Raw genomic sequence first — 118,823 nt, forward strand, 5'->3', positions numbered from 1 at the left:
AAATTTTGAAGATTATTGTTTATCAGGCTAAACAAACACGTTGTTAGATTCACGTTCAACAATTATAATATTTGAATATAGAAATATAAGATGAAACCAATGATATTAATAGGTATCAAAATTTTGGGAAATATTTTTTTCTTGCCAAATTTGAAGAGTACTGTCCAACATGTGTCTCATATTTATCTAAATTATGTACTTGACGAAATGGAGAGAAGGGATAATGAAGGAAGCATAATCACTTAGACTCTCGAACGTCCTCTGATATAAAACCAATGTAGAAAATTTTGTGGTCAAGATATCCGTCACATCTTTGCTCTTCTGTTGAGGACTGAAGAAGCTTTATCAGCAGCTATTTGAAGGATACATTTATACAACTTCATCATGTGGCAGAACAAAGATGCAGTCCCTGTTCTTGATCTCTGACAACGCGGCCATGTTATCACCATTGATGGAACTTTCCTAGACTGGATCAATCAATTAAGACGAATTGTCAGCCATAAAGAAGAAACTTGGTTATTACTTGAATGTAAATTTGCTAGTGATCTTTTGTATGATTGCCATTCACTTTTTAAAAATTATGTGTGACATATATCACAAAAGGTATCCTCTCTATCCACTGCATTAAAGTTCGTTTTCTTGGTCGGCCATTTTGTAAACTTAAAGAGGATGGATATAGGAAGGTGCTTTGCAACTAATGAGGCATTTGATGCTTTTAGAAGAAAACGATGTTACTTCAAAACACAGCTGTTATTGTTTATTTAAATTAGTATATGGCAGATAAGATGTTGAGAAAACTAGAAACAACTTCCTTGTGTGCAGATTCCTATTACATGTGAGCCAAAGTTTTTTCCGCCTGAATGGGCGGGTTTTGCTGTATTATAACAAGAAAATGAAATGTGTCTAAGTTTGGACCCATTCTGATTAAGTTTGGACCCATTCTGATAGTGACGAGTCATGATTTTTATTAAAGGGTTCAAATTATAAAAAAATAAACACTCGAGAAGTCGAAGATTATTCTATATCTTCATAAAACATAATTTTAATTATATATATATATATATATATATAAACAATGTAATTTTTCGTCGAACACGATTCAAATGAACCCCGAGCCCTTAATAACTCCGCCCCTGGTCCCTTGGGTCCAGGGTTGGCTGGCTGCAATAAGCTATGGGATCTGCTTTCTCATTGATTCCAATATATGAACTGACAAATTTGAGGGTACTTCTGCTAATTCAATAATTCCCAAAATTCAACTGATGTTGGGATTAACCTAATCATAATCATTACTTATGCACATGTCAATTTTTCTCTTCCAACAAACAATTTGTTGAATATAAATACACCAGTGCCAAAGTGTTACCTTCAAATTGAGGAAGAACATGGAAAACCCAATTCCACCATCTAATAAAAAATTGCACGGTAAAATCGCCATCATCACTGGAGGAGCAAGCGGAATCGGCGAAGCCACAGCACATCTCTTTGCTCAACATGGAGCTCAGGTAGTAATTGCTGACATCCAAGAAGAAAAGGGTCGATCAGTTGCAGAATCCATCGGGTCCACTCACTGCACTTTCATCAAATGTGACGTCACAGATGAGCAGCAGGTCCAATCCTTGGTAAAATCAACGGTGGAGATTCACGGTCGGGTCGATATCATGTTCAGCAACGCCGGAATTGCCAGCACCGACGGGCACGAACAAGATATTCTAGGGTTCAATCTAAATGTTTTCGACAACCTATTCGCAATCAACGTTCGTGGTTCTGTAGCTTGCGTGAAGCACGCGGCGAAGGCCATGGTGGAGGGTGGGGTAAAAGGAAAAATAATATGCACTGCGAGCACGGTGGCCACGATGGGGGTAACCAGGCAAATTGATTACGCAATGTCGAAACACGCAGTACTAGGATTGGTGAGGTCTGCAAGTAAAGGACTGGGTAAGTATGGTATACGAGTGAACTGTGTTTCTCCAGCAGCAGTGGCAACACCATTGTTAGAGAAATCGATGAAGATGGGTGTAGAGGAGCTAGAGAAAATGTTTGAATCCTTCAATTGCTTGAAAATTGGAGCTCTAAGGGCTTCTCATGTAGCTGATGCTGCCTTGTTTTTAGCGTCAGATGACTCTCAGTTTATCACCGGCCATAATTTGGTCGTCGATGGAGGTTTTCATCCTCCTATCTGATTGTTCTTCGGGCTTCGGCTTGGGCTCTATTGGGGAGTTTCATATCCAGTTAGCTTCGGGCTTAGGTTTGGTTTTCTTTCCAGTGAATTATGGGCTTTGATTTCCTCATGTATCTTTGTTGAATCATGGGCTTGGGTTTGAAAATTTGTTTATATTCCAAAATAAGGCCTCAGCTCATTTATTTAGATCTGCATCATTAAGCTCGTTTATTTTTGTAAACTTTACTTAAATTCCATAGTGAAAAAGCTCAATTACAATGTATCCCTCATTTTTCTTAAATTACCATATTTTCCCTTTTTTTTTCAAATTTCTGATACATTACTCACCTTCCTGATGCATCAGTTTTTGGATGTAAAATAATTAATACTTGTGAGTTATTTATAGATAGTAACGTAATTTAAGTTATGATTGATTGTTTCAATCAACTAGAGTGCTAAATAAGGTAAAGAATCCTTTTAAGAACAAAACAGTTATGAAGATCAAGGAAAATTCTAAAAACAGAGCATCAGTGCGGAAAAAAATTCAATCCAAATTTCAATTTTCATCAAGCGATTCAAGATAAATATCGCGATACTACTGATTACATGTTCTTTACAAGATTAATCATTCAAATTTCCCAAAACATCTGAAAACAAGAGGGGCAGAAAAAAATACACTTTTTTCTAAAAATAATCTGCGAGTCGTGCAAGGATCACATATGGTATAATTTAAAATGCCTAACAATTTCAATGCTCTATGAGAAGTTATGGTATCAATATCATCAGACCATTTTTGTGATTGTAGGTAATGTCTTCAGAAGTGACGGGGAAGGTCGTCGCACAGTGTGATTGAGCAAAATCATGAATGTTAAAATAGTCAATGCTTCAGCCTGATGAGCAGTTCCAAGAGAAACTGGGACAGTTTTTTACAGTTTTAGAGGTTGTATTTGATACATATTTCAATTAATCATAATAGTATTTGAATATCAATAATTGATACATGGATGGTTGGTAATTATTTTTATTGTAAGTTACTTGGCAGTGATGTAAATTCAAGTTCGACAAATGAGGATAGCTGCTACATAATCATTCGACATATTCGACATATAAAGGGTTGATACATTGAAGATTATTTTATTTTTTTCAACTGAATTGTGGCCGATACATAACATGTATTGATATAGGTTGTATATGTATCAGAATCATTAAATATAGATATATGGGATGCTGATACATAGACAATATGTATCAGAATAATCAAATATTGATACATGATAATCTGATATATAATCAAGATGTATCAGAAGAACTAAATCTTGATACATGAGATTCTGATACATAAACAATATGTATCAGAATAATTAAAGCTTGATTTATGAGATGCTGATACATAAACATGATGTATCAGAATCATTACATTTTGATACATGAGAATTTAATACATAAACAAGATGTATCAGACACACTAAAGGTTGATGCGTGAGGTGTTGATACATAGACAAGATGTATCAGAAATATTAAATATTGATACATGATAAATTGATAATCTGATATATAATCAAGATGAATCAGATTCATTAAAGTTGATAAATGAGATTCTGATACATAAACAAGATGTATCAGAATCACTAAATCTTGATACATGAGATCACTAAATCTTGATACATGAGATGCTGATACATATACAATATCAGAAGAATTCAAGTTTGATAAATTAGAACTGATACATTAACAGTATGTATCAGAAACAGTCAAGTTTGATAAATTAGAATATGATACATTAACAGTATGTATCAAAAGCAGTCAAGTTTTATACATTAGAATATGGTACGTTAACAGTATGTATCAGAAGCAGTCAAGTTTTATACATTAGAATATGATACATTAATAGTATGTATCAGAATCAAGAAGCAGTCAAGTTTGATACATGATAATATGATATATAAACTTTCATCTTATATTAGAGTTTCATACATGAGAAAAACTTAAAAGTCTGGTAATTGTACATTCTTCTAATATAAAATTTTGAAAAAAAACTACTCGATGTCTATCGGTTCTCCTTGACTAGGAGATATAAAATCTCTCTTAGGTTTTTTAGGATCATCGTTATCGCTAACATAACCATCATTGGCCTTCCGGCAACCTTAATTCCACAATAGTGTGGCATATCTTGAACGGAAGAATTCGGCATGTAGTCCATTATTTGGAATAGAAATTCCATCCTAAATAATTTTATACCTTTTTCACCTATTGATGATTCAAAATCATCAAGAAAATTAGCCCTATATGTCGTGCCGAATCTCAATGGGTGGTACGAGATCTTCTTGATGACGTATTTCATTTTCTGCATTGACATGAAAAATGGTTAAATACAACTTAAACTTTATACATAAATACGATGATCATATGCATTTAAATATTTGATACATGAGATTCTGATACATACAGAAGATGTATCAGAATCATTAAAACTTGATACAATAGAAATTGACACTTAAACACGATGTATCAGAAGTAGTAAATCTCCAAAAAATGACATTTAAAAAAACACTATGTATCAGAAGAGTTAGCGCTTGATACATGATTAGTTGATACATAAACAATATGTATCAGAATCAAAAAACCTTCATAAAACCTTCATTAAAAAAAACCTTAATTGAACCCATACCTTTAGGAGATTAGGGCGTGGTGTATCCCCTTCAATCTTGTAGTCTAGTTCTTTGGGTGCATGTTTAACTGGAGCTTTCGACTTCAATTTCTCACATAGCTTATCCATCACTGTTGGATCGTTACGATGTTTGGATCTAACCTTGTCGTAACATTCCCAAGATGAATCATAACCAGGTGAAACAAGAATTTCTTGATTTTTATTCGACTGTTTGAGACCATGAACAGATTCCATACGTATCATTGAAGATATGAGTTACAAAAATAGAAAGATTTACAGAAGAAAGCAAATGATATCAATTTTAGAATATTTTTCAAAGATTTACAGAAGAAATCAAACGATACAAATTTTAGGAGAAATCAGATTGAATGAGGATGAACTGAGATTCCATATAAGGAAAAATTAAAATATACCTTAGTTAGAACCTTGAAATTGAGTAACAGATGTACTCATAAATTCAAAATCTCAAAAACTGATGAAGAGGAGCGAATTAAGGCGAGGATTTAGGGAGGAAGAGTGATGTATCAGTGAAGGAGAGAGAGTTAAAGGAAAAAGAGGGATTTTGGATTTTTTTTTGGTATAATAGGGAATACAAGTAAATATGGTATTAGAATATGTGTAAAAGGGTAATTTTTCCTTTATTTTTAGGAAAACTACAATTTTTAAGCAAACTATTTATCACTACATATCCATCCCTAAGTAATTCTTTTATTTACCTCTTTGGCCAAATTAACTACCCCTATACCCTCTTTAATTATTTTTAAATTCGCGTGTTAACGTTAGTGTCCACTCTATATGATACCGATAGGGTATCATATACTGATGGAGTATCAAAGAGAATTAAGCTCAGTTCTATATGATACTGATATAATATCAATATACCGAAGAAGTATCAAAAAGAATATATTTACTAATTAGTTTAATAAATAAGATTGTGATTTTAATAATTTTTTCTTAATTGTTTTATTTTATTTCTTAAAAAAGAGCTCAATCCTACATGATACCGATAAGGGATCAATATATTGTTATGATATCATTGACGATTTTAAAAGTGTCTCATTAAAGATTTTCAATATCATTATAATATACGAATATACTTTGGTAGTATCATTCATGTAATATCGAATGACTTAGGAAAATCTTTATGATACCATCACAGTATATATATATATACTATGATGGTATCATTCAACATTTGTATGAAAACAATCCTTAATGATTATGTGAAATGATCCTTAATGATACCATGCCAGTATATGATAGTTTTCATAGAGATGTAGTTAAAGGATTGAGGTAGACATCAATGATATCATGACAGTATATAGATATACTGTGGTGGTATCATTAAGGACTGAAGCAGTCTCAATGATATCATGTCAATATACTGATATTGCGACGGTATCTTGCTCTCGAATCTCATGCCTTGAAGGTATGAATTGTAAAGGGATATTTTGTAATTATTTTGCTTTTATGGGGCATTAGCTTAGTTTTTCCTTTATTTTTTTGTCTGAATCTAATCATTCATATGTAACCACTAAATGTGTTTATTTTTTGAGAAAATAACACAAATCCTAATAATTTAGGTCATAATTGCGTTTGGACACAATTTTATTCGCTAAATATATGTATCTGACAGGCTCAGATATATGTATATATGCGAGTCAAATTAAGTGTAATTTGTTTCAGATACACTGTATTCAAGCATGATTCGCATGTATCTGGGATACACTTATTCTCTCACCTCTCTCTTTACGTATTTGTATTTTAGAATAAATCTGAGTTTCACAAATTTTATGTGTCTGCGTCCATTATCAATTTCACATGTCTTTATTTAATTCGTCATTTGACACGTCATCGGCAAGTGTGTTACACACACCTTATAGATGTGACTGATTGTCAAAAAAGTGTTAAAATGACTCAGCGAGACATGGTATAAGGTGTCTAAAATGATAAAGCCTAATTAAGGTGTATAAGGAAAGATTGTGCCGACTTTAGATGGCCAGCAATGGATTCAGCTTTTAAAGTATAAAGAGATTTAGTAGATATGATAAGTTTGTTTAATTAGCCAGTTTTCATTTTTTTTTTATCTATGTCAGAAGTTACAACCACTTAACAGATCTAAATAGATTCACATGATATCAAGATCTGCAACAAAATCTAAATATCACAAAGATATCTATTCAGAAATTATAAAGACGATTCCATCTGTTCACTACTACCTGTCATCACCCACTACTATCGATCATTATTATCGTCATCCACTATTATCAATGATCAGTTCTCACTGCTCAACACCACCATCCTCACCCTTGCGTCAATTCTAAGTGCTCCATTATAATTTATGAGTATAACTCCTGAGACGATTATACATTAACTAATTTGTAATGTTCTACTAGTCTATAAACAATGATGCTCGAAGCAGCTATCAGTACACTCGTCCCCAACACTAACGTAATAATAGAATATATATTTATTACAATAAAAATAGCTTTTAACAATTTTTACTAACATTAATTAATTGTCATTAGATCTAATATCTTTATAAGATTTAACAGTATTTATAAAGAGTATTAAAATATAATTATCACTTATAATTGCATCTAAAAATTATAACCAACATCAATTAAGTTATTGTGGTTAATTATTTACCACTAAAAATTATTTTTAATGTAATATGCCGGTGTTATTATATAAGTATTGTGAAAAGGAAACAACAAAAGGCAAGTTTTTGCGAGTGTTTTAAGCACTATTAGTTAATTGTCAAATATGATCGTAAAGTAAAAATTCATGAAGCTAATCGACCTTTGCTACTAAAATTCTCCAAAATATTATCATGAAATCATCAGTTTTAAATATTTTATTAAGACAGTGGCAATTAAAAATCATATTTTGCATAACGGTGCATGTCCAAACACAGAAACGTTGGCATTTTTGGCAGTGGCGATATGTCCAAGTAATCGATGTATGATAAACTGATTTTTTTTCTTCCTTTTTTCCTTTAGTTATAAGAATAATAAAAAATCAGATTGATGCTTACCGGTGTTTTCGTAAATGCATTTCTGATGGTTTGACTCAAATATATTGGTAAAACATCAATTTATATTAGTTACATGTAATTAATAATATTATGTGGATTTAACATGTTAATTGTCTACTCTAACGGTATTTTTATCTTTTGATATTCAAATATTATTAATACATTGTTCATATTCTTTATTTTATCATGTACATAAAAAAAAACTGTCGAAATTATGCCAATATTGATAATGAAAAGTTAATACACAATATTAAAAACTAGTAATGCAAATATTAGTAATAAAATATTTGGATTGGGTTAGGTATATATTCATTGGCAATATAATTCACTTAGGAACGAGTTGTTTAGAGGATAAGGGGTAATAATCTCGAGATTAAATGTAAGATTATTTTTATCCTTTGTTTGGTTAGAGAGATTAGTTGGTCGCTAAATTATTTAACCCGTGGAATACATGTCAATTTGCTCCTTTGATGCCCACAAACAACCATCTAAAGTAGGATATTTTATCTGTCTCATTTTAATTGCTGCTTTTATTTTAAATAATTGTCACTTAAAAATTCAATACTAAAGTTTGCAATTATTCTCAAAAACATCTAATAAATAGCAATAAATTTGTAAATTACACGTTATAGACTATAGTTATTTATTACTTTTCCTTTTTCTTAATAGAGATGTAAAAAATTAATAAAAAACAGGTATATTGGAACGAAGGAATATAAATTAGGGAAACACTTACTGGAAAATGACAATTATATATCTAGCCATAGTAAATTAAATGAAATGTAAAACATTCAGTGACAAGTTGAATAATTAATGAAACATTCCTGGAGGATGGACCCAAAAAGACAGCGGCTTTTGTGATAAGAGCATGCCCACCCATAACCCTTTGCATACACCATGAATTGAAAATGAATGATATGTTTGTTACCTCTGCTTATCTTTTTCCCAAACTCCAAGGTCATGTTACTCCCAAAATGCTTTTAAACAGAATGGAGTAACAACAAATTAGAAATAATTTTTATGGTCACTGATAATTTTAAATCATCACTATTTTTAATGTGTCTGTGTATCCTTTAATATCTCATACCTAATTTTATATATTTTATTTAAATTAGACATCTGTTAAAAATAGCCAATCTATCTACCTAGCATACTCTCCATTCCCCATGACTCCATATCTAATATGTTGTTCTCGTTATTCTTGTTAATTTTAATGTAAAAATATACTCTCCGTTTCATATTAGTTTTCTATTTTTTTCTTTATATACTTGATTGAAATCATAAGTAAAATAGTTAGTTTAATTAATTTATCATGAAGACATATTTTTAAAGAATTTCCAAACTTATTTACACATACTTTCAAAATAAAATTAATTATAAAGATAAAATTTTAAAAAATCTAATTAATCCTAAAAATTTATAAAAAAATAATTAATTCTATCTTAATTTATAAATTAATAAATAAATTGAAAACTATTTATAAATTATGAACCAGTAGTATTGAACGGAGGGAGTAATAATACTTTTTAGATTTTTTATATGTAAAAACTAAGATGTCCTTATGAAAATAATACAATAAGGTACAATTCAATTGACCCCTAAAACCACACTATTGGATGGTCTGATAAAATATATTTTTTTGGTTTAAAGAAGAATGGGTACCTTTTTAATCGGTTTCAAAATGAATGATTCTTTATTTTTTTGATAATTTTTTAAATGCTAGCTTTTTATGAGACGTGTTTAATATACAATAATAAAAAATATTATGTTATATTTGTTAGAATTTAAATTTAAGATCACAAAATTAATTTTTTTTATAAATATTATATCAAGTCAAATTAGATTATTATTTTTAAAAAGGAAGGGAGTAATAATTGGACAAAATTGACTAGTTGGGGGTTCATGTGCCCCTTCAATATATTGAAGAGTCCCGTCCTAGGCGCTCATCCCAATTCCAACTTCCACCTAAAGGGGTATCTTTGTTCTAAGTTGAACCGCCCTAATTCACCCAAACCCAAAAAAATAACAAACCTAGAATTGTTCATTTTCATTTTGCCTCGCTGATGTTTGTTCATACATCACTGCTCTATTTAGCGTAAAAAAAAATGAATTCGCAGCTTCATCTCCGTGCTAGTCATCTCCCTAATCATTGCATTTTGTTGCCACCAACGTCCTCGCACACATTTTCTGTATTGAATTCTTGGGGAGAAAACAGAGTGGTCTTAGGCCTTGGGAGATCTTTCTTGGGTTTGAACGAAAGAATATTAGGAAGCAGAAGAAAGACATTGATTAACAAAAGAAAGAAGGATTGTTGGGTTATAAGAGCATCGGCAGGAGGTGCAGCAGTATGGGATGGTTGGATGCCAGAAAAGTCCTCGAAAACTCCTTCATTAAGTGAGATTTTTTGGCCTTCAGCAGGTGGGGTTCAGTAATAATACTCGCCTAGTTTTGATCTGTGGTGAAGATTAATTCATTTATTTACTGTATGTTTGTTTATATAGGGGCATTTGCGGCAATGGCAATGCTAGGAAAGATAGACCAAATATTGGCAGCGAAAGGGATATCTATGACTATAGCTCCACTAGGAGCTGTTAGTGCTGTCCTATTTGCCACCCCTTCTTCTCCCGGTGCTAGGGTACGCTTTCTATTTCTCATTATTCGTTTTTTCTCTCAAATATATGTGCTAATTTAACTATTTTATATTTTATATTTAAAAAATAATATTAATATTCTCATTTTAGTATAATTTAAATCGAAAATCACCACACACGAGTATATTCTTTTGTTGAAAGTATAAAGCACCTTTTTAGCTGCTTAAAACTTTAAGCCCTAAAATTTTTAAAGTCAATTAAAAATAAAAAAATTAGGATTTCTAATTTTATGTTTCTAAGTGCTTAAAATTATCTTTTTTAATCATGAAAATTACTTTTATATCCCTTATATTTTAACTAAATTTTCAAATTACTTTTTTTATTCTTTTAACCCTAAAATTCACATCATTTTTCTCGTTTAAGCACTTTTATCCAAACACTCAACTGTTTATTTATAAAAATAACTTTGAGCACTTCAAAATTCTAAAAGCACTTCATACATAAAAGTTATTTTTTTAAGCCATTCAAACAGACTCTATATTTTGCGTAAGTGCTGTGCTTTTTTTTTTTTGGGGGGGGGGGGGGCGGTGGGGCGTAGGGGGGTGAATGGGAAAGGTAGTGGTTGTTTTAGTGGACAGTTATAGCCGCATCGTCTTATGTTATCTGCTCATATACATGAGATAAATATGGTCATATATTAATTTATAGGAGTATCCAATTGTCACGCGTAGCTTAAAAAGTTTATGTTTTCCAATCTTAATAGTGTTTTTGATGAAATTTTGAATATTAAAGATTAATAGTTATTTGTAGGTTTTGTTGGAGCAAGAAATGAGACGTTAAGAGTTAAGAATATGATCTAAAGGTCCATTAAATGAGAGGAAAACAATGAGGTTTTAGAAGTTCAATTCCTAGCATAAACAGAAAATATTATGATTTTTTATGTGATTAAGATAAGATTACCCTATAATTTTCATGAAGAAAGGTAACAAGTACCAAATAAAATAATTGATAATTGATTTGGACATCTCAATCTTACAAAAATTTAAAATAATTGTATGGTCACTTCCGCTAAAGTAAGTGATGGAAGTCATTTTAACTCTTTTGATAGTAGTACTAATTTCCTTGAAATTCATTTTTTGGCATCCGAAAATGATCACTTCCATCAAATCTATGTATCAAGTACATCCAACTGTAATTTACAAATAATCAAGTCTAATCACATGTATTATCAATTAATTAAGTCAACACCCAAATTTAACATTGTAAGCCATTGTAAGCATAATTAAAACTAAACAATTTCCTTTTTCAATTAGTGCTTTTTTTTTCTACTCAATATTATATAAAAGTCAACACCCAAAACAAACATTATAAACCATTGTTTCCATAGTTACAACTAGTATTTTAAAAGACGGCGGCGTGAGGCAAGACGTTTTATTTAATATAGGGGTGTAAGCTCTATGGATCCTTAAATTTATAATTTATAACATAATGTAATAAAATTATAACACAAAATTATAAAAAATACATTAATAGTTTGAAATAATTACAAACATGATTAAGGAAACTTATAAAAAATAACACTTCTAACATGACTATACAAGTATAAATAATGTAATATTTTAACTTTCTAATAATAAAAGAGTTATTATTTCTAAAAATATTTTTTATCATACTATCCAATTTACCCTCCTAAAAGAAAACAATCAATAAAATTTACTAGTATTATAATAAAAACATCACTCCATCGTGAATAAAAATAAAATTGGTTTAAAATAGCTAAATAAAATATGATAATTTAGAGATATATGATAAAATCATGAAGACCAATGATAAGTGAAAAAGTAAAATTTCGCTACGTAATTTTAAAAGAATTGTTACGTAAAGATGTGATACTACTTATTCTTTGAGTTACTCTCAATCTTCTTATCTTTATAGATTAAAAATTATTAAGTATCATTCATTTATTCAAGAATTATGAGGGTCAACAATGTTAACTAAAGATTTTAACACATAATTTGTGTAGGATCTGTTAGGCGAGCCTCGAGTGTTGGCGTGCTTAAGGCCTACAGTCGGGCGCTTAGGGCGTAAATCTTACAGAACTAAGTCTCACACTTGAGTCTCAGAGTGTTTTGTTAGAGCCCCGCCCCGGGGGCTCATCCCAACAGAGTCTTTTAAAACACTACAACTAAACAATTTCAGATTTCAACTATGTCATAGAAGAATTTTAATAGCTCAATTATTGTCTTATCTTTCACATTATTGACGAAAATTTGTTTCTTCATTTTATAATTCCCTCTCCATTTCTCTTTTGCCTATCCCCATTTTTTTTTCAAAAAGAACTGTACACTTGCTTATGAGGGAAAAGAATCAAGTTTGAATAAACAAACGAGAATTCTTGTGGGAAATAATTATGGATGGCAAAATCAAATCCAACTCGCCTAATTCGTTTAAGTTTGAGCTGGTTATTGATCTGTCTATTTACTAATCCAGTCTATTTTAGTTCAATTCATTTTAGTCCATTAAAAATTGGACTGATATGTAGTCTAAATTGACTAATAAGAAAATCTTGTCAAAATATTTTTAAATAGACATAATAAAAAATTATAAAATAACAAATAAAACAATTAAAACTGAGTAAAAATTGAACAAGTTGGATTTTAAATGCATAATAACCCATCAAATTTATTAATTCAACTCATTTTGATCTGCTAAAATTTAGCTCAACCCATTCATTTGAAACATGAGAAAACAACCACTTGAACATGAGCAATCTTCGGATTCATAAAAGTGAATATTGTTTCTATCTTGTCATCGTCTTCCAAAAATAGAAAGTGTTGCAAGATACGTTGCAAAACAGTAAAAAAGTCCTTAATTTGGTTACTATCAAATAGTGTGTACCTTTTTAATTTATTTGTTTTCTTCCAAGTGTTGATTGGTTCTCCATTTAAAAAAAGCCTTGGTTCCGTCTGTCTAGGATCCTTCACTGCCTTTGTCGTGGCTAATAATTTTTCTGTTTGGTTGTGATATGACAAAAAGAACAACTGCTTTTTGGTCTGCTGCTTCTATTTTTAAATTTGTAACATGTAAATTAATTGGATCCTTGTCTCTCTACCTATTGAATGTCGTAATTGTGCTTATCAAGATTCCCTTGAGGAACATTTGGTTGGCCTATAGGAAGAATTAGTCATTGTATAATATTTACCATTATTCAACATTCTTTTATACATTGTTTGGTGTTGCTTCGAATTTTCCTCATAAATTAATACCTTCATAAGTTGGTAACATATATAATACTTGAATAAATTTTATGCATTTATATGTGTTATTTTATGCGGATAAAAAGTGAAATAAAAATATGTAGATTATAGTAATACATGAAGTAAAGCGATTGATATGACTGATCCTAATGTATTGACAACCCTTTCTTTTGAAAAAATAAACACTCATTTTAACAAGGGCTTCTTCAACGAAGGTTTTAGCCATTGGTGACCATATTTTCGTAACAGTACCATTGGGCAGTGGTTCCTTTGGATGCTAGTCCAAATATATAAACTTATGCATTGATTATGTATATTTGTACTTAAATATACAGAACCTATACATTTGCTGGCTATTTGTAAACTATATCATCAATGTATTTATCTCTTTAAACTATCCATTGTACAGAGATAATACTCGTATAACAACATTGATACAATACACATTATTAATCCATGAATTACAATCCCTCCATTATTAATTCTTACATTGCAATCTTGCACTATTAATCTGCATAACTTCTTTCTAACCAAAAGAATACTTAATGTGCCTTAACAATCGCGTCAAGAAAAAGATTAATTCTTTACCGTATTACTGCTGGAAGAATGAGATGATTAGTAGAAAGGGAACATTTTACACATTACCATAATTACTGTACAAAGAGCATACAAGATAATTTTGAAAATATTAAGGAAAATATAAAGAGTTAGGGGGAGGTCATTAGATACGGAGTACCTTGTATGTTATGAGTAATCATGGTAATACAATAACAATAACAATATACCCAGTGTAATTCTAGTCGGGGAGTATGTTGTACCCCATAATATTCTCCAAATAAGACAATGGCAATCAACCCGCCAATATAAACTTAAGATTTGAGTTTCAATAAGCAAGTTCATAACTAAACAAATGAATCCAGTTTTAAGTCGTCCAAAAAGAGAAATAGTAATCGTCAAGTGGCTTTTCTGTTACAAAACAAAATTGAGTGAATTTTTGAGATAAAATCTATCAGTTGAATGACAGTCTGAGAAATTAACTTTCAAATTTTGTGAGGTGAATGTGCAGAAGTACAATATGTTTATGGCACAAATTGGTTGTGCAGCCATTGGGGTTTTGGCATTCACAATATTGGGCCCAGGTTGGCTAGCTCGAAGCACCGCCCTTTCAGCTGCCATGGCTTTCATGATTTATACCCGTTCTGTTCATCCTCCTGGTAAATTAGTTTGCAAATTATCTCCTTTTTTTTTAATCTTATGCTGATGTATGGAGTAACTCCGTAGATTCGAAGTTGATGTGCTAAATTTGTGTAATGTGTGGTAGCTGCAAGTTTGCCGTTGTTGTTTATTGATGGAGCTAAGTTGCATCAGCTCAACTATTGGTATGCTCTGTTCCCTGGAGCTGCTGGATGCATTCTTCTCTGCTTAATAGTAAGTTTTGCTTCCACTCTGCACCCTGTTAAGTACTCATCGTTTTATTTGTTTGGAATTATTTTACTTTAGAAATGAATTTAAGAAAGAAAGAAAGAGTACGTTTGAAATTTATAGTCTTAAATATGTCACAACATTTGATTGCTATTTGAAACTTGTGGTTAGACATTTGTGTGCGATAGACACTTATGATTAAAAATATATATATAAACGTGTGATTCTTTTTGGAACGAACAAATAAAGAAATAATGTCAAACAAAGTTGAGTGGAGGGAGTACTTGTATTAAACAATTTTCACTTGATGAACTAACTTTTCGTTCGAGTTAAATTTACTTTTCTTAACATTGTATCGAAAGCAGAATCACCCAAACTCTTGGTTTACCCAATATTGGGCCAGTATGCTAATTTTGTTTATGCACCGATGTTTGAACAATCCTTACTTATATAAGTAAAATTTTGGATTGAGTTAGTTTCAAGGTCGATGAGCATTGTATCGAAATCTTCTTCTTTTTAAATTGTTTCTTCAGTATTTAGCTAGCTAGTGTTTTAAGATGAACTTGGGTACTAGACTACTAGTTTGGTTAGTTCAATTTTTGTTTCTTGTATCAGACTCTTTATTAACGCTCTCGTTTTCCAATCATTACAGCAAGAGATTGTGTGTTACCTAAAAGAGAATGTCAAATTCTGATGTACAAAGTCAAGCGGATGATTTCGGTTTATATTTGTGAATAAGATCATATGATTCTCATTCAACCAAGAAATTGTATTTGTGAATAACATATCATTCTGGAAATTGTCAGCATGATATTATTTTACCATGTATTAAATGCCATCAGGAAATATCACTAATTTGTGATCATCATAAGCTATATATTATTCTTATATTAAAGGAAAAATGCATAAAGTCACCCTTAAAGTTAAACGCTAGTCATTAAACTTTTTAGGACACTTAAACTTCAGCAACATTCCACAAAGTTTAAAAGTCTTTTTAGAAATCAGAGACTAATTTAGAGACGACTTTCTGTATTATCCCTAAATTTAAATTATTGATAGTATAAAAAACAACAACTATTTTTCAGCTAGATATTGAATAAAAGTAATCCTCCTTCCAGTATACCGTAAAACGTAAGTGATTTATAAGGTTTTGACACATATATGTTAAAAACTATTTAATATCATTATTTAAAAACATTATTTGACTAAATAAAATTACTACTCACAGGAAAACGTAAAGAAGTATTTCAAAGAAATTTTTTGAATTTATTTGGATCAATTAGACTAGGAGAAGTCTAGAACAGAAAAAATATTACCTTCTTGATTTTGACTCTTAAAAATTTACTTATTTTGAACCAAATTTAGAAGACTATTAAGTCTCTAATTGAGAACATGATGGGGTGTATAATACGATGTTGAAAGAAAGTTACAACATGGATTATCACAGTCACGGAGCTAGAATAAACTATATATATATATACTAATTAAATATATGGGCTTTGCACGTGTGTATTGCTTTAATTAAGGACCCGGACCCGCTATTCAATGTGGAACTCAACTTTCAAAGCGGGATCCGATCCAGACTCTCGACTCTCGACCCAAGGCCCAACTTCCAAATCGGACATGACTCCGACTCTCGATTCAAAACTCAATTTTGGAATCAGGACTCGACCTCAACACCTGACACTAACGACGGATTTAAGACCTGACCTCTAGATCCGATTTTCGAACAGGGATCCAATCCTGACACCTAATTTGAGATCCAACTTTCAAAATAGAATTCGAGCCCGTCACCTGACGGGGACCCGACTATCTGATGTGGAACCCAACTTTCGAAGTGGGGCCTGATCCAAACTCTCGACTTCGACTCTCGACTCTCGATCCGATATTTTCCGACGTTTGATATGCCGACTACTTTTGCTATTGAAAAAACGACAAAATTCTAGTAGTGCTTTAAATCCTGGAGGACAAAAGCATTTTCCCTCCTGGTTATCCAATCTTATATAATTAGGATTGATGTAATTCTTTATTATTTTTGGATACCTTAATAAATAAAATCTTCTATCAAATATTTAGGAATTGGCCAATTATTTTAGGATTTGTATTATAGTTCATATTTAATATCATTAAATAATGACGTAAAAAAATACTGAAAAGACGATTTTGTCTAAAGAACAATATTTTAATGAAGGACAAAAGGTTCAATCAACATTTTCTAAGGACATTCATTCTTGTTGAAAGTCGGGTTCATATTTGATTCGGGACCCAACTTTCGAATCAGGACCCGACCACGAGATTTAACTTTCAAATCGGGATTTGATCACGACACTCGACTTCGACGATCGATTAAGGACCTACTCTGATACTTGTCCTGGGACCTAACCTTGACTATTGATCTGAAATTCGACTCCAACACCCGACACGAAATCCCACCCTGACACCGAGGACACCTAATTCGAGATCCAATTCTGACACCTCGAAATCTTACCTCATTTTTTATTCAGGATCCGACATTCAAATTGAGATTTGACCCCGATCCAATCCGGAATTCAAGAGTTTGGTCTCTAATCATCTTGAATTTAGGAAAAAAAAGATTTATGACGAAAGGTTGTATCTCATTGAATTGTTGATCGAATATTGCCTTTATTGAAAAATTCTATAATAGATAAAGTTAGCATTTACTATTTTTCTAAAATTGTCGTTTATTATTTTCTTTAAATGATTGTTATTTAATTATTATGCAAATATGTAGGACTTTGAAATTAATTAAAGTTATAACTAATAAATATTTACTTAATAAGGATATAAAAGTCGTTCAATATTTAACGGATATTTTGATCAATCAATATTAAAAAATGTGTAGAAATTTCATACTCATACAACAACAACAACCCAGTTTTCCTACAATATGGAGAAATTTCATACTCATAGTTTACTTGAAATATATTTAATATTAAGTACCCTAATATTAATAGGATAATATGTATCCTGCAATAAACTTAGTTCTAATAGAAATATGTTTTATTTAGTCCTAATATAAAACTGTGTTTATACCTATTAATAATTTTTTACATAAAAAAATTTTAAGTTAAAAAGGCACATAAATAAATTAACTTTTACTGAATATATTGATCAATCAACATATATATTATATTTAGTTATATATAAATATTATAGTTTTTCATAAGTTGGGAACTTGAGATGAACCCAAATAGCCAATCAACACTACGTGGCTCTTACCCCGTAACAAACTTATCCATAATAAATTACTCCGTACTGCAATATGCACGTTGCTCTCTTCGTCGATAGACAGTAACTTTTGAAGCAATGGTTGATACCGAATACACAAAAGATGTTATTTTTCCTTCGAGGCCTGTTTGGAAAGCCATAATGTAATTAAATTTAATGTAATTAGATGTAATTATATTCTTTAGTATATTTAGTAGATTAAATAATTATACTTTTCAATTTTTAAGGAAGGGTAAAAAATTAGTGTAATTACATCATATAATTACATGAAATTTTTTAAATTTTTTTTTTATTTATATTTATATTTTTCATTTTAATTTATTTTTTAAAAATATTTTTATTATTCTAATATTTTTTTAAAATATATTTTTATTTTTTTACTATTTATATTTCATTTCCTTGTCATTATCAACCTTACTTTTTCACGTGATTTCATGCAATTTTTTATGTTATTTATTTATTTATTATTCTATTTTTTTTATTTGCATAATCTAATTTTAAAAAAATTATATTCATGTAAGTTGTGTTAAAATTTGATATAAGAGTATTATGTTAAATTTTTTATTTAGAATTTATGTCATATTTTCAATTTCATTTGTTTTACTTTTGAGCCAAAGATCTTCCGAAAACAACTTCTATATTCTATCCCCAGACCCCACTTGTGGATTTCACTGGGTATATTATTGTTGTTGTTGCTGTTGACTTGACATTTCATATTGTAAACCATTAATTTTTTAGTTAAACTTGATAAATTATTTTTTTGTCAAATATTTAAATAGTTTTATGACATTATATAATATAAACATTTTTTTCAAACATAAATTTCATGATGTTCATTAAAATCTTATACTTTTAGTTTTTTTGATAAATTAATTAAAATATACAAATTTAAAAAATATAAATAAATTATTTTTTATAATATTAGTTAAGAACATATGTTTATTAATTGATATTTTAATTTAACATTATTTATAAAGGTCCTTATTTGTCTAATATAAATTTTAAATTTAAATGATTAGCTTTAATTTTTAAAATTTAGTATAACCTTATAATTGCACTTGTGCAACCAAATAGTACACTTGTAATTATACTGTAATTACATTCTGATAATCAAACAGGTTATTGTAATTACTAGGATGTATAATTATTAGATTGGTAATTACTATTCTAGTAATTACATCATTTCCAATTACTAGATGACTTTTCAAACAGACCCTTAGGGTTGATCTTGCCAAAGTGGGAGCCGCCGCGGTGTGGAGCTAAAATTTTGATTTAAAATATGAAAGAGTAAATGTACTAAAAAATAAAAATTTGATCAAAATTTACTCTCTCTCCTCTTTCTCTATATAATTTTATTCATATATATGGTATAATTTTTCCCCGATCATAAATCCAAATCCACTTACTTCTAAGTAGTTCCGCCATTGGTGGCCGGGAGCAGCCAGGTGAGAAGAGGTGTTGCAACAAAATAAATAAATAAAAAGTTCAAATTTGCTTTTAGGCCTTTATAGACTAGTGTATCAAATGCATGTGAATCAAGAGTCATTACTTATAATAAAATTTCAAGTTTTTATTATATAACTAAGAAAGAGAACTCAAATCAACATTTATAATTTAAGTTGAAAACTTTGCGTCTTTATGCCTGACCTTAAGCTTAAAGCTAAGTGGTTTAATTAGTGGTTTGCCTTTTTATTTCAATAACATATTTTTTACTATAATTTATGCGCACACAAGTAATAAAGTAAGGAATCGTTTGGTTGCTAGTTAAGAATATGCAAATATTAATAATGTAAAAATTAATTATATAAAATTTAATTATTCATATATTAATTTTTTTTTATTATTATACATAAAATAATAGATAATTAAATTGATTCATAATTTATAATGGGGAGGTTTCAAAAGTCTCTAAAACATTAACGTTAAAAGCAATTCTAGTTTCTAAGTGGGAGTTTAATATTGGGGAAGTTTAGAATTCTATATAAAAAATTAAAATATTCACATAAATAGTTTTGACAGAAATGATTTTCTAGATTTTTATTTTAAAAAAGTTAATTGTTTTAAGAGATTTTTGTTTTTACTAGATTTTAAAATAGTAGATTTTACCTAAATCCAGAGTGAAAAATGTTTGGGGGAGGAAGCATCACAACTAAAGTTTGATATGATAATAAATAATGAAAATAAATTGGACACGATAATTTTACGTGGAAACCCCTCAAACAGATAGAAGGAAAAAACCACGGGGTAGAAGGATCTTACTATGATAATATGAGAGTACACTATTCTCAAATACAAGGAGAAAACAACAATTAACACTTCTCTCTTGTAAAAGGAACTACTAAAGAGGACACTCAAGACTATAATATTTATCTTGGTGTATAACCCTCTTTGTATTTTTACTCTCACTTTTTCTGAATGAATCAAATGAGGACAAGAGGCTCAACAATTGCTACTGGTTGCCTGTTACTTTTCTTGCATTTCCTTCTTTTATTTTTCTGCCTACTTTTTTCTTTTTTTTGACTTCTGCTGCCTAACTTTTCCTTTTAACTTTTGACTTTTCTTTGCAAAAAAGCTCAATTACAACTTATCCCTATTTTTTCTTAAATTATTCAATTTTCCTGATTTTTTCCAGATTTATGATACATCAGTAGTATGTCTGATACATCACGTTTTGATACATAATAATTAATGATGTTGATTTTTTTATGGAAAGATAACGTAAATCAAGTTAAGTTTCCTTCTTTCAGTCAATTACTTAGCTAAATAAGAGAATTAACCCATACAAAGCGTAGCAATTATGAGGGACTTGAAAAATTCAAAAACAAGAGCATAGGATCGTACCGAACTTTAATTCAAAATTCAAAATTCAAAATTCATCAAGCAATTCAAGATGAATATCTCGATTCTACTGAGACATTCTGGAGTTTGGCAATCCGAGGTAAGATATGAACGATACAAAATTGATGGAATCGTAGTGGGTGACAAGATTGATTTAGGATTATTTGGTACAAGGTACTACAGGTGTTTTGTTGTAGATGTATCAGAAGCAGTAAAATTTGATACATGAGAATCTGATACATAAACTTTCATCTTATATTTGAATTTGATACATTGATAACTGATACATGACCATTCGACAGATTTATAGTTGATACATTGAAAATTATTGTATTAGCTTCCAACATATTTATGGTTGATACATAACATCTCGTATTGATATAATCTGTAGATGTATCAGAAGCAGTAAAGTTTGATACATGAGAATATGATATATAAACTTTCATCATATATTTGAATTTGATACATTGATAACTGATACATGACCATTCGACAAATTTATGGTTGATACATTGAAGATTGTTGTATTAGTTTCCAACTAATTTATGGTTGATACATAACATCTCGTATTGATATAAGCTGTAGATGTATCAGAAGCAGTAAAATTTGATACATGAGAATCTGATACATAAACTTTCATCTTATATTTGAGTTTGATACATTGATAACTGATACATGACCATTCGACAGATTTATGGTTGATACATTAGCATTGTTACAATGCACCACATATTAGAAATGTTATGTATCATAAACAAAAATTTATATTCAACAACATCTGCTAAATTGCCTAAATAACTGTATAGCTTCTTCACTATTGATGATTTGAAATCATCAATAAAATTAGCCGTATATGCAGTGTTGAATCTCAAAGAGTGGGAAGAGATCTTTTTGATGACGTACTTCAGTCCCTACATTGACAGGAAAAATGATTAAATACAACTTGAACTTGATACATCGTACATCTGATATGATACATTAGAATAGATGATACAAAAATGACCTTATGAATCAGATGCATGGCTAATCATTATACATATAGAGCTTATGTATATTGATATGAGACACTTTGTTTTGCCTTTAGGTTTTAAAAATAATAGAAAAAGCAGAAATTAATGTATCTTTAAACAATGCAAAAGTCAGAAACGCCTTATGTATCTTGATTAGTACTTGATGTATCAGAAAATTATGAAAAAACGTTAGACCTTATGTATCAGAACAACAATAACAAAACCATATCAGAAGCTTAAGTATCAAAATAGGAAATTTAAGAAAGGTACATTGAAATGTATCAGAAAAATCGAGATTTAAAAAAAATAATAGAACACAGCTTAGATGAACCCAAACCTTTGGAAGATTAGAGCATGTTGTAACCTCTTCAATCTTTTTGTCTGCTTCTTTGGGTGCTTGTTGAACTGGAGATTTCGACTTCAATTTCGAACGTAACTTATCCATAACTACTGGATCGTTACGATGTTTGAATCTCGTGGTAACCTTCCCAAAATGAATCAGAACCCGGTGAAACAAGAATTTCTTGATTTTTATTCAAACGTGTGAAACCAACACTAAAAGATGGAGCGGATTATATATGTATCAATGAACAATAAGAGTAAAAACAACAAAAAATTACAGAAGAAATCAATGAAAATCGAAGGAGGTGAGATTGAAGTGAGATTCCAGATAAGGAGAAACTTGAATATACCTTACTTAGAAACTTGAAATTGAGTAATACTTGGACTGAAATTCAAAAAAAAAAGAAAACTGTCGAAGCTCAAGCTTGAAATTAGGAGTGAATTTAGGATAGTTGAGAGAAGCTAAATGTAATGTATCTATAAGATGAAGAGAGAGTTTAAAAAAAGGAATTTTTGAAATTTGTACAAATGATGGAGAATATTAATTAATATGATAATATAGCATGTGTAAATAGCTAATTTTTCCATTAAAATATCATTATTTTCTATTCCTACAATAAAAGGACATGAATCTCTTCTTCAATATTTTCTAAAGGGAAATTTCAACATCAAAAGTAAAAAGAAGAAATTTTGGGGCGTGGGGCCAGTGGACTTTTAGACCGTACATCTATAAGCATAATCTTTTAGATTAGTGCCAATTGCCACATAAAAGGCATAAATACAAATTAGAGTGGGACCCACAATAAGTATATATATTGGAGTCTCTTTGCCTGGTGGGGTTGTCATGATAGTTGATTGATGCAGTGGTTTAGTGCTAAGCACGGTTTTAATTACGACCATTTTGACAACAACGTCGCCGTTTTATATATATATTTTTAGAGTATAGTGTAACTAGTAGTCAATTAGTGCGACTAATGTAAATTTAGTCATAAAAAAAGAATATTTTTGATTAAGTAAAGTTTCATTTACAAAATTTAAGTCGAAGTATCTAATTTAGAATGAAGAGATTTCATTTGCTCCGATAACACCTGTTGGTGGTGACAAGGACATCGATGCCTTGTTCTTACACGCGTTATCTTTGAAATCAACAACTTTATATTTTTCTTCCTGGGGTGCAAAAATAGAAAGGGCCTTGTGGATATTAATTTTTAAAGTACTTTTGACTATTTTATTTTGGAAAAAGGTTTTCGAAAAAGATTTATTTATTTTAAATAAACAACTTTCTCAAAAACACAACTTCTCTTTTCTACTTAAGTTTTTGCAAGAACTGAAAAAAATAATAGTCTTATTATTGAAAAAGTTTGCTAGTTCAAAAGGAACCTTAAAAGTAAAGGATTTCTTTTTTCTTGGTGGTGTTGAGTTTAATATGAGTTCCTGCCTCAGCTTAGAGAAGCAAAATAGAAATAAGATTTTAATTAATAAAAGCTTCTTCCTTTTTGCCCAACCACCTACGGTAAGTGCTTATTAGCCACTAATTTATTTAATTCATAAGTGATAATCAGTTTACGTGGTTTGACTTTGGTGATATCCTACTCATGTAACATATATTTAAGTATAAACGTCATACTTTCAAAATATTAAAATCTACAAAGTAATTTAATTCTCCTTCATGACTTGGTAGTATATTTGTCATAGTTGGTTAGCTTATCATTCTTTTAAAAGTGCTTGTAATTTTTTTAGAGTGAGCATCATCAATTTTTATTTCAAATTCTGTCAAACAAGTATAGTATTTTTCTTTCTTGGGAATCGGTTTACAATTAATGATATTGAAGACGTACAAGTTTAATTATTAGTTGGCTAAATAGAGCCATAGATGAATCCACGATTTAAAGTTTATTGATTTCTATATAATGATCTCAAGTTAATATTAAGTTCAAGTGCACTTGTGAGATTCGATCCTGATGTGTAATATATTTTTAGATGTCGCATTAAAAAATGTTTCTTTGTATTGTTTGCTGGTGAAATAGTTTATGTCTTTTCGATCAGGTATAGGGCGATTCTGAACCTCCAAAACGTCTTTTTGTATTGTTTACCCTTATTTCGAATCTGTCCAAAGAAGAATAAGTCTAATTTTGTTGAATAAATAAGGTTAAAGGTAGGTATATTAATGTGCTAACATCAAAAGATAATGACCCTTAGAGACTTCAAGAATTGAATTAATTAAAGACCCTACAATTACTGTTTGACAAGTTCTCCTTTGATTAGTCCTCTCTTACGAGTAATACCCACCCACTGTTGTTGCTTCTTGTTTCATTGCACTTATTCCTCCTGACATTACCATTATGGGCGACTGATATATGATTCGATATTTTTAAAATTTAATTTCAGGAATTCAAAAATTAATAATTAAAAGCAGATTTCATAAACCACAAAGGCAAATTTAGACATTTCACAAACTACTAAGGCAAATCGGGACCTTTTCCTTGTGACCAAGTGAAATACAAGCCAAAATTATCGACAAGAATATGAACGAGCTAAACTTCTAACAAAGGGAAAAGTTAAGGACATTTTCTTAAAGTATAAGAGCGCGAATTTGGACATTTGCCTTGTGTAATTGGTCACGGTGTAATTGAGTTGTGATCACTCCAGATTTTTGCCAAAACAGTGACTCCAATAGCATAAATTACAGTAAAAAACATGATCTCCTAGTTGACAAAGAAAAGTTAAATTTCACAACATAAAGCACAAGCTACAGCCTACACAACAACAGGTTTGCAAAGCGCAATAGCCATAGTTCCCAACTGTTTTGTTACCAGAACCTATAAACTCATTTGGGTTCTGGACCCATACACAGGAATTTATTTATTACAGAAATGTGCTTCTATACAATGTCTCTCCAAATATATGACACATTACCAGACACAATAAAATAGTCTTCCGCATTGCTACTAAATACAACCATTTATCAACTTAATAAGTCCAGAAACCAAAACCTTGGTCTTCAACTGGAAATGCAAAGTAGCTCAAATTTGAAGATGTCGCGAGATAATCATCATCCGCGCCTTTGCTTAGCAGGTTGGCAGTAGAAAGCATAGTCTTGCTGAAGTTTTCATCATCATCCTGAGATAAATGTGACTGCTCAGTTTCAAATACACGAGCAGAATCACTAGTGTAGTGTGGGCTCTCTGAGTCGAAGACATCGCTCTTGACAGAGCTTAAATCTTCCTGCGGGTGTTTAACAACCCGAGCCGGTACATTCAACATTTCTACCTTTGAAATTGGATCAACCACGGTTTCTTTCGCCATTGCATCGGAGTGTTTCTCTATATTGCATAAAGCCAATTGCCCATTTCCTTTATCTTTGATAAGCAGCTTATCGGTGAGCTGGAAAACCTGAATAAGGATTGAACCATCAACATAAGCACAGTGTACGAGCTAACGAAAATGAATCAACATTTTAATTACCCCTATGATTGCAAATATAATAAAGGTCCTTACTTCAGTTCTAAGATCTTCTTTTTCCTTGAGAAGATTATTGTAATTTGATTTCAGAGTATCATATCTATTCCTCAATTCATCATAATCTTTCTCGAGCTGCTTAGTCTTCCATCGTGCACGACGATTCTGAAACCAAATTGCAATTTGGCGAGGCTGTAGACCAAGTTCTTTAGCAAGCTGAACTTTTCTTTCAGGTTCAAGTTTATTCTCTTCCCCAAAACTCTTCTCAAGAAACTGGACTTGGTTGTCTGTTAGTCGCCTCTTCTTCTCCGCTTGATGAAAATACTCCCCTAATTCATCAGCTTCAATGTCATCCTGATCGAATGAGTCAAAGAATGATCTCTTCCCTCCATTAACACCGCGAAAACTAACCATAGAACTTGATCCTGATAGATAAAAATACCCACAGAACAAATTACTACCAAGGAGTATCAGTTGCTCGTCAATCTTTTCTTTCTAATACAATTTGCTATACAAATTCAATTTCATATCTTGATATGCTAACATGATCAATCACCAAAAATGAAGGTTATCCCGACAGTATTGAAAGGGAAATATCACAAATTCATACAAATAATAAGATTTCCACTTATACCAATATTAACCAAATAAAAAAATTCATTCAGAAAAAAAAGTCAACGCTAGAAGAAAAGAGATATAAATACCCAAGAAAGAAGAAGAACAGGCAGGGGCAAAAAGAGAACCAAGATGCTCTTTTGTCGCAGTAGTAGAAGAAAACATATCCCTCTGTTTCTGAGTAATAACGCCATCGAAATTAGAAGCACCACCGTAGAGAATCCCTGGAGCCATCATAGCTTCGAATTCTACAGATTTTTTTATATATTATAAAGCAGAGATCTTTTCAAGGCACACCCATAAGTTCTTGATAAATACCCCCTTTTAAATCTTGTATTATAACTATATACTATGGGGAGAGATAGAAGAGATCTAGAGCTTGTGGCGAAAGAAGCTTGTGATTATGATTTCAGTGATGTGGGAAGTGTGAGAGCACCTACTGCCGATCACCATAAACATCATCACCCTTGCTTACAAAAATTCAACACAAGGATATGAGTATAAGAACACAAAAGAGGGATGATGGTCAATATCAAGAACCCAAAACAGAAGATTTTGTTTGCGTTTTTGTTTTGATTTTTTGGGGAGAATAGAGCAGAGCAAGAGAGGTGTTGGAGCAGAGAAGCGATGTGACTAAAGTGTGTGATTTGTTTCTCTTGGCAAGAGACTACTTATAACCAAAGATAAATTTAGCTAGTGAATAAAATTAATTAAGGACCCATTTATACATGTTATATGAAATTAAGGTATGAAATTCGATTTATATGAAGTTAAAATTTTGTTTGAATGTATAATTTAAATTTTGTAAGAAATATTTTAATAAAATTATTAAATTTTTTCTAATTTTTATATTATTTTATTAAATGAGCAAACTATAATTCATGAATAAGATATTAGAATGTACTAAAGCACTACATTGATAAATAACATATCTCCATATTAGTGAATAATAGCAATAACTAGTTATTTTTTAATCTCTTCATACCAACCATGAATCTTTCTTGCAAAATTTTAAAAGATGATTTTTTTTACAAAATATAAACTTACCATATATTATATCATACGTTTATCTATTTTAAGTTATCATACATTATATCATAGATTAGCACTTTCTCAATTTCAAAGCTAATACCATGTATCTGTGCCAGTATATCTATGTATAGATACATTTTTAGAAAAATTAAAAAAAATATAAGTACACATATATTTTTCCTGAAAGCTATCCATTCATCTACCGTAAATATATACACACATATATAAAATATAGATACAGAGTCATGTGTACCTCTTCAAAACACATAGGCAGGGGAAGTTTATCATTGCAAATTATCTAAAAATATATGTTCCTATTCAGGGGAAGTTTTCTTTTTAGTTTATTTTCATTTATTCGAATTCCGGGAAAAGGTGTGGGGGGAGAAACTGATAAATATAAACATAGAGATATATCAATTTGGATTCTGGATCGTGGTGCACAACTATTTTACTCTTAACATAATTCGATCTCAGGATATAACTTTTTTTTTGTTTGTTAAGAGTGCCACCCTAAATAAATTTTATAATGGACCATTCAAATTTAATCAAAATTCTAATATGAAATTCGAACACAAAAAAAAAAAGGGGAGATACATTCATAGAGATGAAAACAATGTCCCAATCAGTCGGTGGGGTGACGTATATTGTTACTCTTTCTCTTTGCCTTTTGGAACTTTTTGTATTTTCAAATAAACAAAAATAAAAGCTCTTCGAAATCATTTTAAAATTTGAAAGGGCAGGTTACATGAACATAACTGTTACTCAATTGACTTCTATTCACTAGACACGTTACGATTGAACGTTATACAAAATGAGATGTTGGTACGACAATGGCGTTGTAACCGTAGCATTTCAGTCCCACTCACTCTCTCCACAACTTCGGGATTTGGAAGCATTTTTTAGTTATAACTTGGGTTTAATACATCAAAACCATCATTCCTTGAATTTATCATATAATGGATACTTGAGACGTGCACAAAATATCTAATAAAAATATTTTATCAGGTATTTAAGTGTTCAATTGAATAGAGCAAAATAAAAATATTTTATCAGGTATTTAAGTGTTCAATTGAATAGAGCAAAAGTTTGAATGTCTGAATAAAATTAATTAGCAAATTTGAGGGGTTATTGATATATTGAGCCTAATGTCACGGACTTAGACTTAGATTAAGACCTCCGTACGACACTTGACAATTTACTCATGAATCTTTTACGATCTTGTAAGCTCAAGTAAGCCTTTAAGACTAGATCGCTAAGAAAATGCTAGATTGTAAGAAAGACAAAAGAGTTTTTATGAAGAAGACTTTTGTATTGCTTGGAAGAATACTTGATTGCTACAAATGAATGTCTCCTCTATTTATACTACCCCTAAGGGGCTCAAGTGTAAATAGAAATTGCTATACAAGTCCCTCCATATTTACAAAGAAGTCCTTCTCTAGAATTCTCTGCACACTCTAGAGAATTCCAAGTCTTTCAAGACTTCTCTACAAGCTTCTCTAAGGATCTAGAGTCTTCCACTAACCTCTCCAAGACTCTAGATTCTTCTACCTTCTTCAAGATCAAGTAGCGGGCCATAACACTCTCCCCCACCTGATGTGGCGACGACCGCGATGCACTGCTGCTGTAAGAACTCCCGGATTTTGTCTTTGAACTGCCACAGGTCTTCATATCTCTCTCAGGTGGCCTCCTTCGGAGATTGTCCCTTCCAATGGACTAAGAACATAGCAGTGGCTTGTTGTCCCTGTTTTCGCTTGGCTTGGTAGTCCATAATGGCCTCGATGTCTCGATCATGGGAGGCGGTGATTGTGAGTGGCGCTCGACTTGATTCTCCTCGGCTAGGATCATCCTTGTCCTCATGGTACGACTTGAGGATACTGGCATGGAAGGCAGGATGAACCTTAAGATGCGATGGTAGCTCCAACCTGTAAGAGATCTTGCCAACCTTGGCAACGATCCTGAACGGGCCCTCGTACTTTCGCACCAAGTTTTGATGCATGCCTCGCAATGCCTTGAATTGCCTGGGGTTGAACTTGACCAAGACCATGTCTCCAACTTGGTAATCCATGGGACGACGCTTGCGGTTGGAAAACTTCTTCATCTTCTTCGCTGCCTTGTCCAAATAAAACTTCGTAATGTCGAGCTGCTCCTCAAAGCCCTTGGCCATGTGATAAGCCCCCAAACTCTTGCCCTCGAACGTGGCCGGTAGTGAATGTAGAGTTTGTGGCTGTTGGCCTGTGGCTAGCTCGAATGGTGTCCGCCCTGTGGCCTCACTCCGCTGTAGGTTGTATGAGAATTGGGCTACGTCCAATAGTCTCTCCCAATCTTTTTGATGGGAGCTCACAAAGTGCCTCAAGTAGCACTCCAGTAAGGCATTGACTCGCTCCGTCTGACCGTCTGTTTGCGGGTGGAAACTAGTGGAGAAATGCAATTTCGTGCCAAGAATCTCGAACAATTCTCTCCAAAAGTTCCCGGTGAAGCGTGGGTCTCTGTCACTGATGATGTGCCTTGGCAATCCCCAATACTTAACCACGTTCTTAAAGAATAGCCTGGCAGCCTCCTTAACAGTGCAACCTGCCGTGGCGGGCATGAAGCTGGCATACTTGGAGAACCTGTCCACCATGACCATAATTATCCCATATCCGTCGGACTTCGGCAAGTATATGATGAAGTCCATGGTCACGCTCTCTCATAGATGCTCCGCTACGGGCAGGGGCTCCAAGAGTCCTCCTGGTTGATGCTGCTCTACTTTGTCTTGCTGGCACACAAGACAAGTCTGCACATAGCATTTAATATCATCCCGCATATGTGGCCAGTAGTAAATCTCCTCAATCAATGCCCTCGTGCAATGCTGCCCTAGATGTTTGGCCCATAATATGTCGTGACTTTCCTTCATGATTCGTCGCCTGATAGCTCCGAATTTTGGCACATAGATCTTTCGCCCGGTGGTAAGCAGGAGTCCATTTTCAACCCAGAAGTGCCTTGTCTTGCCTTGAGCGACTAACTCCATAAGCCTCTTTGCCTCTGGATCATACTGCAGACCATCCTTGATTGCATCGCGGATGTCATAATGTGTTGTAGTGATGGCCGCTAGTTCGAACTTCCTGCTAAGGGCATCGGCCACAATATTGCCTTTGCCCGACTTGTACTCCAGCTCGTAGTTAAACTCGGCCAAGAAGTCTTGCCACCTAGCTTGCTTCGGGGTGAGTTTTTTTTGTGACTGGAAATAGCTAGTGGACACGTTGTTGGTCTTGACTAAGAACTTGGATCCAAGTAAGTAGTGTCTCCACGTGCGTAGGCAATGGACGATGGCTGTCATCTCCTTCTCCTACACGGTGTACCGCCGTTTTATCTCGTTCAGCTTGCGGCTTTAGAAGGCGATAGGGTGCCTCTTTTGCATCAATACTCCTCCAATGGCATAGTCGGAGGCATTCGTATGCACTTCGAATGTCTTGGAGAAGTCAGGCAATGCTAGGACCGGCTTCTCTATTACGGCATCCTTGAGGTCTTCAAAGGCCTCCTTACACTCCTCGCTCCAAACCCACGACTTATTCTTCTTCAATAGCTCAGTAAGTGGGTCGGCTTTGGCGGAGTAAGCGCTTATGAACCTGCGGTAATAGTTAGCAAGTCCAAGAAAAAATCTAAGTTCGGTTACCTTTGTAGGCGCCTCCCACTCTTTAATGGACTAAACTTTGGCCTCGTCCATACGTAGCTCTCCCTGGCTGATAACATATCCCAAGAAGTGCACTTCATGTTGGGCGAACTCGCACTTCTCCCCCTTGATGAAAAGCTCATTCTCGTGCAAGACTTGGAATACTTTCATTAGATGTTCCACGTGCTCCTCCAAGGTGTTGCTATAGATGACTATGTCATCTAAGTAGACTACCACAAACTGATCTAGGTAGGGGTGGAAGATCTTATTCATTAGTATGCAAAAGGTTGAGGGTGCATTGGTTAGGCCGAAAGGCATCACCAACCACTCGTAAGCTCCGTACCTCGTCACACATGTTGTCTTTGGTTCATCTCCCTCCGCTATGCGTACCTGGTAGTAGCCTTTCCTTAGATCTACCTTGGTGAAGTACTTGGCCTGTCCAAGTCTATCAAACAAGTCGGCAATGAGTGGGATGGGATACTTGTTCTTCACATTCACCTTATTGAGCGCTCGATAGTCTATGCATAGGCGCAATGAGCCATCCTTCTTCTTTTGAAATAACACCGGCGTGCCATAAGGTGCCTTGGATGGGAGGATATGATCAGCCTCGAGGAGCTTCTTCAACTGCTTCCTCAGCTCCTCTAACTCGGGTAGAGCCATGCGGTATGGAGGGTATGCGGGCGGCCTCGCTCTTGGCTCCAACTCGATCTTGTGGTCTACCTCACGCCTCGGAGGTAGGTGTCTTGGCAACTCTTCGGGCATCACATCTTTGTTTTCTTCAAGCACCTCCTCTATGCAAGGTGGCAATGTCTCCTTAGCACCATTGCTTTCATCCAAGCTCGCAATGGTGGCTACGAACATCGGTTCCCCCTTCTTTAGGCCCTTCACAAGCTGCATGGCCGACAGATGGGCTTGTCCTTCCTTCCTCGGCATCTTGACTAGGGGTACCATACAGGGTCCCTCTCGCTCCATCACCAAGAGTTGTTGGAGGTAGGGATCGATCATCGTGTGGTACCGTTAGAAGAATTCCTGCCCAAGTATAATATCAAAGATATCTAAGAGGGAGATAGTGAAGCTTGTCTTACCTTGCCACTTGCCCAACGTGATATCCACTCCATGAGTGACTCCGCACACGGGAGTCAATGGGGCATTGACCGTCTTTAGGCGGGTGTTGCTTGGCCCATAACTTAGCCCCAACCTTGCTGCCACCGTCTTGGTCATGATATTGGCTTCTGCTCCGGAATCCACCATAGCATGTGCGGGTCATCCGTTGATGGATATGTCAATATACTGGGCGGAGTTATCCCTTGTCTTCTCAGCTTGCTTCGCGATGGCTCCACATAGCTCGATCATGCCTAGCTGAGTCATGTCTGAACCCTGACCTTGGTCCTATTCCTTGTCCTTTCGCTCTCGCAGTATGGCACCAAGGTTCTTCATCTCTGTACACCTAACATACCCGTGAGGACCTCCACATATGTAGCAGCTGCTGCCCTTCGTGGTCTGCTCCTTTCTCTTGGCGTAGCCCTGTCGCCCGAACCTCCTACCTTGTACTTGTTGGAATCATGGCTTCTGGGTGGAGGATGTTGCTCTTTGACTATGCCACGATCTCCTCCATCTTTGGCATGACAACTCCTTATTTCTTTTCCCTTTCCCCTATCATGCCTGTCATGCTTAAAGTCCGTCAGGGCTTCAGCTTGGGTGATGGCCTCATCGATGGTGCTGACTTGACGGTGCTTCAACTCTGCAGCCCATCCATGAAGTAGAAGAGCATAACTTCATCTGTAAGGTTGGGGATTTGAAGCGTAAGGGTAGTGAACTCTTTCACAAAGGACCATATGCTACCCGTATGCTTCAGCTCCCGGAACTTGTGTTTGGCCTCATAGATGACATTATTGGGGAAGAAGGCCTTCTTGAACTCATCCCGAAACTACTCCCAGGTGTTGATGGTGCATAGACCCTTCTTGATCTCAGACTCCTTGCCTTTCCACCACAACATGTCTATCTCCGAGAGGTATAGCATGGCCGTATTGATCCTCGTCTTGTCGCTCTTCACTTTGTTACACTTGAAGTAATTCTCTAAGTGCCAAAGAAAGTTCTCCACCTCTTGTGCATCACGAGCGCCTTTGAACATTGGTGGCTTGGGAGCCTCAATCTTGGCCTCCCGGTCCGCACTAGACGTCATGCATCTCCCAGCATCTATGTCTCCTTTGAGTGCTGCCATCTCGGCCTTCATGGTCTCCATCATGCTTAGCGCGTCCATGAGCTGATACTCCAAGGAAGTGATCACCTCCTTCACCTCGTACTCGGCAGCCTTGCGCACCTCCAACTCCTTTTGGATGTTGTCGTTCTCCTCAAGGGTGAACTCCTCTAGAGACTTGAACTTGCTGTTGACCTTCTTCAAGCGCTTGCCTAATATCTCCATAGCTTGCCGGGCAGCATCCACCCTTGCAATCCACTCCATGCCGGGCGTGACGTCCACAGGCTCCTCACCTCGCTCATCGTCACTCACCACAATGGCTGAGGGTGAGTAGGATGTTAGGGCCTCGCTTGGTGTAGGCTCAAGCGGCACCTCCTCATTTCTCTTAGAGTTTTTCCTTCCCTTGCGGTGCTTCCTTCCAACATCTTGCTTGACGTTGGTGGTGGTAGTGGCGTTGATGTCTCCCTCACTTGTCATATCCCTTAGTAGAACCTCGCTCTGATACCACGTTGTCACAGACTTAGACTTAGACTAAGACCTTCGTGCGACACTTGATAACTTACTCATGAATCCTTCACGATCTTGTAAGCTCAAGTAAGCCTTTAAAACTAGATCGCTAAGGGAATGCTAGATTGTAAGAAAGACAAAAGAGTTTTTATGAAGAAGGTTTTTGTATTGCTTGGAAGAATACTTGATTGCTTAATGGTTTGCTACAAATGAATGCCCCCTCTATTTATACTACTCCTAAGGGGTTCAAGTATAAATAGAAATTGCTATACAAGTCCCTCCATATTTACAAAGAAGTCCCTCTTTAGAATTCTCTACACACTCTAGAGAATTCCAAGTCTTTCAAGACTTCTCTACAAGCTTCTATAAGGATCTAGAGTCTTCCACTAACCTCTCCAAGACTCTAGATTCTTCTACTTTCTTCAAAATCAAGTGGCGGGCCATAACACTAAGGTCTTATAGTGTCAAATTTCAACACTCACATGCGTAATAAGATTAAGTTTATTTGGACAAAAATAAAAAAGAAATATTAGACATATAAAATATTACCTGTGTTGTTTCTATAGAGTTGTCACATTAACAAATATAGTTATTTTCAAATACTTGTTAGTATAAAACTCAAGAAAAAGTTAGACTTTGTTACTAATTTTGCTCTCAACTTCAACATCGTGAGCATATATAAGGAAAAGATTAATGTGGTAAAAGGTCAAAAGGTAGAAAAAATATATTTATGAACATTTTTTTCATAGATAAGGAGCCCGTTTGGATGAGCTTAAAAAAGTAACTTTTATGTATGAAATACTTTTAGAACTTTGAAGTGCTGAAAGTTATTTTTATAAATAAACAGTTGAGTGTTTGGATAAAAGTGCTTATGTCGAAGAAATGAGGAAAATAATGTGAATTTTAGGGTTAAAAGAATAAAAGGGGTAGTTTGGAAATTTAGTTAAAATATAAGGAATATAAAAGTAATTTTCATGGTCAAAGAAAATGGCTTTAAGCACTTAGAAAAAAAATATTAGAAATCCTAATCTTTCAATTTTGGCTGACTTTAAGAACTTTATGACTTAAAGTTAGCATTAGACAAACACCACAATAAGCTAAAAATGGCTTATAAGTTGGTTTGACCAACTTATAAGCCCATCCAAACGGGCTCAAGGAGTATTTATGAGTCTTCTTTCATAATAAATATGAATCAGTTATTTTAGGGTCTTATTATTGATAATTTTTTTAAAGGGCGTATAGAAAAGTTAACATGATAAATAAATAGGAACATAGGAAGTGCTTTCTATAATTCTTAAAATTTTGATTTCCCTAACGTGTCTCTTCAATTAAAAAAACTTAACAATCAGCTGCAGTTTAGCTAATTTTTATTTGACAAGTTTGTATAATTAAATTCCTTGAAACCCCTTGTTGATGTATTGCTAATATATACTCCTTTAGTACTAATATATTATTGTCCATACTTCAAGTTATGTGATAGTTTTTAATTTTAAAAATTTATAAAATAATTTTTAAATTTGAAATATTAAATTAATTTAACCTCACATATTATAATTTCTCTCTCGGAGAGTACTAGTTTGAGTTGAACTAATCCCTTGACATAAGCCATCTAATTGTAAAATATGTTAGTTTCTTTTTCTCACTTTTCACTGAGCTTGCACGATAACATTAACCAACTTTTTAGATTATTGTGGTGGGATTGATAAAAAAATTTCATTCTTATTTAGAATTCTTAGATTCAAGTTTTGTATATGAAGAAAATAAGAAAATGAAGACAGATTTTTTGAATTTTTTCTTACAATTTGTGCAAGACAGAGGTACACCAATACTGATTTTAGAGCAAGAAAGAACAACAACAATAACTACAACAACAATCTGTATTGCACAAATTGTAAGAAATCTGGGCACTCAATTGCAAAATGCTACAGAATAATAGGTTATCCACCTGATTTTAAGTTCACCAAGGGGCCAAAATCATAACCAAACAACAAAGGGAACTCTATGGCTAATGCAGTGACAACAGGTGGATGCTCAGGTTACGCAACAAATGGAAAACAAGCAAATGAATTTGTTGCTCAAGAGAACTATGGTGGTTTGGGAGAAGAGTTTCAGAATGCACAGATTGGAGATGTGCCATTTGCAGGAAGTGAGGTTTCAGCTAACATGGTGCACTGTTTTTCTGGTAACACTTTCAGTGATCCAAGACTATATCAAACCCATGCTAGCTCTAGCTACTGGATATTAGATTCATGAGCTTCTGCTCATATGTCTTTTGACCATGCTTTCTTTACTACTCTTACACTTTTGTCTTCTCCTATTTATGTCAAGCTCCTAAATTCTTTCAGGGTAAGGGTGACACATGGAGGAACTGTCACTCTCCCTCATAATTTGCTACTAAAGAATGTTTTGCTTGTCCCTTCTTTTAAAATCAACTTGATATCAATTCATCAATTCTGCAAACAATTCTGTTGCACACTAAATTTTTCTTCCATTCGTTGTGTTATGCAGGGCCATTCAATGAGGACCCCTCTGGTTATTGGTGAAGCAAAGGATGGGATCTATATCATGACCACCACTTCAGGTCTACAAAGTCTTGTCAAGTCTAGTTCTAAATCTGATGTTTTACTCTCCAGTTGTAGTTCTTTTCCTAGCTCTTTTTCTATTCCAGTAAACAATAGGGATGATGTAAAATTGTGGCACATTAGATTGGGCCACATGCCTTTTGATTCAATGAAAAACATCAGTTCCTCTTCTTCCTTTTCTCATTTTGATCACAAATGTGATATATGCCTTATTGCTAGACAAACTAAACTGCCATTCCCTTCTAGTTGCATCAAAACTAAAGCAATTTTTGAGTTAATCCATGTGGACACTTGGGGACCCTATAAATCATCTACCTATAATGGATACAAGTATTTTCTTACTATTGTAGATGATTTTAGTAGAGCAACTTGGACTTACCTCTTGACTACTAAAAGCAATGCTTTTCCTACACTAAAGAACTACCTAGCTTACACTGAAAGACAATTTGGGGCTAAGATAAAAATGATAAGGTCAGATAATGCTCTTGAGTTAGGCAGTGGAGTGATTCTTTCAGAATATTTTCTCTTAAGAGGAATCATCCTCCAAACTTCTTGCACTTCCTCTCCACAACAGAATGGAGTTGTGGAAAGGAAACACAGACACCTTTTGGAGACTTCTAGAGCTTTGTTACACCAATCTAAAGTGCCTATTTGCTACTGGGGTGATTGTTTATTGACTACAACTTTTCTAATAAATAGGTTTTCCTCATCTGTGCTCAAAGGAAAAACACCTTTTGAATTGATTTTTGGAACTTGTCCTTCATACAAGTTTTTGAGAAGTTTTGGATGTTTGTGTTTTGTTTCAACCCCTTCACATAACAGACCCAAATTTGCTCCTAGGGCAGTCCCTTGTATATTTCTTGGATATCCTATAGTGAAGAAAGGGTATAAAGTCATGGAAATGAATTCTAAGAAAATCATCGTTTCAAGGAATGTAGTTTTTCATGAAACTACATTTCATTTTCACACTCAAACTCCTTCTCCTCGTATTTTCACTACAACAACAGCTGGTTCAGGACCATCTATTTCTTTTTCTCCTACACTATCTCCATTGGTTTCTAACCCTGATGAATCTGATTCCTTAGGGTCCATTCCTAGTGATTCTAGCTCACTTCCTTCATCTAGCTCATCTATTGATGTTCCTCCACCTTCCCCAAGTCTATCTTCCTCATATAATAGTCTTTAAATTCATGAAGTGGATCCCATTTCTATTGCACCTGAAAGAAGATCATAGAGGGTTCCTAAAAAGCCTGTGTATCTAGATGAGTATGTTTGCAACTCAGTTTATCTCACTGATCTTTCCACTTCATGTTTTACTGATCCCATTGATCCTCCTATTTTCTCTTTTGCTGCTTTATCTATCTCTAATCAGCAGGTCTTGAATACAATTTCAAGTATAAGTGAACCAAAGAATTATTCCCAGGCAACTATGGATCCTGGTTGGTTAAAAGCTATGCACATTGAATTTGAGGCATTAAATTCCAACAACACTTGGGAAATTGTGAGTCTACCTTTAAATAAGAAAGTTTTACCCTGTAAATGGGTTTACAAAGTAAAGCACAAAGCAGATGGGTCTATAGAGAGATTAAAGGCAAGATTGGTGGTAAGATGAGACATCCAAAGAGAAGGCATCGACTTCAATGAAACGTATTCTCCTGTTGTCAAAATGACAACAATAAGATGCTTACTTGCAGTAGCAGTCAAGAAAGGTTGGAATATATCTCAACTAGATGTCAATAATGCCTTCTTGCATGGTGAATTGCAAGAAGAGGTGTATATAAAATTTCCTCCAGGTATGGAATCTTCTAATCCTAACTTAGTTTGCAAACTAAACAAATCTTTGTATGGATTGAGACAAGCCTCAAGATAATGGTATGCAAAATTAGGGGCTGCTCTTAATTTCAAAGGGTATGTTTCATCTCTGAATGATTACTCTTTATTCTACAAGCATTCAGGTCACTCAGTTTCTTTAGTTGCAGTCTATGTCGACGATATAATTATTACTGGGAATGATTCTACAGAGTTGTCTAACCTCAAGCAATTTTTGGACACTGAATTTAAGATAAAAGACCTAGGAAGCTTACATTATTTCCTTGGATTAGAGGTGGTACGAGAAGACCATGGTCTGATAGTGAATCAGAGAAAATTCACTCTTGAACTTCTGTCTGAGTACAACTGTGATGACTTAGCTGAAGTACCTTCTCCACTTGATCCTTCGCAAAAACTCTCTGCTGATGAAGGGACACCACTCACAGATCCTTTTTCCTATCAAAGATTGATCGGAAAACTCAACTATTTACCTCACACTCGTCCAGATTTAGCCTTTGCGGTTCAGCATTTGTCACAGTATATGCAGTCCCCAAGGTTACCTCATTACGATGCTGTAATTCGTGTTCTTCGATATCTTCGAAAATCTCCAGGTCAAGGATTGTTCTTCAGTAGCAATCCTTCTTTTTCCATTCTTGCTTTCTGTGACGCCGATTGGGCCTCGTGTTTGGATACGAGAAGATATGTCAGCGGGTATTTTATAAGCATGGGTGGCTCTCTGATTTCTTGGAAATCCAAGAAACAAATTTCAGTATCACTTTCATCTGCGGAAGCAGAATATAGATCAATGCGACGAGTTGTTGCTGAAGTCACATGGTTGAATCGTCTTCTTCGAGATCTATCAGCTCCGCCTAAGCTACCAATACTGGTACATTCTGATAGTCAATCGGCACTCCACATTGCTAGAAACCCTGTATTTCATGAACGCACAAAGCACGTCGAACTTGACTGCTACTTTGTGCGTCAACAGTTCACCGCAGGTCTTATTTCTCTAAATTTCGTTCCATCTGCATCTCAAGTTGTAGATATCTTCACAAAGCCTTTATCAGGACCAGCTCACAATACCATTCTTCGCAAGTTGGGGGTTAATTCTCTCCCCTCCAACTTGAGGGGGGATGTTGGAATAAAAAGAAGAGAAGAAAAGAAGAGAAGACAAAGATAAGCAAACTAGTATGGGTTTATTGTTAATATAACTAGTATGGTTTTTTTATTGTTATTTAACTTTTATGGGTTTTATTGTTATTTAAACTAGTATGGGCTTTTATTGTTGTTTATCTTTTATATTTGTATATATAGACATGAAGGTTGTAGAGAGGAGATCATCAAAAGAAAAACAGATTGTTGTTGTAGTTATTGTTGTTGTTCTTTCTTGCTCTAAAATCAGTATTGTTATACCTCTGACCTGAGAAATTTTGATGTGTTGCAAGAAATGAAGATGTGTCACCTGGAAAGTTAGGATTAACATATGCCTCTCTTTGTTTCTCATCTTGAATGAGGAGAGAGTACGCATGATTCACATTTGGGAGAGGTGACATCATGAGTATGTTGCTTCTTACTGCTGCATAAACATCATTAAGTCCCATTAGAAATTGGATCAATCTTTCGTCCTGCTTGAATTTGACTACTTTCTTCTTTCCTCCACAGGTGCAGTTGCAAGAACATATTTCTCCGCTGGAGAGAGCATCTAGCTCATCCCAAATCCTCTTGATTCTTATGAAATATCCTGCTACATCAGCTGTTCCTTGCATCAGATCTGTGAGGCCTTTTTGAAGGTGATAGAGTTGAGCTCCATTGGACTGACCAAACTTGTCATGAAGGTCAGTCCAGAGATCTTTAGTGGATTTAGAGTATATCACACTCCCTGCAATTTCTTTTGGAAGAGAGTGAAGCAACTAAGAAATCACCATGTTATTGCACCTAGTCCAAAACTTGAACTCAGGTGTATCAGCAGATGGTATTTCGGCAGAACCATCAATAAAACTCATCTTGTTCTTAGCTGATAGAGAAATAATGATGGACCTTCTCCACGCAGCAAAACCAGTTCCATCGAAAACGAAATTCACAAGATTCATTCCTGGAGAATCTGAGGGATGAAGATAATATTGACTGCTAGAATCCATTACTGCAGATGAACAAGAAGAAGAGTTTCCCTCAGATGATTGTGATGTGTTTTCCATTTGGATTGAAAGAACAAAAATAAAGAAAAGATTTGGATCCTACTGCTGCTCTGATACCATGAAGAAAATAAGGAAATGAAGACAGATTTTTTGAACTTTTTCTTTTGATGATCTCCCCTCTACAACCTTCATGTCTATATATACAAATATAAAAGATAAACAACAATAAAAGCCCATACTAGTTTAAATAACAATAAAACTCATAAAAGATAAATAACAATAGAAAAACTCATACTAGTTATATTAACAATAAACCCATACTAGTTTGCTTATCTTTGTCTTCTCTTCTTTTCTTCTCTTCTTTTTATTCCAACAATATATGAATTTATTTATTTTTATCAAAAAGTGTTTCCATCTTAAATAGATTTTATACAGTATAAATTCAAATTAATTGAGACTTTAATAAAAATATCAAAAAACAAACAAACAATCTTTAGACCCTTTTTTTTTAATCTGCGCGTATTGGACAGGTACTAATCTTTTGACTTAAGCCATATAGTAGTAAATGTTGAAATCACAGGTGATAGAAACTATTAAAAAAAGGTTGATGAAACATCTGGCATGTTCATAGCATGGGAAGTCAAGAGTTGACTTTTGTGAGTAGGTATCCTCCATCTTATCGTGCTTATCTAGTCGGCCCAGATAAATGAAAAACAAGAAAAGAGAGAAAATGTGGAGGAGGGGGGGCTTTGTCAAAGTGTTTGAAGATACATATTCAGTGTAATCTCACATATAAAATTGGAGAAAATAATAAAAGAAAGTAATGTGTGTATGCAAAAATTATCAATATCTTTGTGATATTTACGTAAATCAATAAAGTTAAGGTTTTAGTAGTAAAAATACATAGTTTACAATAATATATAAATATAAAAAATACATATTTATATTTATTGATTTGGTGTAGAAACTCGACATGAATAAGTTTTTCTTGAAAAAGGAGAGAAAGTATATATGCTACTACGATGAATTACTAAATTCTATATTTTTATTTACCACTTAATTGTGATGAGTTAACATAATTAATTGTAAATGCTAAGCGCAAGTGTGTGTTTTCCATTGTTTGGACAACTAAAAAATTTATTCATGAGCAGATAAACATTTTTTTTCAGTGTTTGATGGAAAACGAAATCTAATTCCTCACTTCTATAATAAAATGTACTTATTTCCCCTTTTTAAGAATGTAACTAAAAGTGAGTATGGGATTTAAGTTGTTGGCTCTCACAAATGAAAACATGTTATTCTATAAGACACTATATGAAAGTTACGTTGTTCTCTAAGTGATTCCGTATTTAGGGGAATTCGAACTCGAGACCTTTAGTTAAGATCTTAAGAATGAATAAGTCCTTATAACTCCATCGTTAACCTTTGCAAGTAATAGTGACTTAATTAATCTGTTGAGGAAAAATATATGTAGGGAATAAAAGATAATTTACCTGAATAAGAAAGGAACAAAAGACACACACATATATATATATATGTATGTATATATATATGTATGTATGTATAAAAGGAAGATAGAAAGATATGGTAGAACATAAAATAATGATTCTGGAATTAGTATCTGATACATCTTCATTATAATCTTCTTTTAAGGTTACATATATTATGAAGATATGATCGAGAAAGTGAAAGATTCAGCACGGGAGCTGAATATGATCTATTTTTTCACCTTTACTTTATTTTTAATATAAACAAATAACCAAATCAAAAAATAATAATGATTTATCAATAATGGATTATGATTTAGCATATTTACAAATTGATTATTGATAACATTCAAAATCAAACCAAACCACCAGCTGATATGTGCCCCTCTACATGTACATATACACACAATATAAGATTTGGATCAAATTTAATTAATTGTCAAGACAAGATTTTCAAAAAGAATATAAATAAAAAATAACACAAGAAAAAGTTAAGAGTATCGAATTCAACGTCATGTAAAAGAAAGTGGATGTCCCTTTCAGGTCCCTTTCTTCTTTTACTTTTCCTTTTTCTCTTCTTTCTTCTACTTTTTTTTCTTTTCTTTTCTCCACGTGTTGTCCCCTTCCTCAATTATTATCTTCTGCCTATAAATAAAGTAGTGCAGAGTGAAAAGAAATATAAGAAATTCTCTCAATCCTCTCAATTCTCTCATTCTCTTACAATCTTTTTTTCTTAATAAATTGCTAAGTTAATTTATTTTATAACACGTTATCAACACACGCCTCCATCGCTTTGAGCTATATTGTTAAGAAGGTAATAAAAAGGGTAAGAATTTTATTTTCTTAAAATGTCTAATATTTCTAAATTTGAATCTGTTGCTCTTGACATATCTGGAAAAGGCTACTCATCATGGACACTAGATGTCGAAATACATCTAGAATCGATGGGTCTGGCAGACACTATCAAAGATGACAATACGGCATCTAGTCAAGACCGTGCCAAAGCCATAATATTTCTCCGTCATCATCTTGACGGGGGATTAAAATTACAGTACCTTACATTAAAGGATCCCCTTAAATTATGGAAGAATCTTAAAGAAAGATATAACCACCTGAAGTTGGTCATCCTTTCACAGACACGTCATAATTAGCTAAATCTGAGATTAATGGATTTCAAAAATATAACTGAATATAATTATGTTTTGTTTAGAATTATAGCTCAGTTAAATTTATGCGGAGAAGAAACCACTCAGTAAGATAAACTTGAAAAAACATACTCCATATTTCCAACCGCAAATATGCTCTTGTAGCAGCAATATCGCAAAAAGAGTTTTTAAGAAATATTCTAAATTACTTTCTCACCGTCTGTTTGCTGAACGTCACAATGAACTATTAATGAAAAATCATGATAGTCGCCCTGTTGATTCTTTGCCACTTTCTGAAGTGAATCAAACAAATTACAACCAACGAGAAAGAGGTCATGACCCCAGTCGTGGTCGTAGTCATGGTGGAAGAAGAAATTATTATCATGATGCTCGGCTGACACCGAGAAATGATCAGTAGTACAAAAAGAAGAGTGAAAAGCCAGAAGTTTTACCAAAGAAAAATTCAGAAAGTATATATCATAGATGTGGAGGTATGAGGCACTGGTCACGCACATGTCGGTCATCAAAATGTTTGGTTCATCTATATCAGGCATTCTTGAAGAGGGCAGAAAATAATCTAGAGACAAACTTTATCTCTAAAGATAATATTGAGCCTATGCATCTGGATGTAGCCGATTTCTTTAATTTTTTAGAAGAAAATATGAATATTGATAAGCCTAATAATATTTAAATAATTTTATTTTTTATTTGTGTGTACTAAATGATATTTCTAGTTCATGTAAAATAAATAAAAGTTGTATAATGAGCCATTTATTAATTATAATATTTACTTTATTTCTTTTTGAAGAAAAATATGGATATGCCTCAAATTTTATTTGGATCAATGATCAATCACGAGGATATTTGTGTAATTGATAGTGGAACAACTCATGCCATTTTTAAAGGCGAGAAATATTTTTTCAACTTGCTTAGAAGAAAAGCAAATGTTACTACAATTTCTAGTAATTCAAAAATGATTGAAGGCTACAGAAGAGCTACTATATTTCTACCTAAGGGGACAAAAAATTATTATAGAAAATGCACTATCCTCTTCTAAATTCTCAAGAAACTTGTTAAGTTTTAAAGATATCCGCAGAAATGGATATCATGTTGAGACACTATATGAAATGAATACTGAATATCTTGGTATAACCAAAAGTGTATCAGACGAGAAATATATTTTGAAAAAATTATCAACTTTGTCGTCTGGCCTATATTATGCAAAAATTAGTGCAATTGAAGCACATATGATCATAAACGAGAAGTTTACTAATCTAAATACATTTTTGCTATGGCATGATCGAATAGGTCATCCTGGATTAATAATGATGAGACGAATCCTTGAAAATTCAACTGGACATCCGATAAAGAACTCGAAGATTCTTACGAATGATGAATTTTCATGTGCTACTTGTTATCAAAACAAATTAATTGCCAGAATATCGACCCTCAACTTTGGCATCGAATCTCCTGGCTTTTTTAGAGCGTATAAATGGAGATATATGTGGACCTATTCATCTACCTAGTGGATTGTTTAGATATTTTATGGTTCTAATAGATGCATCGTCTAGTTGATCTCATGTGTGTCTGTTATCATCTCGCAACCTGGCATTTGCAAAGATGTTAGCACAAATAATAAAATTAAGGATGCAATTCCCAGATTATCCAATTAAGGTTATTCGCCTTGATAATGCTGGAGAATTTATATTCCAAGCTTTTGATAATTATTGCTTATCAATTGAGATAAAAATTAAACATCTTGTTGCTCATGTTCATACTCAAAATAGCCTTGTAGAGTCATTTATTCAGCGCCTACAATTGATAACAGACCTCTACTAATGAAAACAAAATTTTTAATTACTGTTTGGGTCATGCTATCTTACATGCAACAATACGTATACGTCTCAGACCGACACATTATAATAAATATTCTACGTCACAATTAGTATTTGGTCAAGAGCCAAATATAGCCTATCTAGGAATTTTTGGTTGTGCAGTATATGTGCCTGTAGCACTACCACAACGTACAAAAATAGCCCCTCAACGAAAGTTGGGCATATATGTTGGGTTTGGGTCACCCTTCATAATTCGCTATTTTGAACCATTGACAGGAGACTTATTTACTGCTCAATTTATAAATTGTCAGTTTGATAAAAATATTTTTCCTCCATTAGGGGGAGAGAAAAAAGACCCCGCAAGAGAAATTGCGTGGAAGATTTTATTACTATCTCATTTTTATTCACGTACTCGCACGTGTGAGGAAATTGCGTGGAAAATTTCATCACTATCTTATTTTAATCCACGTACCTTCACATGTGAGTAGGAGGTTCAGAAGATCATACACTTACAGAACATAGCAAATCAAATGTCAGATGCATTTACTGATCTGAAACGGATAACTAAGTCACATATCACTGCAGTGAATGTGCCTATCTGAATTGATGTCTCAAAAGTAGGGGTGCTTATCGGGCGGATCAGACGGATTATTATGCTTAACGGTTTGACTTAACGGTTATCAGCTTTTAAAAGTACTAATCCACTAGCCAACCTATAAGATATCGGTTGGTTCGGTATCGGATTAGCAATTATCGGACGGTTATCGGGCGGTGTATCGGTGGTATGGTAACATGTAAAGGAAAGACAAACAACAAAAAGTAGTCAAATGAAAATGACATACACAAGGGTTGACAACAAATTCTTAAACAGTGAATGAAATCAATTCAAATAAATTAAGGAAAATTAACTGTGAATCAAGTGGAGCAGCAATACAAATCCAACGTTGTTAAAAAAAACATCACATATATTCATATATCTTAAATGCAGAAACAAAAGCTAATATAAATAGATCACCAACACGTGATTTTTAGAAGATAAAATGATAGAAAATAATATCATGAAATAATGGAGGACAAGATCAGTGAGAAACCAATAATAAAAGAATAAAGACAATTTAACAATGCATAACTTATTTGAGGATTAAAAAAAATTAGTAAACTAGTCACTGAAAATAGACTTGGACAAAAATAATAAAATTAAACTATATCAAATATAATTCAGAATATCTAGATAAACACAAATCTTAGAAATGGGCTTGGCCTGTTTAATTAAATGGGCTTGGCCTATTATGACTTATTTTAGATTTATAAATTATAATTATCATTCATATTTTATATGTTTAGGGATAAAAATATAGTAAAATATAATAAATTTTTAATGGGTTAACGGTTTACCCAATAACAAAATTGAGTAATCCGTTCCCCACACCGATAAGCCGTTAATTATAAAATTTAAATTCATTCTCTACCCGTTAATCCGATAACTCAATACCAATAAGCCAATAAGCCAATTTTGTGGTTGGGTTATCGGTAGCGGACGGTTTTGAACAGCCCTACTCAAAAGGACCATTTACTAGTATCATAGCTTCTGAATCTCAAACACGTCTGAAGCGCGGTAAACCATTGGGTTCAAAGGATAAAAATCCTAGAAAGAGAAGAGTAAGAAAAAACAAAAATGATACTACAAAAGAAATTCTTGAAAAAGGTCAAAATTTGAGTAATCCTGATATTTCTAAAGAAATCAGTGAACCCGAGACTCAATGAATGAAGAACTTTCAATAAGTTCTATCGGTGATGAGATAAATTTAGATTGATCGAAAATTATGATGGATAATATTTTTGCATACAATGTTGCAATTAACCTCATATAAGATAGTGAAAGTCTTGAGTCTAATTCCGTTGAAGAATGTCGACGTAGATATGATTGGTTAAAATGGTAAAAGTCAATTTAATCAGAATTAGACTCACTTACTAAACGTGAGATTTTTGGGCCTGTAATCCAAATCCCTGCAGGTGTAAAATCAATTGGCTATAAATGGATTTTTGTTTGAAAACGAAATGAGAGAAATGAAATTGTAAGATACAAGGCACGCCTTGTTGCACAAAGATTCTCTCAAAGACCCGGGGTCAATTATGAAGGAACATATTCACTTGCTATGGATGAAATAACATTTCGATACCTCATCAGTTTAACTGTATATAAAAATCTTGAAATACATCTAATGGATGTAGTTATAGCTTACCTTTATGGTTCACTTGATAATGAAATTTACATGAAAATTCCAGAAGAATTAAAATTGCCTGAAACATGTACTGAGTCTCGGGAGATGTACTCAATGAAACTGCAAAGATCATTATTATATGGTCTGAAATAATTAGGGCGTATGTGGTATAATCGCCTTAGTGAGTTTTTGATAAATGAAGGTTATATAAATTATGTTATTTGTCTATGTGTTTTTATTAAGAAAATGGAATCAGAGTTTGTTACACTCGTCGTTTATGTTGATGACATAAATCTCATTAAAACTTCGAAGAGGTCCAAAAGACGATTGAATATCTAAAGAAAGAATTTGAGATGAAAGATCTTGCAAAGATAAAATTTTGTCTAGGTCTGCAAATTGAATATTTAGCACACGGGGTCTTTGTCTACCAATCTGCCTATACTGAAAAAATATTAAAACAATTTTACATGGACAAAGCATATTCATTAAGTACTCCAATGATTGTTCGATCACTTAAACTGGAAAAAGATCCATTTTGACCTATAGAAGAGGATGAAAAACTTCTTCGTCTTGAAGTATCATATCTCAGTGCTATTGGTGCACTTATGTACCTTGCTAACGCAACCATGCCTGATATAACATTCTATATTAATTTGCTAGCAAGGTATAATTCATCTCTAACGCGAAGGCATTAGAACAGTATCAAACATAATTTGCGATACCTCAAAGGTATCATTGATATGGGTTTGTTTTATACTAACAAAGGTTGTGTAGACCTTATTGGTTATGCAGATGCAAGTTATTTATTAGACCCACATAAAACTTGATCCCAAACAGGCTATCTATTTACACACGGAGGAACTGCTATATCATGACGATCTATAAAACAGTCTATTGTTGCTACTTCTTTAAATCATGCTAAAATAATAAAAATTTATGAATCAAGTAGAGAATGTGTGTGGTTGAGATCGATGATACAACTCATCAAAGAAAGATGTGGCCTAGAAAGTGATGTGAAAGTACCCATAATTATATTCGAAATGTGGCTTCATAAAAGGAGATAGAACGAAATATATTTCACCAAAATTAATCTTCACACATGATCTCTAGAAGAATGGTGATATTGATGTACAACAAGTTCGTTCAAGTGATAATCTTGCAGATTTATTCACAAATGCATCACCAACATCAACCTTTGAGAAATTAAGGTATAAGGTTGGAATGCGTCGTCTCCAAAATATCAAATGAAGTTTTCATCAGGGGGAGTAAAATACGTGCTGTACTCTTTTTTTCTTAACCATGGTTTTGTCCCACTGGGTTTTTCTGTTAAGATTTTTAATGAGACAACAATCAAGACGTATTACCAAATTTGTATACTAATTTTCTTTTATTAGACTTTTTTCCACTGAGTTTTTTCTAGTAAGGTTTTAATGAGGCACGACATCTATGAGGGTTCAAAATAACTATATATATTTGTTCTTTCACTGGAATTTTTATTTATGGACATCTAAGGGGGAGTGTTGTAAAAGAAAATGGATGTTCCTTTCTTCTTTTACTTTTCCTTTTTCTCTTCTTTCCTTTTCTTCATGCGTTATCCCCTCCCTCAATTATTATCTTCTGTCTATAAATAAAACAGCACAGAATTAAAAGAAACACAAGAAATTCTCTCAATTCTTTCATTCTCTTACTATCTCTTTTTCTTAATAAATTGCTAAGTTAATATATTTTATAACAGTCTAATAATTATAGACATTAAAAATTATCAGTGCTATATATAATATTTTGCATGAGCTGGAGCTTGAACACTTCTACATCCATTCCCCCCACCCACCCCCAAATCTAGAAATCAATATTTATACATTTGAAAAAGATGGCTACAACTTAACAATTCAGCCTTCATAATAAATTAGCCATTTTGCTGATCGATTTTTTATTTTTTAAAACCACATCTAGTGTTTGAAAATTCATTGAAAAATAAAATTTTTATGCAAAAACACTATGATATTATCATGAATTTTCAACTTAAGCAAGTGAAAATATTGTCATGAATTTTGAACTCCGTCCAGGATATTGTGGAGCTTCACTTTTAAAAATTTGAAATCCATAATATAAATTGCTATCTTTAATGACTTTATGATTGTTTTATTAATTACAAATTCAAAAATGATTATTATCAAGTTTTTTACCTTGTAAAATCCTTGCCGGATTGATTTCGAAGGCTACATAATATGATTAAAATGGAATGGATATAATATTTGAATCTTTTCACAAATAGCCGGCTATGTTCACCATTTGCTTTTTTCTATCAAGCTAAGTAGACATTAACAATGATACATTACTGATTATATATGATTGTTCATATATTATACATGAATTAATGTATATATTATATATTTATCAATTAATTTGTTTAAATAATTGAATAATGGCTATTTAAGGCAATTCTTGACATGACGATTTCTATGATGGGAAAAGAATATTTATACCCAAAAAAGGGAAAGTACTTACCCTTAAATGTCTATTCCTTTCATACCCCTTTTTTATTCTAACGTCAACGCCCATCCCTATATGATATCAATAGGGTATCAGTATACCGATAGAATATCACAAAGAATTAAGTTCAGTCCTATATGATATCGATATGACATAAATATACCAACAGAGTATCATAAAGAATATATTTTCTACTAATTTAGAGTTTAATAAATAAAATTGTGACTTTAATAATTTTCTATTAATTGTTTCATTTTCATTTCTTAAAAAAAAACTCAATTCTATATGATACTGATAGGGTATCAATATACCGACAGAGTATCACAGATAATCAAACTCAGTCCTATATTATATGATACCGATATGATATCAATCTACCGATGAAATATCACAGAGGACTAATTCATAACAGTGATGTTGACATTATGCACGAAATAAGAAAGGAAAAAATGGGGTAAGAAGGTAAATAGTTTGGGTCGTAGGTCCATTAAGGATAAATAGGTTGAGTTGAATCTAATTTGGGTAAATAATTAATTTCACAATTGAATCTATTTTGTGTAGTGTTCCTTTTCTATGATTCGAACTTTTAAGCCCAACTCAAAATTTGTCCAAGAGAACCCAGGCCTGTTAAAAGACTCTCTTCTATGATAGGCTCATTATTTTGATTAAAACCCCAATCCAAATTGTTTCAAAGACCTCATAGGATGGATTCATCTACCAAACCAAAAGAAGATGATCAAAACACGAGTTAGTTAATATGTACTCCACTACTCTGTAGTGCTATGACAATCAGTTAGTTTGTGGTTGAGACCACTCAAGTTTGTTGGTACCACTCACTGTCGGTAAGATTAATTAGCACTTTGCGTCTCATAAAGGTCAAAAGGACCTTTAAACTATCAAATGAGTGTGTCCTGTAGATATTTTTAGTAAGTTATCTACCATACAGATTCCTTAATTTGGTGTCTCTTCAACTTCAATAAACAGTATGCTCATATAATGAAAATACCTGATTTGAACACATTCCTACCAACATTCTCAAGAAAGTGCAAAGTGTTTTTTCTTTGTTTCCCTGACGGTATTCGATACCCCCATAGAAGCCTTAACAAATTTGATGAATTTGCAGGGTGTAACACACATAAAAAGGAAGAAGCACTTCCCAACAAGACTTTACTACGTCCAAAGCTTGAACTCGATATCTCTATCAAGTGTGGGGGAATCCTATCCATTCCAACATAATCCTTAAGTAGAGTAAAACAGTCATGACATCTAAATGAGAACTTATACTTTCTCTGTCATTAATTATAGGGATGACATTCAAGCTCTGCTCCCCCTAGAACTTTGATGTTCTTCAGAATGAGACTGTTCCCTAATCATTTCTATACCAGAAAAAAAAAACTTTCAAGAAAATTCTCCTAAATATGTCAGTAAGAGACCAAAAAGAAAAAGAGACTTTTAAGCAGCCAAAAAGACACAACTATTCCACTCTGGTGAACTCCTTCATACTCCATCTTGCAAATGGGACCACCCTTATCAGACTGGCTCTTCTAATTGTGAACTTTTCATTCCTCAAATGATGAATTAGATAAAGAAAGCTTAGGAACTTTGACTCAATAAAAATTATGCCCTTGTTTGTTTTCCAGGAAATGAGCTTCCTTTTTAACTAATCTGAGTTAAACCAAAAGAGACAGAATAATGGAGCTTATAGAAAGCTCAGCAAATAGTCATACAACAAGGGTAAGAATAAACAAGCTGCACCTACATGTGTGGTATAATGGTCAATAAGGTGATTGAGAGCCATGAGGTCTCAAGTTCAAATCCGAGTGGAGACAAAAACACTAGGTGATTATTCCCATTTGTCCTAGTCTTGGTAAACAAAGTTACCACGGTTATCAAAAAAAAAAGTTTAAGAATAAACAGGTTGATTGATACCAATTCATTCGCATGTTAGTAATAGTCACCTAGCTCTAAAGCAAAACAATAGTGACCTAGCTGCACCTCTCAGGCCAGTAAGGAAAAAAGAATGATCACAATAAATTCATGTTGAGCATATCAATTGCAACAGATTGTTCCTCGAAACATTTAGCAGTGTTTTGGAACTAATTTTGCTGTAATTTTTGTTAGTAAATAGTAAATCATTTGCTGACATTTACACCAAGCTCCTAATATTTCAGATTGTGATGTAGTTATATAGTGATTTAATTTTGTTTTAGAAAATGTATCTGACATCTTCCAGATAAGGCATTCAAATGGTCGACTTAGGTTTCAGGATAGCACCATTACAATTCCCTCTTTCAGAAGGAAAAGGGCACATGTGCTGACACCAAGCAACCAATCAGGTAAGCCCTTTCCTCTCCACATCCTTTTCATAACAAACGTTTCCTGTCTCTGTAATAAAAGAGTACAATTGGATTCACTTCACATCACACTCCAATTCACCGGCTTTCTATATACAGGACAAATACAGTAACACTAAGACAAAAATGATTGGCACGCGACAATAGTGTTAAAAACTATGTGACTACTGGCTTTTCGTCTTGAAAATTCCCAAGATAACGAAGTAAGCAATCAAATAATCAGAAAAAAGTTAAGCCATGCAATAACATGAAGTTGAAACAAAGAAAAAAACATGCACTTCTGCTCAGTTAGTAGAGAAAAACATGCAACAGGAACAGAGTCAAAAGTCCGTGAACCACAGAAAGGAACGAGGAGGAAATTTTAGACAAAATACACCAATTCCTTGACTAGATCTCCCTGCCACAGCGAGAGCTTTCAGCATTGATCACAACATACTCGGGTAAGGTCCCAATATAGGAATAACATTAGCCATCAAACATATTTATTAATCTAACTATTTTATGGACTTAATTAAGATTAGTTGCAGCATGATCAGTTTACATAGACTGGGACTATGGATAAAAATCCAGATTCCAGACACTTAAAAGATGCTTTGTCAACTTGGCATTACCAGACATGCCTTAAATGAAGGCTTTTCAACTCCTTTATTTGAGCATAAGAAGGACGTTGAACATCAGAAGTCAACCAAACTAAAGAGATGGTGGATGAGCATAGGCATAAAGTATTGAAGTCTTGTAAGATACAGCACTAACGGACTTCGGATAATGATGAACTTGCGCACATGTTTTTAGGAGATTATTACCAGAAAGCAGAAAATGAAAAAAAGAAAAGACCAAGTAATAAAGGAGGAATTCTAAAAAACAAGAGAGAAAACACAGTTGCGAAACTACACAGTAATGTCACAAATTCCGACCTTTCTAGAAGTTTCAATATTCCATAAATGATTAATAGTGCCTTGTAAATTTGTAATCCACGTCATGAAACCAGAACCTAATCATAATACTTCAGTTTGATGGACAAAAAATAACACGATCTCCATCAATCATTACCTGTTTACTATCAAACTTCTGCTGTGGTAATGCAAAAAACATTCAGATGTACTTAAGTTACAAAGTTCTTACGGGTCTGATTTAGGAAAGAGCACTAGTGCGCTCAAAGAACCCAACACTAGGTTTTGGAAAAGCAGATGCAATAGTGATACAGTCATACCTGCATCTAAAGATGCTCTTTGTGCACATTTTAGGAGGCTGCTTACAGGTTACTGCTCAAATTTGTGACACTAAGACACTGCAATAGGAAAACTAAAGCTGGAACCTAAGCTAAACACTTCTAATAACTGCTTTGTGACATAACTAAATATAGGAAGAAACAGGTACCATGGAATTAGTCGAGGGTGCGCGCAAGCTGGTCCGGACACCACTATTATTGAAAAAAATAGCAATAAATAAAAACATCATCAAAATGACCTGACAAATTACATATCTTCAGATTTTTGGAACTTCCACTATCACATATGGAAATGTCTCAGGCATATCTGGCACTGTTTCCTGCCCCATTCCCTCCTTGGTCTAAAAAGTAAAAAAAGAACCATCCTGAAAGCGGATAAGAATATATCATTCGAGAATCAGGAAAAAAATTCAAAGGAGTCATGATGATCTTGGTATTTCATCATTGCTTGCAACATATATGCAAATCAATGATTGATTTTATTCTAATGTCCAATCATATTAAACAAAATATCCTAGAAAATTTAGAAATTATTGGATCAATAAAGTACAGATAATTTATCTAATCTTGCCGTGTTGACTCCTATGAGATACGCAAATAAAGCTGCTAAAACATAAACTTCAAAATGAGAAATGGATTATCATGTCTTTTTTCCGAAAAAAACAAAAAACTTAAATCACATGGTACAAGATTTGGAGAAGGTTAATTTGGTGTGAGGACTAAAGAATGTCACATGCAAGAATTTCAAAAGTTCCATTTTGCAGGGAACTTAGGAAAAAAAAAATACAAAAATCTCATGATTGATCTTAAAGCATACATCTATAATTTTTAAGGGAACCATAAAATTAAAATCTCTCTGCCTCTGCGTAATTGAAAAGGCTAGTCGCTTCAGCTTGATAACACTCAATGAGTAAAACTGAAAAACATATAGTATTATTTTTACTCTGGACAAGCTAATACGGTTACATTTTCTTAATTTTCTGTCATCTACTTAAAAGTGCTTGCTTACACAGCAGAGTTTGACAGGACATTAGATGGAAGCAAATGCTAACTAGCTATGACCTTAAGGACTTTCAGCCACTCAATTTGGAGAATTTTGGAGTATGCTTCCCATAAATAATGAGGGTCCACATGGGAAACTTGCAGACATGAGTTCCACTAGATGATAAGCTAAAATTAACAGGTTAACTCAAGTACCAAAAGAAGCAACTAGAGAGTTGAAAACCCTCCTAAGACACAGCCAAGGACATCAATCACGTGAAGTAGAAACCGACTTATCTATATAGACAAGTTACTCTAATGAACAACCTCATTTCACAGAGAGCATCAAGACAAAGATAAAGCAATTTGTGATAGAAGGAAGAAATTTAACAGACACACCACATACAGAAAAAAAAAAAGTCGGCAGTAAAAGAACTAAAATGAACCAAGCAACTAAATTCAATATACAGTAACTTATTCCATGTCAACTATGTAACCAATACCATTCTGAAAATAGTAAAGAACAAACACTCACCACTTTTTTTTTTCTCCCCTCATTCCACATTAATTGTCTCCTCCCTAACCTTTAACATACTCCACCTCATAGACCCCATCCCCACTTTCCTACACTCCACCCTCACTGTCAGTTTTTGTCTAGATTATTCAAAATATTTTGGACAATATTTCTGCTTACCAAATACTAGAAAATAAGTAAGAAACCCACTTATTTTCTAAGAAAACATTTTCCTTTCTACCAAACACACCTTTAGTGCAGGGTCAAAATCAGAGATCCAGATTTTTCCACACAATTTGAACATCCTCGTCCTTCCAGTATTTAAAGGTGACACTGGTGTAGCTTCCTTGTTAGACTGGACAACTTTTAACTTGGGACTTCTACTTCAAGATTTCGAAAACATTACACACACACACACACAGATGGTGCACATTCAAGCTCTCATATCCTTTTTTTTAATGTTCCCTCCAGCAAATCTTTACTTAATTTATGTGCACTATACTGCAGGATCATGAGCAGGGTTTCACCATGTGGGAAGGCTATGTGGACTGGAGAAACAGAGTAGCCATTAAAGGATGTCATGGCGGAGCTGCTGCGGCCTCCTTTGTATTGGGTCTGTAAACCACATCTCTCTTCATAAATGCTACAGCTGAAAGTCATGAATTAATAACTATAATCTGCCTAAACTTAGTTATTAAAAGTAAAATATAGCTTGTAACAACTATCAATCTGATTGTTTTCAATTGTGGATGTAGTGGTGGAGATTTTGGAGAACTTAGCATACCTGGCAAATGTGAGCAATCTAGTCCTTTATCTATCGAAGTTCATGAATTTTTCTCCATCTGCTTCAGCCAACATAGTCACAAACTTTATGGGAACTTCTTTCCTCCTTGCTCTACTTGGCGGATTCTCATCTGATTTCTTCTCCACCTATTACATCTATATCATTAGTGCAACAATTGAATTTCTGGTAAGATATCTGTCTCTTTGACATTATCTTTTGTTAGATAACATGCATTAACCAGATAACATTAGTTTCACATCTTTGAGCTCAATTTTGCCCCCAGTTTTGTAGAGTCTGCCATATCAAAAGACACAAGTAGATAGAGTAGAACGTCAATCTGGACCTTAATAACAATCACAGGAAATTGGACAAAAGGAATAGAATATCAATTGCAGGTGTGCGTCATTAACCATTACAGCACTATGAGAAAGCAGTCAGCTCCTCTAGGCCGTATATGAGAAAACATAATCCGATGGAATTTCCAAGCAGTCCATAAGATATTGTTATAAGGATCTCGGAGGTATTCTGTGGAAGAAACAACGATGCCACACTACAATAGTTGTCCTGGATATGCTAAGAATATTAGCAAACATACACTAAAAATTAGCAAGCATAAAACTCACTCTATAACTTTATCTACCCCACATCACATATATTTCTATCCACACCATTTATTAACTTATGGGGTCAGCAGTATAATAGAAATAAAAATTAATTATTAAAAGAACAAATGATGTACACCAAATTCCACATGTTTTGAAGTTTTCTATCCAATAAGAGATCAGGAATGCAAAAAAGGGTCCCCGGCGCAATCACCTGATTGATGACCGATGGCACAGAAATCCGTATAGCTCATTTTCAGGTTAATTTTAAATGAAAAAGACATACCAATATTAAAATGTTACTTCAGCTTTCATGGAGAAACAATGGAAAGCTCAGTATATAGCAAATACTGTATCAAAAAAGTAACTGAAGACAGGTATTGACCACAGTCCCTTCATCCGACTTCACCAGGTAAAATTATCAAGTCTTTCATTTAGAACCATTCAAGGCTTTTTTCCTTTCGTGGAAAAAGATGAACTATGTGCATGGACTTACTAGTTTTTCAGGAAACACTTTAAGGATCTCAAAAGGAAGTGCCTAAACTTCTTAACACGATGATGAACACTCTGCTTCTTTAGCACTTGGTTAGCCTGGAAAAAATAAATGTGACACATAGCCTTTGAAATATTATAGCATGAGACATATAGTAAGCAGGATGGTATGTCTCATGAACTGTTACTGATCAAAAATACTGGAACAGGGACTATTGATGCTGACATTGCAAGCATGCATACCTTCCCTGAGGCAGCCCATCTGTGCATCAGTAAACAGAAACGCCCCATGCAAAGATGTAGATGATGGCCACATAGCAATGTTATTTTCTGGCCTCTACCTGGTGGCCTTGGGTGTTGGGGGGATAAAAGGTTCACTTCCTTCACATGGAGCGGAGCAATTCGATGAGAATTCGCCACAAGGAAGGAAGCAAAGATCTACCTTTTTCAATTATTACATCTTCTGCCTTGCTTGTGGAGCATTGATTGCAGTGACATTAGTAGTGTGGGTGGAAGATAATAAAGGCTGGCAGTGGGGCTTTGGCATCTCAACTGTAGCTATATTGAGCTCAATTGCCATTTTCCTCCTCGGATCTGGGACTTACAGGATCAAAGTTCCCACAGGAAGCCCAATTACAACCATTTTTAAGGTATGGTTCTATTATATGTAGGCATCCTGTACATACATACTAAATTAAGGTAGAGTAATTCACATTGAATTGTTTGAACAGGTTCTTGTGGCAGCATTTTCCAACTCTCTCTTCCCTAAGAATTCTATTGGGAATGTGTTAGATGCGAGGGAAGCCCCCCAAAACACAACTGAGATTAGTGAGGAAGAAGGACATGGAGAACGAGACAAAGAAATTCAAACTGAAATGAAGAATCTCAAATTCATTGGTAAAGCAACAGTGGAAAACACAACCTACCCATCACTGCACTGCACAGTTAAACAAGTACAAGACGTGAAAATAGTCATCCAGGTCGTGCCAATATTTATGTCAACCGTTATGCTGAACTGTTGCCTGGCTCAGCTTTCCACATTTTCTGTACAACAAGCAGCCACCATGAACACATATATTGGTGATCTAAAAGTTCCACCAGCTTCTCTTCCAATATTTCCAGTCATATTCACCATGATACTGGCACCGGTATATAGCCATATCATAATCCCCTTTGCCAGGGCAGTGACTAAGAGTGAAATGGGCATTAGTCATCTACAACGGATCGGAACCGGGCTATTCTTATCAGTTGTAGCCATGGCTGTTGCGGCTCTGGTGGAGATGAAGCGGAAGAAAGTCGCCGAACAATCTGGATTAATGAATTCGACTGAACCGCTGCCTATCACATTTCTTTGGGTAGCATTGCAATATCTGTTCCTGGGATCAGCTGATCTCTTCAGCTTAGCTGGACTAATGGAATTCTTCTTCACAGAGGCCCCCTTAAGCATGAGGTCATTGGCAACAGCACTCTCTTGGGCATCACTAGCCATGGGTTATTACCTCAGCTCGGTGATCGTATCAATAGTAAACCATATAACTGGTAGATTTCAGGAAACACCATGGCTCTACGGGAGTAATTTGAATCATTATCACCTTGAAAGGTTTTATTGGCTAATGTGCATATTAAGTGGACTAAATTTCTTACATTATCTTCTATGGGCCACTCGCTACAAATACAGATCAACAAAGCCTGATGATGAGAGAGACCAAAATGATAACACACCATCAGAAGCCTAATTCTAGCTGCTCATATATGTGATGTTTAAATTCTAAAAACAAAGAGGCAAGAGGCAGGGATCTGAGCAGCTAGCATACATTGTTTGCCATCTACCTAAATTATCAATATTTTAAGTTTCTAAAAGCCGGAGCACTTGTTACCATTAGGTGTTTTGGTAGCTTTCTAAATGCCAATTACTTTGTATTACTAATAGAAAATTCTATTACCCTATATTTTCTATTTGCTCCATGACATCTAGCACATATACTTTTCTTCATACACAAGGTAGTTATCAATTTATCATATAATAGCATCTGAACTAGTAAGCTACTGATGTAAAAGTCATTTGATAGAGACTTGTCATTTGTCAATATCATGCATTCAATTAAGCTACTAAGCTAAGAACAAACACTGAGAACTTAAAAAAATTTGGCACGATCAGAGAATTGAGAACTAGAACGAGAGGCTATTTGCATATAATCTAACCAAATTAAATGTTAACAAGTGTAATAGAAAATCTCCATCTTTTCCGTCCTTGTCTACTGCTTGGTTACCTGGCGGTCCTTGCGCTGCACCACTTTCGAGGCCGTGAATAGATGCTGCTGCATATAGAACCCATTCCTCGTGTTCGGAGAATTTTGACGGCGAGAATTACAGAGAAATTGAACATACTGCATGGAATTAGCTATTCGGAACACTAAAATTTGCACTAAATGCTATAATGCATCATTAATTCATCATATTTGAAGTCAAATTCATGAAAGATGCGAACGTTGCGCCATGGTCCATATCCATATGTAATCGTAGGGGATAAATCGGAGATGGACAAAGAGATTTATTATATAAATAGACTTTTGTTTGGATCAGTAACAACCAGGGGATGTAGCTCAGATGGTAGAGCGCTCGCTTAGCATGCGAGAGGTACGGGGATCGATACCCCGCATCTCCAACCATTTTTCCCCTTTTCCCTCTTTTCTTCACTGACTTGTGCGTTAACAACTCCTTTTCACTTGTTTGTTTTTGTGAATTGTGCCTTGACTTTGCATGTACTTCTGTTTTTTTTTCTTCAGTAGCATGCATAATATGATCATAGATAAAGTCTAGTACATAGTTTAGTCGTTCTCGGATACAAAATCCAACGAGATCAGCACATAAACATGAAGAAATAAATGCAGGGGCAATAACATCTACTCTTTTTGTCTTGGTTAGAAATGGAAATTATACATGTAGATTATGTATATGTACAAGAAGAAGTACCACACTATCACTAACAGTATCTGTAGCCATAGGTTCATTACAAAACAAATACTAACAGAGGTATCAAACCTGCAAAGAGTTGATTAGAGTTGCTCTTAACTGTCCGATTAAAAGAAATTCCTATTTTTATCTGCTTCCAAAGTTGATGAGACAAACATAAGACAAATTGTCCAAAAACATGTTGTACTGCATCCTATTGATCCTAGACCATCCTTGGCTAACAAGTCTATCACTTGATGTTGCTCACTATAATTATGTTTTTCCGTCATTTTTGTAGTAGTTCTAAAGTCACTAAAAAAAATTGAATAAGCTACAATTATCATTTTGAAGCATATTAATGACCTTTATTGATTCAACCGGTAGCTTTTTCATGTGTAAACTTTTTTATATTTTGAATACCTTTATGAAAATTCTAGGTCTGTCATTGACAATAAACGTACTGAAATAACTTTTCCGAATCTATTTTTCCCATTGTTGCAATCTACATGTTGACATTTTGTATGTAGCTTGTGCTTGGTTTTCCACTTCTCCTCATAAAATGAATTCGTGAGCATAACATTAGGAATTGTTGAGTGTAGCAACTAAAAAACACAAAAACAATAATAATTACACTTTAGATCCAAAATAAATTGAGATTGACCATATAAATCTCGCTGTGACAACTACAAAGCTATCCCCTTTATTTGATATATTTCAGGTGAGGTTGGATAAAACCGATGGTCAATCAGCCTCCTGCAACCCATCCAAAACCACTGACCCGACAAACAACCCGACTGCAGTCAACCCGAATGCTCCAGCCAAAACGGCCTGGGCCGCCACAAGACCCACAGAATCATCGGGTATCAACACAATTGTTAAAATAGCAGCCACTAGAATGGGAAGAGCTGCCGATGCCAAAGCAGCAGGCGAGAAACTAGCCGACTTCTCTAGCAAACTGAGCAGCCTAAGTTCTTCTGCCTTTGAAAATAGCCCTAATTTTTCTATGGATGAGAGTGTAAATCCTAGTTCTTCAGCCTTTGATAGAAGGCCAGCTTTCTCCACCGTGCTCAAAACTTTTCGTTTCTCCAATTTTTTGAACACATCCACTTCCACTTGTTCGCTTCCCTCGTAGAATAGTCCTGCTCCGAACCATTGTTTTTTCCAATTGTCATCAAACTTGTTCACCTGCATTAGTGATTCTTATTAATAGTTAGTAGTATTATGGTATTCTGTAACTCAGCTTATAACAATAACATAGGCAATGTAGTCTCGCATGGTCTGGACAGGGTAAGATGTGACCTTACCCCTAATTAACTTTGAGAGGGTAGACAAATTGTTTCCGAAAATCCCTTCAAATGTAACTCAACTTATGTGAGTGTGAAATACGGACCCAACTCCGTTAAAAAGAGAATTTATGTTGCTAGGGATAGACACTTTTTTTTGTTTTTTCAATGAGTGAAGATGGAATTTAACTAAGCTCTTCCATTAATCACCACACCAAGAAGGTGTATAATTATACACATAGGTGGATTCAGGATTTAGTGTCTCGTTTGTCAAGTATGGGCAATGGGAAATTTAAAAAGTTTGATAGAGCAGTTAGAGTTTGAAGAGAGAGAAAAAAGAAAAAGAAAAAGAAAAAGAAAGAGAAAAAGTATGAGGATAAAACTCTTGTTTATGTTTAGTTAAATAATTTTTTTTTAAAAAAGAGTGTACAGCAAATACAGATTATCCCTTCAACTGAGGGAGTCTATCAAGAGCCTGTTTGGATTGGCTTTAAGTTGGTCAAAACCAATTTAAAGTCCCTTTTTAGTTTTTGGACGTGTTTGTCTAATGTTGACTTTAAGTCATAAAGTTCTTAAAGTCAGTCAAAAATGAAAAGTTAGGATTCCTAACTTTTTTTTCCAAAGTGCTTAAAGTCATTTTCTTTGACCATGGAAATTACTTTTATATCCCTTATATTTTAACTAAATTCTCAAACTACTTTTTTTTATTCTTTTAACCCTAAAATTCAAATCATAAGCACTTTTATCCAAACACTCAACTGCTTATTTATAAAAATAACTTTCAGCACTTCATACATAAAAGTTATTTTTTTAAGTCTATCCAAACAGGCTCTAAGTACTCAAAATAATTGACATCATTACCAAAATTCAAAAGTCAAATTTAGAGCAAAAGTTTAATTTCAACACAGATTTAAGTTTAAAGCTAAAGATAGTTCTGCCTCTGTCTTCTACTACTCTATCGATTTGCAGTTGCCAAAGAGAAATATTCAACTCAAAAAATTAAAAATAACAAATCATACCAAGAATAAAGCTAAATCTTAGCATAAGATGTTTACACCAAATCAATATAATTTTTTAAAAATAGTATTAATTAATCATAATTAGGTGATAAAAGAACATTCAGAATCATCGATTTGGTGTAAATAGAAATTGTGAAATAGATTGATGTACAATAATATTGATTGCAAGGAAAGAGTTTGATACCTTCTTTTTAGGAGCCATGGCAAATATTCTCGGGGCGGAATTGGAGGGAAATAAGCGGCGGCGAAATCGTGGCTTGGAACTAAATCCATGCTCCAAGTTTGTCAGGTAAGCAGCAGTTGTTGTAGCCGCCATTGATTACAAGAGTTTCACCTTCTCTCAATAACTTCACATAATGTTTTCACAACTCTTTCTTCTCCGCATAAATCTATGGCTCCAAATTATTCCACCAATCAAAATCCAGCTTATCCTATCTGGACCGGGAAACTTCATATGACGTGGCCTTGCAAAATATTTAATTTCCAAATATACCCTCAATTTTGCTCATATTTTCCTCGTGTTATGCTATGTAGTCACGTGACATAATACATAAATTTGTCATTTAATTTGATCCCAACTTGACATTAAACATCTATAAAATTGAATAATTAATCACACATGTCCTCTGTGATACTCAAGCTGATTTGTATTATGTCACGTATGATGCATGCGTCTAATTATTTAATTTTATATAAATTATAGTATCTATTTGCACACAATCAAAATTGAAGGACACAGAGGTCAAATTAAAGGTTCTTTTTACATTAGTTCAATTAACTCATGGACTTGGATTTTCAGTTTTTTCCTAGTTTGTGTCACGTTTGAATTAAACTACATTAAACTTGTTTTAGTAGGATAAGGACACTTAGTAATCAATAAGTTCTACAATTGCACTATAAGTGCTCCTTAATTTTCCCATTTTCTCTAAGATCATGATGAAGATGTCAATCTCAATCTTTGTTGCTCTGCTTCTGCCTTCCCTGATTTTTCATCACCTGATTCTTCAGTGTTCATCACCTGATTCTTCAGTGTTTAGTGTTGTTGATTATGGTGCACTTGGCGATGGCTCGACTGATGCAACAAATGTAATTTATAAACAATCCATGAATAGATAATGAATTACATAATGTTAGATATTAGGTGGTATTAATATACTATATAAGCAGCTTGTTTTATCTTTTTCTTTTGTTTCTTTGTAGGCTTTCATCAAAACCTGGGAAGCAACATGTAATTCATCGTCTTCTTCTCCGACAATGTACGTTCCTACTGGCAATACGTTCTTGCTTCATCCTATAAAATTGGAGGGCCCTTGCATATCATCAGGCATCACTATTGAGGTACTTCATTAACTGCCAGTAGTTATTCATCACATTGTATTATCCTATTGCGATATGAAGTCATGATTTCAATTCCGCTTTTGGACATGTGTTTTAGTATCATGATTTCAAAAAAAAAAAAATATAAAATTTCATATATAGGGTTATATTTTTTTTTTAAAGAAAAGACTCATGCTCGGCATAAATAGGTTATTTGTATCATGTGAGAAGATTATATTAAATGTAGTAGTTAGTTATTACTATTATTGATTAGTCAATCTTTATAAGCGCCTTAAAATATTTTAATATCTTGTTTAAGAACTATGGTTTGCTCATTTGGTAAAATTATGCATAATAATTCGAAAAAAATGATAGTTTACATAACTTGTGGGATTGTCATATTTATGAGACAAAATACAACTTAAGAAATTCAAATTACACGTCGAAAAAAAACTTCAACTTCTTATCAATTTGATTTTAAATCATGATTTCATATTGTAATTTGTATAATCAAATCAGTGTTTGGACATGTGATTTAAAATCATGATTTCGTATCCCATATTCTCTAACAAGCATGATTTGAGATTTCAAATCATGATTTCAATTTTTTTAATGTAAATATTTGATCCATAAGTTTATATCTTAAAAAAAGAAGAAAAGATTCATCATTTTAGATTTTGCAAAAAAAGTAAAAAATTGCTTGACGTGAAGAGATGTGAAAGGATTATATTTAAGAATACCTAGTTGCTACTATTGTTGAATAGTGAATTTTATAAAATTGTGTGTATTTAGAAGTTTGTAATCGTAAATATTTATTTATAAAAGAAACATAGAGATATGTGTTTTATCAGTGCGGTGTCTCATGATATTTCGATATTTTGTTTATGAACTATGATTTATTCATTTGGTAAGATTGTATTGGAATTGAGAAAATTTTGATAGCTTTCATAACTTCTGGAATTTTCATGTTTATGAGAAAAAAATACAAAATTGCATGTCCAAACAAATCTGATTTCAAATCATGATTCTAGGGGGATAGAATTAAAAGAGACTTTTGAGTTATCTATTTGAGGGTTTAGGACACAAGTTTTAAAAATTGGGTAAAAGGGACTCTAGTATAATTAGGTATTAATGGGTTATGCTAATTTTAAAAAATATATTTTTATACACCCCAAAGTTTTGCTTTTACAAACAGGCCAACATATACGAGGGTTGTTTAGCCAAAAGGGCAATAAACAATTTCCAGAAAATCTGCTCGAGCAGCAGCAGCAGCCTTTCCACATTCATCTTCGTTTTCTTCCATATCTTTTTTTTCAATCTCAACACATTTCAGTCCTCCAAACGTCGATGTTTAAACATTTGTCTAAACAACTAACAAATGTTTTCATATCTCGATCTCCAAAATAATTAGCAAATATTTTTATATTTCTCCAAACAACTAGCTGATATTTAAAATATTCTCATTGTTTTAACTAAAGAATCATAAAAAATACTTAAACAACTTAGGGTTGTTTAAATATCTTTTGGTTGTTTGAACTAATCAACTTTTGATTGTTTAAACAATTTTGGTTGCTTGAACTAAACAACTTAGGGTTGTTTAAACATCTCTTGGTTGCTTGAATAACACCTGTCTATATAAACAACATATCCTCTCTTCTCTTCTCTTTTCATCAATTATTTTTTATAATTTTCACAATCAAATCGGAGTGAAAGAATTGGGGAAAAGAAAAGAGAAGAGAAGAGAGGAGAGGAGAACACAGAAAATCGAATAAAGGAGAAAGAATTGGGGAAAAGAAAAGAGAAGAGGAGAGGAGAATAGAGAAAGAGAAGAAATGCATTTAGAAAATGGAGAAAATAGATGGAATTTTGGATTTTGTTAAAAGTTTTTTATCTTTTAATTTTTTACCCTAAGTTTACAAATATTTTAAATCAACCCCATCTCTTCATAATTAATCCTAATTAAATGTTTATAACAAAAAAAATTAAAAAAAATAGAAATTCCCTATCCTTCATTCCACTCTCAAATAACCATTTTAGCTCATTTTCCATGATTCTAGATCATCGACCCTAAGTACCTCCTACCTTAATTTACTGATTTTGAAGATAAATGGAAATATAGTTGCACCAAGAAAACCTTCGAGATGGAGGTGTTTGGACAATCGTTGTGATAAGTGGATCCATCTTAAACATGTTAACGGCCTTACAGTACGTGGGAATGGAACAATTAATGGTCGCGGACACAAATGGTGGAATGTTAATGTAAGTCAATTTAGTAAATTTTTGCTTTTTATATTAGGTTTATACAATAAAATCTTTTAAAAGTATTTGTGTTCTCGATTTCTAACATTTTTATTACCTCTATTTCCAGGACCGCCTGAGACCAACTGTAAGTTTTGGATGCTCTGGAAACCTTTCATAGACATTTTTTTGTTGTTGTTTGTAAAAATGACTTATAAAAGCATGTATTTGGCATTTAATTATAACAGGATTCTTTTGTAGGCTTTCAAAATTTCACATTCCAAAAACATTAGTCTAACGGGACTGAACTTGAAGGACAGTCCTCGCGTGCACGTTCATTTTGAGAAATCGAAATCTGCCACAGTGACAAACATAACCATAGATGCCCCAGGAGAAAGTCCTAATACTGACGGTATTCATGTTTCAGGCAGCAGAGATGTTTTTATTGATCATTGTCGAATTGGAACTGGTAATTTTGGACATTTATATATTCATTCGTAGTAATGCTGATTTTTGTGAAGATCGTGCTAAATTTTCTTGAAAATGCAGGGGATGATTGTATCTCAATTGTTGATGGATGTTCCCATCTGAACATCAGCAACATAATATGCGGACCAGGGCATGGTATAAGGTTAGTTTTATCTCCTCTTGAATTTAATTTCTGTGTTTGAAGATGCAATAGTAATTGAACATAAACCGGATTTGAATGCAGTATTGGAAGTCTAGGCAAGCATGGATGTAATGACAACGTTGAACACATTGTTGTCAGTGATGTCTTGTTCATCAATTCTACAAATGGTGCTCGGATAAAGACGTGGCAGGTAAGTGTTACTCTATTAATTGAAAGAAGTTAATCATGCATGTGTAAATTGAGCTAAAAAGATCGAGCAGTTTATATTATTTTATAATTTTTTGTTTTTATTTGATCAGGGAGGCAAAGGACATGCTAGGAACATAATTTTCCAGAGAATATGGACGCAAAATTCCTATAACCCTATTATTGTCGATCAATTCTACTGTGATAATGAACAATGTACAGAACATGTAGGTAACTTTTATTTACAATGTTCTTCTTCTGGTGATGAAATTGACTTCTTACGCATTTACTTTAATGGTTGTTGCAGGATTCAGCAGTAGAGGTTAGTAATATTACTTTTAGACATATACATGGAACCTCCCAAGGGGAATTTGCCGTGAAGCTGGATTGCAGCGCGTCAGTTCCCTGTACGGATATAGTATTGGAGGATATAGACATCCGCTCAGGTTACAAAGATCAGGCTAGAGCATATACTAGTAATGTACAAGGAATCGTTATGGGTAGAAACATTCCTCAAACTCACCTTTGAGAATCAAGGGCATAAATTGGCGGACGATTAACTTCAAGTTTTCCACTACAATTGATTTACGAGTAAATTCATCATGTAGCGTTTGTTCATGAATCGCGGTTCCTAATATTAACTGTAGTGCTACTAATTAAATTTTGAATGATTCACATTTCCCAATGGACTAATTGCTACTTAGTGTGGAAAGTTTTTGATAGAAAATACAAAGTAGGATAAGTTAGTAATAACTGTTTCCATAATCTGATTGTAATTGTTTGAATTATCTACCTTGAACCTTTTCGATCCGGATGGATAATTCAAGACTTCCTCAATCCGATGAGAATGAGGCAGGTCCCAATGATGATTCTCAAAGAGTCAAACAAGTCTTTGATTTGATTAGCATTTGATTGATTTGACAATTGATTGTAGTCTTTATCACGTGTATGGTCAAATAGTCTTTACTTTTAGTGTATTTCATGAATACACCAGCTTCCTTATGGTAAATGGATGTTCTTGATTTGGGAATTCCTTAAATTGTCCAATAGCCAAAATTGTAAACAGATTCAGGGTACGGGGTGTATGTTGGACATACACATCAGCTCACACTTGTTATTTGTTCCTTGATAAAAAATTGGCAATTTAAACAGCTAGGTTGATACCAATCACGACATCGGTAGGCTTGAACTTTGTCCATAGCCTTTTGTAGGCCATTATATCAAGCCAAAATCTTGTCTGATTTAGTTGTCCAAGAGAGGTATATAATCTAAGGGAAAAGGTCATATTTGCCCTTATGTTATTGAAAAAGGTTAGCAATAATCTTTTGTTATACTAACGGTTACGTATTTGCCTTTTATGTTACTATATTTTTGGTCTGCTCTTTGATGTTATAAAAGTAGCTCAAATTTGCCTGTTCGTCGCACTATAAAATGGCCAAAGATCACCTTATTAAACATATTCATGATTCATACCAGATAATTGATAATATATTAATCTCCACTCGTATTAGTCATAATTAATTTGACATAAAGCACCAGGGTGGATCCGTTGACCATTTTTTATATTTTCTTGTCTGACAAAACTAATATGCACTTGGCATTTACTTGTACATAGTTTCTTTCGATTTTGTCCATGACTTTGTTATTTGATTGCGATGCCATTTGAAAGAAATTTACCAACATGGGTTGTGGTGCAGTGATGGATTGTTTCACTCTTAATTAGAGATTTCGATTCGAGTTTTGAGTATGGAGAAAATCTTGTTGGGAGCATTACCCTAGAATGAACCCTGCAGTACACCATCCGAATTTAATCCAGGCTCCAATGCGAACTCCGGCCATCGGGTGGGAAATCAAAATAAAATTGGAAGAAATTTAACATTGTTGTCATCACATCCTAAGCTTGTGGTCTCCAATTGGCAGATACCATTGAATAAATCAAACATATTCCAATCCAATATTTACTTTATCCTACATTGAAATTATACAACTAAATATCCTAATCATAATGGTGTCAACTGTTGTATAATTGTTGAGTTGGTTACATAAAATACTAAACATCAGTTGGTTTTATGTTTAGGAAAGGTCGTTGGATTCACCTAGCACTGATATTATTATTGATATCAAGTTCGGTTTCAAAGTTTAAATTCTTTAGTTTCAATCTTTAAGGTTTTCAATTATCATTTAATGAATCGTATTTTTAAATATGACTTCAGATTTAATATTTGTTACAAGTTTAGTGATTTTTTACACATAGCATTTATTGGGTTTAATTGATAGGTTAAATGGGAAATGGAGGGAAAAAAAGTGGAGGAAAAAATGAGTTGTTCCCTCCTGCTTTATAAATTAGCATTTATCCCACATAGGTGGTGGAAAAAAAAAATCTCCTACTTAAAAATAGAAGCACTCCTTCCCCTCGGGCCGTCGTCGTCGCTCGGCTCGAATTCGGATTCGGTCAAATGATTTGATTGATAATCTTTTTGGACCAAATTTCCTTTAATTTTTTAAATTAATTATTATTATTTAATTAATTAATTAATTAAAAAAACTTGACCCGTGACCCGACCCGTTTCTTTCTTTTCCGAATTAATTTAAAACATTTCCTACCTTCTTTTATTCCAACGAATTTTTTCTGAAAGATTGCAATTGCGTGAAAATTATGGTGACGTTCACGAAGAACTTCGTACTTGTAATATAATTGTCAAAACAATTAATATCTAGATTCTGTTTACACATAAATTTCATTTTCATTTTATGGGGAAAAAAAACTTTAAAAGATGTGGTACCATACACGAAACATCGTGGAAACAGTTGAAGTCTTCGTGTTCATCTAATGTCAATGCCATTTTATGTATCAATCAGTTGCCCATTAATATGTAGACCAATAGAATAATAGTTTTGATGACCACTTTATTATTTTGCATAATTGTAGAAGAAGAAAAACAAAGTCTTTATCAGCGAAATCTTTATTTTCTAATAATATAATAGACACTATCACCCATAAGGGCGAGTGAATGGTCTAATAGATGATGATAGCATTTCATAAAGGAAGTCAATGACCGATTTTCTCTATTAATGTCTTTTTTAATTGAGTTCCTCGTGTAAAATGCCTAATGATTTGCATTTTGTGTGTATTTTACGAGTTATTATATATATGAGAAAATTTGTTTAATGTGCATTTTAAAGATAATAATTTTAAATTTTTTGGGGATTTCAAAAACAAACAAAATAATAATAGACACTTTTTTTGCTATTTAAAAATTGCGAAAACAAATGAACAAAATTATCCCATTTTTAATATTTAAGGAAAAAAAATTGATCATTTTAACCTATTTTAGAGCAATTATATTAGTAGGGGTGTTCACGGTTTGGATAAAAATGAATTCAAACTGAAAAACCAAACTAAATCGATTATATTTGAGTTTTGTAAAAAAAAACGAAGAAATAACTGAATTGAACCGACATATTATATACATATATTTTATAATTATACATACATAATATATTATTTTTCATGAACAATTTTAAATATCTTATATATGTTTTCATCAAAATTTCATTATAATTTATTTATGAGAGTAAAAACATTCAAGAAAAAGAACATTTATCTTATTGGTTTTATGTAAGTGTCTATGATAGTTCTTGATGGAACTAGGAATGTTATTGTCTGTCTCTCCTTTGTCTAGGTTAAAGTAGTGAATTTTGAAGCTTTATTCATAGGAAATTCATTGCCGAGATGAGAATGTTGAGATGGATGTATGGGCATACCAGGATCGACAGGATTAGAAATGAGGCTATTCGGGACAAGGTGGGAGTGACCTCGGTGGAAGACAAGATGAGGGAAGTGCGACTGAGATGGTTTGGGCATGTGAAGAGGAAAGACACAGATGCCCCAGTGCGGAGGTGTGAGAGGTTGGCCATGGATGGTTTCAAAAGAGGTAGGGGTAGACCGAAAAAGTATTGGGGAGAGGTGATTAGACAGGACATGGCGCAGTTACAGCTAACCGAGGACATGACCTTAGATAGGAGGGTGTGGAGGGCTCATATTAGGGTAGAAGACTAATACAAAGTCTTGTTATTCTACCTTATTAGTAGGCGCATTAGCGCACTATAAATTTTTCGTGCTATGATTTCTGTTATTAGTTATTACTCTACGTACTTTCAGTATTCCTTTCTATCTGTGTCACTTACGTTATTTGCTTTTCGCATATTGCTTTGTATTTTCTGTCGTATCTGACTTCTTTTTATGCTTTTATTGGGCCGATGATCTCTCGGAAACAGCCATCCTACCTTGGTAGGAGTCAGGTCTGCGTACACTTTACCCTTCCCAGACCCACGTTGTGGGATTCCACTGGGTTGTTGTTGTTGTTGTTGTATTCACAGAAAATTCAGTGATCAAAAAGTTCTATAATTTCAACTGTTTTAACTATTTCTCTTTTGAATTAAATATTGTCAAATGAATCGTTTCTTTATTTTTGTGTTTTGTTAATAACCGAATTATCGAACCAAATCGAACAGAAAACAATAACAACCAAAGCGATAAATATATATTATATTTAATTTGATTTTAATAATTTAAACTCAATCAATTTAATTTAATTTTAATTTTGACCGATAACCAAACCAAATTGACCCTGAACATCCCTACATATCAGTAAAGAGGGAGGGCTACTTTAACTGATGACATGATCTTTTTCAAATAACTTAAGGTATTTTAGGTCGTTTACTATTTGATTACAATAATTTATCATGGTAATTTGTATACCCATCAATAAGTAAATGTACACCCATCAATAACATAAGCGTACTCTTGATAAATTATAGAGGATTATCACAAAAAAAAGTTTTTTTATGCCTAATTAAACTTTTTTTTAATAAAATGAGAATACAAATATATGAAAGATACAAAATTGATTATCCCAAATTTCAAACGTTTTAACAATTATCCATAATTTTCATTGCCTCAATAAGATTAGTAAAGTTAAGGCATGCGTTGCTTGCTTGTAGTTTCCCTTTTACATTTCACTTTATTATTTATATACATAAATAAAAGAAAATAATCCTAAACACCTTCTCCAGTGGATTTGCTTTAAAAAATAAATTAATCTTGGCTTAATCCTTTGGAATTGAAGTACTTATCTAAAAACCCTTTCTTACCCAAAAAAAGAAACAACTCAATTTCCACGCATTTTCTAGCCTCGTTGGGATCTTCTTTCGCGTATATATATATAGAGGCTAAAACCCCAGGCTGAGTTGTGAATTCGTATTATTCTGCGGTTCTTTATTTTGCTTCATAAGTCGTAAGTCTCTTCTCCCACCCATTACCCCCACTCAGTTCCTCTGCATGAATATATATATAAAAAAAAATACAATTTTTTATTTGTATGCGTATTGCGTAGTTGATGTAGTTTAGCTTGTCCATTTATTTCCATGGCTTTCTTGATTTGGTGGTATTTCTGAAGTTTTTTCTGTTGTTATCCCCTTTTCTTTTCTCTACCGTTTTTGTGTGTCATTTTGTGAGAAAAACTGCATGAAGAAAAGGGTATTCAACTTCTGTACTGTTGTGGATTTTATGAGTTCCTTGTGCTTCGTGGTTTGAAAGTGACGGTTCTTGGGTTTTGATGAGGTTAAGTAGGTTAAAATTTTACTTCTTCTTTTTGAGAAATAAGGGGAAAATGAAACTTCAGTGTCGATTGGTGGGATGTGGCTTTCAATTTTGCTGGCATATCAATGATAAAATTAATGTTTTGGCATTTTGTTTTGGGTTTATCAAGAGTTTATCACGGTTCTTGTTCTAAACTTCTCAAAACAAAACCTTTCACCTCCTCTGCCACATATCATACAATAATAACATACCCCGAATATTCTCACAAGTGGGGTCTGTTGAAGGTGGGTGTAAGCAGACCTTAACTATACCTTCGTGGGTAGAAATCTTGTTTCCAATAGAGCTTTGTACCCGTAAAAAGAGTCTGTTCTTCTCAAAAGGTTGCCCTCCTTATTAACCTGTTATCTTAGGGAGGACAAAACCAGGGAAAACCTGAATCATAACCTCTAAATTACTCATTTTTTATTCTGAACTTATTGATCTTGTGGTATTCAAGTGGAATCTGTAAACTGGTTTGTATTTTGTCTTATTTTTTGTGTTTGACAAATTTCTGGAAGGTTAAACTTTTCTACTGGAATCTGAAATTTCCCTAAATTGCTGGTTAGTGCTATAGAGACAAGTATACTTGATCCAATTGATTTTGATGTCATTTGAGCAGGTTAAGGGAGTCAATATGTGGAACATCTTCTTGATTAAATAATCTTAATATCTGTTGTTTATGCTGTCCTTCCAGAATATGGGCAATTTGTGCTGTTGTGTTCAAGTTGATCAATCCACTGTTGCGATTAAGGAGCAGTTTGGCAAGTATCAGGATGTGCTTGAGCCAGGGTGCCACTGTGTACCTTGGATCCTCGGAAGCCAGTTGGCTGGTCATCTCTCCCTCAGGGTGCAGCAACTAGATGTGCGCTGTGAAACCAAGACAAAGGTCTACTATTTTCCCCATCTCTGAATTTGTTTGGCTTGAAATATATGAGGTGGCATCATATAAAAATATATCAAAGTTAATCACGGAGTACTATTTAATTGTAGCATAAACTTAATTAGTAGGTGTAAGTTTGTCCAATTTTATGTGTTATGCTAATACTTTGATTGCTATAATATTCAGGATAATGTATTTGTCAACGTTGTCGCATCAATTCAGTATCGTGCGCTTGCAGACAAAGCAAATGAAGCTTTCTACAAGCTTAGTAACACTAAGGGTCAGATTCAGGCATATGTTTTTGATGGTTGGTAACTAAACTTTCACTTTATTTAGATCTGACTATTTATTTTCTGCATTAATATTTGCTCATTTGATACAATTTAATAAGATACGAAAGATTTTGACTTGTCTGTTCTTTATTTCGTCAGTCATAAGAGCTAGTGTTCCGAAACTCAACCTTGATGATGTCTTTGAGCAAAAAAATGAAATTGCTAAGGCTGTTGAGGAGGAACTTGAGAAAGTAAGTGGATTCTTGATGATTTTTCATTGGAATCGTTGATCTGAATCAATAAGTTGATACATATAGATGCTTTCTTGCTCTTTTACAGGCTATGTCAGCTTATGGATATGAAATTGTTCAGACACTTATAGTTGATATAGTACCAGATGAGCATGTGAAGAGAGCTATGAACGAAATCAATGCTGGTATAAATAAATTCCTTGCTCCGATTAAGCCATCTTACACACTTACTGTTTCTCAACTGTTCTAATAGAGAGGAATATGCATTCCGGTTGAAGGATTTTCGATTTACTATTATAAAGATCTTTTTATGGATAAAGATATTTAAACATGGATGCAAAACGTTGCATTTTTAGGAATTGTAATTACATCTATTTCTTCCAAGCACCTTGAAGACCAGTCCCCTTTTTCTTTTCTGCTTAATATTTTGGTGTATAGACAGATTCTCAAAGGCTTAAGGGTGGCAATTCGTGAATTTTTAGATTTCCAAATTGAAAATTTTGATACTCTTGTTCAGTCTTCCTTACTATTGTCATGTCCTATCTTAAACTCTACAGCTGCTCGGATGAGGTTGGCTGCTAATGAGAAGGCAGAAGCCGAGAAGATTTTGCAAATTAAGAGGGCTGAAGGAGAGGCTGAGTCTAAGTATCTCTCAGGATTAGGTATTGCGCGACAACGTCAAGCAATTGTGGATGGTCTGAGAGACAGTGTGCTAGGATTTTCAGTCAATGTGCCTGGAACTACGGCAAAGGATGTTATGGACATGGTCCTCGTGACCCAGTACTTTGACACCATGAAAGAAATTGGTGCTTCCAGCAAATCATCTGCTGTCTTCATCCCCCACGGGCCTGGTGCTGTAAAAGATGTGGCACAGCAGATTCGTGATGGACTTCTTCAGGCTTCTGTTGGGCATTAAATATTTATTGCTCATGGAATGTTAATTGGTTTCATATCAAAGCAAGCTTTTGTCAGTGTTTTGTCTTTAATTTCTTGTGAATATGGAAATATGTGGTGAGTTGACTTTGTTAGAGATTTGTGAATCTTGATACTACCTATGTTTATACTCGGTTTGGTAAGGTTTTGAATATTCAAAGTAAAGAATTTTCAAGTTCCATAAGATTGTTCTACAGCATCATGTATTTTTGCGACTACCATGTCCCAATACACTTGGACAGAAGTATCCCATTTTTTATCTGCTCTGCTTGGGACAATTTTGGTTTCCCAAGTCATGGTACTTGAGTGGTGATATTTACATGGAGTAGTACTGGATACTTATACTTTGACCAACATTTGTAGGTGTTTTGCTTATCCGGCATTTTGATTGAAATATACAGGTGTGAATTGTGATGTATAAATTTGCGATATTGGGGAGGTCTTAGAATGGATGAATGCTCGAAAACAGATTGATGATTGTGAAGAAACTCGGGAGAGTCAATTTGTCTTCTATATATATTATGAAGTCTCTATAAAACTATAAATATTTGATTGTGACACCAATTATTATTGTAATATTAACTTAAAGTCATTGTATGAAGTATGAACCCATAAACTTGGATCCGCCTTTGGTCTTCAGAGTAATTCTAGGATGATATGGACTTAGCTTTGCATAAATAGTCATAGGAAATACTCGAGGATAATACGCCTTTGTGAGAGACTACTATATTGTTGTGACTCAGTGCTTAAAAGCGAGAGTAAACCCCAATTTAGCAGTATTCGCCGCATCCATGGCATTCAACTCTGTTGCAATAGTCAGAGAAAGTGCTGGGAAAATATTGTTTTGGACAAGAGCACCCAAACTTCCATCACTTTTAACTCGAGCTTTAATCAGCATGAAAGGAAACAGGCAATGTTGAGCTCCCAGTGTTAGAGTCGTCTGTTTGCTGATGAATCTATGTGTTAACTCGGCTGCAACCCCAGTGTTTGTTAAGGGTAGAATTGGCCGGTAACAGTGAGCTCTCAAAGTGTCAGCTTTATCGCTCCTGCAAATTTTACTTGCATTAGAACATTGAACAATCTTAACTTTGCAAGAGAAAAATGTGGTTCTTAAAAGAAGAAATATCGAATCGTCCTGGAGAAGATTTACAAGGTGAGTGAAGCAGTGAGAATGTCAGCATTGAAGCTCAAACCAGCATTGTATTCTGCCAGTGTCTTCGTTGCTGTATCGAAAGAGATATCAGTTCCAATGCTGGAAAATCCAATTCCCGTGACACCAGATAGACTTAACAGTGGGCTTTTTGTCAAACTGATGCCTGCTGCAACTCCAAAATAATTATTCATGTACTGCACTTCCACCTGTTTGTCAATACATATATAATCATAAGAAAGGAAAAGTAGACTTCTCATAAAGAAAGAAAAGAAAATGTTACCTTATTAGACGTTTGATCTGGTATGCACAACTTGACAAGTGTATCTAATCCAGGTGCAATGCCACTAACTACAATGATCACAAAATGATTATATAGTAATTTTCAGAAAGTACTAAGCGGGATATGAGGAGGTAACCAATAATTACCTTGACACTTGAAGTATAAGCTCCAATCAAGCCGATTGTCGAGATAGTGAATTGGCGATTGTCTGATATAATCTCCATACAGAAGATCTAATGCAAACAAGTAACATTATTAGATCCTCAATAAAATTCATAAATATTCGAATTAAAATATTTTCCAGCACTGAAGCGCGACAGAAACAAAAGTACAAGGACATCTTTTTTAATTTTCACTAGCAAATGTTTGGATGTGCATGCCATGAAGAATTAGCAGCAGAAATAAATGACAGCAAGTACCTGTTGCATTTTTGCCAATATCAGAATAAATTCCTGGCTGCTTGTTCATCTTCTTTTATTTTATTTTTCGCCCCAAGATTGCGGTCCTGATCAGTTAGTTCATCCTTCCTTTTTAAAATTATGTTTGAAGTTGATATCTGCAAGCAAGGTAATAACAAGACAAATACGAAGCTTCCTTATGAATTGAGATTTCACGTCTTAGGAAGCTTCCCCTCGGAATATAGTACAAGAGAGATTAACAGATCCATTAATAGGCACCTAGAATCACTTGCTTGATAATGTTGCATTGTTTTACAGTAACATTTTTCCCTTTTTGCGAACTGATGTCTTGCTAGATGACTCAACTTTCTACCTTTAATCCCTCATGTATAATATTTAATCATCATTCGAAATGTAGATTTAGGATAATTTGTTCTTCTTATAAGCCAAACAGAGAGCTGCAAGTTACAAAGTTCCGGAACCTACTGGAGACCTGATGGAAACTACACAGGTGGAAACTGGAATCGTGTTTGAAATAACAAAGTCGACTGTGTTGCACTATAACAATGAAGAACAAAAATGTGAAAGTAATTCAATAATGGGCATGCGGTATGTATACGGTTTGTGTTCTCATGTGCTTAAAATGATTTACAATTCTTCATTTTCCTATCATTTGTTCATTCATTGTCTGATCCTCTTTACAATCTTGTTATCTGAAAAAATGTGGCAGAAACTTTAGTTTTCTGCTTTAGGCAGGGTTCTATTGACACTAAGTGGAATTTACATACAAAATTACAAAAACAGAGAAGCATCACTTGGATTTTTTCTTTTTTTTCGTCAAGTGGCTTGATAAGGGATCGAATGGGAGACGAGCAGCAGTTGCATTGGCTTCAATTTTCCCAGCTTCATTAAGCAATTCTAAAATAACCTCTCTCTGGTCTTCCAAATCCTGCATCTTGGCATCAATTTTCTCCACTTTAAGTCTCAGTTTTTCTAAGTCCTTTTCATCCTTGGGATTCTTCTCTTTTTTATCTTTCTTCTTGTTATCCTTTTCATCCTTGTCCTTTTCCTTCTCATCTTTGTCTTTCTTTTTCTTCTTCTTATCTTTACCTTCTTTCTCATCATCATCGTCTTTATCATCTTCATCCGAATGCTTATCTTCTTTCTCCTTCTTCTCATAAATTTCCTCATTTTTAGTTTTGGTTGAACCGTCATGTTTTCCTGTATCATCCGTCTCTGGCATTTGTTACCTTGCTAGTTTAATTTACCACTCTGAGTGTTATTTGATGATGGATTAACAGAGATAAAATATTTTCAATAATGGTCAATTTGTGTTGAAAATAAATAGGACACCAAGATTTGAGAGGCTCCATCCATAGACCTATTATTTCTCTGTCATGAACACCAAAGTAGTAGGAGCATATTGAATGGCGTAGGCATTTTCGGAATTGGCTCATCATATAACCAACAAATCATGCTACATTTAATCCGAGCGCCCGGTAGGCATAACAATGTAGGCTTTAACTCTGAATTCGGGATAATATTAAGTGACACACTTTTCTTTTAGTATGTCTAAAATAGAATATCACTTTTATAATATTAGAAACAATAAAAAAAGAGCAGCTCGGTGCACTAACGCTCCCGCTATGCGCAGGGTCCGTTATGAGATGATTTATAACTATACAAATATCTAAGATTTGTTTTAGACTATAAATTTTAAGAGATTTTTTTTCTAAAATTTTATATTAAGTCAAACTCTATTACATAAATTAAAATATGAAAAGATTAATAACTAACATATTTTAGAGTAATACTACTAATTTAGAAATCAAATTTAAAGTTAATTGTTCATTGGATAAAAGATTACTAAGACAAAACGATTTTGTATTGGATAGACGGGAAAATCTTTTTGGTTTCAAATCACAAAGGATACCACAAGACTTTCTGTTGTTTTTTTTCAACCAGAAACCGTCAGAGAAATAAAATAATCAGTTTTTATAAGATTTTGTAACTAAAAGAATTTCTCATTCTTTCACTTTTTTTTTTCTAACAAAGGCCACCTAAAATGAGTGTAGCAGAAAGCTGGAAGACTTATTTATCCGGTATTACTTCATTCTTTCCATATCCCTCGTCTTTGTTCTCAGTTACTCATCAAATGACACTTAGTTCATATCTTTAAGTTCGATAATTGACAAGGTTCAAAAAAAGGGTGGGCCATTGATAAAGAATCGATGGAAAATCACAATGTTAGCAAATGACGGACCTCCACTTTTCTTTTCATTAATGAAATCCGCTAGTTATTATTTTTACGAACTCAAATAAAAGGACAAAAAAATTGGATTTAGAAGGCTTGTTTGAAAGAAAAAAAGACACTGACATAAAGCAGTAACAACATACAACTGTAAACTCATAAATAGAATCTAAAGAGGTAAGATGTATGCAAATTTGATCCCTATATTATAAAATAGAAAGATAATTTTCGATAGACCCTCAACTCACGAAAAAAAGCAAAACAAAGCATTAGTGACAAATAACTATATGCATGCAAATGTGTGTATGTAATATATACGCGTATAGTATCTCCTTTGTATCAATTAGAAGTTGAGTGAGAGAACGTTTGTCAAAGTTGAAACAGAATTGAGTCTAAAGCTTGGAATGCAGTGAAAGAAAGATCATTTTATCTTTCATTTTTATATTTGTGGAATAGAAATCAATGTCAATACTTTTCACGACAAAATTACATCAAAAAATAATCTTGTCCTATCAAAAATCTTGGCCCTTTAATCTCGCACTCCATTAGTCTTCTTGCCCCATGGCTCCTCTCCTTTTTATACTTATTCCAACAGTTAAAAGTCAATCATCCCAACTTGCCCCCTTTTCTTTCACCCTACACTTTTCACTTCTTCCCATGTTGTAATGAAAACCCCAACCTTTTCAAGCATTGTGAAAAAAGGAGATTTTCACACACTAGCTCCCTTTTTTTTTTCTTCACAATTTTTGGCGCCAAAAAAGAATTGTTGACTCAATTCTTTATTTAATCAGTGGAGTGTAGTGACTGTGTACTACATCAAACGGTCAGATAAACTTGGAAGTCTCCTAAAGAAATTCAAAGTAGCTGCTGGCATTGGGTCCCTGAACATGGGATGACGCAGGAAGTAGAATCCAAGGGCCACTGCTACCATTTTTGGTGGCACTGCATATAACACTATTGTTATAATTAGGCACACGATTATGAACAATTTCGTCGCTCTTGGGTCCCTCCAGCTTACCAACGCTTGGACCCTTTCTCCCTGGGTTGCAAAATCACCTAAAACTGTTTGGACCCGAGCTGCTAATATTCTCAATCTGTCATACCGCATCCGAATTATTTCGGGTGGTTTTGAACTTGGTATTGTGTCAAATTCCTCGTCCAATTCGTCCGGGTCTACTGTTTCTGATTGGGAGATTCGGGTGTCCATACCCGCCGGTATTTTAGGCCTGAACCGATAATACCATACACCGATCAAGAACACGTATAGAAACCCGGTGGGGACGATTAAATCTGGATACCAAACAAGCACCAAGTACAGAACATGGACTAGTATGGTTGTTACTGGATTTCTCCACCTTCTAATGTCGTCCAACCATTTTGCTAACCCAACAGCCCAAGCTAACACAGCTACTATCCGAAACCAATTGGCCTTACTCTTCCTCATGCTCCATGTGTGAGAATCTGCATCCAACATGTACCGAACTACCTCTGGACCCAAAGGTGGCTCGGATCGAGCTAACCATGCAGCAACCATTTTGATAGCTGCCCCTCTCAATGCCTCTTGTTGAGCCACTCCAAGTGGGCGTAGATAATGCATCTTAGGCAACACTGGCTGCCCATAAACAGCACATGTTTCTGGTAACATTGATGGGCAAACAAATCGAATTGCAACTTCAATTTCACCCATTTTCTTCAACCCAGATCGCAACAGAACCAATAACGGATAGGAATTTGTGTACACTTTGTTGTTCTCCAATGTAGAGACTCGTATACGTACTTTGCCTATACGGTAATCAGGCTTATCATCACCACCATCAGCAAACATACGCCAATTGTCGAATACTCCAATTGTAAGCACTGTACAAGGATCGTATACTTGCCACGTGTACTGTTCATTCCAACGCGGGTCAAAGGAATCGGTTATAGTTCGAGTCCGAACCCATTTCTTACCGTATTTGGCAACACAGTAAGCATCCGTGGATCCTTTTCCCGGACCCTTGGATTTCAAGGGTAACAACCCGCGAGCTCCAAGAATACCCAGCTCCAAAATACCAACAGCCGGCTTCCATAGCTGCTTAGCCGTGGGCCTGAAATCACTACAAACGTGCGCTGCTTCATCAAGCACGTGATATCCTCCTTCTAAGCACATCCTCAAGTGTAGCCTCCCGCAGTAGGCTCCGCCTGGCCCACCTTCTAAGCCGAACCACTTGGCTGGGACGAGCCGTTCATCGAGCCGTTGCTCAATCGAGCTCACGGGAATTAGTATGTGCCCAAGAAGCACTGGATCCTTCGTCGTACGGTCTTCTACAAGCAAGATGAGGCTATCTTCAAGTGGCTCGCCGGCGACGAAGATTAAATCTTCGCTCCAGTGGAAAACTGAACTGTGATGATTCATGGACCCTCGTCGAGTTCTGACGGATTGAAACCCTAGCTGAGCTTTGACTCTTACCTCCGGCGCCGTCAACGGCGGTAGATTTGGAGCTATGTGAAGGTCCTGAGCTTCAATCACTGTGACTCTTAGATACCATAGCTTGGGAGATTGATAGACTTTTGAGCGAGTGTGGGCTACGTACGGTGCGTCTGAGCTGCACGATTCAGGAAATGCATCGTCTGCTTGAGTTCCAATCCAGACGGAGAGTTGAATGTCGCCGGAAACCTTGTGTTGGTCATCGGCTCCACCTTCGAGATGATACCACTGAGGAGCAAGAGGACTATCCGGTGGATCTCTGACTGGCACATCGGAGAGATCGAAACAGACTCCGCCAAGGAAATGATCCGACGCGCTATCCCAAACTGAAATTTCAAGCGTTGAATTGGTAGTCTCTTGCTTGTTGTAGCCTAAGGCGAAGACCTGTCGCCACTCTGGATTCGACAACTGTTCGCCAGGACGGATAATGGCTGGTTTCGATCGGAGAAAATGGTTTGATGTACGGATCTTCACGAATGGGCTTTCGCTCGGCGCAAGGCCTCTAGCTTTCACAATTCTAACAAATAGGTATTGCATTGGTTCAACCAGGTCGAACGCCGAGGTTCTTTCCGACTCTCCGCCGACTTTCCCGGATATCACCCTTGGTGAGTAGTCTCCGTTTGGCCGTCTCATAACTCTCACTCTTTCTCCAGCTCTCCCTGCCTGCATCCTCTTCACTTCCTGTGGTGGGTACTCAGGTGGTGGAACAGGTACACTCATCATCGGTGGACCACTCATCATTGGTGGACCCTCCTCATGCCTGTGACTACACTGCTGCTTCTGTTCCGGCGGCATATTCATCGGCGGAGGAGATTCCTCGATCGTGACAATGGGCGGAGATTGTTCCTGCGCTTCCATGGCAACCTCCGTGGTCATAGGAACTTCAAGCATCCTCTGGCGGGGGTCTTCCATGACAACGAAAACAGGGGTCTTCTTCACTTCTTCCTGCGGGGGCTGCTGCTGCTGCTGCTGCTGTTGTTGCTCCGGCTGCGGTGGTGGCGGCTCCTCCTCCTGCACCATTTCATCATAGTAATAAATCTTCAAACCCAGCTCGCCTCTAATCCAACTAAAAACACTCTTTTTCTCCAAAGGGAAGTATATCAAACCCTCTTCGCCTCTCCTCGCAAACTGGCTTCCATACAACTTCACTCTCCCTAAGAAATGATTCTTCCTCGCATTCCCATTACTCAGCTTCTTATCGTTGAAAACTTCAATATCTAACTCCTCAAACTCCATCGTTCTGGGATCCGAAATGATGAATTCCAGACCCTCGTTCCATTCTGGGTTAAGATTTCTATACACAGTCGAAGTCCGCTTCTTCTGGCCGTCAAAATCCACAACAACATATGGACTGGAACTCCCTTGCCCATCTTTTGGTAGTAGATTCCTTGCGTCAAGAATTTCCACCACAAGTTTACGGACAAGTTGTGGTGGTTTTAACTGCGGTTCTTGCTGTTGGGGTTGCTGCTCCGGCGGTGGCCCAGATGACATATTCATGGTTTCATAGTGTAGAAATAGCCATTAATGACGGTGAAGTAAGTGTGAAGATGGACCGCGAGAGTGAAAGAAACGGAAGAGATTTGCTTGTTTTTTTCTGGAAATTTTTCTGCTTCTTGTGTCAGTTATTTGCCTTTTGTTTTGGTTTTTTTCTTCAATTTTTGGTCTCTTTCTGTTTGTGTGATGGTAAAATAGTAATTTCGTAGAATGTTTATGGAGGTGTACGACAGTGACAGCAAATGCCCGTAGTTGATGCGATCTTGACGGTTGAAAAATAGGAATAAGGATTATATTCCAATCTCTCTCGTGAAGTTTCCTTTAATTTTTATTTTTTTTACTTTTCGGTTTCTCTCCTTTATTGTTGTTAATTAAAATTAATAAACTTACGTTTATTCTATTTTAAAAAATAAGAGAACAATCCAATAATTATATATTTTAATAATACCAAAAAGTAATATGGAGTATTAAGTTATTCTGATCTACTGAACTAATTAAGCTTAGGTTTTAAGAAAATTGAGATTAGCTTTATGCTTTGTGGAGAGCTAAGGTAAGGCATACATGGAGTTTGTCTCAAGTTATCCTCCCTTGTATTATTTATAACCAATAACTAATGACAGTAATTCAAATGAGGCCTTACGGACAACCTCTATTGAAATGCTAACTATTTTTACAAATTGTTGTTATAATTAGAGGTGGAGCCAAGTAGGATCGAATTACACTGTTTATACATGATTAAAAAAAATTGAATTTTTTTTAATAAAATTCTAATTTCCCCACTAGTTATAATTAGATCTTCATGTCCTTTATGAGATTGATTTGATATCATTATTACTCCTTAATAGAATCTATAGAACTCATTTTATACTTTCATATAATTTGTGTACTCGGATAAGTATTTTACTTCGTAAATAAGCCATCATCGGAATGTAATGCAACTCATGACATATATATATATATATATATGATTAAAAGAAGAAAAAAAAGTCATACCTAGTGATGGTACAATCAGATGAGCATCATTTGAAATATTTATATACAAGTAATCTGACATTAACGGATAAAAAAAATGAGTAAGGGTCGTATCATATCTCTTCCAATATCTTCTTGTTACTATCAATGTAGTGTTTGTCATAGCTCTCTTGTTAAAAAGTGTTGGGCTTAGTAGCAACTAATTAGCTCGTTTTTCTTTACCAAAGTATGTCATTGTAACAGGTAAAATTTATTCTCATTAGATATTTCAACTTTTGTAGTTCCCTTTTAGGGCATTTATTCTTTTGTAGTGGGTATCTTAAAAAAAATCTATCTAGAGACAACTATTTGAGTTAATTGTAATTTCTGAAACTCGAAAATGGTGATTTTTTCTTTCTATTTAAATGTTGAACTTAATTAGTATAGCGCATGATTTCAACCCGTATAAATGTGTCATTTAATTTAGTTTCAGTTGACATTTATGCTTTTCAATTTTAGATGTGCACAAGTAAACACTTAAATTTGTATAAAATTAAACAAGCAGATACATATGTCCTACATAGCATAATACAAGTCGAACGCCACGTAGAATGCATATGTTTTCTTGTTCAACTTTATATAAGTTTAAGTATTCTCTTACACACAATTTAAATTAAAAAAACATAAAAATCATGTGAGGCAAAATTAAAAAATCACATTTATATATTATGCCAACACATATTTTTATCGACCTTTGCCAATCGAGCTAGCCCGAAGACATGGTTTCTCCCAATGTAAGTGTGGAAGGCTTGACCATGACTAAACCGTTGAGTGATGCAATCAATAAGGAAAAAAATGTCCACTGCCCAACAATTGGTTGGGCCCTTCCTTTTTTGTCAAAAAATTGAAACAAAGGTTTGTGAAAAAGAATCTACTTTTTCTCTCTTCTGGGCCCCTTTTTTCTTCACCATCCATTGTCAATAAATGTAGCTGTCAAATAGATTGTCTCCATTCTCAAATTCTTCTACTATTAATTTTTTTGTAGTGTTTTAAAGGCTTGAGTGTGTTGTACTAATAATCTTTTTTCGACAAGTTTTTATTTTTAGATTAAATGATTGAGAAGACAAAACAATATTGTTATTCTGAGTTGATTATTCATCATTTTCATCAACAATCATATCATTACTTTTATATTCAATGCATATTTCACTACAACTTTAATTTTCACGCAAAAAATTATGTAATACGATACAAACAACTATTATTTTCACCTGCATGTCTCGGTCATAGTTGTTCATTACTTGTTGTAGTATTCTGAATCTACTTTTCACGCACCAAATGTTTCTATAGATAAGTTTTATTTAATGATATTGGTTGACTGACCATATTAATGGAGTAAGTTGGTAGATAAATATTTAATTAGAATTAATAAATGATTGATGTTTTTATAAAATATAAAAGTTTCAGATAATTTTTAAATTTTTAAAACTTCTAAGTTTTCAAGTTCTATTTTTTTTCTAGAACTTGGAATTTTTATCAAATATACTTTGTCAAGTAATGACTGATTATATGGACAAACACTAATTCTTAGAAATTTTGCAAGTTTTTCCCAAAAATTAGTTAGAATCAAACGCTTACTTAGACTGCATATGAACAGGCAGAACATTGCGACTTGTGTCTAAGTAAACGTCTGGGAAGTTGGGTCTTACGCCCCATATATGCTTTGGTACGTTTTTTTACTGCGCCTCGCCTCGAAATAAGTCCAGAAAATGCCTTTTATAAGAATGGGTCATAGCAATGAGCCATATTAACAGGAACGTTGCTCTATGTTGTCCTTCAGCCTACTTTATAGCTAAGAAAAGTTTATTTTTAGTTTCACTTATTATATCCTCAAACTTGAATTCCATTCCACTTTATGACCAATGTTTCCACTATACACTTTGTTGTATTAACAAATAACAATTACACCTATAATAGATGGGTTTAGCTCGATTAAAGTTTAGAAAAGTGCTGTGATTTCACCATAATGTTGGAAATAACCAACAAAACTTCCAGAATTAGTGCTCTTAAATTGAAAAGTATAATATAAGAACATGCTTATGGGGATTACACAAATAACATTACGTTCACATTATACAAAAATGGGGATTCTGTCCACTTATAGCTTTGTTGATTCTTCAACCTACTGCTCTGGCACATGAGCCGAAGAAGCTTCAGTTGTGCAAGCTAAAACAGCCAAAAATATTATTAACATGTATAATATTATCCGTTTTGAATTAAGTCCGCATGATTTTCCACAGAAAACCTCACACTATTAAAAGTATCATACACATCATATTTCTTCTTAGCTACCAATTTGAGATGTTGTTTACATAGCCAACAGCTTTTTCTTCTGAGGAATAGGGATAAAGTGATAAGTATAAACAATATTGTGCCTTTTCTGTATTGGTGGATAGATTTCATGAGGAATCAGGTCCCTTTAAGATAAAATTCAACTTTGAACTGATGCTTATTCGAGTGTATCTTTCTCTTGTTACAATCAGAATCACATAAGCGGGAGTTACCTCCAATTGAATTGGATATTTGTTGCTTTGTCCTATAAAGTTGTTATGCCAATATTTCTGCTTACTTTTGTAAAGTGCACTACATTTTCGAAATGCAATTTTCTTATAACGAAATGATGGTTTTGAACAACAAACTTATTTTGTAGGTTCACTTGATGTTCATTGCACGTTGAATATGTTATGTACATAAGTAATTGAATTATTGGTCACATGATAATGGTTGAAATACTTGTCATGAAGCTTAATCGATTTTACTTGACTGATATTTCTGAGAAACGAAAACCCCGAAAGAAAATGCTAGCAATGCTGTAATTACAATTGTTTTGTTCTTCCTCAGAATTTCTTTTCCTGCTGCCACTAGATAAACCTCGTGCCATTTCTTCGCCATTTTTGCATCGTGAAATTCTTCGTCCTCACTCAATCCCTCTTTATCATTTTCTTTTTGCTCTGTATCATGACCTTTCGAACTTTCTATTTCCTCTTGTTGATTCTCTTCATGACCAGAGCTAGCAATTGCTGCCTCGTCGCGTTCATTGTTTTCTGGTAATTCTTTTGGTATGATCACATACAGAATCCCATCATCAAGCCTCGCACTGGTATCCTCAATTTTCGACTTTTCAGGTGCTTTCGTTGATTTTTGAAAGCGAATAAATTTATATTCGCCTACCTTCCTTTCTCCACTTACCGTTATATTGCCAAATTTATCAACTTGAAGCTTCACCTCCTCCCTTTTGAACCCTTCTAACAAATTAAAAGAGCAAGGTTAAAAAAAGAAACTAACCTCATATATAATTGATAAGTTCAATATCTGCAGATAATGGTAACGATTGAGTGAATTATTTATGCTCAAACACATTACAGTGAATGGAAAATTTGAAATTTACAATCGAAATGATAACTAAAAAAGCATATTTTTTATGAAAGCAAAAACCAGTAAACAATGAAGTATGAATACCAGGGAGATCAATAAGAAGATAATGGTTTTCCATATCCTCTATCCAGCCGAAGGAAGGTTCAATATCTTCGTATACCGAATTGGCTGAACTTGTCCAATTAGCCCCTCCTCTGTTATCCCCATAATGTGCCATTAATTAGAATTATTGGATGAACTTATTATGTAATAATTTTATTGATGAGTTCTGTTGCAATTGAAATCGTATATATATATATAATTGGCAGAAATAAGAAAATCCACGAGAAAACTTAGCCCGAATGGTGCTATATTGTTTATTTTATTATGAGCATATTCATATAGCATTTCTTGCAAGATCTTGCAAATTTTTATTCTGTTCTTTACCCTGTAACTCTGTTTACAGGCAAAGCCCATATTTCTTCTTGAGAAAGGCAATGTTTTTATTCTGTGCTTTGCTTCAATTCAAATGGTCAAAAAGAGAGAATTCAAAGTTGTCGTTTGTTGCTATTAATTCTATTCACATTTAGATATTACATGGAGATTTATAGGCCAGTAACAGAAACAGAAGAATTTGTCTCTAACTTGATTAAGGTAGATACTAGATATTCTTATGCGCTGCCACATCCCCATTCTTCTTTTTCGTCTCTGTAAAACTGCCTCAGCTTCCTCAAGTTTAGCTCTAGTTTCCTGCATTTGATTAAAGACATGTAAAGCTTCACGTAAGTAAGTTGTAAAAGTCGGGCAAAAAGTTTTTATACCTTAAACATGATTGAAATATAACAGGAGAAACTAGAGAGAGAGGCTAAAGATGGCCCTCTTCTCCAAAGGTCACTTAGGTAAGGTCTTACGTGGATATGATTTCTGCTATACCCACAACTGGAAAAAAACAACAGAGAGAAAAAAAGAAGTGAAGAAGATGGAATTCAAAGGTTATGTGAATATGATTGATACAAATTACATGCTCAGTGCATTTGAAAAGCTTTTCAGTTTAAATAGGTAATATGTGATAAGACAATGAGATTACATGCCATTTCAATGCAAGAGAATTTAGATTCACTATTATTTGTTAAACATAAATACAACTTTAACTTAGAGGTGAATGGTTTCTCTGATAGACATTGAAGTTTATTTTGTACAAAATTTAGTTTCAGGAAAGGAACTTTTGTTTTAGTCAATGATTTCAGTTAACATATGCACAAGGAAGTTCCAACAAGATGACCAATTCTTTCTCATGGTGAAACATAAATTAGAAAGAACAGATGAAACGTAACTTATTCTCATGACGATTCAGTTCCAACAAAATGAAATGTTCGCCATATGACCAATTCTTTCTTCTCCTATAGTTGGAACTAATTTTGGAATAATTGGACTTTACAAAGAAACTGAGAGCAGAATGCCACTATCGTCACAAGCAGACTCTTGGTTTCAGCTGATGCATCGAAGTCAAACAAATAGGCATGGATATGGGTATTTTCATGCCTCTAACAAAATACCAGATACCAAAAAAAGAATTCATAGCGGATACTAGCAAATCTGATACTCATCATGCTGATGTCAATGTAACATCCGTCATGAAGGTTAAATCTCCAGTGTCAGGTTTTATATACTTAATAAGCCTAGATTCAATGTGTGTGTGCATTAATGTTCCGACCCCTCCAAAAACATGTCCTCCCAGGATATAAGGTCCATTTAGTTGAGATAAGAATAGCATCTCCTCTATTGCGTATCATACAACTTTTACAGCACATTTGTAGGTAACAACCCAAAAGTCCCTAGTTCATATCAGACTTTTTGAACAGTATAGAAAAATTGAAGTCTACAGTATTTTGGGATCTACGAGGAGGTTTTATGGGTTGTAAATGGAAGTACGACTTGTAGAAGCCATCCATAAATGGACTTCAGAAATCAGAAATTTAGGTCTGAGATTTACGAGCCAGGTTTACGGCTCGTAAAATCTTTTACGGGTTGTAGGTAGAGGTTCAGAAAGTTGGAATTTGACCTTGAATATGACAAACAGTGATTACGGATCATAGAATGGGTCCGTAAATCAAAGTCCTGAAACTTCATAACTCAGACATGTCCCTGAGTTCTATGAAGCCTATCTATGAGTCGTTGTTTGAACTACACTTTGTAGAAAGGGCCTCGTAGACCAATCCTCAGGGGCTATGTATTTCAGCATAATTTTCTATGAACATGCAGGACAGGCCGTAAAATGGACTACGGGTCCTAGTTTGGGTTCATAGTTCGAAACTCCCTTCTACAGATAGAAGTCTACGTTCCGTAGATGGAACCACGGACCGTAGATGACATCTATAGATGCCCTTCGACAGATTTTGATCAGGGGTGTTCGACTCTTTTTCCATTCTTTTAATCCTTATACTACATCATTTTGGACTATTCTAAGTGAAATTAATTTATTCCTATTAGCCTAAACTTCTCATTCACTTGTAACCTCTCAAATCTTCTCTCTCAAATCTTCTCTCAAGCAAGAGCGAGAGTTCCAAGCTTCAAGTCTTCATTTCAAGATTCAAGCTAGGAATTATAATCCATGTATGTGAGATTTCATCAATGGGTATCCCTTCACCCATTGAGTCCCAAGAAAAAAACCCCAATTCTTTACTTTATGAGTCCTCCAAACCTGGGATTTCTAGAATTTTCATGGATTTTTGATGAAATTTCAGTTTTCCTTCATTAGTCTTCAATTGCATGATTTTAATTACAATTCCATATTTTCAATGGTAATTTCATGAATTCATAGCTTACAAGTATTTTCATGATTTAGAATGATGTTATTTTAAATGCATGTCTAAGGTTGTCAGATTTATCATGATCTAGATGCTTTCAAATAAAGTATCTTTCAGTATATTATTAGTTATCGTGATTTATGAGCTACTCAGTAGTTTGTCAGATTATCAGTATGATTCAGGATTGTGAGATTATTATTGTTTCTAATTTAATTGCATGTTGAGTTATACTTAGCACCAAGTGGATTTAGGGATGAAGGATTCCAGTCAGCATTTGTGAACCTTTAGTAGCAATCTCTAAGTCCCAAAACTACGTGCCACCATAGAAGTTTTATTAGCTTAGTGGATCCGCATTAGCTTAGCTTATGTCATTTACCTTGGCAAGTATTGGACACCCTTTTTTCGATGTGCGGGAAGTACACTGAACTCTCTGTCGTAGCTCACATGATTTATGTCGATTTTAGTATCTCCTACAGTCAGTCTTTTCAGTATTGCATGATCAAGTATTCAGATATTTCAGTCAGTTTATTCAATTTTCATGTTATTCACTTGATCATTGCATCAACATATTTTACAGATTCAATATATTCAGATTTCATGTTTATTATGTATATTCCTCATATTCGGCACATTCAAAGCATTAACCATACTTTCTACCTATATCGTTTGATAATATAGGTTCAGACGCTCAGTATTGTGCCTGCGATTAGTATAGATCCAGTATGCATTGCATCAGTCTTCGGTGAGTCCCCATTTTTCGAGAATGACCTTTATCTTAGATTTCAATATCTTATTTTTAGTTTTAGACATTTGGAGTTAGCTAGGGGTTGCGACTTATATTTTAGTAGAGGCTTTTCAAATAGTCATTTTAGACTCAACTATGTGTTGCTCAGATAATATCTATTTGATGCTAGACTCTTATTTAATTATTTCCCTTATCTTTCACATTTTAGTTATCCTCTTGATTTTTTGTATCTTAGTGTCATGCCATGCCACGAGGTCAGCTTGGGGTCACTTGTGGCTCTAAGTACTATATCGCGACTAGGGGTAGTTTAAGACCGTAACATCGTAACAACAATCATTATGGTAAAGATACAATTTTAAAAGATTTTTACAATATAGACTTCACAAATTGATACGACACAATTACTTAAATCACTATTTCAAGCAAGAAGTTGATGGCAAATATAGTAACCAAATAGAGGAAAACATAGTGTACTGAACAAAGAAAAGAAAAGGGTTCGTTAAGATGCATTATATCTTATACAAATTCACTAAACTAGAAAAAATATCTTAAAATTTGTATACATATTCCATATCAAGTTTGATAGGAAACACATTTTTGCATGTATTACAGCTTATCTTTCATTCCTGTGACCTCGAAATTTCTGTTAAACACAATTGTTATGGCCTTTGATGCCATTGAAAGTAAATTTTTCAGCTTTCGAGCTCTATGTGGGGTTTTTGCTGAGAATTTTATATGAGAGTAGATGAGAAAACGCCTACAAGGTCCCTACATATATATAATATATATAGAGAGGAACTAGAGCACCTTATGGTAAATAAAATTCAACAAATTCATCAACTCAAATGAAAAAACACATGGCATCTCACAAAATTTTCTTGTCCCTTTACGCAAGTCTCGAGAAGAGTCGTATAACGTTGTCCTGCTTCGCTTGAATTCTGATGTTAGGGTAGAGCTACATCAAAGAAACAATGAGAATTCTACATTTCCATGACAATGGATGTGTCTGTTTCTCGGTATAAGTCATGCTATGTGAGTTGCAGAAAATTGAGAGAGAAGGAAAGAAATTGAATTGAAAATTATAAAAACAAATACAATGACAGTTAAGAGACGGGATAATAAACTTGAAACTTTTTATGAATTTTTATTTCTCGTATATATAATTATATCATACCTAATACATAAGTACTTAAAGATCACTAAACTTTATTGTTATAATGCATTTCTTTATCAATATACAAGAAAATTCAAAATTTTCATATAAAATAAACTTGAAAATGGTATTTAATTTTATACAATATATAATTTTTTAATTATTATAAATAATAGGCTTCATTTTTCGGATTTAGTTTGAGTTGTTTAAATGAGTAGAACAAATCAGGTTAAGTTTGTATATCTCATTAATTAATACATATACTAACCTGTTGGTTGTGATTTTCGTCGTATATTTAATATTTGTACTCCTTTTATTTTTCTTTCTGCCCTTCTTGTTTTTATGTACCATTATAAGTATAATTTTTTCTAAATCAATTGTTTTAATTTATTTATCCACGAAAGAAATGAGTTAATTTTAAAAAGATATTTTCCATCTAAAAAGTTTATAAGATTGGATTTCGATTTATTTTTTTTACATGAATTTGCTTTAGGCCATTAATTGTATCGAGCCCCATGTCCTTTCGTGGCAGAACTAGTACGGTATGCACATTTCTTATTCTGGTTCTTTCTTTTAGTAATAATTTTTGTTTAATTTCTTATTTTTTTTCCATTAAATTTCACAAGTGGGATTGAAAAGGGTGAATAATGGAGCGTACATAAATTTTATTTCTACCTTGTACGTAGAAATAGAAAAACAGTTTAAATTTTATGCATCGTCACTGTATACCTGTTTTACACTATCAGGTAAATTAGAAGGTTACCACCATGACTTATACAACTAAAATTTAGGAAGATAATATTAACAAGTAGAATCCTGCTTGTACTCTAATCAAATTAGTTTCTTTCCTTTTTTGACGTCAATCAGATTCTAGAATTCTCCATCTTTTCCTCTCAACAAAAATCAATGTTTCCACCATTGTCGATCTTAGGAAGCTCCTTCTAGTTTAAGAGTTTGCAATCGCACATGATTTTATTTTCACTATAACCACTCTACAAACAAAGTTCAATTTAATTACCTTCGTATTTTAATTATTAAAAAAATAAAATCCAAAGTTGCAAACATCACATAAAAATGTGACAAAGTCATAAAAGCAGTTATGTGTTTCAATCACATTAAGAAGACAACCAAAGCAAGATAACATGGGAGCAGAGAGGGAGTTACAATGGAAGTTTCAAGGAGATAATGAGCAAAAGCAAAATTATTTAATTTTAGAAAAAGGAAAATATAACCTTAAAATCTGGAGAAAAATAATTTTAAAAAAATCTGTAACCTGCAATAGCAAGTCAATTTTATTAATTTTATCTGATGGTGCAAAATATTTTATACACTGATAGTGCACAAAACTTAAACTCATATATTAATACACGAAAATAACAAAATTTGTTGAAGAACTTACAAAAGCCAATGTACCATCCTCACACTCATTATCCCTCAGTCCAACTACCAACTCGGTATATAAGAGGAGAAAGGGAGCAAATGGCTAACTCTATACACTTTATAGGTACTATTTGTATTGGAGACATCTTATTTATTGCTGAGGCTGAAAATGCTCTAACATGGCCTCCCCTCAATGCATTTGAGAGAGCCTGAAAATCGCGTCAGGCTGCTCACAAATGATCCTGGCTTGGAGTTGATCATATCGGGACCTTTCAAAAATGCATGTTTTGGATCTCCTGATTCTACGAAGAATGCCCCGTTCATCATAAGATCTCCCTGTGATTTCCACACCCAATTCTTCCACACGCTCTCGGGTGCATAATCCCTTTTGGTCACCTACTCATACAGGGAAAAAAATGGGAATACGTCAGTCTTCTATTAGACTTGTTGGTGAGAAAAAATTAATGATTTTTCGTGTTTACCTCTTTGGCATTAGGATTTGGAGGAGCGATGAAACGATTGCCCTGGCTAAGGATGGTGGGATGCATGCTTCCTCCAATGGCATACATTAGCCAATGTGTGTAATCATTATTGACAGCATGAACAAATCCCCATCTTACTCTTGGCATCCTCTGTATCAATCCGTGCCCAAAGTGATTGAATGCAAGTGTTATTTGCATAACAGAGTCCCCTGAGGCGGTATCACTGGCACCAAACAACATGACCTACAAAATTTAAGGAAAAAAAATCAAACATTTGTCTTTTATTCTCATTAGAAAAACAAAATCAAGTAGGAGGGCTTGGAATTTGGATATGATTTACATCATTATGTTTGGTGAAATGGCAATTGGAAATGGTAATGGCAGTGGAACCCTCAACAACATCAATGAGACCATCCTGACAATTGGACATGGAAATGTGATCGATCCAAACATTTGTTGATCCAAAGATTGAAATGCCATCACCATCACTTTGTGATCGATAACCATAATGACTGACAGAGTCTCTAATTAAGCCACCACTACCAGCCTTAGTATCATGAATGTGAAGGTTACTAATAATCACATTGTGTATGAACTGTAACATAAGGCCACCACCATGAGCAATGTGTACTTGCCTTCCTCGGGCGTCAATGGTCTTGTTGCTAGTCATGATAAGCTCCTCGTTAAGCCTAATTTCCATGTTCTTAGCAAATATAATCCAAAGTGGCTCCGGCTGGATGACAGCGTGGCGCAATGTGCCCGGCTTAGGATTAACTAAGTCGTTGTCCGAATTATCCATTACTACATAGATTTTTCCACCTTTGCCTCCCGTCGTCTTGCGGCCAAAGCCAAGGACGCAATCTGTTAGTTTCATGCGGTTCCGAGCCCAGTTTGGATCACACCTCCAGCACTGGTCGACAGGATTAGTAGCCATGCATTTTCCGCTGTACCTGTGCAAGTCTCTTCTTCTACTATTGCTGCCTCGTATGGCCCTTCAAATTCAGCACATTCAAAATTTAGAGTAAAAGTCAATTTAAAATGTACATAATTTATCATATATAATAATATAAAAATACTGGAGTCTTCCTATTGGAATGGTGATATGTTCAACGTTAAGTTTATGTACATTTTTTATTATTCAAAAAACTGGAGTTTTTTTATTCTATTAAATGTCGCATTCAACTTGTGAGCTTAATTTTCTAACCGACTCCAAATAGAAAAGTGAAAAGGGTGATAAAGACATGGAGAAATTTCGTAAATAGCCACTATAATAAACTTAATTAGGTTCTTTAGCTATAGTTTAAGTTGCATTATTTGTATAATTCACGGATATGTTTGTATAATTGAGCTATTTTTGTATAAACTTGAAATAACGAATTTATACAACACAAACATCTGAACCTTAAACACTTATACAAATTATATTAGACAAAAGTTATACAAATTATACAAACGTGCGAATTATACAAACTCAAATAGTAATTAACGCTAAATGTTAGTGGCCGATTGTAAATTAGTTAAGCTATAACTATGTTAACTAATTAACTAGTATATATTTGTTTATTCGCGTAATTTTTCCTAAAGAAATAAACTTTGCGCTTAATTTTTCCGCTATGCCCCAATTTGGGTGGAATGTCCTAGACCATATAAGGGGACAAATTGCTATCCATCCTCCGATCATGTGGGACTAGTAATACCTTTGCACGCCTATACCTGACAACTAGAGCAGAGGCCCAACATTGGGTGAAACAAGAATTGGGTGAGACTACGTACTCAAATATCTGTGTAAACGCAATAGATCTCGAACCTAATTTAATAGTTTCCAAAAGTGTATGTAGCCTTATCAACAAGTACAAATGGAAATAGGCTAAAAAGACAATTATAAGGCATCTAGAGAGCCTGTTTAACTAGGACTCTTAGGTTAGGGATCTCAGTGGCGGACTCAGGATTTTAAATAAGGGGGTTCAAAATCTAAATAAGTAGACACACGAGCTAGTCGAAGGGGGTTCGACATCTACTTTATATACATAATAAAACTATTTTAATCATGTATAAATAGTATAATTTTCCGTCGAAGGAGGTTCAGATGAACCCCCTCGACATAAGGTGGGTCCGCCCTTAGCCCAATACTTAATAAAGGGAGGCAATCAAGGCGAACTTCTTCTACGTTGAATTCACGTAAATAATCATACTAGAAATTGTCCAATGAAGAGTTCCTAGTTAAACGACACTTTTACATGGAATGAATTCTGAAAAATACTATGGCATGGGAAAAATAAAATAAAACAAAGAAATGAGAGAGAACTTAATTACTTGTCAACTTGGTAGTTAAGATGGTCAGCAACAATCTTAGGATTAGGATGATAGGCCTGACGAGCGGCCTTCTTTGCTTGCTCGGCTCGCTTCTTCCACACCTCATCAAACTCCTTAATATGTGCCTCAATGCTAACAACTAGAACAACCAAAACAAAGAATAAAAACAAATTACTCTTTGCGAATCCCATTTTTGATAGTCATGCGTAGAAATTGTGTTTCCCTTGATATATTTTAAGTAAAAAGGTGGATGATTTTTCATAAAAATGGATAGAGTATATCCTCCATAGTTGTGAGGCAAGAGCAGAGGAAGTAAATAAACAAGTTGTGAGGAAAAAATGAACCACTTTCACTCTAGCGGTTATCAATTGGTCTATCTATTATAATTTATAAAATAATATTACATCGCTCTCTAAATTTGTGACACTAATTTTTTTCTAACATGCGGAAGAAAGGATATTAGTACTATCTTTTCTCACCCTTTTCACAGGCTAAAATTGTGCCTACTTGCATTATATCTTTAATAATTTAAAATATAATCAGATCAAATATAATTAATTTTTTAAAATTTAATACCGAATTAAAAGAAATATTGGCTTTTCATGTGACTCAAGATGATTTGGTTCGATGCATTTTGTCAGTGTTGGTTATGTGTGTCTTTTCTCTTTTAACATTTTTCTTACATAATTTCCATTAAATCTAATAGTCAGAGTTTGTTAAATATTTAATGGAGACTCAGTTTTTTGGTAAACATAAAGGACCAAAACCGTTCAAAAATATATTTAAGGAACTATCTTAAACCTTCTCAAACATAAGGATCAGTTTAGTAATTTTAATCAAATCCACCCCTCAAAAACCCAAACCCGTCTTCTTCCTCCGCGATTAGAAACGTTTGCCCTAGTCTTGTTTTATTCTCCCCTCTGTTCAAGTTCATCAGTGTTACGCAAAATGGAGGGAAAAAAGACGAAAGATTCTGAATCTATCAATTCAAATCGGAGGGGTAACAGTAGCCAGAAGAGGGAAAGGGGCTTGCAGATTGAAGGATACTCCCTTGAAGGGATATCAATAGCAGGTCATGAGACGTGCATAATAGTTCCCACGCTTAACTTAGCCTTTGACATTGGCAAGTGTCCTCAGCGTGCCATCTCCCAGCAGTTCCTTTTCATCTCTCATGGCCACATGGACCACATAGGAGGACTACCTATGTATGTTGCGACTCGTTCCCTTTACAGAATGAAACCTCCCACTGTTATTGTACCAAAAGTAATCAAAGAAAGTGTAGAGAAGCTTTTTGAAGCTCACCGAGCTATGGATCACTCAGAATTGAACCATACTTTGATTGGTTTGGATGTGGGTAAAAATCTACTTGTATTGATTATATATACCTCTCCTAATTAGTTATTAAAAATTCTGAGTTAGCTCTTATTTCACAATTTTATTGAATTTGTTTTTGCATACACAGGAGAAGAATTCTACTTGAGGAAGGATCTTAAAGTTAGAGCATTTAAGACTTATCATGTCATACCTAGCCAGGTTGAGTACTTTCCTTAATGCTCTGGGTTTCATTTGCATATTTTCCCTGTCCATGCTTCCTTTTTGCCGGTATTAAGTGGATTTGAAGCAAAAAAATGCGGTTTGTGCTTTCTACGAGAAGAAGCAGCTGCTACAGTAGGATGTTATGACCTTTGCATTTTGATCTCTACATATATTACTGATGTCTTTTTGAGGTTTTAATCACCTGGTTTTTATGATGCAGGGTTATATAGTATATTCAGTGAAGCAGAAGCTTAAGCAAGAATATGTTGGCCTTACAGGAGAAGAGATTAAGAAGTTAAAGTTATCAGGTGTGGAGGTCTGTCATGATATCATAGTCGAATATAAATTTATCCGATTGCATTTTTTTCTTAAGGCTGGTTTGAATTCCAACCCAAGGGGTCTTGGATTTTGAAAGCCATTTTTGGTGGATTTCAACTTCTTGTGGTTTGAGAAGTTTTTACCTTTTATTTTCTTGATAACAGGTTGTCTAGTCAGCTTGTGCACACCTTGACTATTCCACCTACCTACTACCTTCCACTAGCACAAATACCTTTTTAGCTCTGCCCACCAAAGCTTAATTAGATGGGGAGAAATCACCTAGTGTTGTCTTTGCCGGAAGTTGAACCTTGCTCTCCTAGGTTTTTACTCACTTAGTTGGTGCTAGGCCTTGGGTGCAACTTTTTGTGGTTTGAGAAGTTGTACACTTGTTTCCATTATTTTCTCGAAAACCTAGATCAGTCGTTGCTTCAAAAGTACTTTATTGTGTTTGCTAATGCTCTACGTAAACATCCATCAAAATGTGACACTTCATGGCACTAAGGTTTTGTAGCCTGGGTGACGCTATTATTTTGTTGCTTGGTCATAACTTTTCTTTTAAAGTAATATGGAACTAGAGTTTCGTAGAGAGAAGAGATGACAGGTTCGAGCGAACATAAATGAAAAATGGGAAATTGACTATGCGGTTCACTTCTAAAATATCTGAGCTCTTTATATGGTGTTGATACAAATAGCGACTCAATAACCCGGTACAAGAGCCCAATACATTTTCCAACACCCTAAGTAATTAAGTTACATTGTGGATAGCAGAATGATTAAAACTAATTGTACAGTTATTAAACTAAATGGTATGAGTCATCCAATCCTACTCCCACTCCCACTCCCCTAGTCGGGGGGATCTGAATTCTGAAGTAACGCCCAACTTGGACAAAATGGATTAATTGTGAGGACCGGGTAGGGCCTTTGTAAAAATATCTGCAAGATGAAGCAAGGAAGGCACATAATGAAGTCAAATAAGCCCATTCAAGGTCCAGTCACAGACAAAACTTAATCCACCCTATATGCTTTCTATGCTCGTCAAATATCAGGGTCTCGACAATGTGAATGAAAGCCTCTCTATCGCAATATACAATCTCTTTACATCCTTTTCCCTTTTATATTTTAGCTGAATGTGTCTGCCCCTTCTCCATGAGGTAGTGGTAAGGTCTGCGTACATCCTACTCTCCCCAGACCCCACTTGTGGGATTCCACTGGGTATGTTGTTGTTGTTGTTGTGTCTGCCTCTTCTCCATCTTTTCACCATTCTGTACATCTTGGTTCTGGTAAGCTTCATGGTGTTGGAGAGTTCCGTTGCTGGGAAAAACAGCCAAAGAATCTTTATACTATAAAAATAACTATTGTCTTACTTTCTTCCTTCTTTGTTTGTTACTTTTCTCTTTTCTGTACCAATGGGATGCCCATGTATTTTTTAAAAACTTTGGACCAATTTGAGGATTTAATCCTCTTTTGTCTTTTTTATGGCTTTCACTGTTTGTATGCTTTTACATTGAGCAATTCCTTTCTGCCAAAGGTGCACCCTGCACCTGTGCAGCATTTTTTGGTATATAATCTTGCACAAGAATGCATCTGCAACAAACTTCCTGCGTATCTTATGTATCAGTATGACAAAGATTAGCTTCGGTTTTTGACAGATCACATACACTACAACTGCACCTGAAATTGCATTTACAGGAGATACAATGTCAGACTTTATTAAGGATCCCAAAAATGTTGATGTTTTGAGGGCAAAAATCCTCATAATGGAGGTAAATTCCCTGTCTTTAACACCTGCTAAAAATGTACCTCATCTGAAACAGGACACTCAATTTCTGTGATTCAATGTCGCTATTTTTTTTTCCCTTGAAAGAATATTTTCAGAATGAGGTTTATGTGTGGTTTTTCTACTTCCAGTCTATATCTAATATATACTATCTGGACTTCTAATGACTCCAGTATCTTTCTTAAATTTTAGCAAACACTTCAGGGAGGATGACATAAGGCCTTGAGGTCCACTATTTGATTTTTAACATTCTTACTGCATATCTTGTTATCTTCAACTTATGACACTTTCCTGAGTTAATTTTTAGTAGGTCTCCTACACATTTTCTGTATAATCCAACTATATCAAGAGCATGAATTCATCAACTTATGGAGTTAACAAAGTTGCTGACTTGTATGTATCACTTATCCTTATGACGACAACACAATTGGATTAACTAATTAGCCTATTCATCTTTTACTAATAACTTACTCTTGGATTAGTATCATTACTTGTGCTCAGTCTTATGCAAATAGCATCATAGCTGGTACAATACAATTAGCAGTGGGAAGATCTTTTGTTAATTTGCCTTTCCAACATTACTGGTTCCAGAGATAAGTTCTTCTTTGTGATTATTCTCCAGAGCACTTACGTGGAGGACAAAATGACAGGTGATAATGCAAGAGAATATGGACATACTCATCTGTCTGAGGTGGTTCTTTCTGCATCAATTCCTGATATCCCTGTTTATTAACCCCAAGATTTTACTGGAAGATAGAAAACTAAAATCCTGAATGCGTTATAAAATTATTTAGGAGTCTGATGTACTATTCTTTATGCTTTGATGACATCCTACCAGATTATCAATTTCGCAGACATGTTTCAGAATAAAGCAATCCTTTTAATCCACTTTTCGGCCCGCTATCAGTTGGATGTAAGTCTGGTTCTCTCTCTCTCTCTTTCTCTCTCTCTTGACGCACACACCAAACCCTGACCAAATCTAAACCAAGTATCCTAGATTCAGAACTTCTTCCTAGATTCAGAACTTCTAGAAACTACTCTTGTTGAGTTTCTTATAAAGTCCAGCAATATTTCCTCGTTCACGGGATGGCATACTCTCAAGTTTTTACTCTCTGTACTTTTATATTTGTTTGTGGAAAAATGGTAACTAGGATAGAAATGGAATTCAACTGTGTTTAATTTCTTATGCCTGTCTTCACTATGTTGGTAGTAAGTAGTAACTATCCACTTGTGGTCTTTTTTCATTCTCTCAAAAACCAATTAATAGCCCATTTAGTAATTTTTATCATTTGGTTTTACAACATTAGTACTTCCGATCAATGTTTTGGAACCCTTGAAAGTGTGTTAGGAAAGTGGGGATTCCTACCATTTCGTGTTCCTAAGGTTTATCAATTAATCGATCTTTCCCCTAGTAGAGAAAGGACCTGATTCTAGGACTAACTTGGTTCATTGCTTTTGTACCGTTCTAACAAAAAATTTCACTATCAGGTTATTCAGGAGGCTATTTCTGCAATACCTCCGCCTTTGGCAGGCAGAGTTTTTGCGCTTACAGAAGGCTTTTGATGCAAGGCCAAATCTACGTATGAGCTTCTTCGGACATTTCCATTTTCTCTCCCCTATGATTTGGCTTATTTCACTAATGATGAAGGAAAAGTGTTGCCATGGAAGCTAGCTAATTGTAGTTAAAATTAAGCCAGATCCAGTTCAATCTGATTTACAATGGTCCTTCGGGGACATCTGATAGATTTTTGGGGAAATCTGATTTGTATTTAATCTTTATTTGGAATAATCTGTTTTGTATTTAACCAAAATAGCAATGAATCTGATGACTCAGTTGGAAACTATAATCTTGATGGCTAAGCCTCAACACCTCATCTATTTTATATTTTTGAAAGAGAAAGAAGAATGGTGTATAATTAATATTACATCCTTAATGTATTAATTTTCTTTTTCCATCCAAGTATAGGTGCAAATAAAGTGCACCTGGCAAAAGATCTTTCACCTCCAAGAACTTGGCAAACTGGGCGGAGCTAGGGACTTTTAATGGAGTTGGGGGTATTGGGATATTTTTTATGAGTTGGAGCAAACTCTGAGTGCAAATGTCAAAAGACATAAGGAGATTTATTATTTGGAAGTCACATAAAAATTAATGTTTTGTAACATGCCAAAAAAAGATAAATGATAGTAGTTGGCAATTTTATTGCAGATAAGAGGACATGTAAACGCATTCACATATCTAAGAATAGTATGGACATATTAATCCGTCGATGACATTTGAATAAATCATGACACACAGGGGGAAAAAATTAGAATAGAGAAAAGTTATTAAAATATATTTATGGACAAGATAATATATATTGCTATGATGCTGGCGCTACTATTTTCTTATGAAATATTAATTATCTAAATCATAATTAGAATCTTAGTTTAATCAATTAAATCTTAATTATTAATTTTCATGTATGCCTTCACTCGATTTCCTCGGTGACTCTGCAATTCATGGATCATGAAAAACTCATTCTTTCCACTTGGAATAATGAAATAACCCAAATTAAATAGTACTAAGAAAGTTGTAAAATACGTGTGAATATGAGAATTGCTGAACATATTCCAACATCTCAACCGACAAAATTGAAGTACAATTCAAAATTAAAATACACTTCCAAATCATTTTTACTAAAAGTACGTTTGATTAAAAAGTATGTGTTGGGTTTTAAAGGTGTGAATGGAAAATGAAAGGTTGTGACTTTTTGAAAGGTTGTGACTTTTCCAAAAAGTTGTGATTTTTTAAAAAGAGTTGCGACTTTTCTGAATGGTTGTGTCTTTTGAGAAGGGTTGTGTCTGTTCCGATAAGCCACAATAAGCACATGGTCATACTATACTTTGTTATTTATAAATAGAGGATTTTTCTCTCATTTTTAAACATCAAATTTCTCCTTGTTCTGCATATATATTTTCTTTCAAACAAAGTTGAGTCTTTGTGTGATTTTGTTGCTGGCTTTTGAGTTCGCTGAAATTATTGAAGTTTGAGGTATCGCTACTTCTTTAATAGTTTATCCGTTTTATCTTGGGAGGAAATAATCTATAACCTCGGGTACAGTGAGGGGATTAAATTTCTTAGGATACATAGTGAATTCTGTGGACTCGGATACCGTTTTTTATTTTCATCTTTATTGTTTCTGATTTGCTAACCTTAATATAGGAAGAGTAACAAACTTAAGGAATTTAATTGTTTTTTTCTATATCTGAGATTTTTGGATTGGAGCACGACAGATCTTAGAAGTCATTGCCATGATATCTATATAATTCTGATATGTCTAAGTAACTACATTATTAAGAAATCTTAGACTTGATACTACAAAGTAGTATTTTTTTTCTTACCATAACCTTGGTCAAATTAAAGATGATTAAGTTAAATAATGTGTTATTGTCTTAATAATTTTCACAAACTATTTTCAAAGGTTTATTATTTGTTGTGATAAAATTGGATAGAGAAAAACTTTTGTGTGTATTACATCCAATATTGGATGCATCTTTCAAGGATCTTAATCCAAAAATGTAGATAGCAAGATATTTTTTTTTCAGAAAAGAAAAAGAAAAAAAAATTAATATTCAATTTGAAGAATATAAATTTTTTTATCGAATATTAAATTTTTTCCATACAAAAAACATTATTTGGTCTGACTACGTGGAAGCTCTATAAAATTAACCATTCATAGATTTAAATTCAGTCCAACAAACTTGGTAATGAAGGAAAGTTTTTTGAAAAGAAAATCATATCCTTATGATTTTCTAATTTTGTTTTGGAGACTAAAACTTGTGTAATTTTCTACTCTGTATGAAATTCGATTGTGTCTGATGTTTGAAAACTAATATCTTTTGATTTTCTACTACTTTGGTTTGAAGAATATAAAAAAACTTCACCGAATAAATCAGACTGTGCATTTGGTTGGAAGAATATAAAAATTTCACCAATTTATTAAACACTGTGTTTGAATGAATATTCTGACTTGAAGAGTATAAAAACTTTGTAGAGAATATAAAGGGTAAATGATTTGAAGAATGTAAAAACCTCATCATTAACTAGAAACAGTGTTATATTTTTTATTTTTAGAGATTAAAACCTCTTGGTTTTGTACTCTGTCTGAATTTGAAATTGATTTGAAGTCATAAAAACTTCATTAGCATTCAAAGTTCATTCAGTTTACGATTTGAAGAATATAAAAACTTCATTGTTAAGTAGAAACAAATCGTACAAAGATGCAATCTTTAGTATAGTATTTTCAATATTAAGTGGTCTGTCTAATTGTGACAAAGAAAAAAAAATATGCTAGTGACATAAAATTAATGATTTTGTGCCTGCAATAGATGCCTCTGTGAATTAAACTTTGACAATATGCAAAGATTGTCAGAGAAAATAGAAGCACTATAATTTTTTTTTGTAGAATATTATCTTTAAAATAGGTTTGTGCTGTCAATATGTATTTTGATAGTATACATTTGAAAGTATGAGAAAACAAATATGTGGAAAATTATTTTCAAATACTTGAAAAAAAAAATTGAGATCATATTTAAAATATGAGAGTTCTTTGCTTGTGATAAAGACAAAATTAGCCTTGGTGTCTAATTTAAATGTGGAAGCACAAAATATGAAATTGAATGACATTCTTGTATTATGTTACACCCACAAAATTCTTGGAGCATATATTTTGATCGTTGAGTTTCTCTTTTACTAGTATATGATATGATATGACTACAATGAAACTATCAAATTATATATGTATATATATTCAAAAGAGTTGTGTTCTCTTATAAAAAAGTGTCACTTAAAATGTTGTGATCTTTCATGAAAATACATGTCAATTAAAATACATTCGGTTCATATGCTCTTATTGAATTCGATGACTCTATGTTCATGGATAATTCTGCAACCATTAAAATTGAAGGTTATGGAAAGATCCTCTTGTAAAGAACAACTATTAAGGTATTGACTTTAAACAATGGTTGTATTTGACAAAGTTGTAATAAATAAGAACAAAATATTTGTAGAAAAAGATTAATCTCACAGAGGATTTCAAACTCAATATTTCTGGTCATTCTTACTTGCTTGAGTCAAATTGTTTATGACATGAACGTTTGTGAAATGTCAATTACAAAACCTTGTGAGAACTAATCAACTTAGAAGTTTTACTTAATTTTGTGTGCAATAAATCAAAATGTCAATTTTATGTTGAATCTAAGTATACTAAGCATCCTTGTAAATCTATTGAAAGGAATGATTCATTAGAATTGATTCACAATGAAATTTGTGATATGAAATCAACTTATGTCTATTTGTTGAGTGGTAATGATGAAGCAATAGAAGTATTTAGCTAATACAAAACTGAAGTTGAAAATCAGTTAGGTAAAAAGATAAAAAGGATAAGAAGTGATAGAGGTGGAGAGTATGAATCTCCCTTTGCAGAAATATGTTTGGGAAATGGAATCATCTATCAAACTACGGCCCCTTACTCACCTCAATCAAATGGAATTGCAGGAAAAAAAATCGAACTTTAAAGAAAATGATGAATGCCTTACTTATAAGTTCAAGTTTACCACAAAACTTATAGGGGGTAGCCATCCTTACAGCAAATCGAATACTCAATAGAGTTTCTCACAGCAAAACACACTCTATTTCATATGAGAAATGAAAAGGAAGAAAATCAAACTTGAAATATATCAAAGTGTAGGGATGTTTAGCCAAAATCCAAGTTCCTAAACCTAAGAGGGTTACAATAGTACCTAAGACCGTGGGCTGTGTTTTCATTGGATATGTTACAAATAGTAAAGCATATCGATTTTTGGTTCATAAGTCCGAACATTCGGATATTCATGACAATACGATAATAGAATCAGATAATACTGAATTTTTTGAACATATCTATCCATATAAAACTAGATTTGAAGTATCTAGTGAAGGGTCTAAACGACCTCGAGAAGAACCAAAGGAGAATTTACCTAATAAAGAGAATCTAAGGCGCAGTAAACGTCAAAGGACGTCTATTTCATTTGGATATGATTTTATAACATTTCTTCTTGAACATGAGCCTCAAACATTCAAAGAGGTTATGTCCGCTGCGGACTCATTTTTTTGAAAAGAGGTTGTCGATAGTGAGATTGATTTAATATTGATCAACCATACTTGAGAATTGGTTGATCTTTTTCCAGGAAATAAACATTTGGGTTCAAAATAGATTTTCAAAAGAAAAATGAAAGCTAATGGAACTATTGACAAATATAAGACAAGACTTGTTGTCAAAGGATTGAGATAGAAAGAGGGCCTTGATTGTTTTGATACGTCCTCTCCTATAACTAGGATTACATCCATTCGGATGTTAATTGCACTAGTTACAGTATATGACCTTGAAATCCATCAAATGGATGTAAAAACAGCTTTTTTAAATGGAGAATTGGAGGAAGAAATTTATATGAAACAACCTAAGGACTTTGTGGTTCCTGCTAAATAAAATAAAGTTTGCAAACTTGTTAAGTCACTTTATGGACTAAAACAAGCACCTAAACAATGACATGTGAAGTTTGACCAAACTATGTTGACAAATGAATTTAAGATTAATGAGTGTGATAAATGTGTTTACATTAAACACACTCCAAACAAAGTTGTTATTTTTTGCTTATATGTGGATGATATGCTAATAATGAGTAACGACATTGCTAACATAAATAATACTAAGCGTATACTTTCTAGTAAATTTGATATGAAAGTTGTAGGAGTTGCCGATTTGATATCGGAAATTAAAATTCACAAAACTCCGTTAGGTGTAGCACTGTCTCAAACTCATTATATCCAAAAAGTACTTGAAAAATACAAGTACTTGAACTTCAAAAGTGCAAAAACACCAATTGATGTGAACCTTGATCTTGCTAAAAATAAAGGTGAAAGTCAAGCTCAGTTGAATTATGCAAGAGTGTTGGGAAGTTTGATGTACATTATGAATTGTAAACAGCCAGACATAACTTGTGCTATAAGTAAATTGAGTCGATACACGAGTAATCCCAATCAAAATCATTGGATGGCAATGAAACGAGTTTTGGGGTATTTAAAACATACTCAAAAAATTTCTTCACATTACAATAAATATTCAGCAGTTGTTGAAGGATATAGTGATGCAAATTGAATTACTGGGTCAACTGAAACTAAGTCCATAAGTGAATACATTTTCACCATTGGTGGAGGAGCGGTATCTTGGAAATCTTCCAAACAAACATGTATAGCTCGCTCTACAATGGAGTCTGAGTTTATAGCCTTAGACAAGGTCGGTGAAGAAGCAGAATGACTCCGAAATTTCTTAGAAGATATTTTATTTTGGCCCAACCCAATGGCTCCTATATGCATATATTGTGATAGTCAAGCTGCAATAAGAAAGTTGGGAATGTTATGTATAATTATAAGTCTCGTCATATAAGACGAAGACATAATACCGTTAGGAAACTACTCTCTAATGGAATTATCACAATTGACTATGTAAATTCAAAGGATAACGTGTCCGATCCACTTATAAAAGGTTTAACTAGAGAGGGAGTTGAGCGATTATCAAAGGGAATGGGACTATGGCCGAGGATAAATCATCGTAGCGGTAACTCTACCTACAAGACTGGAGATCCCAATATCTAGGTTCAAGAAGATCAAACAAAGTCATTGATGACGGTTCAACATTGTCAAAATAATTTTTATGATCCATTCTTATGATGCGACAATGTTCAGTAATAAGGATAAGGTATTAAGACCTTTTAATGATATCTAAATTTGATACAGGGCATATCAAATGGTGTTTCTATGGGATAACACATTTAGATATCACCTATGTAAGTGTGAAGTGTAAGCCGCTTCAAGGAGAATCCTGTAAGGCCAGTTCTTTACGCACTTATGAACCAAGAAGTGTTCATGACTGAAATGAATAAAACAATGAGAACCAAAAAAAGTTAAAGGGTTGATTGTGTGACTTATGTTGTCTAGGTATACACCAAAGCTCGACTGTTCAAAGATATTAAATCTATCGATTGATCGAGTATATCCGATATATGTTCACTACGAAAAGTTTAAAGGGAAACCTACTTATCTAGATGCAATTAATTCTTACTTACAAATCACACAATTTTTATGCATATGTTTTAACAATCGTCATTTCCCTATTCATGTGGGGGATTGTTGGGTTTTAAAGGTGTGAATGGAAAATGAAAGGTTGTGACTTTTCGAAAGGTTGTGATTTTTCCAAAAAGTTGTGACTTTTTAAAAAAGAGTTGCGACTTTTCTGAATGGTTGTGTCTTTTGAGAAGGGTTGTGTCTGTTCCGATAAGCCACAATAAGCACATGGTCATACTACCCTTTGTTATCTATAAATAGAGGATTTTCATCTTATTTTTAAACATCAAATTTTTCCTTGTTCTGCATATATATTTTCTTTCAAACAAAGTTGAGTCTTTGTGTGATTTTGTTGCTGGCTTTTGAGTTCGCTGAAATTATTGAAGTTTGAGGTATCGCTACTTCTTTAATAGTTTATCCATTTTATCTTGAGAGAAAATAATCTATAACCTCGGGTACAGTGAGGGGATTAAATTTCTTAAGGATACATAGTGAATTCTGTGGACTCGGATACTCTTTTTTTATTTTCATCTTTATTATTCCTGATTTGCTAATTTTAATATAGGAGGAGTACCAGTATGTTATCATTAGGCCATGTTTGGTGACTATGGTGTACGTAAGCCGTTAAAAGTAGTAATGAAACTTGTCGAATGGTGATTAGTACATTTGGAGAGCTGTTCCAAATTGATAAAAATCCAGAGTCTGCTGCTTCTTGTAGCACATAGGAATGGTTTTGCATGGCCCATGGTTTTACTGACCTTTGACTTCCACAATTAGCTGATTAATAACGAAAAATAAATTCATCTCAATTTATGTGATATATTTTTTTTTAATTTGCTTAAAAAAATATTATTGAATTAAATTTTTTAATTAAAAATAATTTAATATTAAAATTATTTTAGATAATTTTTAATTTTTTTATGTCAAATCAAATAATGTCATATAAATTAAAACGGAGGAAAATAATATTTTACATTATAAAATCCTCGCTATTTTACAGCTATCAAACAACAGCCCCACCACCTGGTTGCTACGTACCTATCTTCACCAGCCCCCAATATATATAGACAGGATGCCCATTAAGATTTGCAGCAAATTGCAACACTAGATCTCAAATTTAATTTTATGCGCTAATTAATTTTCCTGCATGAATATTGGGAGGATTTTGCTAAGTAAAAAAAGTCTACCAGGACATAATTATTCTCATAGAAGGAAGAAGAGAAGGAAGAAGAGGATGGAATCTGAAAAGAGAAAGAGATCAAGGGAGAATAATAATAATAATAATATGGTTCAAAAGTTGTATGATACTTGCAAGCAAGTATTTGCAAATGGTAAGGCTGGTTATGTGCCTCCTCCCCACGACATCCAACGACTAACCTCCTTACTGGGTATGTATGTATCTATGTCTAATTTTGCCCTAGTGTGGTTGTAGTCAAGATTTTCGGTAAGAGAATTCAAAATAAACCCACTTTAAAAAGTTTAAAGAGATTTCAACATTCCTAGATAGATGAACGTAACCCCTTAATATTGCAATTATTCATCTTAGTATTTCGAGTTCATGAAATTCTATGTATATTTATATCAAAAAATAAGTATGGATAAGGTTAAATATACATTTCCAATATTCCACAATCAGATCTCAAGTTTAAGTTTTGAACCCATATACTTGTTCCTCTTTTTATACTTTCATGTGTCTGAGTTTACCCACTTTTATTTTTAATCCATTCAAAAAAGAATAAAATATTTATTTTATTTTTAATAAAATGATATATAGTCATACAGACATTTCTTTTAGATCAAAAAGTTCATTTTTAAATATTTTTTTTCAAGATGTTCAAATTTCACTAGGTGGATTAATTAATTAATGAGCAAGTGAAGCTGTTACATACGCCTAATAAACTTTATACTAACGCCAGATTGTGTCGGTATGTTTATATCTCTATTTGCTTACTCATGATCAGAGACGGAGCTAACATTTAAATTTTGTGGGTTTTAAATTCTAGAATAGCCAAGTACCGATATTGATTGTCAACAAGTTAGGTTTTGAATTTAATTTAATACATTTTTAGTGAATTTTCTTAATATAAACATAAGATTTGAACTAAAATCAGTGATTTAGCCGAATTTGTATGTCCGCTTCTAGCTTCACCCTTGACCATGACATAATGATATTTTTATTATATCATAGCGGATAGGTCTTAGTATTTCGAAATAGAATTTTATAGAGTTGCCGTGCTTAGGCCCCTTCTTTCCTTACCTAATGAAAGAGTAAGAGTCCACCGCCTACCTTTGTAGTCTCAAATAAAGGCGTGCAGGCCTGCCCCTTTAGTAGGTAAGGATTCTAGCTAGTGCTAATTTGATACAAATAATTTTAAATCTCTCAACACTCTACACTTTGAATGTGGTGTTCAAATTTTTAATATGCCTCTAATTAATGACAATTTGCCTCTCCATGCCATATAGTTCCCTTTTCTTTCCTTCTTGATATTTTATTACTTTTGGAGATGTGAGTTTACTTTGTCAAATGAATAATTTAATTATTTTAGAAGTGTATTGAATTAATTAATTCTCAAGCCATTAATAAGTTAATTTCCTCTATTGTTTGACAGCTACTCTCTCTTTAATTCAGAAACTTCACATTCGGGTATCACATAGCCAAGTTCAAGGGCAATCAAGATTACTTATATAGTTTATAAAAGTCTGAATAAAATGTGTCAAGTTTATAACGGTCTTTAATTATTTTGCGTATAATTTGCAGATAGTTTGGAACCAAAAGACATCATGTTTACTGCACCAAGCTTGGAATTTTCGTGTACAAGTCCTGGAACCAAGGAATCTCCTCTTGTCACTTACATTAAGCTCCATGAATGCAACAAATTTTCGGTATGTATTATATTGTCCTTTTAATTAATTTTTGATCTTTCAAATAATTAATGGAATTAACTTGTTCATTTTTTTTTAAATGTAGATAGGGATCTTTTGTTTGCCACCTTCAGGGGTAATTCCTCTTCATAATCATCCTGGCATGACGGTGTTCAGCAAGCTACTATCAGGAACCATGCACACCAAGTCATACGATTGGGTGAAAAATCACGACCAGTTTAACCATTGTAAGAAAATCCTTTAATTTTGTAGTATACATTTATGCATCTATTCAATCAATTATATTACAAGAATTTTAATGCATAATTGACACTATTTTATTGAGCATGCATCCATTTAACTTATATACACTCATCATATAAATAATATTTGCACTATTAGCACAATAGCACTATAAAGTTAATTATGTATGAAATTAGTTAATTTCTTTAATATTATCATGATCTAGGTTACTATTTTTTCTAATTATAGCTAGTTGTACTATATATATATATATAGGTCTGTTTCCATTTTGTTTGTCGCTATTTCTTTATTGTAGTTCATTTTAACAAAAAAAGAAAGACTGGGATATTTTCATATTTCTTTTATATCCCAAAAAACTGCACTATATACATTTATGGGTTGGCAAAATCAAACCCAATCCGTTCAATCTGCCCAATTCATTTAAGTTTCAGTGGGTTATTGACTCGCTCATTTATTAGCTCAATCCATTTTAGTCCATTAAAAATTGGGTTGGTATGTAACCCAAATTCACTCGAGAGAAATCTTATCAAAATATATTATATATAGCCATAATAAAGAAAAAATAATTTTATTAGATACTAAAATATTGTAAAAAGAACAAATAAAATAACTAAAACTTAGCAAAAATTGGATTGAGTTGGATCTTGACCCATTCTATAACCCCTTTTGACCCAATCAAATTTGGGTTGACCTGTTTGTTGTGTTGTTCAAATTTAACTAAACCCGCCCAATTATCATCCCGTATACCACATATGTTATGATACATTTAAAAGCATAAAGTTTTATTTCTAATTTACAGATGGCGGGCAAGAGGAATGTAGGCTGAGGCTGGCAAAAGTACACGCTGACGCAGACTTCAGTGCACCATGCAATGCTACAGTTCTATTTCCAGAATCAGGAGGAAATATGCATTGCTTCAAGGCTCTAACACCATGTATCCTACTTGATGTTTTAGGACCACCCTACTCTGAAGCTGAAGGCCGTCGTTGTACATATTATCAACATTACACCTATCATAACATTACTTTTTCCGGTATGAAATTATATTATTATTATTTCTCAAATATAAATTGATTTCTACTTACTTTTGTTAAATAGGTCTTAGGTCTAACTCACACTTCAAAAGTTAAATCAAAGGGAGGATGATTGTCCAATCATTATAAGGAGTCTACACATCTCGTTAACCACCAATGTGAGACTTCTGTCATTATTCAACACCTACCTCATGCCCAGTGCTTAGCATCTGGTGTGGGCGATTTTAATTTCGGGGGCCCAACATTGAATGAGATGGGTCCTGCTCTGATACCATATTAAATAGGTCTTAGGCCTAACTCACACCCCAAAAGCTAGCTCAAAGGAAGGAAGATTGTCCAAGTCTTATAAGGAATTCACTCATTTCATTAACCACCAATGTGGGACTTTTGTCATTCGTCAACAACTTTATATACTAGTATTATATAATATTATATACATAAATTTGTGACTATGCAGATGTTAAAGAAATGGAGGTGGAAGAAGAGGAGACAAGATCATATGCATGGCTTGAAGAACTAAACAAACAGTTCGTTGTGTTGGGAGGAACATATGAAGGTCCTACAATTAAAAAATAAATTAAACACCCTAGTGTAAAATTGTCTACCAAAATAATAACTAGCAAATGTATATATATTTTGTATATTATTGTATGGTATACATATAATATACATTCTTGATACAAAATACCATATTTTTTTTATATATACATTTGGCTAGTGAATAAAATTATTTTGACCGACAGAGCAACCATGTCCCTATATATGACTTTTCTAGTTAAATAGCGCTAAAATATCTTGCACTCCAATTGGTCGGTTCAATTCAAGTTAAAATAACTGAATTTTAGTCATATGTGTCTTTAGTTGAATTCTTTACTTTTTTCTAAGAAATCAAGAGGTGGAAAGTTTTGTCCAGTCCTACATTTTGTCTATGTGGACCGATCAGAAGTTGTTCTTACAAATCTATACGCACTATGAATTTGATTTAAATGTTGGTTTTAAAATTGATTTTTTTTTGTACTTATTTGTGAACGCTTCAAGAAAATTACATGGGCCGTGTTATCAGACAAGAATGAGAATCCACTATTAAGCCCAGATTTGGATCACCTCCAAGGCTCCAACTACAGGGCCCACAAATGAATGGACTTGCTTTAGGTGTAACCAGGCTAGTTACATAGAGGCCGTTTGGATTGATTTATAAGTTGTTTTCAGCTTTTTTTTGAGTGTTTGACTGACCAACTTGAAGTCATTTTGTGATTAAAATAAACTTCAATAAATAGTTGGGTTTATTTGGATGAACTTATTTTAATCAGTTTATAAGTTGAAAATAGATTATAAGTTAAAAAAAAAAATTTGGCCTGCACCTATTTTTTTTTAACTTATAAGAAGTTTTCAATTTATAAGCTGCTTAAAATAAGTCAATCCAAACAGGCTAATACAAATGACGTGGGCTGACCAGTTTTTGGGTCGCTATTTAATATTTGAGAAAATTTTGGAACTAGACAAAATTATCAACTTATTCATGTATAATAGCTATAGTTTAAAAATATTGTAAAAAAAGACTACTTATTATTTTTATAGCAAAATATTTAATTTTATTAAAAATTCTAAAATATATCTTTTTTTCTCTCTCTCCCAATCAAATACATTCTCTCTCCTCAAACTCATTCTCTCTCTTCTGTTTTAATCATGTCTCTCCATATTCCTGCATACTCTCACCTCAACCTCACTCGCTCTCTATTCTAATTCTTCAATGTCTATCATATTCCACCTCAAAACGAAAAATCCTCCAAAATATTTTTCAGCAGAATTCCGTTGAAACAAGTAACTATATATTTTTCAGATTTTTTTGTCAGTTTTAGTGCTATTTTGTATTTTGCAGTTTCTTAAGTATCTTTTTTTTCTTCAAATTATTCATCAATTTGAGTCGAAGTATCTTTTTTTTTGAGATAATTTCTCCATTTTTGTAGGGTTTGGGTTGTATTTTTTTCCAATCCATATGCATTTTGAATTAAAACAATAATTTGTATCCTCAACTTACTTGTTACTTTTTATTACATATCTTGGTTAAACTACATAAGTGTATTCACCATCAATAGCATCAAAGTTGTATTTAAATTCAAATACATAAAAATACTTATCTTTTTATATTCCGAACTTAATTCATCGATCACCATCAAGACATCAAAATTGTATCCAAATTCAAATTTATATAATGTACACATTTGTATTCAAATCTTTGAACATTCTTTATTTAATTCGAATGATATATCAAAATTGTATTCACAAATTATTCGACTTATAAATCTCACAATTATATGTATTCTAAATTATTACAAATAGAAAAAAAATGATGTATAAAGAACATATTCAACCACGATTTTGAATTTAAATTAGATTATATTTGGATCGAAATAGGGAGTCATTTAACTGAGATGTCTCCAAATAAGCCTTTTTTTGTAAACGAACGATTATGAAGTGCGATGTTGGAAGAACGATTATGAACTGCTCCAATTCTCCTTGCATCAACTATCAACATTTTTGATTTTTTTAGAAAAACAAAAAGAAGGGAATTGATGAGTTTTTGAATTTCAGAAAGGTGAGTGATAATGAAGAATAAAGAGTTCTATACGTAATAGGATTAATGATGGAGTAAATTAAGGAAAGTTATCAAAAATAATCTGAAATTTAATAGTTAGGTTATATATATATATTTTGTATGCATCACCAAAAAAATACAGAATTTAGAGATGTAGCAAATAAAAGTAATCTGTGTTTTGCAAATATTGAAAGTATAGCTATGGAGTTTTATCTAAGGCGTAAAGTTTGCTATTTGTAAAAAAAATTCTCTAATATTTAGCTATCGTAATTAAGAAAATAAGCAGTTTTTACCAAAAATAAACGTACAAGGTCTTTTCTGTTTTTCTCTTTATCAGTGGTTAGCTACAGATGACTACTTCAGCAAACTCTACAAAAGCAATATAGCATCATATTTCTTTAACTTTTGTTTGTGTTGTAAAAACTAGCACAAATAATCAATATCATAAATTAAAGCACCGTCCTGGAATGTCATGATTTCTTTTTATCATTTAAAATATAATTGTTCACAAGAAAATAAAAATAAGCTAGCTAGTTAAATATCTTAAACCATAAGAAATGTTAAGATAACAAGAGGTAGCCAGTAGAGAAGGTCTTTAATTTGAAATAATTTTCGATAAAAATATAATTAATGGAATGACAAAAAAAGTAGCTCAATGTAGTAAAATTTTGCAACGTGCGAGGTTCGGAGATGGATGAAATCACAAGTGTCTGATTAAATAAATATAATGGCCAACCAATGTACGTAAACAAATGAAGGTATGCTTAAGCATTAATGTGGCTTGGTGGTCAACTGTTTAGATTTAAGCAACTAAAAAAATAAATATAAATTTAGTCACGCCGATTTTTATTTGAATGTGAAATTGAAATGCAAAGCAAAGTCGTATCCAACTATTACTATTATTTAATTAAATATATGTTGAGGATATATACTAATTTTGACCTGGTACCACTCAAGTCCAAATTGTAAATATTTTACTACATGAATCTGATCAGCTTGTAACTGATTGGCTAGTTTTTAATTAGCTGGCACGAGGAATAAATAATTTGGACTTTGAGAATTTGTTGTTGATCATTGGCTCTTTCACACGATTCAAAAATACAGTCTGACCTATACAAATTGTACGATTATTGACAAGGAAAAGTCGATTAAAATTTGCAAAATTTTATAGCTAAAATCAACCATCCGTGCACTTTTCCTTTAAGTCGTCCTAAAGAATACTAAATGAAATTTCAGGATAGCAAAGATTTTCTAAAAATATTCGAGAATTGGTAACAATAATGAAAAATAGATAAAATTCTAACGTTCGGGGCCTACCTTCAACTCTATTAGAAAATGCAGATGAGGCATTCAAGAAAATGAAACCCTAGATAAAAAACATTTTTGATATGGAATACAAAATTTTTTCGTAGAACTTCACTAAAATTGTATCAAATAATTAGTAGATTTGAATTCCACAATGTTAAACATACAACAAGTTGAATGTAAAAAATATTAAAGATTGAAATTATCGAGATCAAATCCACATATGATTATCGAATTTGGTTATAATTGATGGTCAACTACTCATTCATAATCTATTACATGGCCGCTGGCTCCTATTTTAAATTGCTTGTATGACTAGTTGGAAACCAAGTCCTAAACTGTATTAATACATTTAAACTTGTTAGTTCTTGGATAATGTTTCTGAATAAATAAATGAAATATCTGCATGATGAAACGACTTATATAATAAACTTCATCCCAATAATACAGTATATAAGATATTGAAAGGTCATTGACCTTATGATAAATAATTAACACCATGTCAAGGCATAATTGTTGCCTATATGTTAGGCATAACAACTCTTCCCTATTTCCCCAATTAAGTCAGATGAGGATCCATGATTACTTTTTTTTTAAAAAAAAATAATAATAATTCATTTTTATTTTAAGGATTTGAGTTCATGATTTTATTACAAAACATTTTATTTATATTATTTACGTTTATTTCGTGAACATTTTAATGTATATACAATTTAACACAAAGCTATTAAATTCGGATGAATCCCTAACTTGCACATAACCGACCCTAAAAGAGATCCAAACAATATGTATACTTATATACTATTACATCTTATTAATATGTGTCTCTAACCTAGCTATATATTACGTGTGGAAACATATACAAAAATCAAAATGCATGTACTATGGTCTATATATGACCACAAAATCTAGGGAAGTACAGTGACACTAGTTCTTAATTATCTCTACAGATTGTAAACGAAAAGGCAATACATAGAAGAAATGAAAATCACAACAAAATAAGTTGAAATTTGTCATGAATTTTATCGCTAACTTCTTGTTAAAATACTCAAAACTAACATAGTCTTTTAATAATTCATCACTAAATAAAATTATCGATGAATTTTAATGTGTAACTATAAAATTTATCTAAACACTATTTTCTATTATATTTTTCTTTAATAGTGAATAGAGCTTAACCTCGGCCTCAAGAAGACCTATTTAAGGATTGGAAATGGTAGAGACGGTGGTTAATGTTGACTTTATAATAAATTTTTCATGGTCTAATAACAAGAAAAGTCACTCAAGCAGCTGGAAAATTTAATAAGTGCAAGGTCAAAAGACCATATCTTCATATCTTCCATTAGCAAGGACATGCATGTGTGTTAAATGGATTTGGACAGGTTAAAGTAAATTGAGTTAATAATCTATTCCAATGTCATGATCCGTCTAAAAGTTACTTGAACTTAAGTGGATAAAAAATTGGGTTTTAACAATTTTTACTAAATTTTAAAATTTTTGTTTGTTTTCTTATAATTTATTTAATTATCTAATAAAAAAATTACTTTTAGTATGGATATATTGAGAAAAAAATGTCTTCTTAAATATATTTAGACAATTTTCCATAGGTTAATTTAAATTGTAAATTGTACATCAACCTAATTTTTAAACAAGCTAAATTGAACAGATTAAAATAGATTGAATTAATAACATAAGCAAATTATTATCCTGTTCAAACCTAAATGGATTAAGCAATTATAATTTTACGGACTAATCTTATCGTCCATAGCAAGTGGTACCCTTCCGAGTTGAATTTGACAAAGACGTTGAAATGAAGCATATATTAACGTGACATTTAATTTAAAAAGGCATAAATTGGTTGTAAAACTGTGCAATATAAAACTCAAGACTCTTTCTTGTCTTATCCGGTTGGCTTAATTAGTTGAATCTTAATGCAGAAAAGGTCATGGATTCAATTTTATTCTAACAAATATCACTTAACTTATTAGAAATGATTTAAATTTGTCTTCCTTAATTAATTTCACCTAAGCTCTAATCATCATTAACGTTATTTTTTGGGTTAAAAATGTCTCCCTTTCACCTATAAAATATATATATATATATAGGACCCAGTTACCCATAGTATTAATTTTCAGGTTAAAAATGCCCTCTATTTTAATGAAATTATGAGATAAAATAAATGAGGTTTAAATTAAATTGGTGACAATGTGTCGTCAAAGCTTAAAGACAAGTTTTATAAAGTGATGGTTCTACCAACTTTAATATTGTACGGACGAGAGTGTTGACCAATTGAGAACACTCGCGTTCAAAAGATGAATATAGCAGATATGAGGATGCTTAGATGGATTTTTATATTGGAATATACTAGAACCTGTTTGTTCATGATGTAGACCCAAATGGACGTCAGTACATGGAATATACGAGTATGTAATATGATAGAATGAAACATGCATCAAGGTAGAATAATATCAGTTCAGATATCTCAAATCAGAAAGACGAGAGACTCAATTAGTATGTCATAAGTCTAAAGTAAGAATAAGGTTTAGACAGAGACCAATCATATACAATCCAATCCAATCATTAGAGTATTATAAAGAACTATCTGAGAGTTTCTCTAACTGACAACCATCACCTATGAGCCGGTGATGTGCAACGAAGAGGTGTCGTTGCTACACCCGTCCGATACCTTATCGGGGTAAAGGACGAATCACTATCATTGGATCCATAATCAATTAAAGTCCATCGTTTTGGGACTTAAGAGGTTTAACCCTCCATCCTAAGCTGGCTACGTAGTTCATGGGATTCGAGTTATTACTATACTCTTTCCGAATTCGGTGCTCAATACTCCTCTCAAGACTCAATATGCTCATAAGACTCCAAATCGAATTATGCAAATCCTATCATGTAGCCACATTGGACCCCAATCCACATAAAGACTCCAAATCGAATTATACAAATCCTATCATGTCAGATTGGACCCTAATCCATTCCATCTCATCTCAATCGTCAATATTTTCATTTAGACTTCTTTCCAAGACTCATTCATGACTCATCAAGACTCCAGATCAACAATCATTTAGACTTCTACTATCCAACTCAAGTTTGACTCATGCTCATTCAACATTCACCAATAAAACTTTTAGACTCAATCATTGTGTAAAACATTGAAATTAATACTCAAATAGGGTTCATGTAAGGAGAAACATAATCATTTATTTCAAGTGTTTAATTCATGAAAACTATCAATCTTATAAAGTTATGCAAAAATATACAAGAATTTAAAGAGATCTTTCAAAGATTCATTCTTAGGAGACTCATACCACTCACTACTCAACCAATCATATACGTAGGGCACATGGAAGAACTTAAACCATGCTTTAATTAGCCTTATATACCTGAATTT

At 33.6% G+C, this 118,823-nt stretch overlaps 16 protein-coding genes, 2 long non-coding RNA genes and 1 other non-coding gene across 26 annotated transcripts; 10 read left to right on the forward strand and 9 right to left on the reverse strand.

Moving 5' to 3' along the window:
- Positions 1-1,127: 1,127 nt before the first annotated feature.
- LOC129894965 (short-chain dehydrogenase reductase 3b-like) lies at positions 1,128-2,376 on the forward strand. The gene has a single exon (XM_055970567.1). The coding sequence runs from the start codon at positions 1,386-1,388 to the stop codon at positions 2,181-2,183; it is 798 nt and encodes a 265-aa protein (XP_055826542.1). The 5' UTR covers positions 1,128-1,385; the 3' UTR covers positions 2,184-2,376.
- A 7,392-nt stretch (positions 2,377-9,768) lies between these two features.
- On the forward strand, positions 9,769-16,011 carry LOC129896644 (uncharacterized). Its single transcript, XM_055972577.1, has 5 exons — positions 9,769-10,284; positions 10,368-10,501; positions 14,781-14,928; positions 15,036-15,142; positions 15,789-16,011. The coding sequence occupies exons 1-5, from the start codon at positions 9,972-9,974 to the stop codon at positions 15,828-15,830; spliced, it is 744 nt and encodes a 247-aa protein (XP_055828552.1). The 5' UTR covers positions 9,769-9,971; the 3' UTR covers positions 15,831-16,011.
- Positions 16,012-25,284: 9,273 nt separating this feature from the next.
- Positions 25,285-27,316, reverse strand: LOC129895413 (homeobox-leucine zipper protein ATHB-16-like). Its single transcript, XM_055971129.1, has 3 exons — positions 26,739-27,316; positions 26,074-26,459; positions 25,285-25,968 (listed from the first exon to the last, which is right to left on the reverse strand). Exons 1-3 carry the CDS (start codon positions 26,884-26,886, stop codon positions 25,546-25,548), a joined length of 957 nt encoding a protein of 318 aa, XP_055827104.1. The 5' UTR covers positions 26,887-27,316; the 3' UTR covers positions 25,285-25,545.
- Positions 27,317-36,152: 8,836 nt separating this feature from the next.
- LOC129896610 (uncharacterized) lies at positions 36,153-36,799 on the forward strand. Its single transcript, XR_008768001.1, has 2 exons — positions 36,153-36,216; positions 36,543-36,799. It is a non-coding gene; the product is annotated as an uncharacterized LOC129896610 (long non-coding RNA).
- Positions 36,800-38,282: 1,483 nt separating this feature from the next.
- LOC129894012 (uncharacterized mitochondrial protein AtMg00810-like) lies at positions 38,283-39,745 on the forward strand. Its single transcript, XM_055969496.1, has 3 exons — positions 38,283-38,409; positions 38,572-39,527; positions 39,740-39,745. Exons 1-3 carry the CDS (start codon positions 38,283-38,285, stop codon positions 39,743-39,745), a joined length of 1,089 nt encoding a protein of 362 aa, XP_055825471.1.
- Positions 39,746-39,765: 20 nt separating this feature from the next.
- On the reverse strand, positions 39,766-40,563 carry LOC129894013 (uncharacterized). The gene is made up of 2 exons (XM_055969498.1): positions 40,348-40,563; positions 39,766-40,239 (listed from the first exon to the last, which is right to left on the reverse strand). The coding sequence occupies exons 1-2, from the start codon at positions 40,561-40,563 to the stop codon at positions 39,766-39,768; spliced, it is 690 nt and encodes a 229-aa protein (XP_055825473.1).
- Positions 40,564-54,719: 14,156 nt separating this feature from the next.
- On the reverse strand, positions 54,720-59,052 carry LOC129895210 (uncharacterized). 2 transcript variants are annotated; one of them, XR_008767727.1, is made up of 3 exons: positions 58,968-59,029; positions 55,604-56,167; positions 54,720-55,468 (listed from the first exon to the last, which is right to left on the reverse strand). It is a non-coding gene; the product is annotated as an uncharacterized LOC129895210 (long non-coding RNA). The 2 variants fall into 2 exon arrangements; XR_008767726.1 differs by having other exon boundaries at positions 54,723-55,468; positions 55,604-55,749; positions 58,968-59,052.
- On the forward strand, positions 55,176-58,974 carry LOC129895209 (protein NRT1/ PTR FAMILY 4.6-like). The gene is made up of 5 exons (XM_055970891.1): positions 55,176-55,244; positions 55,327-55,432; positions 55,575-55,789; positions 56,907-57,347; positions 57,429-58,974. The coding sequence occupies exons 1-5, from the start codon at positions 55,242-55,244 to the stop codon at positions 58,431-58,433; spliced, it is 1,770 nt and encodes a 589-aa protein (XP_055826866.1). The 5' UTR covers positions 55,176-55,241; the 3' UTR covers positions 58,434-58,974.
- A 237-nt stretch (positions 59,053-59,289) lies between the features above and the next one.
- Positions 59,290-59,362, forward strand: TRNAA-AGC (transfer RNA alanine (anticodon AGC)). The gene has a single exon. It is a non-coding gene; the product is annotated as a tRNA-Ala (tRNA).
- An 811-nt stretch (positions 59,363-60,173) lies between these two features.
- On the reverse strand, positions 60,174-62,346 carry LOC129896398 (uncharacterized). Its single transcript, XM_055972286.1, has 2 exons — positions 62,136-62,346; positions 60,174-60,834 (listed from the first exon to the last, which is right to left on the reverse strand). Exons 1-2 carry the CDS (start codon positions 62,265-62,267, stop codon positions 60,391-60,393), a joined length of 576 nt encoding a protein of 191 aa, XP_055828261.1. The 5' UTR covers positions 62,268-62,346; the 3' UTR covers positions 60,174-60,390.
- Positions 62,347-62,884: 538 nt separating this feature from the next.
- On the forward strand, positions 62,885-67,230 carry LOC129896082 (probable polygalacturonase At3g15720). Its single transcript, XM_055971899.1, has 9 exons — positions 62,885-63,037; positions 63,152-63,289; positions 65,372-65,527; positions 65,637-65,654; positions 65,768-65,975; positions 66,056-66,137; positions 66,219-66,327; positions 66,437-66,550; positions 66,631-67,230. The coding sequence occupies exons 1-9, from the start codon at positions 62,885-62,887 to the stop codon at positions 66,850-66,852; spliced, it is 1,200 nt and encodes a 399-aa protein (XP_055827874.1). The 3' UTR covers positions 66,853-67,230.
- Positions 67,231-71,502: 4,272 nt separating this feature from the next.
- On the forward strand, positions 71,503-74,484 carry LOC129895190 (hypersensitive-induced reaction 1 protein). Of its 4 annotated transcripts, none has more exons than XM_055970869.1 (6): positions 71,503-71,620; positions 72,659-72,850; positions 73,031-73,151; positions 73,276-73,367; positions 73,456-73,552; positions 73,925-74,484. In XM_055970869.1, exons 2-6 carry the CDS (start codon positions 72,662-72,664, stop codon positions 74,281-74,283), a joined length of 858 nt encoding a protein of 285 aa, XP_055826844.1. In that variant the 5' UTR covers positions 71,503-71,620; positions 72,659-72,661; the 3' UTR covers positions 74,284-74,484. The 4 variants fall into 4 exon arrangements, with proteins under 4 accessions (XP_055826844.1, XP_055826846.1, XP_055826847.1 ...); XM_055970871.1 differs by lacking the exon at positions 71,503-71,620 and adding an exon at positions 72,068-72,305; XM_055970872.1 differs by lacking the exon at positions 71,503-71,620 and adding an exon at positions 72,340-72,437.
- Positions 74,485-74,900: 416 nt separating this feature from the next.
- On the reverse strand, positions 74,901-76,227 carry LOC129895192 (mitochondrial outer membrane protein porin of 36 kDa-like). Its single transcript, XM_055970873.1, has 5 exons — positions 76,153-76,227; positions 75,880-75,966; positions 75,734-75,801; positions 75,451-75,659; positions 74,901-75,346 (listed from the first exon to the last, which is right to left on the reverse strand). The coding sequence occupies exons 1-5, from the start codon at positions 76,199-76,201 to the stop codon at positions 75,040-75,042; spliced, it is 720 nt and encodes a 239-aa protein (XP_055826848.1). The 5' UTR covers positions 76,202-76,227; the 3' UTR covers positions 74,901-75,039.
- Positions 76,228-76,942: 715 nt separating this feature from the next.
- LOC129894016 (protein PXR1) lies at positions 76,943-77,374 on the reverse strand. Its single transcript, XM_055969499.1, has one exon. It carries the CDS (start codon positions 77,372-77,374, stop codon positions 76,943-76,945), a length of 432 nt encoding a protein of 143 aa, XP_055825474.1.
- Positions 77,375-78,788: 1,414 nt separating this feature from the next.
- LOC129894362 (protein QUIRKY) lies at positions 78,789-82,491 on the reverse strand. Its single transcript, XM_055970024.1, has one exon. The coding sequence runs from the start codon at positions 82,344-82,346 to the stop codon at positions 79,194-79,196; it is 3,153 nt and encodes a 1,050-aa protein (XP_055825999.1). The 5' UTR covers positions 82,347-82,491; the 3' UTR covers positions 78,789-79,193.
- Positions 82,492-85,864: 3,373 nt separating this feature from the next.
- On the reverse strand, positions 85,865-87,049 carry LOC129895686 (17.6 kDa class I heat shock protein-like). 2 transcript variants are annotated; one of them, XM_055971429.1, is made up of 2 exons: positions 86,814-87,049; positions 85,865-86,596 (listed from the first exon to the last, which is right to left on the reverse strand). In XM_055971429.1, exons 1-2 carry the CDS (start codon positions 86,944-86,946, stop codon positions 86,100-86,102), a joined length of 630 nt encoding a protein of 209 aa, XP_055827404.1. In that variant the 5' UTR covers positions 86,947-87,049; the 3' UTR covers positions 85,865-86,099. The 2 variants fall into 2 exon arrangements, with proteins under 2 accessions (XP_055827404.1, XP_055827403.1); XM_055971428.1 differs by having other exon boundaries at positions 85,866-86,599; positions 86,814-87,046.
- A 5,918-nt stretch (positions 87,050-92,967) lies between these two features.
- Positions 92,968-95,805, reverse strand: LOC129896192 (probable pectate lyase P59). The gene is made up of 4 exons (XM_055972036.1): positions 95,589-95,805; positions 93,616-94,267; positions 93,276-93,518; positions 92,968-93,189 (listed from the first exon to the last, which is right to left on the reverse strand). Exons 1-4 carry the CDS (start codon positions 95,777-95,779, stop codon positions 92,968-92,970), a joined length of 1,308 nt encoding a protein of 435 aa, XP_055828011.1. The 5' UTR covers positions 95,780-95,805.
- Positions 95,806-96,394: 589 nt separating this feature from the next.
- On the forward strand, positions 96,395-101,172 carry LOC129895998 (nuclear ribonuclease Z). 2 transcript variants are annotated; one of them, XM_055971805.1, is made up of 7 exons: positions 96,395-96,942; positions 97,051-97,121; positions 97,345-97,432; positions 99,132-99,205; positions 99,842-99,910; positions 100,058-100,132; positions 100,708-101,172. In XM_055971805.1, exons 1-7 carry the CDS (start codon positions 96,537-96,539, stop codon positions 100,780-100,782), a joined length of 858 nt encoding a protein of 285 aa, XP_055827780.1. In that variant the 5' UTR covers positions 96,395-96,536; the 3' UTR covers positions 100,783-101,172. The 2 variants fall into 2 exon arrangements, with proteins under 2 accessions (XP_055827780.1, XP_055827779.1); XM_055971804.1 differs by having other exon boundaries at positions 96,398-96,942; positions 97,345-97,440; positions 99,092-99,205.
- Positions 101,173-108,428: 7,256 nt separating this feature from the next.
- On the forward strand, positions 108,429-112,259 carry LOC129896800 (plant cysteine oxidase 2-like). Of its 2 annotated transcripts, none has more exons than XM_055972768.1 (5): positions 108,429-108,747; positions 110,118-110,242; positions 110,328-110,469; positions 111,285-111,518; positions 111,977-112,259. In XM_055972768.1, the coding sequence occupies exons 1-5, from the start codon at positions 108,507-108,509 to the stop codon at positions 112,093-112,095; spliced, it is 861 nt and encodes a 286-aa protein (XP_055828743.1). In that variant the 5' UTR covers positions 108,429-108,506; the 3' UTR covers positions 112,096-112,259. The 2 variants fall into 2 exon arrangements, with proteins under 2 accessions (XP_055828743.1, XP_055828744.1); XM_055972769.1 differs by having other exon boundaries at positions 108,429-108,690.
- Positions 112,260-118,823: the final 6,564 nt, after the last annotated feature.

The sequence above is a fragment of the Solanum dulcamara genome, chromosome 7, assembly GCF_947179165.1.
Source record: "Solanum dulcamara chromosome 7, daSolDulc1.2, whole genome shotgun sequence".
Lineage (NCBI taxonomy): Eukaryota > Viridiplantae > Streptophyta > Magnoliopsida > Solanales > Solanaceae > Solanum > Solanum dulcamara.

Excerpts from the sequence above, each read along its gene's own strand:
- LOC129894965 (XM_055970567.1), top strand. The coding sequence starts at position 1,386 with ATGGAAAACCCAATTCCACCATCTAATAAAAAATTGCACGGTAAAATC.
- LOC129894362 (XM_055970024.1), bottom strand. The coding sequence starts at position 82,346 with ATGAATATGTCATCTGGGCCACCGCCGGAGCAGCAACCCCAACAGCAA.
- LOC129896192 (XM_055972036.1), bottom strand. The coding sequence starts at position 95,779 with ATGGGATTCGCAAAGAGTAATTTGTTTTTATTCTTTGTTTTGGTTGTT. Across the intron at positions 94,268-95,588 it reads CTTAACTACCAAGTTGACAA|GGCCATACGAGGCAGCAATA; the intron begins GTAATTAAGTTC and ends CTGAATTTGAAG. Across the intron at positions 93,519-93,615 it reads ATTTCACCAAACATAATGAT|GTCATGTTGTTTGGTGCCAG; the intron begins GTAAATCATATC and ends TAAATTTTGTAG.
- LOC129895686 (XM_055971428.1), bottom strand. The coding sequence starts at position 86,946 with ATGGCACATTATGGGGATAACAGAGGAGGGGCTAATTGGACAAGTTCA. Across the intron at positions 86,600-86,813 it reads TCTTCTTATTGATCTCCCTG|AAGGGTTCAAAAGGGAGGAG; the intron begins GTATTCATACTT and ends TTAATTTGTTAG.
- LOC129894013 (XM_055969498.1), bottom strand. The coding sequence starts at position 40,563 with ATGGATTCTAGCAGTCAATATTATCTTCATCCCTCAGATTCTCCAGGA. Across the intron at positions 40,240-40,347 it reads GGACTAGGTGCAATAACATG|TCCAATGGAGCTCAACTCTA; the intron begins GTGATTTCTTAG and ends AAGTTTGGTCAG.
- LOC129895192 (XM_055970873.1), bottom strand. The coding sequence starts at position 76,201 with ATGAACAAGCAGCCAGGAATTTATTCTGATATTGGCAAAAATGCAACA. Across the intron at positions 75,802-75,879 it reads CTTATACTTCAAGTGTCAAG|TTAGTGGCATTGCACCTGGA; the intron begins GTAATTATTGGT and ends TGATCATTGTAG. Across the intron at positions 75,660-75,733 it reads CAGATCAAACGTCTAATAAG|GTGGAAGTGCAGTACATGAA; the intron begins GTAACATTTTCT and ends ATTGACAAACAG.
- LOC129894012 (XM_055969496.1), top strand. The coding sequence starts at position 38,283 with ATGACAACAATAAGATGCTTACTTGCAGTAGCAGTCAAGAAAGGTTGG. Across the intron at positions 38,410-38,571 it reads GTATATAAAATTTCCTCCAG|GTCACTCAGTTTCTTTAGTT; the intron begins GTATGGAATCTT and ends ACAAGCATTCAG.
- LOC129896398 (XM_055972286.1), bottom strand. The coding sequence starts at position 62,267 with ATGGCGGCTACAACAACTGCTGCTTACCTGACAAACTTGGAGCATGGA. Across the intron at positions 60,835-62,135 it reads CCATGGCTCCTAAAAAGAAG|GTGAACAAGTTTGATGACAA; the intron begins GTATCAAACTCT and ends TCACTAATGCAG.
- LOC129895209 (XM_055970891.1), top strand. Across the intron at positions 55,433-55,574 it reads TGCGGCCTCCTTTGTATTGG|TGGTGGAGATTTTGGAGAAC; the intron begins GTCTGTAAACCA and ends TTGTGGATGTAG. Across the intron at positions 55,790-56,906 it reads GTGCAACAATTGAATTTCTG|GGACTATTGATGCTGACATT; the intron begins GTAAGATATCTG and ends ATACTGGAACAG.
- LOC129894016 (XM_055969499.1), bottom strand. The coding sequence starts at position 77,374 with ATGCCAGAGACGGATGATACAGGAAAACATGACGGTTCAACCAAAACT.
- LOC129896082 (XM_055971899.1), top strand. The coding sequence starts at position 62,885 with ATGATGAAGATGTCAATCTCAATCTTTGTTGCTCTGCTTCTGCCTTCC. Across the intron at positions 66,328-66,436 it reads CTCGGATAAAGACGTGGCAG|GGAGGCAAAGGACATGCTAG; the intron begins GTAAGTGTTACT and ends TTATTTGATCAG. Across the intron at positions 66,551-66,630 it reads ATGAACAATGTACAGAACAT|GATTCAGCAGTAGAGGTTAG; the intron begins GTAGGTAACTTT and ends TGGTTGTTGCAG.
- LOC129895413 (XM_055971129.1), bottom strand. The coding sequence starts at position 26,886 with ATGATGGCTCCAGGGATTCTCTACGGTGGTGCTTCTAATTTCGATGGC. Across the intron at positions 26,460-26,738 it reads CTGTTCTTCTTCTTTCTTGG|GATCAAGTTCTATGGTTAGT; the intron begins GTATTTATATCT and ends TTTATCTATCAG. Across the intron at positions 25,969-26,073 it reads AAGAAGATCTTAGAACTGAA|GTTTTCCAGCTCACCGATAA; the intron begins GTAAGGACCTTT and ends ATCCTTATTCAG.
- LOC129896800 (XM_055972768.1), top strand. The coding sequence starts at position 108,507 with ATGAATATTGGGAGGATTTTGCTAAGTAAAAAAAGTCTACCAGGACAT. Across the intron at positions 110,470-111,284 it reads TCACGACCAGTTTAACCATT|ATGGCGGGCAAGAGGAATGT; the intron begins GTAAGAAAATCC and ends TCTAATTTACAG. Across the intron at positions 111,519-111,976 it reads TCATAACATTACTTTTTCCG|ATGTTAAAGAAATGGAGGTG; the intron begins GTATGAAATTAT and ends GTGACTATGCAG.
- LOC129896644 (XM_055972577.1), top strand. The coding sequence starts at position 9,972 with ATGAATTCGCAGCTTCATCTCCGTGCTAGTCATCTCCCTAATCATTGC. Across the intron at positions 10,285-10,367 it reads GATTTTTTGGCCTTCAGCAG|GGGCATTTGCGGCAATGGCA; the intron begins GTGGGGTTCAGT and ends TTGTTTATATAG. Across the intron at positions 15,143-15,788 it reads GCATTCTTCTCTGCTTAATA|CAAGAGATTGTGTGTTACCT; the intron begins GTAAGTTTTGCT and ends CAATCATTACAG.
- LOC129895190 (XM_055970869.1), top strand. The coding sequence starts at position 72,662 with ATGGGCAATTTGTGCTGTTGTGTTCAAGTTGATCAATCCACTGTTGCG. Across the intron at positions 73,152-73,275 it reads TCAGGCATATGTTTTTGATG|TCATAAGAGCTAGTGTTCCG; the intron begins GTTGGTAACTAA and ends TTATTTCGTCAG. Across the intron at positions 73,553-73,924 it reads TATGAACGAAATCAATGCTG|CTGCTCGGATGAGGTTGGCT; the intron begins GTATAAATAAAT and ends TAAACTCTACAG.
- LOC129895998 (XM_055971804.1), top strand. The coding sequence starts at position 96,537 with ATGGAGGGAAAAAAGACGAAAGATTCTGAATCTATCAATTCAAATCGG. Across the intron at positions 96,943-97,050 it reads TTTGATTGGTTTGGATGTGG|GAGAAGAATTCTACTTGAGG; the intron begins GTAAAAATCTAC and ends TTGCATACACAG. Across the intron at positions 99,911-100,057 it reads GACATACTCATCTGTCTGAG|ATTATCAATTTCGCAGACAT; the intron begins GTGGTTCTTTCT and ends ACATCCTACCAG.